General features: G+C 50.9%; 5 protein-coding genes and 1 long non-coding RNA gene across 11 annotated transcripts in view; 3 read left to right on the forward strand and 3 right to left on the reverse strand.

Moving 5' to 3' along the window:
* LCN15 (lipocalin 15) overlaps window positions 1–5,490 on the forward strand; it is a 10,658-nt gene extending 5,168 nt beyond the window's left edge. The window contains exons 4-7 of one of the 2 annotated variants that reach the window (XM_032773489.1): window positions 1,155–1,265; window positions 2,517–2,618; window positions 2,833–2,854; window positions 5,281–5,490. In XM_032773489.1, the coding sequence (XP_032629380.1) occupies window positions 1,155–1,265; window positions 2,517–2,618; window positions 2,833–2,854; window positions 5,281–5,287 (242 nt within the window). In that variant the 3' untranslated portion in view covers window positions 5,288–5,490. The remainder of the gene's footprint in view (window positions 1–1,154; window positions 1,266–2,516; window positions 2,619–2,832; window positions 2,855–5,280) is intronic. The other variant, XM_032773490.1, reaches the window with a different exon arrangement.
* Window positions 5,491–38,621: 33,131 nt separating this feature from the next.
* On the forward strand, window positions 38,622–66,631 carry BSPRY (B-box and SPRY domain containing). The gene is made up of 6 exons (XM_032773470.2): window positions 38,622–38,712; window positions 40,408–40,506; window positions 42,044–42,274; window positions 48,280–48,305; window positions 52,405–52,529; window positions 65,154–66,631. The coding sequence occupies exons 1-6, from the start codon at window positions 38,689–38,691 to the stop codon at window positions 65,678–65,680; spliced, it is 1,032 nt and encodes a 343-aa protein (XP_032629361.1). The 5' UTR covers window positions 38,622–38,688; the 3' UTR covers window positions 65,681–66,631.
* Window positions 66,632–70,527: 3,896 nt separating this feature from the next.
* HDHD3 (haloacid dehalogenase like hydrolase domain containing 3) lies at window positions 70,528–73,628 on the reverse strand. The gene has a single exon (XM_032773473.2). The coding sequence runs from the start codon at window positions 71,519–71,521 to the stop codon at window positions 70,799–70,801; it is 723 nt and encodes a 240-aa protein (XP_032629364.1). The 5' UTR covers window positions 71,522–73,628; the 3' UTR covers window positions 70,528–70,798.
* A 4,911-nt stretch (window positions 73,629–78,539) lies between these two features.
* On the reverse strand, window positions 78,540–106,248 carry ALAD (aminolevulinate dehydratase). The gene is made up of 12 exons (XM_032773472.2): window positions 106,160–106,248; window positions 96,828–96,965; window positions 94,709–94,759; window positions 92,900–92,996; window positions 91,511–91,646; window positions 90,708–90,791; window positions 90,241–90,329; window positions 89,824–89,879; window positions 86,137–86,224; window positions 85,016–85,102; window positions 82,516–82,645; window positions 78,540–80,136 (listed from the first exon to the last, which is right to left on the reverse strand). Exons 2-12 carry the CDS (start codon window positions 96,938–96,940, stop codon window positions 80,069–80,071), a joined length of 999 nt encoding a protein of 332 aa, XP_032629363.1. The 5' UTR covers window positions 96,941–96,965; window positions 106,160–106,248; the 3' UTR covers window positions 78,540–80,068.
* A 12,120-nt stretch (window positions 106,249–118,368) lies between these two features.
* On the reverse strand, window positions 118,369–129,364 carry POLE3 (DNA polymerase epsilon 3, accessory subunit). 5 transcript variants are annotated; one of them, XM_032773481.2, is made up of 5 exons: window positions 129,274–129,364; window positions 128,445–128,526; window positions 121,773–121,858; window positions 120,512–120,630; window positions 118,369–119,999 (listed from the first exon to the last, which is right to left on the reverse strand). In XM_032773481.2, the coding sequence occupies exons 2-5, from the start codon at window positions 128,508–128,510 to the stop codon at window positions 119,839–119,841; spliced, it is 432 nt and encodes a 143-aa protein (XP_032629372.1). In that variant the 5' UTR covers window positions 128,511–128,526; window positions 129,274–129,364; the 3' UTR covers window positions 118,369–119,838. The 5 variants fall into 5 exon arrangements, with proteins under 5 accessions (XP_032629372.1, XP_032629367.1, XP_032629371.1 ...); XM_032773476.2 differs by having other exon boundaries at window positions 128,812–129,361; XM_032773480.2 differs by having other exon boundaries at window positions 129,224–129,349.
* An 81-nt stretch (window positions 129,365–129,445) lies between these two features.
* Window positions 129,446–133,717, forward strand: LOC142045907 (uncharacterized). Its single transcript, XR_012654821.1, has 3 exons — window positions 129,446–129,503; window positions 132,188–132,416; window positions 133,450–133,717. It is a non-coding gene; the product is annotated as an uncharacterized LOC142045907 (long non-coding RNA).
* Window positions 133,718–140,845: the final 7,128 nt, after the last annotated feature.

The following is a 140,845-nucleotide window of genomic DNA, read 5'->3' on the forward strand; positions in this document are numbered from 1 at the left end:
CAAATGGTGCCCAGAGCCAGTGCCATGGTTTGGGCATGACACGCGGCTGCACTGCCTTAGGGGAAGCTATGGGGGAGCCATACTGTAGGGCGGAACAATCCTGCCCAAGCTCCCCAGCATCCAGGGGAGCGCCCCTTGAAGAGGCCACAATGAGGACACTATGGCTGTCCTGAGAGAGAGGTGAGGAACAGGACTCCCTCCCACCTCCTTGCTCTGCCTCCCCCCAGAGATGCCGGTGCTAGGGGTGGGGAGGTCAGTCCCAGCAATCCCTTTGCTTCCAGCTGGTGATTATTGCCTCAGTGTTGTTTATTTGACCTGGACCCATCACCTGACAAGAGGTGAAGTTCTCAGGATGATTCATGTTGTCATTACTGAGTGTGTAAAGGGTGTATGTGCAACTACGTGCTGAGCTTGCAAGCCCAGTTACCACAACTGTGTGTGCAAATTAGAGCCGTGCCCAGGCAAATGACCAGAACCAGCCATTTGCAGAAGGTTCCCCGATCTGTGCCTTCAGTCCTAGCACCTGCACAGGCAAACTGCACACCTGGTCACATGCTTCTGTTCAAAGCCAGTCTAGTCGTTTGCAGGAGCAGGGCCAGAGGATCTTTTTGGATCAGGTTGGCCTGAGCCAATGGGAGAAGCAGCCATAAGACACAGCTGTGATCTCCTTGGTTTCAGCGCATGCCATCCAGCACAGGTGAGGTGGGAGAAACTGGCACTGGCAGGGCTGGCCGGTGGAACGTGCCCCCTCTGGGCTCCCATGGGGTTCGAGGTTTATTAGGAGTATGTGGGGATACTCCCACGTAGCAATTGCCCAAGCTCTGATCCAAAATACTGCAGCAAAGAGCCATGTGCAAAGCACCAGGACTCACACTAAGAATATTTAGCCCTTATGTGGGTGTCTTCTGCAGTAGATCTGAGAGTGCTTTACAGAGGAGGTGGGTATCATTATCCCTCTTTTACACATGGGGGAACTGAGGCACAAATGGACTTGCCCAAGCTCACCCAGCAGCAGACCCAGGTCTTCTGAGCCCCAGTCCAGTGCTCTCTCCCCTAGGCCACACTGCCCCTCTTGCAGCTGTTGAGTGGTAGTTGGGGAAGAAAGGGAGGATCTGACACTGCAGTATCTGGCTATCACCTGTTTCTGTCCACAGAGATGGGCAAGCAGGACATGCGTGTGGTGGCGACGGACTACACCAACTACGCCATTGTGTACACCTTCAAGGACGATGACGGGAAGAGCAGCACCACCCTGCAGCTCTACAGTAGGTGATGGGAGAAGGGGACGTGGCCCACACACTGCAGGAGGAAACAACACTGAGATGAGGCAGGATTGGTGAAGCTCCCAGCAGCTGAGCTGTCCCCCCAACACCTGGCCGAGGCAGGATTCCTGGCCTCTCTGTCCAGCATCACAATTCAAGCATCTGCACTTAGTTGCCTGTCTGAGTAAAGCCCTGGCCCCTGCAGAAGCTTCCGTGTATTTTATCGTGTGAGCTCAGCTGGGAGACCTGGGTGTGCCCATCACTGGGGCCATTAGCCTGTTCCGCGGAGCTTGGGCAATGGCTGGACCAGACAGCGAACCCTGTCCCAAGGCCCACTCATGGGGCAAGCAAAAACCACTAGTTTAGAGCTGAGGTGGCTGTTGAGCAGAGAGCAGCAAACTGACCAAACCCTTGGGACAGGGGTAGCTTTAGTTCTGGTCACAAGTGACCCATGAGCAGCTTACGAGTTTTTCAGCTGTATTTGCTGCTTGAAATTGGCTGATGAACCATTTCCATGGAGAGGCCTTGGTCTGCCTTTTGCATGAGCAGTGTGTTGTGTTCAGTATTCAGAAAGGTACCCAGCACCTCTGGTGACTTCAGCTCCTCAAGTGATGGGGCTAGCTAGATGGGGGAGTATGGAGATAGAGAATTGAGCCCTGTTGACTAGCTTCGACTGGATTCCAGCCACACCGATTGATTTCTATTATGGGCTGAAGGGAACTTGGAAATGTTCCCGTGACTATTTTCTAATAGTTGCTGTTTTGTAAACATTGGTGCCAGCAAACTCTTTCCCTAGACTATTCCTGAGAGCCAATCCTGAGGGCACAGCGGCATTGCCACATCCCAAGGGCATGCTGACACAACCCAAGCAAAGGGAAGTGTTTTTACCAACAGCCATGTTTCAGTGGTGCCTGCTCCCGCTAACTGCTGGGTGAATACTGGAAACCACGGAGATCCTGTAATAGGTCTGTTTGTTGGCAGCATGGCCCATCATGCAGGGTTTCATTGTTCAATACATCAAAGCTTAGGACTATTCAAGGGTCCAGAACACATTCCTCTCTTCAACCATCTAGCCGATCCTATATTCACACAACTGCCTCTCCGTCCATCTCATTCTCTCACTCTCCTGGCATATGGTCTGTCATCATTTGATCAGTCCTCGGTTTGTCCATCCAGCTGCAAAGGAACCATGTCACGTGCTTTCACAAGGGTTGAGCTGGAGAGATTTGCTTTAATTCTGATCTCTGGATGCAGGTAGAATTCAGGAGGTGAACCCTGAGGCCATGAAGATATTCAAGGAGCTCTACCCACCCATGGGCCTCACCGATAACATGCTGGTCATCCTCCCAAAGTCAGGTAAATGCCACCGGGCACCGGATTCATTTATACCTGCACTGTCAGGCTTGGACTCTATTCAACTGCACTGCTCACAAAACAGTGACCCTGCCGGGACTCAGGTTCTTCTGCCTATGGAGTTTTGGTAGTTCCAATAATTTTCTTAGCTGACAAGAGGCTCAGGAAGCTGCAAGGTGATTCTGCAACACTCACACCTCTCTCTTTCTTTTGACAGATGAATGTGTCAAGGCCCTCAGGTGAGTTGATTGCTTACTCTGCCAGGGTTCCTGCAGTGGGTTCCGGCTGGTCTCTGCACTGAACAAGGCCTGCTTCACATGCAGAACTCAATGCGTGTTGCTGAGAAGCACACAGGCTGGTCCTCTGCCCATCAGTGAGACATCACTTTACATCAGCCCTCTCTGTGCCAGAGGCACCCAGGAGAGCTGGGTGGAAAAGGGGCGGAAAATTTCACATTTTTGGCTAAACATTCTGACAGGCCACTGCGGTGTCTCATGGGAGTTGTAGTTTGAGTGTCTCATGACCCCGTTGTAGTCTACCCCCTGGGCTCCCCAGTTGGTCTGCATCTCTCTGATGCACCGCAGTCTTTCCTCTCAGTCAAGAGAGGCTGTGCGTCATGGGAGATGAAGTCCAGCAAGGGCGATGGATGAGAGAGGCCCAGAGAGTCACATGACCCTCCTCATACACTGGGGAAGGGCCAGCAACCAAGGGGGCCCAAGCTGGAAGGGAAGAGGCAGGGCCAGAGCATCTCTTCTTCTGGCCATGCTGGCGGGCGGCTGCACTCTCCCATGCTGCCTGGCGGGGACGCTGCCCAGCACAGCACAGGGGGACAGAGCCCCTCCTGCCAGGTAACATGGGATGGGGAAAGGACGGAATGGGGAGAGCATGGGGACCCCAGGATGGGGGTGGGGTGGGGAGGAGACACGTAGGGGTGTCACATGGTGAGGCCATGTGCCCCCCCTTTGGCTGGTACCCCCTTTGTATCCCTTCCCACTAGTTGCCACCAGCTGGATACCCAGCTCAAAGTGGAGAATAGGTACATGAGGCACCTGGACTACAACTCCCATGAGGCACAGTGTCAGCATTTCTGAATGGAAAGTTATTATTTTTATGCAAAAAGTGGAAATTTCCACACAAAAGCAGGTTTTGGGGGGGGGGGGGATTTTGTTTAATCAAAAGCTGAATTTTACATCCGAAACAGTTCTGATGAATAATTTTGGAAGCCCCTAGTGCCCAAACTTCCTAGCTACCCTCCTCCCAGGCCCATAGATAGGGCCTACCAAATTCATGGCCATGAAAAATGCATCACAGACCATGAAATCTGGTCCCTGCCCCCCATGAAATCAAGTCTGTTGTGTGCTTTTACCCTGTTGTATACAGATTACATGCGGGGGAGACCAGTGTTTCTCAAATTGGGGGTCCTGACCCAAAAGGGAGTTTCGGGGGGTGGGGGGGCACAAGGTTATTTTAGGAGGAGTCGCAGTATTGCCACCCTGATTTCTGCGCTGCCTTCAGAGCTGGGTGGCCAGGGAGTGGTGGCTGCTGACTGAGGGCCCAGTCCCCAGCAGGCAGCACCACAGAAGTAAGGGTGGCAATAGCACACCAGGCCATGCTGACTTCTGCGCTGCTGCTGGCCAAGGCTCTGCCTTCAGCTCCAGCTGCCCAGCTCTGAAGGCAGCGTATAAGTAAGGGTGGCAATAGCACACCAGGCCATGCTGACTTCTGCGCTGCTGCTGGCCAAGGCTCTGCCTTCAGCTCCAGCTGCCCAGCTCTGAAGGCAGCACTGCCGCCAGCAGCAGCGCAGAAGTAAGGGTAGCAGAACCGCAACCTTCGCTGCTATATTCTTGCAACCACTCACGACTCCTTTTTGGGTCAGGACTCCCTGCAATTACAACACTGTGAAATTTCAGATTTAAATAGCTGAAATCATGAAATTTATGATTTTTAAAATCCTATGGCCATGAAATTGACCAAAATGGACCATGAATTTGGTAGGGCCCTACCCATAGCCCAACCTGGGAAACTCTCCCAGCATCCCTGGGCTTGGATCAAGTGAAGGACAGGGTTGTCTCTGGTCTGGTTATTCCAAGCCCTGTTCTGGATACAGAATGGGATGCAAGAAGCAAAAGGCAACCACAGTTCTGTAGACTTCACTGGAGTAACCATCAGCACGGGACTTTCACCAGCATGGGATCTGGCCAGAGCCTCAGCGCTGGTCGTTCAGTGCTTGGCACAGGTTGGAGGAGAAAGGAGGCTCTAACTCTCTGGACACGGGATGAGGATATGCCCAGAACGAGATCTACAGATAAACAGCACTAGGCATTAGAATGATGATGGGCATGGGGTGGGGAGGAGGTTCTTTACACCCTTCCAATCACAGAAATCCAGGACTGGATCCCATTGCAGCCTTGCTGGGTGGGTTTGGGGCCTGGGGTGGGGGCTATGCTTCACAAGCAGAGGGGTGTAATTGGGATCCATTGACCCCAGGGCCAAAATGCCTGTGCTGGTCATTGGTGACTGCGGATTGGCACCACTGCACCTGTGATGTGAGTGTCTCAGCTAACCAGCACCTGGGGATTTCTCAGCTGGGCTAATGAACCCTGGTGCCAGCTGTGCGCCTGCCTGTCCATCCCATAACCAGTCTTCATCTGTTACTCTCTTACAGCAGTTAAGAAGGACCCATCAGCTGCAGCTCCTCCAGCTCCAACTGATGGCAGAAGCGTCAGTGTTCCAGAAATCCAGGCTGTTGCTTCGTCCCTCACCCTTCTCTCCTCCTCTGCGGTGATTTGCTCTGTCTTGCTGCACTTGCGGTCTGGGCTCTGCTGGACTTGCTGCTTCACGAGGGGTTTTCTCTTCTCCCTGCTAAATAAAGATTCAGAAGCTGCCCCCAGAGCTTGGAGTGTTTGTCTGGGGACCTCGTGGGAATCCCTGGAGTCTGCACTGGGTTCTAGACCCCAAGGATAATTCTCCATACTGGGGCACTGGAGTGACCTTTAAAGGGGCCTCTTCCCCCTCCACAAGGCAGCCTTTGGACACATTCCCTGGGCCAGTTGGTAAGTCTGAGTCACAGACACATTAGAACCCATGGAGTGAATAATGGGGAGCAGGCTCCCCCCTCCAGTCCAATTTACTGCAGTGAATCCCAACCCAGGCTTCTGATCTGCCAGAAAAAGCAGTGCCAGGTGGGGCTGGCGCGGGATGCACCTGAGACTTGGGGTGGAGTGGTCAAGGCCCAGATGCAGGAGGGGAGGGAGGGGGCTGGATGGGGGCAGGTGGGGGCTGGAGCTGGCCCACATGTTGCTGACCTCACCCTGCCAGGCTGTGGCCTGCGGAGGAGGAGGAGCTCTGCACAAGGCAGGACTCTGGCTGGTCAGCAGGCACCTTCCCCAGCCTGCCAGCAGCAGGAGAGGCAGCTGAGCCCAACACCTGCCCCATGAGCGCAATGCCCTGCTCTCCAGTCCAGAGCCACCCCTGGCTCCCCAGAGTAAGTGCGCTCTGTTAATGCTCGAGCAACCATGCTGGCCAAAAGCTCCCGGCCCAGCAGGACCTGGTTCATTGCGCAGACCCATTGCAGGACCAGCAGCAAAGCCCCTGCATCCCCCTTACCCACCTTCCCCAGCATCCAGAATGTCAGGCACCCCCCGTCCCTGCATCCCATCACCCTGATCCCTGAGAGTTCTTGGCCCCTTCCTCGCAGTCCCATCTGCAGCCGCTGCCCCTTGCTGGAAAGCTCTTTTGCAGTAATCTGGGTCAAACAGTTCCCAGTGTGCAGTGCTATCTTGGAGAGGTTTCTGTTGTACACAGTTCCTGGAGTAATCCTGGTGCTTGTGCACATTTCCTCCATAACACATTTACACTGTTTGGCCTTTTTACTGTTGTACCTGAAAGGCTGCTTGTGGATGTTTTCAACCTCACAACATATTTCAGTACCACATACATGGTCAAACTTCATAACTTCACACAGCTGCTGGTTGGGTAGTTCCAGGGCTAGTGTTTGGGACGGTGGTGGGGAGGCACTGCTGATTGGGCCTGTACAGACTCGCCAGGATGATTTCAGCTCCTCATGTCCCTGGCCCATTTTGCAGCCATTCTCCACGCTGGGCAGTTTGGACTCCTCAGCTCTCCTACAAGGCTGGCTCAGCCCACTGCCCCTGTGGATCTTCTCAGCTCCCCTATAGCAATGGCTGTGCCCCAGGAACTCGCCTGTTTGGGGCACTTAGTGGTGCTTGTGCTGTGAAGCCCCTAAGCCCGGGAACTCTTGGCCCAGGAATCTACCAGCTCTGCCAGCAAAGCAAGTCGAGCTTCCAAATGTCAGGAGAAGAATAGTTGAGGAGGGGCAGCTGGGGGAATCATTAAACTCTCATGTCTGCTGAGGAGTGAATGAGCAGGTGTCTTGCTGCTCCTGTTCTCTGCATCTCACAGCTCTTCAAAGCTCTTCCCCAAGAGACATAATGATGTGAAGAGTGAGCAGAGGGAGCAATGGGCTGCCAGGCCCTTAGCATGAGGGGGGAGGTTACTGCTGTCCTCTGAGAAAAGTGAGGCGGGTGTTTGAAGAGCATCGGGGGTGTCCTCACCCTGGAACCATCCAGTAGGTGGGGAAAGGTGGTGGATTCCAAGGCAACGCCTGCTGGCCAGAAGCACTCGCCTGAGTCTCTGGCAGAGGAGAGTTAGTGATGCCTAGAGAAAGGGCAACTCCATTCAAAAGAGAGAAACCACCACGACCCCCCAGGTAACCGGATGGCAGAGAGTGGTGCTGAAATACACCAGAACACTCCCAGCAGGAAGGAAGACTGGATTTAAACAGCCTGTACAAATGTCAGTTATGAGAGATGGGCCTCAGCAGAAGCTGGACTCCATAGCTCCAGCTGTGGGAGGTCAATGCTGCCCAAAGGGTCCTGTCCTTGGGTGCCTCAACAAACAGCTCAGTAGCCCCCCAAACCCTCAGGCAGAATTTTGCCCTCTGCAAAGGGCTGGAGCAAGGGATGTGCATCAAAGAAGGCCCTAAGTCCTGTTTGGAAGAGTTAAGTGGGAGCCAAGTGCTGCCAGGCCTTGCAGTGCATGGGCCTCATGCTACCTGCACAGGGGTGAATTTCATGCAGGCGAGTGGACTTGGCGATGTGTTGGCAGGAGGCAGAGGACATTGTCTCCCAGAGCTATTAGGGTGCTGTGGAGGCTGGCACCCAAGATTTGGGCTTCTCCATGGAGCAGCATCTGGCAAAGTCAGTGACTTCCAGAAAGGCTGAATTCATATGGGAGGCAGAAATGAGTCTGAGTTCGCTCCTTTGGGCTGGCATGCAGAACATACAGTGTAGGATAAGGTTCCTGGAATGGGTTTTGTCTGAACCTCTTTAATTTGGGGATCTCCAGTCCTCACCAGGCCCTGCCAAAATCCCGGAACAGCCAAGGAAAGGGAAGAACAAGGCGAGGCCCATTTTCCTTTCACTGTCACCTGGAAAAGAATCCTTGGAATTTTCCAACTTAAACACCGTGCAAATGTCCAGTGGGGCTTAAACCAAGCTATCCTCCCTCCAGGGGCGGCTCCAGGCCCCAGCACGCCAAGCGCTTGCTTGGGGTGGCGAGCCGCAGGGGGCGCTCTGCCAGTCGCCGGGAGGGCAGAAGGCAGGGTGCCTTCGGCAGCTTGCCTACGGAGGGTCCGCTGGTCCCGCGGCTCTGGTGGACCTCCCGTAGGCAAGCCTGTGGAGGGTCCGCTGGTCCCGCGGCTCCGGTGGACCTCCTGCAGGCGTGCCTGTGGAGGGTCCACTCGTCCCGTGGCTTCGGTGGAGTCGTGGGACCAGCGGACCCTCCGCAGGCACGCCTGCGGGAGGTCCACTGGAGCCATGGGACCGGCGACCGGCAGAGTGCCCCCCATGGCATGCTGCCGTGCTTGGGGCGGTGAAATGTCTAGAGCTGCCCGCCTCCCTCTGCCCCCTGCTTCCCCTTGGGATCTGAAGAGACCGTCCTCTGTGCATTGAGTATGAGAACATTCACTGCGGTGTGATTAGAAACACCGCCTCAGCTGATGTCAACAATCACTCTCTTATCTCCAATGTTGCACAACCAGTGAGTGGCAGATTGGTCGGTGGGTGAGCAGAGAGGGAGTGACTCTGACACCTGCTTTGGTTCTATAAAGCCAGGAGTTCTGAAGGAGTTGGTATCTTCCTTGGAGACCTTGCCACATTTCCCAGTCTTTGCTGAGACCTGAGAGGGGATGACTGCAAGATGAAGGTTGTGCTGCTGAGCCTGTGGCTGCCCCTGCTCTGCTTGAGTCATGCTGAAGCTCAGGACACATTGTTCAAGGAGCAAGAGAAGGTAACATACCTAGTTCTAGGGATGGGAAGGGAGCACTTACCAAGATCTGATTGTTCTGGCTAAGCATAGAGCAAGCATCATTGCACCCCATCCAGGTGCTGGGGAGAGGATGGAGATGTATGCACCCTTGATTCATCTGCAGCCCCAGCTGAAGCCATCCAAGCAGCACACTATACAACAGCTTCCTTTAATGCTCTCTGCTTATTCCTGCCTTTGGTCCCAGTGTCAGATCCTTGTGCTCAATAGGAGGATCATCAAATCACTGAATATCAGGAGGGCATCTAGTCCAACCCCCTGCTCAAAGCAGGACCAATCCCCAGACAGATTTCTGACCTAGGTCCCTAAATGGCCCCCTCAAGGATTGAACTCACCACCTGAGTTTAGCAGGCCAATGCTCAAACCATTGAGTTATCCCTCCTCCCCCCACATTCCTCTCTTCTGCAGACTGAACAATTGCAGTTTCCTCAGCTTCTCCTCATAAGTCATGTGCTCCAGCTCCCTAATCATTTTTGTTGCTGGACTCTTTCCAATTTTTCCACATCCTTCTTGTAGTGTGGGGCCCAAAACTGGACACAGTACTCCGGATGAGGCCTCACCAATGTCAAATAGAGGGGAATGATCACGTCCCTCAATCTGCTGGCAATGCTCCTACTTATACAGCCCAAAATGCCATTAGCCTTCTTGGGCTGTATAAGTAGGGGCATGGGGTTGGGGTGAGTGAAGCATAGAGGCTCCATTTAATCATGGTGGCTCGGCTACAGAAAGAGTGTTTGCAACTGTGGAGCCAGCAGGGGGCATATTCACATTGTGTTCTGTCTGCTCCTTTGAAAAGGTGGCTTTAGCTCCTGATTGCTCTGTGTTTGAAACGCAATAAATATTTGGTAATGTTCAGGGAGAGGTTAGCAGATCTTAAAAGTAATGTGGGGAGAACTCCCCTCGTGGCCTTAGAGTGTTTGTTTCTTGACACACGGCTGGGTTGAGTGTACAGCAAACTCAGCCAGGCTCTGCCACTCTCGGAGGGGTTTCTGGAGCTGTTCTGAAAGTGACACGATTTTGATCCATGTCCTTCGCATGAGGAATAGGAGAGGGTGCTGCTGCTGCTCTATGAAATATGGACGTAGACTTGCCATTTCAAATGTGACCAGGGATTTTGGGTGCACAGTTTAAAGCACCTTCAAAGGGCCTGGTTTTCAGAGGGCAGGCGCTCTTTAAGTTGAGCATCCAACCCCTCCCATCACTCGTGAAACTGCAGGCCCAGAGTCACAAAGAGCCACTGTGTGTAGCTTGTAGGGAAGTGGCACATCATTGCCAGCACCTCGGACTGTGAATGGATTCAACAGAAGCTAAAGATGATGGCCATCACCATCAAGCAGGACGGGGAGCTGAGGATCTCCATGGCCATCCCTACGTAAGTGCTGAGCATGTGCCCCCTCCGCTATTGTTCACTTGCTTGAAACCCTGAATCAATGCAGTGGGACTATAGGTCCCACTGGAGCTCTGCACCCAGAAGCCACAATGATGGGCAATTTTATGAAAGCCTTGTTAGTTAGAGTTCTAGATAGATACAAACCTTTCTGCAGAACAGGGACCATCAGCAACTGGGAGCTGGATTGGCTAGCACTGTGCCAGGGAGTGTGACTGTTAGACCTTTCCGCCCAGGCTGCGGCCTGGCGTGGACAAGCTTCCGAGGGAGCAGTCTCCTAGAATCCCAGAGAGGACACAGGGCAGTTGGAATGGTCTCTTCCATTCACTTGCCAATGGAAGACTGATCCCTACAGGCAGCACATGTCCTTTGCCCACTCAGGTCCCCTCTTTTAGGAGGATGCTTGTGACAAAGCAGACTCTTGAAGGAGAAACATTTTCAACACTCCTCCACAACCAGCAGCTACCTCATAGAGTCAGACTATGCTTGCCCTGTCCGGCTTGTCTGGAGCCGTCTTGTCTGAGGCTTGCATGTCTGGGGCCATCTTGTCCGGGGCTGTCTGGCCATCTTGTCCTAGGCCATCTTGGCCCGTCTGGTCTGGAGCTGTCTTGTCCGTCTTGTCCAAGGCTGTCTAGGCCGGCATGTCAGGGGCCGGGGGTGGCTTTTCCAGGGCCAAATTGGCCACGGGGGTTGTGGCTGGCTTGTCCAAGATTGGGGCCAGCTGGGCTGTGGCTAGATGGCAGTGACTGGGGCTGGCTTGGTCAGGGCTGTCTTCAGCGGGGCCCAGTTTGGGCTGGGAATGAGGCCGGGGCAGGGCCGGCTCGGCTGATCCCAGGGCCTGCTCGGCCATCTTGGGCCGGGGCTTGCTTGGGCCGGTTTGTTTGGGGCTGCCTTAGGCCCGTTTGGCTGGGCCCAGCTTTGTCGGCTTGGCTAGAGCTGCCATGGCCACGGCGAGACTGGACTTCTTGACTGGTGCTGCCTTGGCCAATTTGTTCAGCTTGGCCAGGTCAAACTTGGCTGGGGCCGTGGCTGGCTTGGCCAGCTTGTATGGGGCCAGCTTGTATGGAGCCAGCTTGACCTGCTTGTTCATGGCCTGCTTGGGCCTCCTTATCTGGGGTGGCTTCCCCAGGCCTGGCAGGGACACAGGAGTATAGGGAGGAGGTGGGGGCCGCGCCATGGGGTAGCCCAGGTGTCTGTGGTGCACGGCCGCATAGCAACTAGAAACCCCCAAGGCCTGCCACTGAGCCTCCCCCAAGCCTCTGGAGGGAGGAGGTGGGGCGGGCTGGAGTGGCACCACAGTTGCTGAGGGCTCCTCTCCGCCCCCCACTGGCAGGAGCCCTCAGCTGGTGATCGACTGGTGGAGAGGAGCACAGGGGTGGGGAAGAGGCAGCCCTGGGCCCGCCAGAGAGCAGCCAGGGGGAGGGGCTGGGCCAGAGAGGAACCTGGCTAGTTCCCATCCGTGCCGTAAACTCTGTTGGGCACTACATATCTGACTTCACTGGATGAAGTGGATTGGTTGAGGTGAAGACACCACAGCCCAGATTTCTTCACTAGCCCTCTGAAGGGGCCCCTATGCATTGAACAAGAGCAGCGAGGAAAGAGAGTGCTGTGAAGACCCATCTGAATAGCCCTAAGGATAGAAGAAGTCTGGTACCACTGTTTGCTACCTCTGAGATAGAGGGGAGCAGAGCCACAGACAATTTTGTTTAGGACTGCTAGGGCCTGAGGCTGTGTTAACCACACTTCATGGACAATGGTATTGGAGGCAACTGGCATAGCCAAAAGAATCAGCTGATTTTCATCTCCAGGAAGGGTCAACGGCACATTCGTTGCTGTCTGCATCCAAATGACCATATCCCTCCCCCAGGACTTTGAGGGTTTTCTGGTGAAAGCAAAGGAATTCTCCCTTCAGTCAGACTCAGAGCCAGACTGTTAAAACAAGCAACACTGTCCAAGTCTCCTGCCAAAGGCCATCGGCGTCCAGAAACTGTCACCAAATACTCCAGCTTAACCAGGTGTTAGAAATAGGGTGACCAGACGTCCCGATAAAATCAGGACTGTCCCAATATTCAGCTGTTTATCCCGATGGAAGTATTGTTGGGACACCATTCGTCCCGATATTTGGCTTTGGCGGCGCTCTGGCATTTTTTTTTCTTTTTTTTTTTTGCTTCGTCAGCGCCCTGCTCCCCCATGTGTCCCGATATTTTGTTTTTGTCATCTGGTCACCCTAGTTAGAAACTAGATGCAGGAATCCCCGGGTGAAGTTCTCTGGCTTGTTTTATACAGACGGTCAGAATGGTCCTTTTTGGCCTTAAAATATATGAATCACTGCAAATCTCACCAACCGCCCTAACTAGCCTCAAATCTCTCAAACACCACCAGCTTCCCCAACAGCCATTAATGACACAATGTTCCTCCACCTGCAGGTAAGCAGTGGAGTTCTCAGCTGGCCTAACCCTGGGAGCCCCAAACTGTGCACCTGTAATTAAAGAACAGGCCTGTTGACTTTCCAGTGTGAGCATTCGGCTGGCTCATTAGCAGCCCTCCTGCTCAGCAAGAAATCTCTTTGAACAGAGACCATAGTACTTATTTTATCATGTGTAAAGAGTAATTACTACCGTGAAAATGAGTCCTGTGGCACCTGATAGACTAACAGACGTATTGGAGCATGAGCTCTAGTGGGTAAATACCCACCTCGTTTGTTCACCCATGAAAGCTCATGCTCCAATACGTCTGCTCATCTATCAGGTGCCACAGGACTCTGTCGTTTCTTAAAGATCCCGACTAACCCGGCTCCCCTCTGAGACTTGATACAATGAAAATGTGGTTTGGGGGGCTAGGAAATGCAAAGTCCCTAAGCACAGAACTACAGGTTCATACATTTCTCAATGATGGGAAAGTCTCTTCCTCTGAGACACAGCCCCTTGGCTCAGAGCTAATTACCTCCAGGAGAGTAATCGGCTGCCAGCTTCTTTCTTAAACACTGGGGAGGGACAATGAAAATGTCTGTAGTAAATAAGCTAGTATAATTTTTCTCCTCATGCTTAAATAACAACACAGTCAAATAAGCCAAGAAATACTAGAGCATTCAAACAAGGGGCCTGAGCTCAGTCTTTAGCTCCCCCTGCAGAGCTGAGGAATTGCTGCAAATCAAGAAATTAGAAGAAGTTGAGTATCAGGCCAGGTCTACACTGCGACTTTAAATCGGTTTAATGGCCGATATACCGATTTAACGCTGTAGCCGTTCACACGACGTCATCATTAATAGCGAGTTAAACGGCTCCTTAAATCGATTTCGGAACTCCTCCCAGACGAGAATGCATTTCCTGCTTTACGTGTCCAGCTCTGATCACACTGGTGCGATGCAGTTCAAATGCAAAAGTAGTCCTGCATTGAACCTTACGGGAATACTAGAATCTGATCGCTGTATGGTGAGACAAATCTTTTATCAGCTCCGTTAAAGACAGGAAATGCCAAAGCGTTTGAAAAATAACTCCAGGATACACAGCGGTGCGTGACAACGTAACGGGAAGCCAGAGACTCAAACGGATGCTCATGAGGGAGGGAGGGGTAATGAGGACTACAGCTACAGTCTCACACAGTCTTCTGAAAACTATTGCATCTTGGCTGAGCGCCCAATTCTGTAGCTTAATACACGGTGTCTGCGTGGTTCACGGAAAGCTCGTCAGTCTCTTCCCCCCCAGCACGTGAAGAGAAGTAAATAAATAATTCCTTGAGTACTGTAAATGTCACCCCTGTGTACTGAATGCTGCTGGCAGAGAGTACGCGAGGTGTTGACAACGGTCAGGATACTGTTGTGATCTCAGGGTCCATGATTGCTGTGCTATGGCGTTTGCTCAATGCACTCCGCGGAAAAAGCGCCAAAGGGTTGTCTGCTGCCTTCACAAGGAGGGTGAGGCTGTACCAGCACACCCGGGCAATGTTTTCTCCCATCAGGCACTGTGCTCTCAACCCGGAGTGGGAATTAGGGATAGCTGAGGAACAGCTACCCTCAGTGCACCGCTCCTGAAATCGATGGTAGCTTTGGCCATGGACACAACAGTCGATTTCGTATTCCCACTGTGGACCGCTAAACCAATTTATTAGATCTGTTTGTAATATCAGTTTAAGCTAATTCGAATAATCGTGCAGTGTAGACTACCCTCAGAGGATACCATGTTAGTCTGGATCTGTAAAAGCAGCAAAGACCTGTGGCACTTAAGACTAACAGACATTGTGAGCATGAGCTCGTGGGTGAATACCCACTTGTCAGTGCATGTAGTGAAATTTCCAGGGGCAGGTATATATATGCAAGCAAGAAAAAGGCTAGAGATAACAAGGTTAGTTCATCAGGAGGATGAGGCCCTGTTCTAGCAGTTGAGGTATGAAAACCAAAGAGGGAGAAACTGTTTTGTAGTTGCAAGCCATTCACAGTCTTTGTTTATCTTGAGCTGATGTGTCACCGTTCATTCACCTGCACATCCACCAATGTAATATACGCCATCTATGGCAGCAATGCCCTCCTTATGTACATCGGCCAAACTGGACAGTCTCTACGGAAAGATAAATGGACACAAATCAGTATTAGAATGCAATTTACAAAACTGTAGAGAACACTCAGCTCCTGGTCACACATAGCAGATTTAAGTGGCCATTTCGCAGCAAAAAAACTTCAGGACCGACTTCAAAGAGAAACTCTGAGCTTCAGTTATCTGCAAATTTGACCATCAGCTCAGGATTGAACAAAGACTGTGAATGGCTTGCCAACTAAGAACAGTTTTCCTTCTTGGTTTCACACTCAACTGCTAGAACAGGGCCTCATCCTCCCTGATTGAACTAACCTCGTTATCTCTAGCCTGCTTCTTGCTTGCATATATATACCTGCCCCTGGAAATTTCCACTACATGTATCTGACGAAGTGGGTATTCACCCACGAAAGCTCATGCTCCAAAACGTCTGTTAGTCTATAAGGTGCCACAGGACTCTTTGCTGCTTTAGAAGAAGTTGGTAACAGATTTTCCCCAAAATTCATGTGGAATTTATGACCAATTAATTTCACGTGAATTCAGCCATCCCCACCCCGCTCGTCAAATGCAATCAAATAACATTTCTCTTCACGGAATTTCTCAAGCTTGCTCACAAGAATCTCTACACATGAAAGTGCAGCCCCTACCCTGCTTCCTCTGGGTGGGCCGGGTGGAGTTAGGGTGAGGGTTCCAGTTGGCAGGGCTCCCTGCACTTGAGTGAGGGTTCCTATGGGTAAACCACCTAGAGTTAGGGTTAAGGTTCCTGTGGGTAGGACTCCCCGCTGTAGGGTCTGGGCTCCTGTGGGTCGGGCACTTGTAGTTCAGCTTAGGGTTCCTGTCCTAGGGTTTGGGTTTGTATGGCGAGAGTTCCCAGCCCTGGGGTCAGGGTTCCTATGGTTAGGTCACTTGGAGTTAGGCTTAGGGCTCCTAGGGTAGGGCTCCCCCCTCATAGTTAGGGGTCCTATGGATAGTGCTTTCCGCTCTAGGGTTAAGGCTGCTACGTGTACGGCACGTGGCGTTAGGATTCAAGTTCTCATGGGTAGAAATCCCCACCCCAGTTTTAGAGTTCCTCTGGGTACGGCTCCCTGCCCTAGGGTTGGGTTCCTATGGATATGCCACTTAGAGTTTGGATTAGAGTTCCTCTGTGCAGGCACTTGGAGTTAGGGTTACAGTTCCTATGGGTTAGGTTCCTAGGGGCTAGGATTCCTAGGGGTAGGTCACTGGAGTGAGGGGGAGGGTTCTTATGGCTATGCCACTTTTAGCTAGGTTTAGGGTTCCTTTTGTAGGGCTTCCCCACTCATAGGATTAGGGTTCCTATGGGTAGGGCTCCCTGCCCTAGGGTTAGGGTTCCCCACCTTAGGGTTAGGGTTCCTTTGGCTAGGGCTCCCCAATCTCAGGTTAGGTTTCATCGAATCATAGAATATCAGGGTTGGAAGGGACCTCAGGGGGTCATCTAGTCCAACCCCCTGCTCAAAGCAGGACCAACCCAGGGGTGAAAGTAAAATATAGCTCTTACTGGTATGGTCCCACTCTGCCCGCACTCCCCCAGAAGAGGTGGGGCCTCAGATGGAAGGGGTGGGGCCAGGGGTGGAAGTAAGTTACATTTCTTACCCATACAGTCCAAACACAAGCAACTCACCTCTCCTACATACTTCAGGGATCCCTCCCATTGCATGACTTAGATATAGAAAATAAAGCTACTATTACTACTCCCAGTGCTGTCTGTAATAAAACTTTACTGTTGGAATAAGCCTGAAAAACTGAAAACTCACTGTCACATTTTTCTCCTTGTCCTCCCTCCTCCTCCTCCAGCCAGGTGGCCCGAGGCGGCTAGGCTCCACGTTCCCCCGACCATTCTGTTGCAGGCACAGAAGAATCCCCAAGGCGAGCAACAGTGGTCCGTGCCCGGAGTGCTTAGCGCCAATAAACACACCGAGGTGGAGAAGCAAAACACAAGTTTATTTGGGATCCCAAAGCGGTGCTGGTTGCATTACCAAACAGTCGTTGAAAGCAAAGACAGCGGCACAAGGTTTAAAGGGGCGCCACTCGCGCATATTGGACATGGGATCCTTCGGCACCTCACGATATCTAGGCCAGAGGGGCTGGGGAGGGGGCAAGCCGAGTTGGAGGCTTAGAGGCTCGCTGAGTGAGCAAGAAAACTGCGCTGCAAAGTGGGTTGTGCTGTGCGAGGCGCGCGCGGGCGCCCCCCTCTCCTCTTGGTCCTTGTTGCCATAAGTGCTGGTACGAGTAGGTTCTATTTTTAAGTAAACACGCCTGTCTGGCATTATTAAGAGCACATAAGCGACGAGAGTTTAACTCCACGTCTAGATGACAGATGGAATGTTGTATTGGTGGGCCACACTTTATTGGGAAAAGGTGCTGATCAGAGTGAAGGAAGTAGGACCCTGCCCCTTCAGTTAAAAGAAGCCAAGACAGCGAGAAAAAGGATAGAGGAGCAAGAATGTAGTTTAAAGCTGAGAGGAGAGAAAGTAATTAGCAGGACATGGCAAGCCGAGGCTATAGACTAAGACAGTGTACTGGATCATCCACTCAAAGACACAGCCTGCTTCTCACAGTCCAAAGACTAGCTGGCACCAGCGAACGGAGCGGCTATGACATGTCGCCCAAGCCAACCCTGTGCAAGATTCATGCCAAAACAAACTGTCAACGCACTATGATGGTGTTAGGTTTCTTTTCTCACATGGTAAGAGAAGTGCTCACCCGAAGAGAACTGGAGCCCCTGCACCACCTCAACCACCTTGGCACCAGAACCAGGAACAGATGATGATGTAAATCAAGGTCCACCAATGAAAGCATTGCCTTTTAGGGTCAATGCGTGACGCCTAAGGCCCAACGCGGCTGAACACCAAGCACCTCAGCCTAGAGGTGAGAGTGCCGAGGAAGCACAGCGGACGGCGTATGGATCTCCCGACAAAGAGTCCGCTCTACTGCAAAGACGCTCAAGCGGGACAGAAGCAGTGAGTGTCTCGCGCGGAGCAGAGGGAAGAACAGCAGTCGCAGGTGCCGATGGCTCTGAAGGAAGATCGAATTATCACTTGAGCGTAAGATGATCGCAGGTCACCCGGATTGTGCCCTGTCTAGGGCTACGGCTCAGGAGTGGTGATTCCGGAACAACAAGGGGAAGAAGACAAGGTAAAAGGTGCTAGTCGAATCCGGATGCCTTAGTGTGCCTTTGAGAATTGTTCTGCGAGAGAGGGGGAGGTATATGCAATAGAGGCCAGATCACACAAGGAGGTAAGCGATGTTGGCTAGTAACGACAGCGGGCAGGGGTTCTCCGCTGAGCCGGCACTGTCAAGGTGATAGCTGAGAAGCCGGGAGCGCGGGCAGGGCGACGTTGTTTGTCAGGTCGCGACAAACGCAAGAACACGACCACCACTCACTCCCACCGAACCTTCCGCCACCAAGTCCACCGGAGAGCCAGACAGACCCAACCGCAGACACATCTACCCAGCCCAACCCCTGCACCCTCGCCGCCCTCGAACCGAACACACCAACGACATCTCACTACCCCCCACCTCGCCGCGAAAGCGCACAGCTTGTGCCGGCCACCACGCGTGCCTCGACAATGCTGATGCCCTTCGACTCGCCTCTCTCTCTGCGGACCCTTGGTGCCCACACCGGGCCTCGCCCGCCCTCGCTCGTCATAAGGAAGGGAGATAGGAGGCCTCAGAGACGCAGCGAATGCTGGAGAGAGCGGGGGGGAGCGGCCGTGCAGGCGCTAACTATGCCTAGTGAATGGGAGAGCTGGAGGCAGCGGCATGGTAGCGGGGGCGCGTTGCAGGGCACAGGATGGCGGTATCAGCATAGAGAGGACGGCGAGAATAGGGGTGCACAGGGACATAAGGATAAAGGAGGCCTGAGGGAGCAAGCTGGTAAAGAACGTGAAGTAAGCGAGGGGGGGCATAGGTAAGGATCTGGCAGAGGGAATATCACACAAAGGGGAGCTGGAGCGCAGCGGGAGAGAGAGCGAGAGGTCGGAGAGAGAGGGATCTACGTTGAGTGAGCTAGCACGAGCGAGGGCGGGGAGAGTGCCAGGGATCATGCGCTCGATAGAGAGGTGGAGATGCGAGCAGCTGGGCAGCGGGGGGAGGGGCGCTTGCAGCGGCTCAAGGAAGGGGGTCTATGGAGCAGAGCTTGAGCAGGGCGCGGGGGCAGCTAGCAGGAGGACGTGGCCGCACAAGGCACACGACTGCGGGTACAGGAGCAGACGCGCGAGCGCAGGGAGGAGAGAGCCAGTCTGCGAAGGTCACAGTGAGAGACTCGGATAGGACAGAGCGATCGGATGAAGCGGTGGGATGGACAGCTCTCCGCGTGGTGGTGCAAGGGAAGTGTGGGCTCTCCCAGGGCGGGGTTGTGCCCTTATTGGAAAGTAAACTGCTGTACTTATGTCCCAACCAGGAAGGGCTTGGAGCAAGAAGCTGGGAGAATTGAGGAGGGGGGTATGAAGAGGGGCACACGGAAAAGGGGACTGAGAGAGCAGCTGACGGACTAGAGAGGGAGGTTGCAAGAGATGGACACAACAGAGGAAGCAGGCCAGCACGATATACTAGCGCGTGTCCTGCAGAACAGATGGCATTTTTAGACGAAGGGCGAGGCACTGAGGAAGGCCGCCAAGACTGAAGGGGAGACCACTGCGAAGAGAGGAGGAGAAGATACAAGATCCCTCCCCCGAGGTTTGTTGTCAGCCGAAGGGGCTGGGATTAGCCTGGGAGCGAGAGGGGCATTTGGCAGGGCACAGGCACAGGCTGAGTGAGTAAAACAACTCATGTACCGCAGCCGGGGGGGGGCTCCGCCGCGAGTGGAGTCAGGCGTCAGTCTCTCCTCATAGTGAGTGATGCTGAGTTATGGGGGTTGCTGGTGGTCCGCTGGGAGTGCAGAGAGGCAGGGTATGACTGGAATGAACGTAGGCCAGACTATCCTAAATAGCCTGTTTTAGATGCTCCCTAAGCTTTGGTGCCTTCCGTTCCCACAGAAACTAAGCCCAAGCGTCTAAGCTTTAATCGTATCTTGTCTCACAAGAGTATGAGAAAAATCGACAAAAGTTTGTTGGATATCTCAAAGAGGGGTTGTTGGTTGCACTAAGCATAAACCACTAAGTAACTTAAAAAAAAAGGTGGGAAGGCATAAGAAGTATGGAGTCTTCACTTTTAGGCCGCTCGGCGAGCAAAAGTCCTTCATTGTTTGAATCTGAGCGACCTAACATGGCTGGCTGAGGAAAGGCCAGGAAGTAACAGCCGTTCAGTTTGCAACAGTCTAAATGGTCTAAAGCAGAAATAATGAGGCCTTGCCTTTAGCAGAAGGACAAGAAAAACTGGCAGAAGGAAAAACTTACTAAAGAGCTGCTCTTCCCTGTTTTTTTTTCCGGGCCAAATGTTACTTAATGCACCATGTGCTTACGTAAGTGCTACAGAGCGAGAGAAGGAGGGGGAAGAAGAGAAGATTGTGGAGAAGAATGCTGCAGCCTGGACAAAGAGGGAGGGGAAACGGGGCTGCTAGTCAGCGAGAAAAGTTCTACATGAGTAAAAAAACAGACTGCTTGTTTTAGGAGGCTGGATTCTGAGGCTACTAAGTCTCNAGCCCAATGCGGCCTCATCGTGGGGTCTGATCCCCAAGGGTGAAGACAGGATTGGGTCTGGTTTGTCATGGGGTACAGAAGCTTAAAAGCCATCACAGTGTCCGATCCAAACCCATGCCTAGCCTGGGAGATCTCAGACAAAACAAAGGGGATGCGAGACCTTGGCCCTGCGCAAGACACTGATAACATGTGCATCTTAGCCAGACCTGGGAGGAAAGTTTGTTCCCAAGTTGAAGAGGGGCTGGGCTGCCTTAAAAGGCAGTGGGACTGGATCGGTAAAGCTGAAAGGTATTAAGATGGGGATGGCAGAGGTTGTTGGTGTCTGGGCCCAAGGTGTGGGGAGCGGCACCACTGCCCAAGCCCAAGAGCTGGCCAAGGCCAAGATGGGGGCTCTTAGCAAGAGAGCCCGCAATCGCAGCCCAAATGCGCTGGGAAAGACCTCGACATCCAGTTTAAAACCCCAGGAGTATGGGTGGCAAAAGGGCAACAGCCGCATAAACCTTCCCACATTGCGGCCTGCGAGTGCCATCAAGCACATCAAGCAAAGAGAGGGACAAAATGGGAGGGCGCCCTGGTGGTAACTCACCACAGGAATTGGAGAGATGCTGGAGGCATCCATGGGAACGTGCCGTGGGTTCGAACTTCCCCAGGTCACTGGCTGGAGTGACCTGGCTCAGTTCAGTTCTCGAAGGGGGGAGAGATTACGAAACTGGGACTGTCTAATGTTTGCTCTGAATACTGTGTTGGTGCCTCAGTGCCCCTAGGCAGTTCTTAAGTATCTGGCAGAGCAAAGGGCCAGTGCACCTAATGCCTGGCACTCTGTATCCTTACAACTGATGGCCTGGGCCCCTCCTCTGCAAAGGTGCCAATGCAGGTGTTGCGAGACAAAGGGATCAGGTGATCCTCCTGGCCCGGCGAAAGGAGGAGCAGGGAGAGGAGGGGCTGGAGGTGGCTGTTAGTCTGGAGTCTTGCCTGGTGACTATAAGTGAAGGGCAGACCTAGGGGTCTGCTCACTGCCCCCAGAATGGACCCGGTACCGAGGGGTCTGGTTCGCTGTATCTACAAGCTCTGTTATTAGACTTCTGTTCCTTATCATCGAATAAACCTCTGTTTGCTGGCTGAGAGTCACGTCTGACTGCAAAGTGGGGTGCGGACCCTGTGGCTTCCCAGGACCCCGCTGGTGGGCTCACTGTGGAAGCCCACGAGGGGCAGAGGGCTTGCTGAATGCGTCCAAGGAGAGACCAGGGGAGTGAAGAAGGCATCGTGTGAGCTTCTGCCTGAAAAGGTCTGTTCCAGGGAGAGAGCTCCCAAAGTCCTGACTGGCTTTGTGCGGAGCAGTCCAGAGCACGTTGCCCGGGGATCGTGACACGGGCTACCCCAGTATGCCTCGAAAACACCTGGACCTCGTCCACCCACTGCCAAGTCCAAGCAACACAAAGATCCTTGTTCATTGGTCTGGGGTTTTACCCCTCTCCACATTGCTTCTGAGGAGCAAATTCAAGCTGCTGGAGGACACCATGCCAACACTTCATCTTCCAGGGAGGAGAGGCAACGATAAGTAGTCTTTGATACTTTTCGTTGGTGAACCTCCCCTATCCAGACGTGGGAGTTTCCACTTGTCCTGGACTCAGAGCCCCGTCTGGCATTGATGGAGCTCCTCTTTCGGAAGGCGGAACAATTTCCCTTCGTTAGCAGAGCGCCTCTCCCTAATGAATGTCCCACCCCTGCAGAGTCTTTCTGTGTTCCCAGAGGCTCATGCTACGCCTGCTCACACATTACCCTGCCCCAGTACGGAGCACAGACACTGCCAGTTGAGATTAATTCAGGCAGCCGCTCACCAGCATTCGACAGCATCCGAACACCAAAATGCTTCCTTCGCATTCTAATAACTGGTTTTATCAATATTTAACCCGCAGCGCGCCCAGCAGATTCCAAGCCTCCGGATCTTCCAGTGTCCAGTCGAGATATGGAGGACCTTCGGCCTGATCTGGTGTGCCTGGTCTGGCCAGCGTCACATGGTGAAGGCCAATGGAAGAGGACGGTGCTGAATCGAAGGGTGGTGGTGTCGCCAGACAGTGTAGAGGGTGGATAGTTGTGTTGGTTGGTGGCCAGTGGAAGGTCGAGGTCCCAATGCAAGGGGAAGTGGTGTCTGATTGGTGGCCGTGGAAGGGACGGGTCCCAAATGCTAAGGTGAGTGTGTCTGGGGCTGTGGCCAGTGGAAGTTCTAAGGTGCCCAAATGCGAGGGGAAGTGGTGTCTGGGCGGTGGCCAGTGGAAGGAGAGTGCCGAATGCGAGGGGTAGTGGTGCTCTGGTTGGTGGCCAGGTGGGAAGACGATATGTGCCGAATGCAATGAGGAAGGGTGTCTGGGAGGTGGCCCGGTGGAAGGCGAGGTGCCGAATACGAGGGGTAGTGGTGTCTGGCTGTGGCCGAGTAGAAAGCGAGGTGGCCGAATGTGAGGGGAGTTGGTGTCTGGGCGGTGGCAGTGGAGGAGAGGTGCCGAATGCGAGGTGGGTAGTGGTGTCTGGTTGGTGGCAGTGGAAGACGAGGAGTGCCCGAATGCAAGAGGAAGTGGTGTTGGGAGGGTGGCCCATGGAAGGCGAGGTGGCCGAATACGAGGGGTAGTGGTGTCTGGCTGGTGGCCCAGTAGAACGCGAGGTGCTGAATGTGAGGGGTCAGTGGCGTTCTGGTTGGTGGCCAGTGGAAGGCGAGGTGGAATGCGAGGGGAAGTGGTGTCTGGTTTGTGGGGCCCGTGGAAGGCGGAGTATGCCAAATGCGAGGTGTCAGTGGCGTCTGGTTGGGGCAGTGGAGGCGAGGTGCTGCAATTGCGAGGACAGTGGTGTCTGGTCGGTGGCCCGTGGAAGGCGAGATGCCGAGATAGCGAGGGGTGTGGTGTCTGCGTGGTTGGCCCGTTGGAAGGCGAGTGCCCCGAATGTGAGGGGAGTGTGTCTGGTTGGGGCCAGTGGAAAGGCGATGTGGCCCGAATGCAAGGGGAAGTGGTGTCGGGAGGTGGCCCGTTGGAAGGCGATCAGGTGCCGAATGCGAGGCGTAATTTGGTGTCTGGCTGGTGGCACGTGGAAGGCGACCCAGGGCGAAGTGAGGGGTAGTGGCCGTCTGGTTGGTGGCCAATGGAAGGCGAGGTGGGCGATATGCGGGGGACAAGTGGTGTCCTGTGGGTGCCGTGGAAGGCGAGATGCCGAATGCGAGGGCGTATGGTGTTGTGTTGGTGGGCCGTGGAAGGCGAGGATGCGACTATGCGAGGGGATGTGCGATGTCTGGTTGGTGGCCGCAGTGAAGGGCGAATCTAAGCGTCCGAATGCGAGGGGTAGTGGTGTCTGGTTGGTGGCCAGTGGAAGGCGAGGTGCTGAATGCGAGGGGAAGTGGTATCTGGGCAATGGCAAGTGGCCAGCGAGATGTTCACGGGACACTGTCTATTGCCGTGTGCCCCCCCACTTTGCTTCATTTAACAGCCTGAGCCTGGCTCTGGGAGTCTGGGATGCCTGGGCTCCTTCTCCCCCATTGTGTGACCGTGGGTGACGTCCTAGCGGGTTCCCCTGCCTGGCGGGGCAGGGAGGAGGTTTGCAAAGGGCTTTGAGATCCCCTGGCACCAAAGCATCATTATCTCCCCGGGTGTGGCGTGGACGCCGCCACTGTCAGCACCGAACAAATCTTCCCCGGGGCAAAGATGTCCCCAGGTCTCATCTCGGCCTTGGCAAGGGTCTTTTAAGCACCAGGTGGTTGGAAAGAACAAACCCTTCAAAGTGCCCCCCCTCACTCCTCTCCTCTCTTGCTTCTGTTTTCCTCCTTCTCCATTCCCCTACTCCCGGGCCCCTTTCCACACCTCCATCAGCCCCCACCCAGCCATGTGCCAGGGCCGCTACCCTGCTGAGGAGCAGGGGTCAGGTTGGCGAGATCAACTTCCTCTCTGCCGCTGAGTCCCAGTGTGCCCCGGGCAAGGCTCTTCACCTCCCAGGGCCTCAGTCCCCCTCGTGTAATCCCTTGTGGGTTTATGTTCCGCGGGATAGCGCCGGTGGCCGCCCGGGCCAGGCCCAGCGGATCAACATGCGGCGCGGACCGGCACGATGCGAAAGAGGAGGCCGCGTGCTGCAAGCCTGCTCAGGGCCCGTAAGGCCCAAGGCCCAGGGGCGGCTCTTTTGCTCCACCTGCCGGCCAGGGGCCTGTGCGGAGAGGCTAACAGAGGCATCGGGCGGTGGGCAGGTGCGCCACCTGAGCGGGTTGAGGCTGGTTCGGGGTTGAGGGGTGATCTCTGGGGGGCTGCGAGGGAGTCCGTCCCTGCCAGTTGCTGTCTAGCTGGTGTGTGCGGCCGCAATGCTGTGGTGCCGTGGGGGCGTATGCCCCACCGGGAGGGGACGGGGCGCACATGGGGTGCTCTCGGATCCAGTGGTTCATTTTTGCCCTTTTTGCCTCTCTCTCTAGATGATGTTTCTCCGTATTTCAAAACGGAGCCGGTCCGGAGCCAGTCCACCTGGAAGGGAAGCTTGTGTCCTGACCTGCATGGTCGAGGGCAGCTGGCACTGGTATTCAAGTGGCTTCACAACAACAAAGGACTGACCAATTGTTCTCTCTGGAATACAGGTGAGCGAGCGCCCCTGCCTCCGTTTGCCCTGTCCCAGCGGCGTTATCAGTTGCAACAGTTCTAAATTTGGTCTAAAGAGAAATAATGAGGCCTGTGCACCTTAGCAGAAGGACATAGGTCGATTAGAGTTCAAACATGGAAGGACTTTTGCTCGCCAGAGGCCTAAACAGGAAGACTCCATATTCTTATTGCCTTCCACTTTTTTAAGTTACTTAGGGTTATGCTTAGTGACACCAACAATTTCACTCAGCAGGGGCTGCAGGGGCTCCCCTCTAGCTTGTAGCAGGGAGCAGGGGGACTGTTGTTGGGGGGGAGGGGAGACCAAAGCCGGGGCAGTTCTTTTCTGCCCCCTGGATGAGGCGATCTTCAATAATATAAATTGAATATTAATGAACTGCCCTGACTTTGGTCACCCCCCGCAAACCGGAAGTGAAATTAACAAGGATGCCAGAAATAGCCCTGAATCTTGTGGTTCAGACCGAGGAGTGAACAGCAGGCTACCCGAGCAGGCTTCTCTCTCAGCCAGTCCCCCTGGCCCCTGGCTGGAGGAAGAGAGGGAGAGGAACAACAAACAAATGTGAGTTTTCCCTTTCCAAGCTTTTATTAGCTTTGAGTTTGAACTTTTTGTTATGCTGCCAAAAGAGGTGACAGTGAGCCAGTACTGAATGCTCCACTTATTTGCCGGTACACTACTGCACCTTTTTTTACCAGTACTCCATACCGGGCTGGACTGACTTACTGTCACCTCTGGACCAACCCCAGTATGTGTTCCTATGGGTAGGCCACTTGGCGTTCCGGTTGGGATTCCTATGGGTACATAGCTAGAGACTGAACTAAATGAAGGGGTTTGTACTTGTAACATTCTGAAAGGCTCCCTGTGCCCTTGGCTTAGAACAGTGGAACATTTTCTGGAAATCTACATAGATAAATACAGAGTCATCATGAAGAGTGACATTATAGTCCTGCAAAGGAAGAATGATACTAACTGTCCCGGACCCACAAAACAGAAATACTTATTGAACACAGCTGCCTTTTCCACATCATTAGCACATTTACTGTCTCCATCTAGTAATGGGCCTAGCCCGTTGCTAAGATTGTTTTTGTTCCGAATATAGAATCTCAGGGTTGGAAGGGACCTCAGGAGGTCATGTGCTCCAACCCCCTGCTCAAAGCAGGACCAACACCAACTAAATCATCCCAGCCAAGGCTTTGTCAGGCCTGACCTTAAAAGCCTCTAAGGATGAGATTCCACCACTTTCCTAGGTAACCCATTCCAGTGCTTCACCACCCTCCTGGTGAAAAAGTTTTTTCCCAATATCCAACCTAAACCTCCCCCACTGCAACTTGAGACCATTATCTTTTGTTCTGTCATCTGGTACCACTGAGAACAGTCTAGATCCATCCTCTTTGGAACCCCCTTTCAGGTAGTTGAAAGCAGCTATCAAATCCCCCCTCATTCTTCTCTTCTGCAGACTAAACAATCCCAGTTCCCTGCGCAGCCTCTCCTCATAAGTCAGCATGCTCCAGCCCCTAATCATTTTTTGTTGACCTCCACGGACCTCTCTCAATTTCTCCACAATCCCTTCTTAGTTGTGGAGCCAAAACTGGGACCATTGTCTTTAGCTTCTGCACTACCACCCCATCCACCTGTCAATCGCTGACTGCTAAGCGAGACGAAGAAGCAGTGCTCACTGAAAAAAACTGCTCCAGATTTCTGTTCCAAGCAGCAATAATGACTTGATTTCCTCCCTCTCGCAGTCCTCATCCATTCTTCAGAGATAGTCAGAGTGTTCTCAAAATGCAGCACCGGGAGGGCTTTCCTTGCAAGCCACGCTTCCTGCAAGTACGATCGGGGGACAGGGAGAGCATCTGCCCCTCCCAAGTGCTCTCCAGCAGGGATTGGGCCCGTCCCTGTCTGAGCTTGCCTACTCAGATTTGAACCTTAGCATTCAAACTGAAAGCTTAGCATAACTCTCTAAGCTTAATTACCATGTAGATCTGAAAGCCCTGCCACCAACCAGGAATTCCCAGTGCCGGTACACTCTGGTCCCCCCAAAAACTTCCCTGGGACCGCCAAGAACCAATCCCTTGGATTCCTTAAACAAGGAGAATAACCATTTCCTTTCCTGCTCTTTATTCTCCAGATTTCCCCCCGTGGTTATTTTATCTAGGATGATTTTCCCTGCTTCAATCCCTTGCAAACACAAACGAGAGGACAATTTACTCTTCCCCCCTCTTTGCCCCCTCCCAGTCTTCCCTGAGAGAGAGCAGTAATCCTTGGCACAGAGATTCCTATCCCTCATAAACTAGAAAAGAAGAGTCAACCAAGTTTAAAAGAAAGTTTAATATAAAAAGAAAGAAGAACAAAAAAATAAATCTACTTGTATTAAAGTGACAATACACAGGGCTATTGCTTAGAAGAAAAATATGAATAAACAGCCATATTTCAAAAAGAGATACAATTTAAAACATTCCGGCAACTAACACATAAAATATCACAAAAACAATACGAGCTTATTGTTTTTTCTACCTTCTCTACTCACCTTGATGAAATCAGAAGCTTGAAAGTAGACAAGATCCCTCTCATAGCTGAGAGCCAGACAAAGACACAGACCCAAACATTCCCTCCCCTGAGCTTTGAAAAATCCGGTTTCCTGATTGGTCCTCTGGTCAGGTGTTTGGTTCCCTTTGTTAACCCTTTACAGGTGAAAGAAACATTAACCCTTAGCTCTCTATTTATGACAGCCCCACTCTGGAGACACAAATGCTGGAGGAGCAGGCAGCCAGTGAGATCCCCACCTTCCCAGAGGCAGTGGGGTCAGACTTCAGTCTTGGGGTGACAGGCAGCAGGCTCCAGGAGCCCCTGGGCTCACCACCCTAACCTCCCATCACCCCTGACCCCTACTGCTTCCCTGCCCACCTCTCCATCCAGGGCTTAATTTGTCCCTGGAATTGCCAGGGATGAGTAAATCTGCTGTGAAAAGTGATATTTGTTAATATCATTTTTCATGTCAGACTCAGTAGCTAGCTGGGAGGCTATGAAAAGAGATTAATATACAAGTATCACTTTTCACAGCAGACTTACATCCAAAAAAAAGAGCAGCAACCCAAAAAGCACAAGAAATAACAAAAAAGTCAAGAATGCGCAAAGCACCTTATTTGTATTTCTATTCTGTTTAGCTCCAGTACATTATTTTGATTATTCAGTCTGTAAAAAAGGCCTCCATAAATAAATGACAATGATTGGGACATGGAGATGTGCACATTTCTGTGTTTTTCCTAAAGTTAAGTATTTTAGGAAAAATTGTCAGCACAGCCATCAAAAAAAATTTGTTGTGAGAACCACTAGCACCTCTCAGCAAGTATTTGCAATGACTGTGACGCCCCCAGGCAGCCTTTTCGGAACAGGAGGATTTATTAGTCAACTAGAATACAGCACTGGAAGTCCTTAGCATAAAAGAAGAGAAGGTTAAAGCATAGTCCACTCTGGTCAAGCCACAACGCACAAGCCAAGCTGTAGTGAACTCCATTCGCAGGCTCTGGCTGTCTCCCTCTGACTTCTTTCCATCAGCCCAAGTGAAAGCCCCAAGCTTCTTCCAGAACCCACATTTATACTCTGCTGGCCACATCTGTCCTTTGTTCTCCAGGCAGAGTGATGCTGAGTTCACCATCCTGCTGGCCAGTTTCCCCACTGTTGAGTGTCGCTTCATGAGTCACTGGAGTTTGCGCTGGTTGAATTGTGCTGAATGAGTCGGTTTCAGCCAGTTCTTTAACAACTCTATTTATGCCTCCCAGCCAGCGAAGCAACACCCGCCCCCCCTTATGTCTCTGCCCTGAGAGCAAACTTAATCCTTTCTTCCCCCCACTGGGCAGCAGTGCAGCGTAACAAGCCTTGAGGATAGAGGGACGCAGTATAGATCTCAACGTCACATGATCTACTTATAAGGAATCTAGGAAATACAGCCTAGACACACCTGCTAGAAGGTGGCTGCACAACTGGCTGGAAATGCGTCCTCAGAGTGAGCAGTAAGGTTAAGATGTTGTCACGGTAATGTCTAGTAAAACCACGGACCAGTCATGGGCAATAGACAGAAATTCAAAGAAGCCCATGACCTGTCTGTGGCTTTTACTAAAAATAAAGGAGGCGGCTGACTGGGAGGACTAACAACTCCAGCCCCTGTGGCAATGGCTCAGAGCTCCAGGGCCAGCAGATGACTGCTCCAGAGCCCCTGCCGCAGCTCAGACCTCTGGGGCCAGCATCTTGGTGCTCTGGGGTCCTTGCAGCGGCTGACAGCTTTTGTCTTGCCACTAGGACACAGGCAGAGCACGAAGCACAAGAGGTGCAACATCTCTGCAGTTAGATACACCCAGAGAAGATCCCACAATCCCTCCAGACCACGTGGGAGACCCCAGCACGTTCATCTGGGCACATTTTAAGCCTCTTGTACCTCTGCTAGTCCTCCCTGGTGGAGCAGCTCTGAGGTGCACCAGGGATGCACTGTGCCCTTTGTCTTCGTGCCGCACCGTGGATACAGGACTGGAAGTTGCTGTGAGTTGCTGGGACACAGAAGTGGCTGGTTGCTTTAACAGTGGCCACAGCTTTCCAAGGAGTAACAAGTACAGCAAAAGACAGTTCAGGTTCTGCACAGAAGGACCCTCTTGCAGCTTAGGCCATTCAAGTTTCTTATAATGTGGCTGCCACAGATGGGGGATGATGGCTGGAGTCTTCAAGCGAAGAGACGGGGTGCCAGGAACTGGTAGACCTGATACGAAACCCACCCAAACCCTTAACATTATTTAAGAACTGTAGCCGGGCAGAAGGCAAAGATAAGTGGCCTTATTCAAATGCTGCAAGATTAGCATCATCCTGCTTCCCCAGTTCAAAATCCCTTAAAATATCAGCTTTGCTAGAAACAAACTCTGTCCCAGTGTGTCTGAGCTCAGTCATTGACAGATGGGCAGGGGACGTGGGACCGTGCCACTCTCCCTCACCAACAGCAGAATGATTGTGGGGAAAGAGGGCCTCCATCAGTAGTGCCCACGGACTAATGTCTCAGTGATACTAGCTTTGCTGACCTGACATTTCAAGGAGTCCAAGGTCAGCCTGGAATACAGAGAAAAATCGATGTGATCAGGCTGCAGCTTATGCAAGCAGATAGGAGTCCTGGCTGGTGTCCCACGTGTCCGGAGCTGGGTCAGTGGGCCACTCCACCCCAATCTCAGGGAGGCTGCTAGACAAATCTCTCACCCCGAGCAGTGACCCATCACCAGGAACATTTGTCCCAAACGTCCCTCAGAAACTGTTACATGCACATCACTCCTGTCTTATGCCAGACGAAATATCAGATCCACTCCAGTGTCTGTGGTGATGCTGCATTCTGGAAACTGGAGCATTCTTACAGTGATCCGGGGCTCTTTTTAGATCAACTGAGTACACACGTTTTTGGAGATAAAATTGCAGTGTTCTGCCCACCGTGTCATTGTTTGGGATGATTTGGGGGGTTTAATTAGTTGTGAGCACAGATTAATTTACTCCTTGGGGAATTCCGCACCAATGCATATGCTCAGAATTTATGTCCCACGCTTATTTCTTTGTTTTCCCACAGAAAAATTACTTTCTGATGGGGAAGCAAATTCAAGCCACAAGACCGGTCATGTGACTCTCCCCAGCAGTATGTTTTGGGTGCCCAGGGCAGCCAGCAGAGAGATAAATCACTATGGGGCATGGGGTGGGACTGGGGAAGACACGGCTAATGGCTCCTATCTACACTGGGCTCAGCTGCTAGTCCAAGCTGAGCAAGACAGGACTTCCTCTTCCCCTGCATGGCATCCAGGGCTAGGTCAGACCCACCCCTAGATTTCTCCCCTGGCTATAGGAAACTCTGCAAACTCCCCCCCCCCCCCCATGCTTCCTGCATCCATGGCTCCTCAGCTGCAGGGAGGAGAAATCACTGTGCAGGGGGCTGCTCCCTCATCTGTCCAACCCCATGCAGCCAGACCCCCTCACACCCAGACCCTCCCAATGAGCCTCATTCCTCCTCACACCCAGACCCCCCTCCCAAGCTCCACTTCCCCTTCATGGAGTTAACCCGCTCTCTGCTTTTCTTCTCTCCCCCCACCTTAGCCTCTCATACTCTTCTAAAGGAATTTTCCATTCCCCACTCACACACCTTTGACCCTCCCCTGCTGAGCTCTATCCCCCTACACACTCAGACCCCCCTGCTGAACCCCAACCACCTGCACCTGGACCCCCTGCAAAGTCCCATTACCATTGCACAGAGAACACCCCCCCAACAAGCCCTTGTGCAGCCAGATCCCTCTGCACCCAGATCCCCCACTAAGCCACCCGCACCCAGATTGCCCCACACAGAACCCTCTCTACCCGCACCTGGATTCCCCCCACACTAAGCCCATCCATTTGGATCTTGCCTTGCTGAGCCTGCCTGCCCACACCTGGCATGGAGGGGCAGGGCCCTGGGGTGTTTCTGGGGCAGGCCTGGTCCTTGCGCTGTGTCAGGGTTGGGCGCAGCATCACTGCTGCAGCTGCACTATGATCTCCCACCTCTGTGCAGCCAGTGGCCTGTGCTCCCCAATGCCAGGCTGGAGCCTCCACATTTATTTGACAAATAAAATTTGCAGAATTTTAAAATATTGTGCGCAGAATTTTTAAATGTTTGGTGCAGAATGTCCTCAGGTATATTAATTCTATTAACACCCACATATTCCATCCTACTGAGCTATGCACGTGGAATAAATAAGAATAAAAGACAAGGGATAGAGTCTGTACCTGCTTTATACATCTTTGGGTCAGGGACAGCTGGAGCTTTACAGAATCAAACCCTGACATTTTCAGACACTTTAGTCCTTTGTCCCCTGCACCTTTCAGATCAGTACCTGCTGGTAATGATGGGAGCGTCTGGAGGTGAGAGCACGACAGTGCCAGCACAGTTCACAAGGCCTAAAGGAGCCAACTTCATCCTCAGCTGTGAATCTCTTCCTCTTGGCCACCTCCATGAGCTATGGTCAAGGTGGAACCCAGCCAGCTTTCCTTGCAATCATATGGCACTATGGGAACTTGGCTGCTTCTGGATCTTATTCTCCTGCTGGAGCATCTCACCTGGGATCAGTTCATTTGGGATGGCCTGGAAACGGTATCCTTTCCCATGCAGCGCATGGGCAGCTATGGGAACAGGAGGACAGCTCCACAAAGGGACAGAAATGCCTCAGTCCACCAGGAAGGCACCACTCAGATCCTCAAAGGCCCAGCTCAGCTAACCCTGTCGGTGTGTAACAGCCCTACTCTGCCTGAGCTGGAGCAAGGACTTTAACCCACATCTTCCTGCTGAGCTCTGGCCAACACAGTTTTGGGCACACTCAGCTGGGGCTCTCTCAGTCTCACCTGTTTTCCTTTGTATTAATTAGCTATTCAGTGGGCCAGAGAAGCTCAGGAGGATGGCTCTGTAGCCCAGTGCTTTGGGCACTCAGCCGGGAGATGAGACCCAGGTTCAAATCAGGCAGAGCAGGGATTTGAAAGGGTCTCCCACAGCCCAGCATGGTGCCGTCACCACTGGACTCATCCTATTGTGAGCACACGCCGGCCTCTCATGAGGAAGGGCTGCCCTGGCTGAGGCACCTGACTCCAGGAGAGGCTGAGACTCCCCCCTGGCCAGTCCCTTGGGGAGGTGGGGTTAGGCCACATTCCTTTCTTCAGCATCACCCACGGGCTATTTCAGAAGACTCCTGGCTCAGCTTGCTGGTTTCTGAGAATCTCTTTCCTAGGCATCTCAGTCTATGAGTTGTAGGGAGAGCCTGGGCATCGCAGGGTGCCTAAAAGTTAAGCATTGCAATGTCCCTGGCTGGTATCCTCAACTAGCAATTCGCCCTGCAACAGCTCCCCGCTGCATTCCATCCTGCCCCAGGGCTCAGTGGCACAAGGAAACACTCTCATCTCTTTTCCTACACAGTAACTCTGCCATCAATCTCCCAGGAGGGATTTTGCACCTAGGTCAATTTCTCTTCCTTCGAGCCAACAGTATCTGCCAAGGTCTCCTCCATCTGCGGAACGAAGCTTCTTGACTTTGAGTGAATGGAGGCTCTTGGACCAAACTCTGCTCTCATTTAAGCCAGTTAAATCCAGAGAAGATACACAGAAGTCAAGGGAGTTGCTCCAGATTTACGCTAGTGTCAAATAGCAGAATGAGGCCCTCTTCTGTATTCAACATGCCTGTGGGATATAAATCACGTTCATACCAAGGTTTGCTGATCTCCCTGCAGATCTCTGCGGTAGTGGGTGCCTGAGTAGAGCCAGCATCTTCCCCTAGTGACATGGCTTTCAGAACTCCCCAGAAATTCCAGGATCATTTGTTAAACAAGGGGAGGAGTGGGATTCAGGCAGGATCATCACTGAAACAGGCTTATGGGCATCACTCAGTGCTGAGGTTTTCTGGCACTCAGAACTGCCCAGACCAGGGAAAAGCAAAGATTGGATATACAAGTAAATCAGCCATCTAGTTACAGAAACATGAAACAGCCAAGATGACCAGTGTCAGGCAAACCTCCAAAGATTCAGATATCAGTTTGATTCAACCAAGTGACCACACATAGAAGCCGCTGTGAACAACATTGGGTCAGCAAACCAGCCTAGAAATCTCAGTGGGGCAGGCGCTCTCCCAGCACTTCCAGTACGTTCTGGTTCCCAGCTGGCCAGAGCAGACATTGCTGGGACATTCCTGCTCTGCCCAGTTGTGCTGGAGACTAGATGGCAGTGCAAAAGCACATTGGATGCCAGGCCTGTCCACAGAGAGGGGTGTGGAAATGAGCGGTAATGGGGAGTAGCTAGTGAAACATTCAGTCCTCACAGAGATTCATCTGGGGAGTTCTAGAGGTGAGGCAAGGGTCCCAAGAGAAGAGAAGGACTGAGGTGCATCCAAGTCTGGCCCCCTGCAATCACAGCTCTCTGGTCCCAACCAACTTCTGTCCAGCCTTGCTCACTGCTTTAGACACTGGCACCCCCTTCCCACTGCCATGGACAGTCCTTGCTGTACATGCACTCAGAGGAAAATGTGTTCCCTGCCCCAACACCCCCGCCCCCCCAGAGGCAAAGGTGACTCCCCAGGGAGCACTGTGATCCCAGCACTGGGCGAACCGCACCTCCCCCCACCCCCACCGGGACAGGAAGCCTCCACTCCAGCAGCACTGACAAGGCTTGTACGTTTGATACCCAATAACCAGCTTTCCATGCAAATGTGCCTTTTATCTGCTCGCCCCATAGACACGCACAGACTCACCTTCACACCCACACACGGGGCCTGACTTGCCACTGCCTTGCACCTTGTGCACTCATTCACAGCAGTTCAATGTGCTTTCACACACACGACTCCTCCCAACACATAGGCAAATGCCAGTCTGCTATGTCTCCCTCTGCCACCCCCCAATCACCAGCACATTTACCGGGGGGTGGGAGGGGAGAGCTTTCAGAGACAGGCCAGAGGAGAGAGGAAGCTGCTCCGAGACCCCAGTCCTGGGGGAGTGCTGTTGCCCAGGGATAGTTTCTGGCAAAGGGTGTGTGTAAAGATTAATGGAGGGGGAAATCTCTGAAATTCAGAGATAGCTGCCAGTAAAACTGCAGCAGCAAGGAAGAGAGTGTGTGTGCACACGCACAGGGCATGGGATGTATGAGTGCAGGGCATTATGCTTGTGTTAATGTGTGTGTGCATGCTAGATAGACATCTTCAAATCACCAGGGCATGATGAAATGCATCCTAGAATACCCAAGGAGCTGACTGAGGAGATATCTGAGCCATTAGCAATTATCTTTTAAATGTCATGGAAGGTGGGAGACATTCCAGAAGGCTGGAAAGGGGAAAATCTAGTGCCCATCTCTAAAAAGGGAAATAAGGACAACCCGGACAATTACAGACCAGTCAGCTTAACTTCTGTACCCAGAAAGATAATGGAGCAAATCATTAAGCAAACACCTAGAAGATAATAAGGTGATAAATTACAGTCAGCATGGATTTGTCAAGAATAAATCATGTCATACCAATCTGATAGCTTTCTTTGACAGGGTAACAAGCCTTGTGGATGGGAGGAAGCGGTAGGTGTGTTATATCTTGACTTTAGTAAAGCTTTTGATACTGTCTCACATGACCTTCTCATAAGAAAACTAGGGAAATACTACCTAGATGGAGCTACTATAAGGTGGGTGAAGAACTGGTTGGAAAATAGTCCCCGGGAGTAGTTATCAGTGGTTCACAGTCAAGTTGCAAGGGCACAATGAGTGGGGTCCCACAGGGATTGGTTCTGGGTCCAGTTCTGTTCCATATCTTCATCAATGATTTAGATAATGGCATAGAGAGAACACTGATAAATTTTGCCGACAATATCAAGCTGGGAGGGGTTGCAAGGGGTTTTCATGACCTATGAGGGAAGATTGAAAAAACTAGGTTTGTTTAGTCTGGAGAAGAGAAGACCGAGTGGGGACATGATAACAGTTTTCAAGTACATAAAAGGTTGTTACGAGGAGGAGAGAGGATAGGACAAGAAGCAATGGGCTTAAATTGCAGCAAGGGCGGTTTAGGTTGGACATTAGGAAAAACTTCCTAACTGTCAGGGTGGTTAAGCACTGGAATAAATTGCCTAGGGAGGTCGTGGAATCTCCATCACTGGGGATTTTTAAGCGCTGGTTGGACAAACACCTGTCAGCTCTATGATTCTATGCACAGGACAGTGCATGTGTTTGCATATGCAGGACCGTGTATGTGTGCAGGAGTCAGTGTGCCCAAAATGCAGAGGACTGTGTGTGTGTTTGCATGTGCATGATGGTGTGTGTGCACATGTACAGCAGTGTCTGTGTGCGTGTGTGTGTGCAGGGCACTGTTGTGTGTCTGCATGTGCAGCAGTCAGTGTGTGTGTGTGTGCACGCAGGGCACTGTGTGCACATGTGCAGCAGTCAGTGTCTCTGTGTGTGCCTGCAGCAGGTGGTGTGTGTCTGCACATGCATGCGCAGGGCTTATGTATGTGTAGGGCTTTTGTGCTACAGTTGGGGCGTGTGTATGCACGCATGCGCGTGCGCATGCAGGGCTCTGGGGTGTGTGCGCAGCAGTCAGGGTGTATGTGCAGGGCAGTGTGTGTGTGTAGAGCTCTCTCTGTGTGCAGCAGTCAGGGTGTGCATGTCTGCATCTGTGCAGCAGTCAGGGTGTGTGCGCGCAGGGCTCTGTGTGCAGCAGTTGGGGTGCGCAAGCACATGTACAGCAGTCTGTGTATGCGTGCTCAGCAGTCAGTGTTTCTGTGCCTATGTGCATGGCTGTGTGTGTGTGTGTGTGTGTGTGTGTGTGTACGTACAGCAGTCAGTGTCTGTGTGTGGCTCCGTGTGTGTGCAGTAGTCAGTGTCTCTATGCCTGGGAGCAGGGCTGTGTGTGTACAGCAGTCAGTATGTTTGCCTGCAACAGTTTGTGTCTGTATGTGTGCAGGGCACTGTGTGTGCAGCAGTCAGGGCATGTGTCTGTGCCAGACTGAGTGTGTGCGCACATGTGCAGCACTTGGGGGGGTGCAGGGCTCAGTACGTGCTCCAGTCAGTGTCTGTGTGTGCAGCAGTGTGCAAGTGCAGGTCTGTGAGTGTGTAGCAGTTGGAATCTCTGTGAAGGGCTGTGTGCTTTGCAGTAGTTGGTGTGCATGCGTATGTGTGTGCAGTGCTCTATATGTGCAGTAGGGCTGTGTGAGAAAGAGAGAGAGCAGGGCCTGCTGTGGGTGTAGTGCGTTGTGAGGAAGAGGGACGAGATAAGCCAGGGCTGTTGAGAGAGTGAGCAAGTGATGCGGCAGCGCTTTGTTGTGTGTGTGAGAGAGGAGCAGCCCTGTGAGCAGGGCTGTGTGTGAGAGTTGTTGTGTAGCACAAGCAGGGCTGTGTGTGTGTATGAGAGAGAGAGAGAGAGAGAGATGGCAAGCAGGGCTGTGTGTGTGTATGTGGGGAGAGAGAGGCCACGAGCAGGGCTGTGTGTGTGTGAGAGAGAGCGAGCTGTAGAGCAGGGTTGTGTGTGTGTTTGTGAGAGAGGAGAGAGAGAGAGAGAGCGCCCCGAGCAGGGCTGTTGTGTGTGTTGAGAGAGAGAGAGACCGGCGAGCAGGGCTGTGTGTGTGTGTGAGTGTGTGTATGAGAGAGGGAGAGAGAGCGCTCCGCGAGCAGGGCTGTGTGTGTGTGTGGTGTGAGAGAGAGAGACCCGGCGGCGGCTGTGTTGTGTGGTGTGTGTTGTTGAAGAGAGAGAGAGAGCGTGCCGCGCGAGCAGGGCTGTGTGTGTTGTGAGAGCCGCGAGCAGGGCTGTTTGTGTGTGTGTTGGGAGAGTAGAGAGAGGACCCGGCGAGCAGGGCTGTGTGTGTGTTGTGTGTGGTGAGAGAGAGAGCGGCTGTGTGGTGTGAGAGAGCCCGCGAGCAGGGGTGTGTGTGTGTGTGTGTGAGAGAGAGACAGAGCGAGCGAGCCGCGAGCAGGGCTCTGTGTGTGTGTGTGTGTAGCAGAGAGAGCGCCGGCGGACACAGGGTGTGCGAGTGTGTGTGAGGAGAGAGAGCCGGCGAGCAGGGCTCTGTGTGTGTGTGTGGAGAGAAGAGAGCGAGCCACGAGCAGGGCTGTGTGTGTGTGAGAGCGAGAGCGGTGAGCAGGGTCTGTGTGTGTGTGTAGAGAGAGAGAGAGCGAGCCCCGAGAGGGCTGTGTGTGTGTGAGAGCGAGAGCCGGCGAGCAGGGCTCTGTGTGTGTGTGAAACTGTGTGTGAGAGAGAGAGAGAGAGCCGAGCCCACGGCAGGGCTGTGTGTGTGTGTGTGTGTTGTGTGTGTGGCTGTGTGTGTGTGAGAGCGAGCCACGAGCAGCTGTGTGTGTCTGAGGCGAGAGCCGGCGAGCAGGGCTGTGTGTGTGTGTGGTTGTGTAGAGCGAGCCCACGAGCCGGCGTGTGTGTGTGAGAGCGAGGGCCGGCGAGCGGGCTGTGGTTTGCAGCACTCGGGTGTGGCGCGCAGGCGCGGGTTCTCTCCACTTGCCGCACCTTTCCCCTCCAGCCCCGCCCGCCGCTCGTTCGCCCGCACCTGAGACAGGTGCGGCTCGGAGCGGCTCGGTCCGGCTCCCGTCTGCCGGCGTAGCGCGGCGCCAATGGCTCAGGAGGGGGCTGGCTATCCGCCGGGCGCGGCAGCCGAGATCCGAGCCAGGCGGGTGGCAGCCGGTCGGCATTGCCGGGCAGGCAAGAGCCGGAGCCCCGGCCCGGCCGGGCCCGCTGCGGGGCATGCGCTGGGCGAGCTGCCCGGAGCACGGGCTGAGCTGGGCTGGCTTCCTGCGCCGCTCACCGCCGCGCTCTTCGCCCAGTCGGCTGGCGCTCTGCGCGGCCTACCGCTGTGACGCCTGGAGCCGAAGGCTGCGGACTGCGGGTTAGCGGGGCTTGGGGCCGGGTCGGCCGCTGGCACTGGATCCCCTCCGGCGCTCCCCCGCAGGCTGTCCCGCCGCGCGGGGCTTCCCCGCACCTGGGAAGGACTCGGGCCGGCCGGTTGACGGGGAGGGTCCGGCGGTGGAGCCGGCGCTGCCCGTGAGCGCAGGGGGCTGCCGTGGGGCCGCTTCCCAGCCCTGGGGGGTGACGTCCCTTGGGGCTCCGGCCGCGTATGACCGTAGCGCTGAGCGCCCAGGTGAGGGCAGGGCCGGGGTGTGCCAGGCGCTGCGCAGACACGTGCTGGGAGACAGGCCGCCGGGCCCCCCTTTGGCTCTGGGCTAGGCTAGGGGCTCGGCGCAGCCTGGGTCACTGCGAGCGCCCGGCCGAGGGGGAGCACCCCGGGGCAGGGAAAGCTCTGTGCGGGGATCGCGCCCACCCAAGTGCTGCCTGAGCCGAGCCAGCCTGGCGCACGGGCCGGGGGCTGACGGCGCACACACGGGGGTTACCTTCCCCGCATTGGGGTGTAACCGTGAAGCCTGGCACCGGCCACTCCTCCTCTAAACAATTATCCTGGAAAGTGGCCGGCTCCCCAATCTCCTCTTTAAAAAAGTTTCAGCCATCCAATCAGAGAGCAGGAACAATACCGTGTGACTTAGGTGACCAATTACACATCTTCAGGAGTGAGCAATGGGAATAGGAGAGCTTGGGAGCTTCCCCGGCCGATCTGGTCATATCAGCCAGTGGCAGGATGCTCCCGAGGAGCAAGCAGGTGCGCAGGGATCTGGGCCTGAGCACTCTCTGCAGTACCCTGGGAATTTCAGGCTAGATCAAAATAACACAAATGAAGTGTAAACGCCTCCTTGGTCCTGTCTGTGGGCTTTTGTTTTTACATGTAAACCCAAGTGACAGGTTTGGTTCACAGCAATCTCATAGGAATTGTCCTATTGCCAAGGGAACTGACAGATTTCAAAGGCAAAACTATGGCTCAGAGTCTGTTCTGGCTAAACTGTGCTTGTGGCAGGAGGGGGCAAAGGTGGTTTTATGCTCTATGGCTTTGGGAGGGAGAGGGATAGCTCAGTGGTTTGAGCATTGGCTTACTAAACCCAGGGTTGTGAGTTCAATCCTTCAGGGGGCCATTTAGGGATCTGGGGCAACAATCTGCCTGGGGATTGGTCCTGCTTTGAGCAGGGGGTTGGACTAGATCCCTTCTGACCCTGGCATTCTATGATTGGGCTGCCCATTCATAGTACAAATTAGAGCAGCCCCAGGACTACTTCAATATATGTTTGGCTGCAACAGCCCTCCAAAGTCATCCCAGCTGAGAATAGCAGGAGCTATTTTGATCTGGCCATGCCTGCACCCTCCCCTTGTGCACACGCTATGCCAATGGCTAGGGAGGTGGCTAAAGCCACTCTGGCAACTCTGCTGTGTGGAGAAAGTCATTATGCCAGGGATCATCCCAGAGGCCATTTCCACTGAGGTTCTGTCTCCTCACAATGCCAGAGTGATGTAAAGGAACCAGAACATGACAGAGAATCTGGTCTAGGTGATCTGCATGTAACCATTTCTCCCTTCCTTCCACCTCTTCCTCTCGCACAGATCCTGTCGCTGGCAATCGGAAGTCCAGGACAGGTCTTACCAAGGTGGATTGTCATATGATTAAACTCTGCTAATTTTTAGGGGTATTTTAGCTCATTTGTGACTTTTTCAGGCAAGGATTAGGTTTTGTTACAAATCTGGGATTCATTTCTTTGTGTAAAGCTGGGGTTGCTTGCAACTGATTGCAATGGGGCTGAGAGCCGGAAGCTCCCGGGGACCTCGTGCAACCCATGCTATAGTGAAGGACACTATATGAGTACAGCACTTCTAAAAGCTGAGCGCTCATGGTGCCCGATGGCAGAGGATGCTCCGAGAGAGGCTGTGAATCCAGAGCTCTGATTCTGTATTTCAGAATAAAATTGTGGATCAGTGTGAGAAGCTCCAGCTGCAGAGTGCTGCGATCACCAAATACATGGCTGAGGTGCTGCCAGGGAAGAACCAAAGTGCTCTGGTAATTCTCTTTTCTTTCCATGGCACGGTAATGTGGACCTGAGCTTGCTAGTGCAGCCTGCATCTCACAGGCGAACAAAACCCCACTCAGCAATATTAGTGTTGACTGCCCGGGGTTGCTGAGATGGCTTTACTCTTTGGTTACTGGTTTTATTTAGGCCCTTCTCCCTACCTGACCATCCCCCATAATGGACAGACAGTTTTGCTTGGTCTCCTGCGGTATAAACCCCGACTCTACTCTGTGAGGCAGCCAGCTGAGTATATGCACTGTACACATTGCACTGCTTCCAACACCCTCTCTGCTGCCCCATCCTTCTGTAGATGACCTTGGCCTGGGTTCTGGGGGTGTGCTTGGGAGTCGAACCCTGAAGTCTGCTCTTGTATTTGCTCATCTCTCAGTTCAGCTGGTGTTGCTTCCCGTGCCTCCCTCGGGCAGTGCTTTCCTTTAAAGCGACTGTGTCAGGATAACAATACGAGGCCTATTTCTCCCTTTTGCCGAGGCCATGTTACACCTCTCTGGCAGCATCTGTTTCATCCTACACTGATTTTAAAGCCCATTTACACTGCGAGAGCAGGGAAAAGTGGCCGTAGTATAACTGAGAATCCGGCCAGCTATTGCGGTGTAAATATTCTGTGGGTATGTCTATGCTTGTAATGCTACAGTGTAGACATTATTACCCATCAGCCTGGGTTATCCACCTCCCCAAGAATTCTTCCATCGACTTAGCACTGTCTACACAGGGACTTAGGTTGGCTTAACTACGCCACTTGGGGGTGTGGATTTTCCAGTTCTCCGAGCGATGTAGTTATGCCGACCTAATTTTCTAATGTAGACCAGGCCTGTGTTAGCAATAATGACTTTGAACACTTCAGTGACCCTAACTTCTCCCGGTTCCCTGCTGGTGCCTGTGTTTCAATAAAAGGCTAGTCAGTTTCAGTTTTGTTTCTAGTCAGTTCACTTCCAGCGTCTCCTGCTCTCCTGCAATGGCTGGGCTGCAAAGACTGCACAGACATGCTTCAGTTGGAGCAGACCCACAGCTGAGTGAATAGGAGTGTAGGGGGCGGTGGGAGGGTGAGGGGAATGGCAGCTGTCAGGCCTAATCCTGCAAACCCTTCCTAATGTGAGTTGAGTCCAGGGGGACTGCTGCAGGGAGCCGGAGCTGCTATCCTGCACCAGGGGTTGTAGGCTGGCCCTTTGGTTCGTCAGCATGAGATCGTTTCCCTGGTGTAAAACTTGATTTTTGTATGAAGCTGAAATTTTGGGCCTTGCTGGGTGTCAAGTTGGCACTTAGTAGCCATGGCGATACCAGCTAGTGCCTTAGAAACACCATAGCTGGTAGGTAGAGCGGCCTCGTTCCGATCTCACGCTGGTTTACACCACTTTAATCCCAGTGATTTCAGGTGGATTAACTCGGCATTAGAGTGCACTGAAAACGAGTTCTGGTGGTAACTTTCTGGCATGCCAGTGGTACTGCATGTAGTGCTTGCTGAGCTGAGGAAGGGGCGCCTGACACTTCTTCCTGTCCTTGCTGTGGCAGAGTGCGGCCAGCTGGGCCCGGGAAGTGGTGATCCAGAGACTGATCTTTGTGAGAAATGTGTGTGAGAACGAGGAGCAGCGACTGCTAGAGAAGGTGCACACGGAGGAGGAGAGGACTCACCAGAGCATCCTGACCCAGCGAGCTCACTGGACCGAGTCCCTGCAGAAACTGGCTGCCCTCCGCACCTACCTAGTGGACATGATCACCAACCTGGATGACCATGGCCTGGTGGTAAGTACCACAGTCCTGTGCTGAGGAACCGGTCTAGCCTGCAGCCAGGCTTCTCTCACTGTAGCTGATGACTCTTGAGCACAGCAGTTCGGCAGCTTGTTGTGCTGACAACAAGGAGGCCAGAGTTCAAGAGAGACTTGGGTTTGCATTCCTGGGAAGCAGCTGTGGCTGCTCAGGGAGTCACCTGGCTGGAATCACCAGAGAAATGTGGCTTCCCCGTAAGAGGTAGGAACAGGTGAGAGAGCTACTGAAATGCTCCCACTGGTCTTCCCCTTACTGCGGGTGATGGAAGAATATCAGAATTGTCGTCCAAGCTCGGGGATGCACCATCCTTTGGATGGTGGGCTAGAGCAGCACTCACTGCTGCATTGCTTCCCCCTCGCCTATTCTCCCTTGCAAGCAGGTGGGCCACAGGGGCCCAAGCAGTGCCTCAGCAGCTGAGGATTGGGCTTGGGAGTCAGAGAGGGAGAAGGCTGGTACATGGTTTTTCGTGGGTTTTTCTAGTTCTTTGTTGATTTTAAACAGCTCCAGGCAGGTCTGCACTTAAAACTCTGTGCTGGTGCAACTGCACCGCTGTAGCGCTTTAATGAAGACGCTCTAAATCGACGGGATGGGGGGGCGGCCAAAATTTTTTTTGCTTGGGGCAGCAAAAATCCTAGAGCCGGCCCTGGGGGCAGTGTGAGGCTTGTAACTGTTTCCATACTGGGTCAGAGGTTGGTCTCTGGCAGGAGCTGACACGATGTGAGTGTGACCAGGTTTTTTATAGAGACAGTCCCAATATTTGAGGCTTTTCCTGTATAGAAGCTTATTACCCTCCCAACCCCCATCCCGATTTTTCACACGTGCTGTCTGGTCACCCTACTGGATGTGTCAGAGGAAGGGTCTTGCAGTGCTCTACTCATGAGTGCTGCGTGTTTATCTTTTCCTTCCTGGCTCTGTGGTGCTCAACTATGGCCTGAAGCAGGAGAGATGAACACACTGACCATATGAATAACTACAAGTATGATTGATCCTAGAATTGTCCGGCCCTGGGATAGGATTCTCTAACCCCCACAATGGAAAATGCCACCAATTGACCACACACCATGCAAAGAAATCTTCCTGAATTTACTTTGGCCAATTAATGCAGGCTCCATAATGAGAAAGCTGATACAAATGTGAGGTTTGGCTGATAACAGAATGATGTCTGGTTTGGAAACAACAACTCTCCGGAGCTGTCATCACCCCCAGGTCTCAGGCCTTTCCCCGAGGAGATAGAGGCCTGGGACAGACTGGGGGGACAAAGTACAATTGCAGTAAGCATCTGAAACGCCATGAGTCAGACAGCTGATGGGGGGTTGTAATGACTGTGCTAAAGAGCTGCGCTTCCTGTGGGTTTAAATGCACTGAGGCGTCACTGCTATGTAGTTGCCAGTATGCTAAAAAGTAGTTCTCTTGGTTAAAAAAAATCGATAGATTGTGGTTGTGCAGAAGGCACTGCGTGTTCTGGAGCTCCCGGCCTGTGGAAATGGCTGGGCCAGTCCATCTGCCCCACAGAAATAGATTTCTGTGAATGATGTCAGACTCTCCTCTTATCACTATTGCTTGGGCTGCCTCTGAGCGGGCACAGGATGTCCTTTCTGTGTGGAAGTGGGGGAGGGAACGCCACTGACAAGTGCAAATGGTGGGGTCCCATACTGAGGTGCTGAGGGAACGATGCAGCAGGAACGGGCTCCTGGGTGCAGCGAGAGACCCCAGAGCACCGAGGAGTTTGGCTCCAGAGTTGCCCTCACCCCTGACCGAGGTCTCCCACGTGTTTCCCTCACACTAAACAAGCCAGCTCTGCTTTTGAGAGCAGCGGTGCCAGCCCATGGCTCCTGCACAGAGCACCGCAGTGTCTAGCCACCAGCAGCTCCCTATGCCCTGCCCACACTGTGCTGGGCCTGCGCTTGGTCTGAGCATGCAGAGCCCTGATGGCCTGTGGGAAATGGAGCCCAAGAGGCACTGGAGGATGTGTCCCACACCAGCCTGAGCCAGGAAGAGGGAAATGGGCAGTGGAGCAGCTCCCTGCTCCTACGGGGGATGGGGCTGCTCTCCCACAGGGCCCAGGAAGGACAGTTGTGCTTCCCACAACCCAGGCCAGCAGGAGAGAGGGGAAACCTCTGAAGCGCTGCAACAAAGCCTTCTGGGATGGATGTGGGGCTGGGGAGCTGGAGGACTCCTGCTGCAGATACCTGACTGCAAGGGGTCTGCACTAAGGGGTCTCGAACGCCATTGTGGGAGGCACATTAGATAACAGGCCATAGAGCAGCTGGTAGAAGAAGCACCAGGGCGGGTCTCAGGAGACGGAGCCATCAGGGATGTGGGGGGAGGATCCTTGGATACCTGTGACAGGCGGATTTTCCTGCTGCATGAACTTATTCAATTCACCTGCTTTGGGCATTGCCAGCAGCACAGGCTCAATCCCCAGGAGGCAGTTTTAGCCATTTTCAGGGACGGTGAGGGGTTCGTTGTTTGCTGTGACACTGTGCCCGGGGTGGGCTCAGTGAGGGGGACAGAGGACTTGGGAAGATCCAAACCCACTGAGACCTTTGCGTAAGTGCCCAGGGAGAGAGTTTATTGTGTGAGAACAATGACAATCAGCGGCACCCCAGGGTACAAAATATACAGGAATGACAGGGTAAGTCACGCTGGTTGGGCATTGACACTCTGTGGGAAAGCATAGGGCCAAATATAGTACAACTCTAAATGAATCAAACTGTGCCATAGAATCACTACGCATACAAATTTCATGCTTGAATAATAAGAGTACATAGTTGCAGGAATATAGTACCGACACCTGACCAGGATGGTGATGGTGATTGTGAAATGCTCCACAAGATTAGAGAGGCTCCAAAAATAGAAAACATCATAATACGGGAGATTTCAGCTATCCCCATATTGACTGGGGACGTGTCACCTCAGGATGGGATGCAGAGAGAAAGTTTCCAGACACCATAAATGGCTGATTCTTGGAGCAGCTAGTCCTGGAATCCACAAGGGAAGAGGCAATTCTTGATTTAGTCCTGAGTGGGGCGCAGGATCTGGTCCCAGAGGTGAATAGTGCTGACCCATTCAGTAATAACAACCATAATGTAATTAAATTTAACATCCATGCAGGGGAAAATACCCAAAAAACCCAACACAGTAGCATTTAATTTCAAAGAAGGGGAACTACACAAAAATTAGGCTAGTCAAATGGAAATTAAAAGGAACAGTCACAAGAGTGAAATGCCTAGTAAGCTGCACAGAACTACTTAAAAATACCATAACAGAGGCTCAAATTAAATACGTACCCCAAATAAAAACAAAACAATAAGACCAAAAAAATGCTACTATGGTTAAACAGCAGAGTAAAAGGGGGTTAGAGGCCAAAAGGCAACATTTAAAAATTGGAAGTCAAATCCTTGGGAGAAAACTAGACAGAAGCATGAACTCTGGCAAGTCAAGTGTTGAAGTATAATTAGGCAGGCGAAAAAAGAATTTGAAGAGCAACTAGCAAAAGACACACTAACTAACAGCCTGTGAAAGGCTGTGGCTACACTATGCAGTTTTTAGTGACACAGTTGTTCTGCTACAGCCATACTGCTAAAAGCCGTGCAGTGTAGCTGCTGTTTGTTGGCAGGAGAGAGCTCTCCTGCAGACAAAAAACTTCCACTGCCCACGAGTGTCAGCAGCTTCGTTGACACGAAAGCGCTTCTGCCGACAAAGCACTGTTCAGACTGGTGCTTTTTGTCGGTAAAACTTTTGTCGTTTGGGGGGGGGGGTTAACACACCTGAACAACAAAAGTTTTGCTGACGAAGTGCCAGTGTAGACAAACCCAAATAGTCAGTGAGGCCTTTGGATGATTGAGGTGCTAAAGGAGCTCTCAAGGAACACAAGGCCATTGTGGAGAAGCTAAATAAATTATTTTAATTGGTCTTCATTGCAGAGGATTTGAGGGAGATTCCCAAACCTGAGCCATTCTTTTTAGGTGACAAATCTGAGGAATTGTCCCAGATTCAGGTGTCATTAGAGGAGGTTTTGGAACAGACTGATAAATTAAACAGTAATAAGGCATCAGGACCTGATGGTGCTCATCCAAGAGTTCTGCAAGAACTCAAATATGAATTACAGAACTACTAATTGTAGTATGTGACCTACTGCTAAAATCAGCCTTCATGCCAAATGGAGGATAGGGAATGCAATGCCAATTTAAAAAAAAAAATAGGCTCCAGAAGAGACCCTGTAAGCCTAGCTTCAGTACTAGGCAAATTGGTTGAAACTAATAGAAAACTGAATTCTCAGACCTATCGATGAACATGATATTTTAGAAAAGAATCAACACAACTTTTGTAAAGGGAAATCATGCCTCACTAATCTATTAGAATTCTCTGAGGTTGTCAACAAGCATGTGGATATGGGTGATCCAGTGGACATAGTGTACTTGGACTTTCAGAAAGTTTTGACAAGGTCCATCACCAAAGACTCTAAAGCAAAGTAACCAGTCATGGGATAAGAGGGAAGGTTCTCTGATGGATCATTAATTGATTGAAAGACAGGGAACAAAGGATAGGAATAAATGGTCAGTTTTCACAATGGAAAGTGGTAAATAGTGGTGTCCCCCCAGGAGCTGTACTGGCACCAGTGCTGTTCAATATATTTTTAAATGATCTGGAAAAAGGGAACGGTGGGGTGTCAAAGTTTGCAGATGATACAAAGTTATTCAAGATAGTTCAGTCCAGAGCTGACTGTGAAGAGTTGCACAGGGATCTCTTAGAACAGGATGATTGGGCAAGAAAACATTGATAAATGCAAATTAATGCACATCGGAAAACATAATCCCAACTATACATACAAAATGATGGAGTCTAAATTAGCTATTACCACTCAAGAAAGATCTTGGAGTCATCATGGATAGGCCTTTGAAAACATCTGCTCAGTGTGCAGTGGCAGTCAAAAAAGCTAACAATATTAAGAACCATTAGGAAAGGGATAGATAATAAGACAGAAAATATAATAATGCCTGTATATAAGTCCATGGTACACAGAAACCTTCAATGTTGCGTGCAGTTCTGGTTGCCCCATCTTAAAAAAAGATAGATTTGGAAAAGGTACAGAGAAGGGCAGCAAAAATGAAAAGGAGACATCTGAGACTATTGATTGCCACAATCTCAGGTTTCATTAAAAATACATTAGTTTCTAGCTTTAATGGTTGCAGAGAGAAGCTTTAAAATGGGACCAGAATGCTCCTTAAAAGCTCAGAGACCAGAAGGCAATAAAAGGATCACACTTTTGATTATTTTTAGGAATCCTGTCATTTCTGAGCTAATCTCCTGATTTGGAGGCTGAACTCATGATTTCTGAGTGTTTGGGGTTGGTGAGGCTGAAACAGAAATGACTCCATGGCCTCAAGAAAATACGAGGAGAAAATAAAAAAACGGGGGCTGTTCAGCTTAGATAAGAGATGACTAAGGAGGGATCTGATGGAGCCTATAAAATCGTGACTGATGTGGAGAAAGTGACTAGAGAAGTGTTATTTACTCTTCACATAACACAAGAACCAGGGGTCACCCAATGAAATTAACAGGCAGCAGGTTTAAAACAAACACAAGGAAACATTTCTTCACACAACACACAGTCAACCTATGGAACTCATTGCCAGGGGATGTTGTGAAGGCCAAAACTATAACTGGGTTTAAAAAAAAAATTAACTAAATTCTTGGAGAATAGGTCCATCAACGGCTATTAACAAAGATAGTCAGGGATGCAACCCTATGCTCTGGATATCCATAGCCTCTGACTGCCAGAAGCTGGGACTGGACAACAGGGGCTGGGTCACTCAGCGACTGCCTGCTTTGTTCATTCCCTCTGAAGCACCTAACACTGGCCACTGTTAGAAGACAGGACACTGGGCTAGACGGACCATTGGTCAGACCCAGAATGACCGTTCTTATGTTCTTATGAGAATTTCAGCTTTTTTGATTGTCTCTCTCCTTGTCCCCAGCACGCGGAGCAGGAGATCTTCGAGAGGTGAGTAATCAAATGTTCACGGCCCCTCCTGACTCACCTTCCCCATTCTGTGAGCACAGCATCTCACACCACAGCTCGTGTGCAGCATAGAGCAGCATACCATTCCCAGGCAGCAGGTAACACTGACCTTTTCCTGACTGGTGCTGCTTTTGGTCAAGGCATAGTGCCAAGGGGGTGAGAAGTTGCATGCATATAAAATGCCCCTTCCCCAAAATGTCCCACTGTGGCTTTGCTTCACGTGCTGCACTATGGCTCAGCCATGGGGACCTAAATACTTACGTTTGGCACCTAGAAATCCTGGTGGCCAGGACACACCTGATGGATCTAAATGTAGTAAAGCTGATTTACACAGATGCCCGGGACATGGTCGCACATGTGTGCTGCACACATAGGCACACTCTTTTTCACTTTCAGCAGATGATTATTTGGGGATTTATCTAGCTCCCATTAGAGCCTGTGGAAAAGCTCCCCTTGTCTCCCATAGGAAAGTGCTGGGGACTGCCTGTCCACAGAGCCTGCAGTGTTCCTTACCTGCAGACGGGCCCAGTACAGCGTTGCACAGAGGGGTAACAATTTAAAGCTGTCTCCAGCCTTCCTACTTGAGGGCTCTACTTTCACGCAGCCTCCTTATTAAACAGACAAGTGAGGTGCAGAGTGAGAGCCTGGCAGCGCTGCCACTGGTACCAAGCACCCATTGCTCTGTCTGTGCATTTCACTGCTCCTGAGAAGGGGAACCTGATGTGAATTGCATTGTGGCCTAAGCGATGATTTTACAACTCGGATTGAAGTTGGGCTGTCCTTCCCTGGGTGGGCATTGGCCCTTGGAGTGCCCCCTAGGGGTAGTTCTAATTATAGTACTTCTTAGCATTATCTGGAATCCTGGTTATTTACTCCTGAGGGCATTCTATGTAAAAAAAAATAAAAATTCTGCACACAATATTTTAAAATTCTGCAAATTTTATTTGTCAAATAAATGTGGAGGCTCCAGCCTGGTATTGGGGACAAAGGCCACTGGCTGCACAGAGGTAGGAGATCATAGTGCAGCTGCACCCCGGAACACAGACTCAGCAGTGAGGCTGCACCCAACCCTGACACGGTGCAAGGACCGGACCTGCCCCAGAAACACACCAGTGCTCTTCTCCTCCATGCTAGGTGCACCAGATGTGGGCAGGCAGGCTCAGCATGGCAGAGTTCAAGTGTGCAAGGCTTCATGTGGGGGGATCCAGGTGTGGATTGAGAGGGTTCTGTGTGGGGCAGTCTGGGTGTGAGCAGCTCGGTGGGGGGGATCTGGATACACAGGAGCTTGTTGGGGGTTCTGGGTTCAACAGTAATGGGACTCTGCAGGGGGTCCAGGTGAAGGATAGACACGGGCAGTGGGGGGTCTGGAGTCAAATTGTTCAGTGTGGGGTCCAGATGCTGGGAGAATGTGGCTCAGTGGAGTGGAGATCCAGATGCCGGTGGCTTGTTGGGGTGGTCCAGGTGCAGGGGCAGTGGGGCTCATCAGGGGTTCTGAGTGTGGAGGGATGAAGCTTGGCAGGAGAGTCAGGTATGAGGGGGTCTGGATGTATGGGGGTTAGGTGGATGGGGGATCAGCTCCCTGTAGAAGGATTCCTCTCCCTGAAGCTAAGGAATGATGAGTGGAGGAAGCAGGGCAGGGGAGGAGTTTGCAGAGCTTCCTACAGCTGGGGGAGAAATCTGGGGATGGGTTTGACCCGGCCCCAGATGCTGTGTAAGGGCAGGGGAGGAGTTTGCAGAGCTTCCTACAGCTGGGGGAGAAATCTGGGGATGGGTTTGACCCAGCCCCAGGATGCTGTGGCAGGGCAGGGGAGGAGTTTGCAGAGCTTCCTACAGCTGGGGGAGAAATCTGGGGATGGGTTTGACCCGGCCCCAGATGCTGTGTAAGGGCAGGGGAGGAGTTTGCAGAGCTTCCTACAGCTGGGGGAGAAATCTGGGGATGGGTTTGACCCAGCCCCAGATACTGTGTAAGGGAAGAGGAGGTCCCATCCTCTCCATCCCAGCCAGGACTAGCAGCTGAGCCTGATGCAGGGTAGGAGCCACCAGCCGTGTCTTCCCCAGTCCTACCCCCTGCCCCACAGTGATTTACCTTTCTGCTGGCTGCCCTGGGTACCAGAAACATACTGCTGGGGAGAGTCACGTGACTGCTCTTGTGGCTTCCCTTTGCTTCCTAGTCAGAAAGTCCGTTTTCTGTGGAGAAGCAAAGAAATCTGTGGGGGACATAAATTCTGTGCATGTGCAGTGGCGCAGAATTCGCCCAGGAGTAACTGTTGCACATTTCTGCCTTGTGCCTAGCTTTAAAGGCTGAGCAATAAAACATGGCAGGTGGTTAGCAGCAAATGTCAGGGCCTCAGCCTTTCCTTACGAGCCCAATAAACACCGTGTGTGCCACTTACTGTATGGATTTATCTCCTTTCCGTGCCGTGTCAGATCCTTCAGGAGTCTCAGCCAGGGCCAGTGCAACCACTAGGCAAACTAGGCAGTTGCCTAGGGTGCCAAGATTTGGGGGTGCCACAAAGCGGTGCCCCCCCAATTTTTTTTAATATAGCATTTCAGCCTGCTGCCCCCGTGCTTCCCCTGAGTGTCCCACAGCCCCAGAAGCCTCCCTGCCTCTCTCCTGCAGCTCCACGCTGCCTCCGCTCTGCTCTGTTCCTGGCATCAACTGCTGCCGCAGGGTCCTAGTGCCCCTCAACCATTAGTGGCAGGGCAGGCTGCCCTTCCCCCTCAGACTCTTTTCTTTTCTGGCGGGACCCTCCACCAGCACAGTCCCACCCATCTCCCCTTGGCTGCAGTCACCGCTCCTGCCCCACACTGGGCAAGGGTCACCCCCAGTGAGGCTACAGTGAGGGGCAGCAGCAGCGGAGGAGGCACACATGTGATGGCAGCCCCCCCCAACACCACCACCAAGGAGGCGAGGGGCTTCATGGACCTGAGAAGGGCCCTAGGAGCACGTGCAGTGACAGTGGTGCAGTGTGAGTGTGCTACTGGGGTGGGGGTGGAAGTGGGGGCCCCTCCCCCAGAACTCACTGCTGCTGGCAGAGAGAGAGCTGAAGGAATCCTCCTCTCTGACCCCATCCCTGGGGCAGCCTGACTGCACCCCAAACTCATCCCCTGCCCTGCCCCACCCAAGAGCCTGCACCCCTCGCCAGTGCCCAAGAAGCAGTCGAAAAAGTGGGACTTCCTGGCACCAAGCAAAAAGGGTCAAGGGACATCAGACAAAGGACCTAGTTCAGGCCAGCTGTCCACCCCAGAGCCGCATGGGGGTTTCTCTCAGATGGGATCCACTCGTCTCCCCAGGGATCCACCGCTGACTCCTGGGAGTGGCACGGGATCCAAACTCACTGTTGTGCGAATATGCTTGTGTAGGTTGTTGAAATTTGTAATATTGATATTGTCAGTTCGTATGATGGAGTATCCACCATTCTAATTTTATAAATTTTATTAACAATAATTGGATATTCTAAAGGTAGAATAAAATGTAGTAGATTTGTATATGAAAGCATGAAGAAAGGAAATATACATGACTAAAAAGGGTGTATTCTGAAAGTTTATGATAAGCAATGGTCCGGGGAGAGGGGAGGGAGAAGGGGGGCGCAAGGTGGAAGTTTCACCTAGACGCCTAATATCCTTGCACCAGCCCTGGTCTCAGCGTGTTACTCTGCTGGCTGTCCCTACCCCACAGCAATGAGGCTTTGTCTATAAAAGGCCTTACAGGAAAATCTGATTGACCCATCTTAGCACATTCATTGTACACCCTCATTCTGTGGAGCTGTCTCAGACCAATTTGCTCTGTCGACTGGAGCTGTGGGAAGCTAAATGACTCGCCGGTATTAGGGTTTCATTTTAAAATGTCAATGTCTGTTTGTAACTGCCTGGAGTCAAACCCACCTGAAACCAGGACTGGGGATTCTAGCTGAAGAGACACCTCATCCCTGGTATAACTTAGCTGCATTCAGTCATACCCCAGGGATGAACCTGGCTCAGTATCGTTGAAGTAGTTCCTTGTGGCTCTAGGTTGTGTATCTTCTAGCACTTGACACTAAATCAATCCATTTCCTAATAAACCCTCTCTTTCACTTCCTAGGACAGAGGCAGCGGAGGGAATCCTGAAGCCACAGGAGTCCGAGAAGTTAAACTTTAATCAGAAATGTGTTCAGAGTCCATTACTGCACCAGCTGTGGGCCTCTGCTGTTCTCAGCTGTGCCACAGGTCAGTGTCTCGCTCACAGCCACACATTCCTCTGGGGACTCCTGGCAGGTTGATTCATTCTGCACCTAAGCAAATATCCTGGCTCTGACGTTCCTGCTCCCCAGGTTTGTGTGTGTGGAAACAAGTGGGTGTTGAGAGTCAATCTGTAACTTTAAAGTGTGCTTCAGATGCACTGCATGCACAAGTGCACTTTATGCCAGAGAGATGTTTGTTAGTGGGAATTGCTCCCCCACTGGTCATGATTCTCTCAGCAGCAGTGATCGCTGAAGAGAACAAAGCTGATCCTTGTTTGCTTCAGCAGGGAGATGCCAAAGAGAAATGATCTAAAGTGCAAAAGTGAAGCCAGCTCCTTGGAGTAGCACTGGCCCAGAGCGGAGGCCCCAGGCCTACCTTTAAAAGACCTCATGTTAATAGCAGTGTTGCCAAATCTCACCACTTCATTGCAAAGCTTGTGGATAGCAGATATTTTACTTAAAACCCAGCTCCTGGAGACTATTGATTATGTGACAATCTCAGCTTTCCTTGAAAAATAAATGAGTTTCTAGTCCTAATGGTTGCAGAGAGAAGCTTAAAAATGGGACCAACATGCTCCTTAAAAACTCAGAAACCAGAAGGCAATGCAAAGAGCCTGCATTGGATTATGTTTAGGAATCATGTTGGTTTTTTAAAGCTAATCTCTGAATTTGGAGGCTGAGCTCACAATTTCTGAGCGTCGGGGGTTGGTGAGGCTGTAGCGGAAATGAGTGCATGGCCTCAAGAACGTATCTCCCTGAGCCTGAGCACAGTTTGTGGAGGGATTTCAGTGCATCTCTGCAGTATTTGCAGGCCAGACATTGCAGCCTTCGGGTAGTGGGTGAGAAGCAGACAGGGAAACTAACTAAAAGCCTTGCTGGGTGCGCTGATGTGTAGAAAGGCAACAAACCTCAGAAATGACCATCCTGTACCTTCCTGACATGTTACAGTCTCTCTGGGCCGAGTAGCTTAGGTGCTGTTTGGAACACAGGACAGGGGCTTGCTTTTAAATGTATTGACCAACATGTTCAAATGCAGGTGCCTGGAATTAGAGTCTAGGGTGACAGCCTGGTCCCACTGAAGTGGGTGGGTGATTTGCTGGGGCCAAGATTTCAGCGGTGAAGCCTAAATCTGGATTTAGGAGTCTAACTTCATGTATGCAGGTTTGAAGACGTAGGCCCTGATTTTTAAAAGAAACAAAATATGCTCCTGTGATAGGTTAAGCGGACCCCGCACTAGGCCAGACAGGGTTAAGCCCCAGGTAGTGACAGCGGAAGTCCCGCCTCCCTGGTAAGACTGGGCATGCTCCAAGTGCTCTAGTAGTATAAAGGGAGGGAGACCAGCTCATTCTGGGCTGGAGGCTGCAGGGGAAGGACCTGTCTGGGAAGTGCCTCTGGAGGGCCAGCCACAGCTCTGAGTGTGCTGGGAATTGAAGCTGTCCATGGCCCGCGTGTACCCCAGCAACTGGAGGAAACCCTGGAGCCGAACGGCCCAGCTGAACACAGAGGACCCGATGTCTCATGGGAAATCCCAACACAGACTCTGATAGGAAGTGACCCAGGGAGGGTGATGGAGTGGTACCTCCTGCCTGGGGAAGCTCAGCGTGTTTAGGTAGGACCCCCCCCCCCCCCCCCTGGCAAGCCACTATGCCACTTTTAGGGCCTTGGGTTGGGGCCTAGTGGAGTCGAGTGGGCCCAAGCCCCCCTACTGGGGCTGCCACACCCCAAGGCTAGAGACTCTGGCCACTAGGCCATGCTACCCTACGCCAAAGGGTTGCTTTATGGACTTTGGCTGTCAGGCCCCACTGCCCTATACCAAAGGGTGGCGCTATAGACCCTGGCTGCTAGGCCACAGTACCTGGCAGCAAAGGGTGGCACTATAGACCCTGTCTGCTAGGCCATGCTGCTCTGCACTGAAGGGTGGCTTTACGGACTGTGACCAATAGCTCACGCTGCCCTGACCCTAGAGGCGTGGACTGTCACAGCTCCAAATGCATAAATACTTAATAAACTTCCCAGATTCAAAGCCATCAGCTTCGTGTCTGTCTTCTCCCCAGGGCCACGGCTCTTGAAAGTGAGCACGGCTACCCTAACCTGCCATATGAGGCACTTGGGTACCATAGTGATGGGCATGAGCTAAATACATGGAGATGTCAGCAATACAATGCTGTGCAAAAAAAAGCAAATGCAGTTTTAGGTTGCATTAACAGAGGTATAGCATGCAAGTCATGGGAGGTGATAGTACCACTCTACTTGGTGTTGGGATAGGCCTCAGCTGGAGGACTCTGTCCAGTTTAGATCACCAATGTATGGAAAGGGTGTAGAGAAACTGGAGAAGATCCAGATGTGAGCCCACAAAGATGACCAAAGGGATGGAACACAAGCCATACGAGCAAAGGCTGAAGGAGCTGGGTATGTTTAGTTTGGAGAAGAGGCAATTAAGCGAGGACATGATGGCGGTCTTCGAATACTTGAAAGACTGCCATAAAAAAGCTGGAGAAAGCTACTAGAGTCTCCCCTGAGATAGTGCTTGGGGTGTGCTATAGACCACTGGGATCTGATTTGGATATGGATAAAGAGAATGTTTTTAATGAAGTAAATACTAATGGGAATTGTGTGATCATGGGAGACTTTAACTTCCCAGATATAAACTGGGGGACAAGTGCTAATAATAATAAAAGGGCTCAGATTTTTCTGGATGCAGTAGCTGATGGATTCCTTCACCAAGCAGTTGAAGAACTAACGAGAGGGGATGCCATTTTAGATTTGGTTTTGGTGAGTAATGAAGACTTCATAGAAGAAATGGTTGTAGGGGACAACCTTGGTTCAAGCGATCATGAGCTAATTCAGTTTAAACTAAATGGAAGGATAAACAAAAATAGATCTGTGAGTAGGGTTTTTTATTTCAAAAGGGCTAATTTTAAAGAATTAAGGAAATTAGTTAGGGAAGTGGATTGGACTGAAGAACTTGGGTGTAACTGGAGTAAGTAATATAGGATGAATATTTAATAGTGAAAAGTGCAAGTCATGCATTTAGGGTTAATAACAAGAACTATTGTTATAAGCTGTGGAGGCATCAGTTGGAGTAACGAGAGGAGAAGGACCTCGAGTATTGATTGATTAAGGATGACTGAGCTACAGTCAGACATGTATCTGACGAAGTGGGATTCACCCACGAAAGTCATGCTCCAAAACGTCTGTTAGTCTATAAGTGCCACAGGATTCTTTGCGGCTTTTACAGAGCCAGACTAACACGGCTACCTCTGATACTTGAGCTATCAATGTAATGTGGCCGTGAAAAAGCTAATGTGGTCTTGGGATGCATCAGGCAAGGTATTTCCAGTAGAGATAAGGAGGTGGTAGTACATTATACAAGGCACTGGTGAGACTCATCTGGAATACTGTGTGCAGTTCTGGTCTCCATGTTTAAGAAGGATGAATTCAAACTGGAACAGGTACACAGACAGGCTACTGGGATGATCCGAAATGGAAAACCTGTCATTTGAAGGAGACCAAAGAGCTCGGCTTGCCTAGTCTAATCAAAAGAAGGCTGAGGGGAGATATGATTGCTCTTCTATAAATTTATCAGAGAATCAATACCAGGAGGGAGAGAATTATTTAAGCTTAGTACAATGTGGACACAAGAACAAATGGAATAAACTGACCTCAGTAGTTTAGACTTGAATTAGACGAGGTTTCTAATCATCAGAGGAGTGAAGTTCTGGAACAGCCTTCAGGGGGTAGCGGGGGCAAAAGACATATCTTATCAAGCTTAGTCTGAAGCCAGTTTATGGAGGGGGATGGTATAATGGATAGCCTAATTTTGGCAAAATATGGTCTTTGATAACTCGGTGTAAATATGCCCAGTGGCTTGTGAGGTGTTAGATGGGATGGGATTGAGACTTACAGAGAATTCTTTCCTGGGTGCTGGGTGGTGAGTCTTGCCACATGCTCAGGTTTAGCTCAGAGGTCGCAACCTTTCAGAAGTGCTGCGCGAAGTCTTCATTTATTCACTCCAATTTAAGTTTGCGTGCAGTAATGCTTTTAACATTTTAGAAGGTCTCTTTCTATAAGTCTTATAATATATAACTAAATTATTGTTGGTATGTAAAGTAAATAAGAATTTTTAAAATGTTTAAGAAGCTTCATTTAAAATTAAATAAATGCAGAGCGCCCCGGACGATGACAGACAGGCAGGTTGTGGCAGGGCATGAGTGGGGACGCGAGTTTTATTTTTCTTATATTTTATTATGCCTGGGGTTTATGACTTTAGCATGCTGTCTTTTTTATACTATGTGATTTCGTTCTCTTTATTTTTAGCTTTTTTTCTGGTGGTTAGTGCTATATCATTTGGATCTTTTATTAGTTTTTATTGTCGCTATTCTCGAATTTCGCTTTTTTCATTGATTTTCTTTTTTATGATCTTGCCATGAAAATGAGTCGCATGCCACGTTCGGCGCACGTGTCAAGGTTGCCTACACCGTTTAGTGATTCACCACCATATTTGGGGGTGGGAAGGAATTTTCCTTCAGGCAGATTGGCAGAAAGCCACTTGGGGGGGTTCACCTTTTTCTGCAGCATGGGCACGGGTCACTTGCTGAAGAGTCTCTGCAACTTGAGTCTTTTTAAACCATGATTTGAGGACTTCAATGTCTCATGTAAACCTGGAGTATAGTAATATAGGATGAAATTATTTATAGGAAAAGTGCAAGTCATGCATTTAGGGTTAATAAACAAAACTATTGTTCATAACTGTGGAGGCATCAGTTGGAGTACGGAGGGGAGAGGACCTCGAGTATTGATTGATTACAGGATGACTGAGCTACAGCAGACATGTATCTGACAAGTGGGGATTTACCACGAAAGTCATGCTCCAAAAGTCTGTTAGTCATATAGTGCCAACAGGATTCTTTGCGGCTTTTTACAGACCAGACTAACACGGCTACCTCTGATACTTGAGCTTATCAATGTAATGTGGCCGTGACAAAGCTAATGTGGTCTGGGATGCATCAGCAAGTATTTCCGAGTAAGATAAGAGGTGGTTAGTACATTATACAAGGCAACTGGTGAGACTCATCTGGAATACTTGCTGTGCATGTTTCTGGCTCCATGTTTAAGAAGGATGAATTCAAACTGGCAACAGGTACATCAGACAGGCTACTGGGATGATCCGAAATGGAAAACCTGTCATTTGCAAGGAACCAATAGAGCTCGGCTTGCTAGTCTAAATCAAAAGAAGGTGAGGGAGATATGATTGCTCTATCGTATAAATTTATCAGACGAATACAATACCAGCAGGGAGAGAATTATTAAGCTTAGTACAATGTGGACACAAGAACAAATGGATATAAACTGACCTCAGTAAATTTTGACTTGAATTAGACGAGGTTTCTAATATCAGAGAGTGAAGTTCTGGAACAGCCCTTCCAGCAGGTGGTACCCGCCGGGGGCGGGCAAAAGACATATCTTATCAAGCTTAGTCTTGAAGCATTTAATGGAGGGGGATGGTATAATGGAGAGCCTAATTTTGGCAAAATATGCGTCTCTTGATATACTCGGTGGATAATGATCTCCAGTGGCTTGTGAGGTGTTGACATAGGGATGGGATCTGAGATACAGAGAATTCTTTCTGGGGCTGAGGTGGTGAGTCCTGCCACATGCTCGGGTTTAGCTCAAGGTCTGCAACCTTCCGAAGTGCTGCGCGAAGTCTTCATTTTTCACTCATACATTGCCCTAACTAACATTTTAGTTCTTCATAGTCTTAAAATAATTGGGTAGTACAGTATAGTTTTTAATGTTTTAAGGTCATTTAAATAGAAATGCGCCACGTGCAAAGCTTGCAGTATGGCGCATTATTTTTATATTTAAATTATACTGTTAATGATTAGCATGCTGTTTTTATGTAACTATGTAATTCGCCTTATTTTTAGTTTTCTGGTGTTAAGTGATTCATTTGATTTAATTAAATATGCGAGCTCTCCGACATTGCTTTCAGATCTTTATCGCATCGTGTGCCATGAAAATGAGCTCGCATGCCACCTTCGGCGCACAGTGTCAAGGTTTGCCTACACCGTGGTTAGCTATCACCACCATATTTGGGGGTTGGGAAGGAATTTTCAACTTACAGGCAGAATATGGCAGAAAGCACTGGGGGGGTTTTCACACATTTTTCTGCAGCATGGGCACGGTCACTTCTGAAGAGTCTCTGCAACTTGAGTCTTTTTAAACCATGATTTGAGGACTTCAAGTCTCGAAGACACAGGTTTGTTACAGGAGTGGGTGGGTGAGATTCTGTGGCCTGCATTGTGCAGGAGGTCAGACTAGATGATCATAATGGTCCCTTCTGACCTTAATGTCTATGATTCTATGACAGAGGACAGGACAAGAGACAATGGGTTCAAACTACAGCACAGCAGATTTAGACTAAATCTCAGGAAAAACGTCCTAGCTGTAAGAACAGTAGGACAATGCCACAGACGCCTCGGGGGGTTGTGGAAGCTCCTTCACTGGAGGTTTTCAAAAGGGGGCCGGATAACCCCCTGCCTTGACTTGAATGGCTTAGTCACAACAAATTCTGCATCTGGGCAGGGGGTTAGACCAGATCAGTGGTTCTCAACCAGGGGTCCAGGGCCACGAGCAGGTTTCAGGGGGTCTGCCAAGCTGGGCCCGTGTTACACTCGCTGAGTTCTAGGGTAGAAAGCTAAAGTCCCACCACATAGGGCTGAAGCCCAGGGCCCTGAGTCCTGCCACCCGGGGCTGAAGCTGAAGCCTCAGCAACTTAGCTTTGCCAGGCCCCCTGTGGTGTGGGGCCCAGGGCAGCTGCCCTGCTTGCTGCCCCTTAATGCTGGCCTGGCTCTTATATGCAGAAAAACAGGTGGTGTGACACAGCTGGCACATGGAGTTTTTATAGCATATTGGGGGGTGGAGGGGCTCAGAAAGAAAAAGGTTGAGAACCCCTGGACGAGCTGACCCTTGCGGTCCCTTCTAGCCCTGTGGTTCTATGATTCTATGTAGCATAGATAGACTAAAGAGGCCTCACAAAGCATAGCTCATAGATTCAGAGATTTTAAGGTTATGGGGACCATTAAATCATCTGGTTTGATCTCCTGAAGAACACGGGCCACAGGATTCATCATGACGAAGGCTGCTCAGCATGTGGAAGTTTACCAGCACAATCATAAACCAGTATAATTACAGCAGTAGTTATACTGGTATAACCCCCGGTATAATTCTGGAATAAGATCGTCCACACAGGGAGTTATGTTATACCAGTATAAATAAATCCCCCTCTGCAGACAAGCCCTAAAGCAGAGGCCCCAGCGTGTGAGGTTGTGCTTGGATCCAGGTGTGCCTGCTGGGAGGGACAGTCTCTGGGGGCTGCCCCTCTATAATAAAGGTGAGGGAGCCTGCATTCTGCTCTACTTTGTGTAAATGCAGTGCCAAAGTACGAAAGAGGATGTTATAAAGCGGAGGGTGATAAATTGTTCTCCTTATCCATTGAGGACAGGACAAGAAGCAATGGGCTTAAATTGCAGCACAGGAGGTTTAGGTTGGACATTAAGAAAAGCTTCCTGTCAGAGTGGTTAAGCACTGGGACAAATGGTCTAGGGAGGCTGTAAAATATCTGTCATTGGAGGTGTTTAAGAACATGTTAGACAAATACCTGTCAGGAATGGACTAGTTATTATGCAGTCCTGCCTTAGTGCAGGGGACTGGACTAGATGACTTCTTGAGGTCCCTTGCAGTCCTATGATTCTAGTTCATCTGCTGCTAATTCACCCACCATTCCTAAGGGGGCTTGGAGACTACTCCTAGATTCATCAATTCCAAGGCTAGAAGAGACCATCCAGTCTGACTTCCTCCATCACACAGGCCGTAGACCTTCCCCACAATAATCCCGAGAGCAGATTGCTTAGAAGATAATCCAGTCTTGATTTAAAAATGGTCAATGATGGAGAACCCATCACAACCTTGGTAAATTGTTCCAAGGTGTAATTACCCACTAGTAAAAATATACAGCTTAATTTTCCAATTTGTCTACCTTCAACTTCCAGCCATTTCTCCTGTTAGACCTTTGTCTGCTAGACTGAAGAGCTGTTCCTCACATAGGACTAATCCCCCCCCCCCCGTCACCCCTTAATAGACTGAGCTCCTTGAGCCTATCACTTTAAGGCAGGTTTTCTAACCCTTTCTGTTCCTGCCCCCTCTGAAACCATGGGAGCAGGCTCAGGTCATTAGACTGCCATGCTCCGAATACCAGATGCTGGCGTGTTTCTGGGTCTTAAAAAAGTGATCCTGCCAGGTGCAGGACATCAGTGCAACTGAGGGTGCTCAGGACCTGGCAGGATTAGACCCAAGATGAGGTGAGCATGTTATTCCCCTCCAGCCCAGCTCCAGCCCCAGCCCCAGCCCCAGCCCCAGCTCAGCCCAGCTGTCTGTCTGGGAGAAGGTGACTCACCTGCTCTCAGCCTTGTCTTTATGATGATGTGTTGAGACACAAAGCGAGTGCAGTGGGGGAAGGGCAAGGAGAGGCCCCAGCAGATAGAGCCTCCTGCCTGGCAAGGAGCAGGACCAGGTGACTGAGCAGCGGAGGCTGCAGCCCCAGCGCTGTACTACAGGATTTGAAAAGCACAACGGCAGGGACTTGGGCAGCCGCACAAACATCATCACCCCGGCACCCTCCAGATCTGCTGAGCCAGGTATCCCAGCCCAGCCCAGTCCTGCATGTCTGTGTGGGAGGAGGAGACTCACTGTATCCCAGTGCAGATCTGCTAAGCCAGGTATCCCAGTGCAGCCCAGCCTAGCCCTGCATGTCTGTGTGGGAGGAGGTGTCGCTTGTATCCCAGTCAGGCCCAGCCTAGCCCGCAGTCTGTGTGGGAGGAGGAGACTCCTGTACCCAGTCGCAAGCGCCAGCCTAGCCCTGCATGTCGCCTGTCGCATGACGACACTCGCCATGTGTCCAGTGCAGGACGATGTCACACGATGACAGGCTCAACGACGGAGGGAGCTTATCTCCTTCGCCTAGACTCCAGAGAGCCAGGCCATGCAATGTCTGTGTGGGCAGGGCTAAGAGACTGACAAAAACTACTTACATCAAGAGAAGTAAATAGACCCCAAATAGAAGCACTCAGCCCACCTAAAACGCCATGATGCATCATAGAGAGAGGATCACGCTGCTCGAGTATCCCGTGCACGCCGCAGTCTTACGCACTGCATCGATGCTACATGTGCGAGCGAGGAGCACGCTGGTCGTCGTGTCACCGCAGCTAGTGCGGACTGACGGCAGCACTCGCTACGCTCTCAGCTGAATTCGTCGCTGTAGGAGGACTGGAGAACGACGCAACGGCACGTTCCATACCCTCAGCTGAACAGCAAGCTACCAGAGGACTCAGGGCTGCTTAATGGCGAGGGCGAGGACCACACGAAGTGCGACTTAGCAGGCGCAGTTTAGCCGCGTACGGCAGGCCGCCACAATGGCATGCGCACGCGATAATCCGCCAAGGCAGGACAGGATCATCGGTAAGGGTTCGGAGCCTCCCAAAAGTGAAAGGCCGGGGCCCCTGCCCTGAGCCCCTCCCCTTCCCTCATGGCTGCCCCCCATTGCCCCAGAGACTCACCCCCAGCCAAGCCAAAAGTAGAGCCTGTCCCCCCACATCCCAACTGTGTGGGGTGGGGCTGATAACAGCCCCTGCCCAATGTCCCTGCCCCGAGTCTCCCGCCCAGCATGGGGTGGGGGGAGACCAGGCTCATCACAGCTGCCTGCACGGCTCTCCCTGACCCGCTTGGGCAGTCCTAGGGTTGCCAGGTGTTTTTTACCAGAAACGCGGTCAAAAAGGATCCTGGTGGCTCTTGTCAGCACTGCTGACTGGGCTGTTAAAAGTGTGATGGCAGGGCTGGCAGGCCCCTCCTACCAGCTCCGCGTAGCTCCCTGGAAGTGGTCGACTATCCTCAGCTCCTAGGTGGGCGGACGGCCATGGGTTTGCATGCTGTCCACACCCCAAGCACAGCTCTGCAGCTCCCATTGCCGCCGGAACCAGGCAATGGAACTGTGGGCGGCTGCGGGCAAAGGCAATGAGTGCACATCACAGAGCTGCCTGGCCGCGCTCTGCTAGAAGTGGGAGGAACATGTTGCCACTTCCGGGAGCCCCCCGGGTTAAATGCTGCCTGGCCCACACCCCAACGCTTGCCCCAGCCTTGATCCCTCTCCTGCACCAAATCCCTCATGAAGCCCACATCCCCTCTGACACCTCACCTCTTGCCCCAGGCCTGAGGCCCCCTCCTGCACCCAAACCCTCTTCTGTCCCACCCCAGAGCCTGCACCCGCAGCGGAGGCCTCACCCTCTCCTGCACCCAATTCTGAGGCAGCCTGGTTGAAAATGAACGAGTGAGTGAGGGTGGGGGAAGTCAGCGACGGGATGGGGATAGAGTGAGTGGGGCAGGGACGCGAAGGTGTGGGCAGGGCAGGGGGCAGGCAAGGGTGCTTGGTTTTTGGCATATTAGAAATTTGGCACCCTAGCGGGGCTCAGAGCTGCAGCCCAGCCTAGGAGCCACACAGGCAGCTGTGAAAGCGCAGAGATGAATCCACTGCCGCGTGTGGGGACACCCAGAGCAGCCCTGACCTGTGTCTCTGCCCCATGCTAGCCTAGGGCAAGTGGAGGCTCTGTGTGGCTCCCACAACTGTCAGGGCTCCATCTGGCCTGGCTGGGGAGTGGGGCTCAGCGCAGAGGAGGGAAGGGGCAGCGTCTGCTTCGGCCAGCCATCCACTTTCAAGAAGTGTGTGTGTGTGTGTGAGGGGCGGGGCTATGGCCTGAGTTCCCTGTAAGCTGCATGGCTAACAGCAGCCTATAGCACTGTGCAGAGCCCAGGGAACCTGCCCGGACAGGACCTGCGGGAGGGGGCGGTGCCTATTGGCGGCCCGCCTGGGAGCTCTGCAGGGAGAGAGGCTGGGGGGGAGTCTCTGTCCCCACTGTAGTCCCAGGGCAGCCGCACCCAACCCCTCATCTACCCCACCCCAGAGCCCACACCTCAACCCTCTGCCCCAGCCTGAGCCCCTCATTCCTGGCCCACCCCAGAGCCTACACACCCAGTGGAGCCTCACCCCGCTGCGCCAAGAACTCTCTGCCAAGCCCTGAGCCCCCTCCCACACGCGAACCCCGTGGCCCTACCCCACCACATGCATTTTTGTATGCGAATATGAAGATGTGTTGACACATCACCTCCATATTGGAGCACATAAAATCCATTCTAACACATGTGGGAAAATTAGAGGAAACTGGCTCTGGCCCCATCCCCTCCCCCCCCCCCCGATTCCGGCACCACTGTTCATCAGCCGTGGTGAGAGGTAGAGAGAGCCCAGCCAGAAGGGACCCAGGATCCTCTGTCTCAGTCGAGGATTGCAGCAATGGGGGAGTCTACACCAACGGGATGGCTGGGCTATGAATGGGCTCCTGCACACTGGGAGTGGGGCCAAGCTCCCTCCTGTGCCCCTTGCCTCCTCATGCATCAGAGCTGAGTACTTGTCTGGTTTGCTAATCTTCCCGCCACTGGGCCCAAATCAACCATTCATCCCCCAGTGCATTCTGGACTGCCCTGAGCCAGGGCAGGGAACTGTTTGGGAGAGATGAGATGTCTCCTGCATGTACATCTGGATCTGCACCAAGTCGAACCCAGCGCTTCCAGAGCTGGGTGGGGAAAGTGCATCCTCAGGGCCACATGCAGCCCCTGCCTTCATCTTGGGGAGCCCAGTGGCCAGGAGCCTAGTCACAAGTGGGCCTGGGGGGAACCTCAAGTGTTGGACATGTTCTGCGCCAAATTACACTTCTGGTTTGGAAGGGGAAGAAGCCTGCAGAGAGGCTGCCCGGCACCAGCCCCAGCCGAGTCAGGAAGCCCACTTGAACAGCTGGATCTTCTGCATCAGGTTGGAGGAGGGTCAGATGGAAGCCAGGCGGTAGCTGTGGATGGGTGGTGGCCTGTGAATGCACCTGCCTCCTCCCTGCCAGCCCTGTGGCCGTGCTGCCCTGGTCCCCACTGGGTACTACCCTGGGACCAAGGCAGAGGTCTCATGCCTTGCCCTGTCCCTGCTCCATCCGCAATGTGCTGGGAGCCTGAGGCTTCCTGCTCACCAGCCACCCTCAGCACAGAGCCATTCCAACCTCTGGGCCAGCTTCTCCCTGCCCTGCTGTGTCCTGGCAGCAGGGTGGGTGAGCACTGCAGAGGAGAGATGGCTCAGGATGGATGGGATGGAGGGAGCCAATCGGGACCTACTGCAGGCTACAGCTGGGAGAACCCCAGGAGCCAGTGCCCAGTGGGACTAGCTGGGGTACATCTAACTTGTGCAGGCAGAGTCCAGTCTGAGCTCAGCCCCTTCCCCAGCATGCAGGGAGCCCCCTCCCCCGGGAGCTGGCCTGCCGGCCCTGGAAGGTGGTACTGCTGGGCGCCAGAGGAAGCTGCGTGGCCACTACAGGGCTACTGCCTAGGAAGGCCTATAAAAAAGGGAATGTGGACATGAGCCCAGCTCCCTCCCTGGCCCAGTGCTGCTGGGGGAGACAGGCTGATCCTGGCTGAGGTCCCACTGCTCAGCCTATACTGATTGTTTGTTTGGCTTCCCTCACAGGTTTGGAAGAAGTTCATGTAGATGAGAAAACCATCAGCCCCCTGCTGACCCTGTCCGAAGACAAGAAAACCTTGGCGTTCAGCCCCAAGAAGACAAAGCCCTATCCAGACTGCCCAGAGCGCTTCGATCACTGGCCCAACGCCTTGGGCACTAAGGCCTTCCACAAAGGGACCCACGCCTGGAGGATCCGCGTGGACAAAAGCTGCGCATACAAATTGGGCATTTCTTATGGCTCCTTGCAGCGCAAAGGGCCTGGCAACGCAGCCCGGCTGGGCTACAACCCCTTCTCCTGGGTGTTCTCGCGCTATGACAAGGAGTTCCGCTTCTCGCACAACAGCTGTCATCAGGCGGTGGAGCTAGTCAAGTGCCCTGCGCAGGTAGGCGTGCTGGTTGACTTGGATGGGGGGGAAGTGCTGTTCTACGATCCTACTTCCTGTGTCATCCTCCACTCGCACCGTGAAACCTTTACTGCACCCATCTACCCCGTGTTTGCCGTGGCTGACCAGAGCATCTCCCTCGTTCAGTAAACGAGGCCTGGCACAGGGGCAGCAGCTCACCCACCAGCTCTGTGCGGAAAAGGGGGAGCTTTCTGCAGACACACACAATTTGGCACGCCACCTACAGGATCTTCAGTCACTGCAAGCACTCCAGGATGGGGCTGGCAGCCCGAATGCACTGACACCTATGTCCAGGGTCCCAGGGGGGCCACACTGAGACTGCTCAGTCAGGGCAAACTGCAATGAATGGGGCAGACTATCCCCCAAGCTTGGAGGTTATTTCTAATAATTAGATCATCAATCCAGCAACAAAACAGCTTCTATAATATCTTCCTGGTTACTCAGAAGCCACAAACACATCCAGCCCTGGGCTCTTGCCCAGACAGCCCAGTCAAAGATAATGAGGATTACGGGCATGGGGGTAACTTAGGGGGCAGCTGCAGAATTCACGGAGGTCCCAGAAAGTCATGGAAGCCGTGACTTCTGTGACCTCCATGAAAGACTTGCAGCCTTAGTTATAATACAGTGTCCAATATCAGGGTGAGCCAGACTGGAGCTGGAGACCTCAGGCCTGTGATCAAACTTCCCCTGATGAAGCTTAAGCGGATCTGAGATAAAAGGATCAGGGTTCAAGAATGCTTGTTATAGATCCTTAGTATCAGAGGGGTAGCCGTGTTAGTCTGGATCTGTAAAAGCAGCAGAGAATCCTGTGGCACCTTATAGACTAACAGACGTTTTGGAGCGTGAGCTTTCGGTGGGATACACTTCGTCGGCATGCATGTTATAGATCCGGCAGTCCCTTGACAAGCAGGTATACTTGAGTGAACAATAAATGGCTTTGAAGTAAGAACCTCTTATTTTCCTAAGACCCACTGTGACTTAACTCATTGATTAACATAAGGCAAATGCCCATCTTCCCGCATTTACAGGCAGTTTTACTATTATAACCACAAACAGCAAATAAAAGACAATGATATTACTGCAGTTACGGTTCATTCTCAATGGGAATTAACAGAAGACGTGACAGGAACCAGGAAAACCTTTTGGTACATTGTCAACCTTCTAACAATTATATGTGTGCGCGCACCCCTGCTTAGTGATGCTCTAAAGTTTAGTTACCTCCTAGTGCTTAAACACTTCTGGCTCGGGTCACTATACCTGAAATGGCTCAGCTTTAGGCCCAGTGCCTGCTCTTGAGGCTTGTTTCGTCAACAAAGCAGTAGCCCCCTAGGATTTTTCTAGGCATCTTAGTTGGCGCCTTACAGAATGGCTCACTAGCCATTTCTTGTTGCGTAGTCGACCGCTGGCTTGTAGCCAGAAGCCGGAAGCTTCAGAATGAAACTGCCCATAATGCATTCTGGGCCAAACTTGCCAAACACTGCACTTAGGGGGAAAAATCCATTCCTTCCTCCACCCTGCAAGATAATCATCTTGTGCTTTAAACCATTGAGAAACTGATGACCCCGACTTAGCCCTGCCAAAACGCAACCGTTTATTTGGTCACAGAAATTGTGCAAGTTCTTTAAAACTCTCCAGGATTTTTGCCATCGTGGTTCCTGCTGCTCTGAACTGCACTCAAATTTTGCTTTGGCCTAATCCTTTGACAGACGCTCCATTGACGTGCTTGTCAGTTGGTGGCTCTGTGTGTATCCTCTTCAGCGTTGCCTGCACCATGATCTGGCAGGTAGCTGATACAGCAGCCTTGAGAGGTAAAGTTGCCCAGACCCACCGACAACTTGGTTCGTGGCTGTCGTAAAGCCTCTTTCCCAAATTCTGGACCTTAGCGTCAAAATTGTGGTGCCTAGCATGAACCTCCAAGCTTGAATTTACCAGCTGGATCGTTATTCTCGCTGCCACCAGACAGGAATTGACAGCGCTGCCTTGCTTCTGGTCCCAAACTTTCCCTGGAGGGAACCCAAGACCCAGAAGCTCTGATCTTACCGGCAAGGGAAATAACCCATTCCCTTCCCCCTCTCTCTCCCACCCACTTGCCCTCTGGGGCTAACCTGAGAGTACTTTGATGCAAGCCTCTTGTACATCACAATACCAAGAGCATGTTCTCCTCATATTCCACCAAGAAGAGACAACCCAAATACAAGAAAACAGAAGAGATTCATCGTCTCCCCGCCCCCCCACCAATTCCCTGGTGCTGCAGAGTTTCACAGCTCCGTAGATCTAACACAAAGAGAATTTTCCCTCCCTTCGTTCCTTAGGCCTACCCAGATGAGAAAAAAACTCAAAACAAGTCTTAAAAAGACCAATTTATATTAAAAGAAAGAAAAAGACATAAGAATGTAATCTCGATCAAGGAAAATACAGGGCTACTTGCTTATAAGAAAAATAGAATATACAGTTGATTTTAAAAGAATCCAATTTGAAACATTCCAGCAGGCTACCACACAATATGTAAATACAACCAAAACACATAAAGCCTATATTGTTTTCTACCTGTATTACATTTGAAACAGAAGATTAGAAGATTAGGAAGAACCTTCTCATAGCTGACAGAGACAGACAAAAAAGGACATCCAGCCCCAAATCCCTCCCTGACTTTCGAAAAATCAGTTTCCTGATTGGTCCTCTGGTCAGGTGTTTGGTTCCCTTTGTTAACCCTTTACAGGTAAAAGAAACATTAACCCTTAGCTATCTATTTATGACAGTGGCAAAGGCACTCGGCCAGGTTTATTGTTAATGAAGCATGGTCCTAGTGGCTGGTAGACTCTTTGAGGACACACACACACATGCCTATTGTAATGGACTCAGCTCAGTGAGTGGTGGGACCCTCTACTCCCCCGAGGCCAGCTAAAACAGTGCTCCTGCACCCTCTCTTTTATACACTGACACAAACACGTTACATATTGCCCCCCTGATGTGGTTAGCCACCACCGTTTACCTTGTACGTGCTGGTTCAAACAAAACATTTTCTTCTGTCAGCTTAAGCCTGCCCTTCAGGCCTTGTTTCACTTGGGGTCAGTGTGTTCCTGTTTCATCTCCCAGCATTGTGTTTACATCTGGAATGTGTGTACAGCAATGCCCTATGCCTAGCACTTCTTGGGCGTGCCTGTGTGTTTTGCCAAGGTCGTGTATCAGACAGGGAACCTGCGAACAGGCATCTGCAGTGTAACAGGGCCTGCCTTTTGCTCATAGCCTGACGCTTGCTAACTTTGCTTTATAGCAGCAGGGCTTGACTTTTGCTCACTTTAGTTCAGTTCTTAGGCTTTGTATCAGGCTCCATGCATTGGGCTCTCTCTTTCTACTACATACAGCAGTTAGCCCTACCGAAAGCCGAAGCCTCATATACAGTGCGACTGCTGCAGCCAATGTGGCCTTGGGGCTCCAGGAACAGCTGTCTACTTGAAAAGCTAGTTATGCCAGACAGAAAAGAGGTGCCCTACACTGAAGCCTCAATTTCTGCCACTAGCCTGGAAGGAGGAACTCAACACTGGCATATGCAATCTGCTCAGCCTTGATGGGGACGTGCAGTGATTACAGCCCTAGCCGGAAATGTGGGCAAGTCATGTGATTCTGACTGTGCGACACACTGGGATGAGTCCAGTAATAGCTGTGCCTCAGTTTCCCCTCTGTACGTGGGGTTGCCCTGCCAGACCTCACAGGGGAGTGGCAAGGCTAAATTCATGGCTGCACAAGAGGTGCGCAGAGTCTACCAAGCTGAGCACCATAGAAAAGCCTATTGATAATTCTATGTACAATCTGGTTCATTTGTTGGGGTGGGTTCAGGTTAGAAACAGGGACCCTGGCCTGCGCTGGTTTCTCCCCTTTTTAAACATAAGTATCTTGATTTTTAACCCCCTGAATGTTGCAAGCTCCGGGCTTGTCTAGACAACCACTTAGTTTGCAGCAAGCTGGGCTGTGCGTTTAGTTTGCCACACACTGAAGTGCGCTTTGATCTGCACCTGTGTCAAAGTGGGTCAGCAACAGGGTCACCATGGCCAGTTAGTGCGTAGCAGGGTAGTGCGAGGTAAACTGCTGCACACTAGCTGTCTGCATTGCCACACAGCTGCAAGTCCAGGCACTGGGAGCAGTGCAGCAATCACTGTGCAAGCATTGGCAAAAGCATCCGCTGAGGTTTGGGCAGCGAAAGGGACATTGGCTAGTTTCTCTTGCCAGCCAAGCTCCCATCAGCCTCTGGGAAGCAGCAAGTGCCCTAGTGCTGGGCTGCTCTGGTTTCCAATGCTCCTCTCTATGCTGCCAACTAGTGGGTTCTGCTAAAATCCTAACTTGGAACAGAGCTGTCAGCATCCCCAGGCCCAGTCTTTGCAGAATAGCAAGGGGGGGAATCCCATGGGATCCTCTGCCAGCATCAGGGCACAGGCACTAACTACCCCTAGTGATGTGCCAGCTTCTACAAGAACAGACCCTGGCAGAGGTCCCATGCAGAGAGAGCCTGCAGGGGTGGGCAATGGCTGCCTGATAGGCTAGAACAAGAGTAACCCAAGAAGGGGCTGGTGCTGTCTGGGAAAAGGCTATTGTCAGGGCAAGGAGATCCACTGAAGTCAGCACACCACCCATGTTCCTCGCTGGCAGAACCACGCAGGGCGCTAGGCCAGGCCAGTTGTACCAGTGCGGGGGAACAACCCTGGCCCAGAGATGGGATTTCTGCTTCTGGCTTTGTCTGTTCATTCAAGTGGGCAAGAAATGCCATCTTTCCTTGCACTAGGAGGGGTTAATGCTTAGGCTCAGAGCTGCAATGGACAGGACACTGGGGGACACTCTGGAGATGCAAGTTCTGGTCTCTACTGTGACGTGCTGGGTGACCTTAGCCCTCATCCCTCGGTTCCCCCCTGTAGAATGATGATAATGGCACTAATCCCCCCCATTAGGGGCTTTGAGAGCTATGGATGAAAGAGGAAGAGAAATGCTGAGTATCTGTAGCAGTTTATTGTACTGGATGACAAATGTGCTGTTGTGGATGGTGCTAGCAAGTACTTCTCACTGAGTTCAGAGGGGTTTGCTTTTGCCCTCTGTATAGCAGGACGTGCAGATACTCTTTAGAACCTGATTCACCTGGTGGAGAACCAATCCACCCCCACCCCCCCCGCAGCACAACTGATCCCTCTTTCTAGGGATGAGGTGTAAGGAATCTGTTTTGTTCCTGGTGATCTCTGAGGAGATGCGAGGGATTCCCCGTTAACCCTTCTCGATAACAGAAAGCAAGTGGGTAAGTGAAGGCAGGATGTGCTGCTTTGGTACCTCTAGCTCCCAATTGTTTGCAGGCTCAGCCCTCCTGAGCAGGAAGCTGTGCATGCCCACACCTCTGGCTGCCCTATAATCCCTCACATAATTGTCCCCCACGTGAGCCGCCTGGTGTGGGGCTACCCCAGAAATGTGCAGCGCCTTCTGAAAGATCCGCTGGTCTGGTTTGGCAAAGCCAGCCTCCTCTGAGGTCAAGACAAATTCAAAATGGTGCCTGAGGTTGCAGTGAGACAGAATCTTCTCGAGCCTCTTGTCGAAGTTGGAGATTACGGCCATATGGATGCCCAGCTCATGGCACTGCCTCAGAGTCTCCCTGGCGCCTGGTAACAACTCCCAGTTCTGTGCACTGCAGAACTCCTGATAGAGACTTTCTGCAATGGCGGCGAGGAGCCTGTCTTCATGGACACCAGCGAGTATGAAGGTCTGTTTGACAACATCCGTCCACCACTGCTTAGAGCTTAGCCCCTGGTTCAGGCCATAGTTGGGGAAGTGCTTGCTTTGGGCTTTGTATGCCTGATGGAAAGATTTATTGAGTGCCTCAGGCTGTACATGAACTTCGTGAACTCGGGCTGCAGCAGAGTAATTCTCTCCTACTGGGTGCCGGAGCCGGAGCAGTGTGTCCTTCACGTCCCACGTCAAGAGCCGGAGCCGAAGCATTGCTTCACTGAGGCTGAGGAGCGAGGAGAACCTAGAACACCAAATAAAAGGATAAGGATCAGACAAGCCGTAGACCCAACCCTCCAATGCCAATAGAACAATTCACGTGGGGCAGCGAGTGATTCAAGCGATTCATACTGGCACTGGAGCTTTTCAGCCTGGGGTAGCCTCACAGCACCCGTGGCTCATGGACTCAGATTCCTCCCAGGCCTGCAGTGAATGAAAATGGTTTCTATCTGATGGCTGTTCTGTAGCTTCTTTGAAGTGAATTGCTGGGTCTCAGGCGGTTCCTGCCAGATGTGTATTCATGTCACAAACCTACCATTAGCACTGACTGGCCCTCTGCTCAGAGGCTCAGCCGTAGGTGCATGGGGACTGAACTCCCCTCTCAGCCACAGAAGTGGTCCTCGCAGGTTTCAGTAGAGGCACGATGGCAGAGCAGAGCAGAGCAGAGCAGCTTGCCCTCATAGTCGCTGTGCTGTGGATACAGCGAGGCCCTCACTGCCACTGCAGGGAAGTCAGTACCGGCACCAGTACTTCAGTCACTCAAACCCTGTATGAACCCAGAGTCACCCCTCATGTCTAAAATGATTTAATTCATGACATTATCATATTAGATACAGTTTTTCAGTGAAGACCCTGTAGATCCTAGAATGCAGGACTTTGCACCTCTTTGTTTGCAGGAGAAACTCAAACTGCCGATCTTGTACCATTTGTATTTGACTTTAATTTGTATTTCTTAACATGAAATGACAAAGCTGACCAGTATCCACAGACACTAGGTAGGGAAATTAATGCAGGAGAAATAACCGGGTAACAAGAGAACCTATTTAAGACTACCAGACTCCCATAACGAATTAGAACTCTCCTGCTCTTAAATAGGTTACAATTCAGTTTTACACCTGGGGGAATTCTGCGCTAAAAAAATTAAAAATTCTTCACAAAAAAAAAATTCTGCATACAATATTTTAAAATTCTGCATATAATCTGCAATATAATCCTGCCAGTTTCAATTATTTTGGTAATTTATTGAACCATAATACAATAGATGGAGAATGGGAGAGGCCAGCATTGGAGAAAATCCCCAGCCCCCCTCTGTCTAATAGTAATATAGCTAGTTAATAGTCAACAAATATATGCAGCCCTATGCTCAGTGTTACGTCATAGGCAACTGAAGAGCAAGTGAGGGCTGGGGAGTCAAAGTCACAATTTATATTGGCTACTGAGTATTTACTGAGCCTCTCCAGAAAGGTCAGTAGCAAACAGTTCATGGAGCACATGGTGATAAGAAAATTTTTCAGTCCAAAAATTTAGACCAGTTCTAATCCCTGAAGCACCATAAACATTTGTAAGCCATACTGTCCTTTAAAGCACTCTGACAATGTAAAGGAGCCTTACAACTTTTGCACCTGTTTTATATTCTTGGGAAAATTCACTGAGCAGGCAGGCTGCTACATTCTGCTCTGCCTGAGGGGACAGAGCCTGCCCCATGCCTACCTTCGCAGAAACACCTTGAAGCCCTGGCCTTCCACGTTGGGTGGGCTGCAATAGTCTCTCTCTCACACGCACATCCAGCCCCTCCACGGCGGCTCCAGTCACCCAAACCAAGGTGCCGGTGCTGCTGGGGAGGGGCGGGTGACCAGTCTTGCAGCTTTCCTTTGCTTCCCCATCAGAAGTCATTTTTCCGTGGGGAAACAAAGAAATATGTGGGGGACGTGAATTGTGCATGTGCACAGTAGCACAGAATTCCCCCAGAAGCAAAGTTTGTAATTTTGCAGTATAACAGAATGATAGCATAAAACAATCAGTTTCTCTATAACGACATGAACTTTTGTGCAATTAGCCTGTTTGTGAGGTGGCAGGATTATTCAGCACCAAAATAATACTCTGGAAGAAACAGCCAGACCAGTTTAGCAGGAAACCGAAATCAGAGTTAGTGGATAGGAATTCTCTCAACATCAGACAAAATGCACACCCACACAGCAGCTGTCCTGGAGAGTCTTGCAGTTTCTGCACTGAAGCCTGACTACAATTTAAGGGCAGAGTAACACACAGTTGGGATAAGGATCCATTTCCTTCTGCTGTATTAAATGATCAGTCTCAGGCCTGCACTGGGGGGGGAGGGGGGGTGTCGGGGTCGACCTAAGATACGATGACTTCAGCTACGCAAATAGCGTAGCTAAAATTGGCGTATCTTAAGTCAACTTACCTGGCTGTGAGGACGGCGGCAAGTCAACCGCTGCCGCTCCCCCGTCGACTCCGCTTCTGCTTCTTGCGAGCTGGAGTTCCAGAGTCGACAGGGAGCGTGATCGGGGATCGATTTTATCATGTCTACCCTAGATGCAATAAATCAATCCCTGACAGATCAATCACTACCTGCCAATCCGGAGGGTAGTGAAGACCTGCCCTCAGAGGAGGAGGCTGCACTGACAACTCTGATGAAGTCCTCTTGGCATGAGGCAGGTATATGCAAAGACAGCAGAAGTGGGAGTTCAGTTCTGGTCTCTCTGCTGAGGCTAGTGCCTAAGGACTGTGTCCAGAGGGGCTGGAACAATTTGTACAGTGGGTGAACTGAGAGTCATTGAACCAAACTGGAAACCCTGTGTGTGATGGAAACCACTTCAAGCCAGGGGGTGCTGCAGCAGTCCCCACACCTCTAGTTCCAGCACCTATGGCAATGTCATAAAAACAGCCATACAGGGTCAGACCAAGGTCCATCTAGCCCACTATCCTGTCTTCCGACAGTGGCCAATTCCAGGTGCTTCAGAGGGAATGAACAGAACAGGGAATCATCAAGTGATCCATCCCCTGTTGCTCATTCCCAGCTTCTGGCAAACAGAGGCTGGGGACACCATCCCTGCCCATCCTGGCTAATAGCCATTGATGGACCTATCCTCCATGAATTTATCTTGCTCTTTTTTTTTAACCTTGTTATAGTCGTAGCCTTCACAACATCCCCTGGCAAGGAGTTCCACAGGTTGTCCATTGTATGAAGAAATACTGCCTTTTGTTTGTTTTAAACCTGCTGCCTATTAATATCATTTGGTGATTCCTAGTTCTTGTGTTACGAGAAGGAGTAAATAACACTTCCTTATTTACTTTCTGCACCCCAGTCATGATTTTATAGACCTCTATCATACCCCCCCAATCGCCTCTTTTCCAAGCTGAAAAGTCTGTCTTATTAATCTCTCCTCATATGGAAGCTGTTCCATGCCCTTAATATTTTTTGTTGCCCTTTTCTGAACCCTTTCCAATTCCAATATATCTTTTTTGAGATGGGGTGACCACATCTGCACGCAGCATTCAAGATGTGGGTGTATCATGGATTTATATAGAGGCAATATGATATTTTCTGTCTTATTATTTGTTCCTTTCTTAACGATCTCCAACATTCTGTTTGCTTTTTTGCCTTCTGCTGCACATTCAGTGGCTGTTTTCAGAGAACTAACCACAATGACTCCACACTCTCTTTCTTGAGTGGTAACAGCTAATTTAGACCCCATCATTTTATATGTAGAGTTGGGATTATGTTTTCCAATGTGCATCACTTTGCATTTATCAACACTGACTTTCATCTGCCATTTTGTTGACCAGTCACCCAGTTCTGTGAGATCCTTGGGTTCTTTATGAATACTTAAGCCCCTTTGTTTTCAGTTTAAACTGATTTTTACCAGAAAATTCCTGGGTTCTATAAAAATATTATTCTTTTTTTTTCTGATTTTCACTCTACTTTTGTAACATTAAAATATATAAAAATACCTTGTTTTATTAGGAAAATACAATATATTGCATGAGATATATGTATTATGATCATACATTAGTCTGTATATGCAAAGCTGCCTGTTGAAGGAAGGTTATGTATTAGTCTAGAGATACACACAATAACCCAACAGGCAGGCATGCAAACTCTGAAGTGCATGTGCATCTGAACATACTGATGAATCTCACACCAACCATATACAGATTTCAAAGTTGTTAGCAGATAATGATTTAAAGATTCGACACACTAAAATAGGAAGAAACAAAAATCTGCATCAAAATAAGTTTCAGAACCCAAGGCAGTATTTGAAAGGTAAAAAACCAGGAGAAAAGGATGAAGTTGAGTGTATGCGCTGCAAATGGTGTGGCCCAATTATTAAATGTAACTATTTATGGGCTAATAGTTCTAAGTCTACAGCACTAACTGTTCATTCAAATGAAAAGTTTTATTTGGGGATTAGGGATGCATTGTCTTCTTAAACTCAGAGGTGGCCTGTTTTGGTTTCTGTTTTAGTTCTGCAGCAAACCACACTGATGAAGGGAATTCAAAGCATTAAATACCCGCCCCCCCATTTCCGTCCACAAAAACAAACCCTGATATTTATGCAGAACAATTATATTTTTGCACGGTTTTTGCTGTTGTGGTTATAAACACCGATAATTTCCCAGGGAAATAACAATACAATCTGCAGGGGCAGGACCCCACGAATATGGAGCTAGAAGGCGCGAGCCAGCTGGGGGGGAGGCTTTGGGGGAGCTGCCCGAGTCTCCCAGCCCGTCACAGAGGGCAGCAAAGAGCCATCGGGGGGCAAAGGGTTTGGCTCGCCCCGCTCCTGAGTGGGTTTAGATCTGACCAGGCGCCAATGCCCGTTACCAGTGTAGCCCCCGGCCCGTTTCCACTGACCGGCGCGTTGGGGTTTAAAGCAAAGGGACGAGAATCCCCCCTTTGTAAAACTCCGCTGGGTTCCCGGGCCCAGGCAGCGCGCCGGGGGGCGGCGGGAAAGGCCGCGCCGGGGGCTCCGGACTGCCGTGAACTCGGTCCCGGTCCCGGTCCCGGACCTGGCGGCGCGGCGCCCTGCGGGGAGCGGGCTGGGCCCGGGCAGGCTGCCCGGATCGCTCCGGAAGAGTCTCCGGCCAAAGCCGGGCCGGCGGGCGGCCTTGGCCCGTCGCTTGACTACCGCGGGTGCCGAGCTGCTGCTCCCCCGGAAGACGGCACCAGCTTCCTGCCAGGTGCCGCCCCCCGGCTCCATCTGGCCCATGAAATACAGCGCTCCCGCCCGCCGTACAGCCCTCTGCCCCCCACCGGGGTACAGCCCCCGACCCCCCCGCATGCCGGTACCTCCCTCCCCCCTGCGAGTAACAGCCCCCACCCCCCCATGCCGTTTACCTCCCTCCTCCCTGCGAGTACCGCCCCCGACCCCCCATCGGCACGGACCCCTCCCCACCCTGCGGAGGTAACAGCCCCCCCCCCCCACGGCCATGCGGTACTCCCTCCCCACTCGCCTGCGAGTACAGCCCCCCGACCGCCCCCCATGCGACCGTTACTGGTTTTCACTCCCCCCCCTGCGGAGTACCCCCGACCCCCATGCCGTTACCTCCTCCCCCCGCGGAGTACGCCCCCGACCCCGCCCGGCATGCCGTACTCCCTCCCTCCCCGCCCTGCGGAGTACACCTCCCGCCCACCCGGCCATGCGGTACCATCCCTCCCCCACTGCGGAGCAGCCCCCCGACCCCCCCGCATGCGGTACTCCTCCTCCCCATTGCGTGAGTAAGCCCCGACCCCACCGGCCATGGGGTACAGCCCCCCTGACCCCCCACCGGCCATGGGGTACAGCCCCCCACACCTGCTGTAGGGCACAGCCCACCCCCAGATCCCCCAACCATCTATGGGCTACAGCCCCCCCATCTCCCACCAGCTGTGGGGTACAACCCCATGCATTGATACTCACCCAGCCGATGGGTCTAACTCTGTATTAAGGCAAAACACTCAGCAAGCAGTGGGTGATCTGTGGAGGGAGACGCTCATCCGGACCATCTCATCACTCAACTCCAGCACCAGGCAATGCAGCTTTAACCCCCCTTTGTTACACAAAGGTACCTGGCATTTGTTATCTGCTCTGGCAGCCATGGATTAGTCTCCCGTCGCCAGGTTAGCTCTCCTCCGGCCACCACAGCTGTAGCAGTTCAAACCAGTCTCTTCCAGCTCTTTAGTGACTTTTATTTTTCTCACAGCCATGGTTATTCCACAGTGTTGTATATACCACCGCCCCCCGTTCTTCTGTTAAACGTGCGCGGAACAGACCCCTAAAATTCACAGCAGGATTCTATGAGGCCTAAATATGACTTCATCCCATAGACCATGGGGTAGAGCTCTGGCCCCCTCACAAGCTGTGGGGCATTGGGCAGATTGGCCTGCAGCAGTGAAAGCAGCAGACGACCATAATCCCTTAGAAAGCGTAATCCTGAGTGACCAATCGGTAGGGCTCCCTCCCCCATAGCAACTGAGCGTCTCACCCACACCAGTGATTTCACCCTTACAAAACTGGGGTGCTCAGCTCTGAAACAGGAATGGCAAATTCCTTCCCAGGACTTAAGGTGACCAGGTGTCCCATTTTTAAAGGGACAGTCCCATTTTGGGGGACTTTTTTCCGTATATAGGCACCTATTACCTGCCACGCCATCCCGTTTTTTCACAGTTGCTATCTGGTCACCCTACCAGGGCTCTACTTTTTATCCTTGAACAAGTTCCCTTCCCCTCCAGAGGGCACCGCTGCTCTGCCCTCCCACTGATCTTGCCCCTTTCCCTTCCTCCTGTCATTAGGGTGGCCTTGTCTTCTAGTTGCTCATCTGTGCAAACCATCAAAGGGAAGGGAGGCTTGTAAGGTAAAGGACACTCAATCTGCCAGCAACATCCTATGTTTCTTTGTAGTCTGTAACTCAGCTGAGGAGGGGCCTGTCCTTGTCTTGGAAAGGATACAATCTGTCAAGCTAACAGGGTGAGGGGCTGACAGACCTGCTTCCTGAGTCAGAGGAACAGGGAATGCGATTGGTGTGACTGTACCTCCAGGGAAGATCACAGATCTGCGCATACTAGCACAGTTTCTTCCACAGAGGAGTCAGACTCTTCCCCAACCCCGAAATTATGGCAATGCAGATTGAAACGAAATCCCTCTGTTACTCAGAGGAGAGTGTAGCCACTTCAAGGAGCAGTGGAGTTCCCTCCACCCTCTTCCTTACCAACAACATCAAGTTGCCCACGTTGTAGACTTGTGGTTTTTGTTTTTATTTTCAGCTGAACTCACCCCAGGCATTGAAGAATATCAGAGGCTGCTGCTAAAACTACCAAAGCAGAGTAGCTCTAGCAATTAATCTAAAACATCTAGACTTCATAATAGTATGATCAACATAAGAACCACGGTACAAATTAAAGTTCTCCGCTATGTTATTAACACCACGTTAGACTGAAGTAATTTTAAAGGCTGCATTGGATAGCAGAGCCAGTCAGGCGACCTCACTGCCTGGTTCTGCCTGCTGCAATGCTGAGTTTGAAACACGGCAGAGGAACAAGCAGTGGGTTAAAACAATTATTTTCACTGGAATTTTTAAAATAGGGAAACTTTTCTAGTGCTCTTGGGTTTTAGAGAAAGATTATTTTGACAATACTTCTGTATAAGCTGACAGCATCCTATTAGGGAATCAAAGGTAGAGCTGAACTGCGAGCTGACAGCCAATGTGAGTGCTAGGAGCTGGTCGTCTGGGTGCTCAGGACTAAAAGAAATCCTAGTAATGCTGGGCAGAAAGTGCAATGGCCCATTAGCAATCAGGACATTATACTTCTAAAGCCCTTATACTGCCTAGCCCCACATGCCCTGTCGCCCTCGAGACAGCAGGGCCACAGCTCAGAACCAAGTCAATATTCTCTATTCTATGCAATGACAGCAGGTTTAAGGCACAAGCGAGTGTGGAGGGGAACCATCCCCCCTCCCCCCGGGGGCTCTGAAGCATCTTGGGGTATTTTTCCATATTAAAAGGTTTGAAACAGCATGTTCACCAGAGGAAAGTGTTAAGAGTGTCAGCCCAGTGTCTGGCTGACTAGCAAGGGAAGCCCTGCCTGCCTCTGCTACTTCCATGCTTGTGAACCAGACAGCGTTTCTGTGCAGAAAGCCCAACTAGGGGAGAGCAATGCTCTGCTTGGGACTGTAGCAAAGGAATTGTCACTAGTGTACTGCAGGGAGAGCATCTGCAGTGAATGCTTGAGACACCCCCCAATGAACTAGCACTCCTGTGAGCAATGTGCTGGTGAACTGTCCCACATCAGCCTTCCCCTGTGTTCCCAACACCCCGGCTAGACTGAGGAGGACATCGGGGTGGAGGAATGGTCGGGAAAGGGCGCTTCCTTTACAAAGAAGCTCATAAAAATCGCCCATCTGATGTCACACAGCGACACATTAAAAGAAACCATCACATTAAGAAGGGGCCTCTTCAAGGGGGGTCGCTGGGGAGATCAGTTCTGCTCCTAAGGCATTTTGCTGCCAGAGGAGGGTCTCAGCATTAAGCCCAGTTCTAAAATAACACTTAAAAAATTCCTCTCCTTTGGCTTCTTTGGGCTCAAGTCAGCTCTAGTGTAGGCAAGTGCAGCACCCCTGCAGCCAGTGGTGCTGGACCTGCTTACACAGGGGCTGGATTCAGCCTCATATCTCTAAGGCCCCATAAAAATCCTCATTTTGCATATCAGTCCTTTCCGGTCCTTGCAGGCTTCCTTCTGTGTGTTGCCTTCACTCAGGCACTTCACGCCTGGTCCTCCTTCAGCCACTTCAGGAGCTGGGGCACGTAGTAGGTGATGATAATATCAGCTCCTGGAATGCAGCAGCAAGGAACGCGTGAGGAGCTGCTAGACACATTGTCAAGCCAGCATTCCCATGCTCCACAAAGTCCCACTCCATGCCAAGGAGCTGCCATCCTTCCCTCCCACCAGCCAGCCCCCAGTGACTCTAACATACAGCCTGCAGGCTGGGTCAGACCACAATACTGTTTGTGTGGCCCACATGACCTTGAGCTTCTCCAGAATCTCAGCTCTCTGTATTCCTGCACCCCATGGCTACTGAGAGAACCATCTAACCACGCCCTGGGAGTGAACAAAGCAGGGATATCTGCCTGAGCCTGCAGACAGCCTGGAACAATGATTCTGAGGTACAACTCCAATGGCCCCACATCACCGGGGGGAGCTTACAGTTCTGAGTGTATACCTCAACCCATGGACCAACATTCCAGTCAAGAACTCGCCCCTCTCCTCTGAGGGATTTGGATACCTGCTCCAACATATTCCTTAGCAACAAGCACCAGCTAGTGGGGAATTCCAGCTCCAAGAGGGGAGCCGAGTCTCGTGTCAGATCACAGGAAGGCAGCTGGGAGGACGGGGGATTCCAGAGTCACAGCGGGACTGGACCTGGGTTCAGGAGCTGGACCCTGGGCTCTAAAACAGGAATCAGCCCAGGCAAAGGGCTGCTGAGCTTGGGCTGTGTTTTCCCAAGAAAATACTGTGACGTTGCACTCTACACGATTTTCTGAAAATATGCGGATGAGTATGAATATAATGTAACTGGAATATGCTTCATGCAAAAGGCCTCTTGTAAGGTATCATTACAAAGCTTATCTACTGAGTGTGATCATCCTATTTGTATAAATGTATCACTCTTGTATCTGAAGCTAGAAATATGAAATATAACTCTGAGGGCCTATTGTAGTTATGGAAAGTGTGGGCCATTAATTGTGGTTTGGAATCTTGATGGCTCCCATTAACCAGGACCAGCTCTGTTTTACTTGTAAGTCCTCCTGTATGTGTGTGTGCTGGCAAGTGGGTAATGAAGTCTTACAGTGCCATGTGATCATGTCATCTGAACTAGAATCCATCTTTAACCTGGTGCTTTTCCATTGAGAAGAAGGGGGTGGGAACCCAGAGAGGGACAAAGGATTCCCGCCTTATGCAAAAGATATATAAGTGGGTGGAACAGAACAATGGGCGGCCATCATGAGGAATCCCGTAGCTACCACCTAAGCTGAAACAAGGGCTGTACCAGGGGAAAAAAGTGTGCCCAGACTAGGAAGGCATCCAGTCTGTGACAGAAACTTGCTGAAACAACTCTGAGGGTGAGATCTTACTGTATTCAGTTTTGTTACTGTATTAGACTCAGACTTTCGTGTTTTATTTTACTTAGTAATTCACTTTGTTCTGTCTGTTATTACTTGGAACCACTTTCTGTATTTAATAAAATCACTTTTTACTTATTAATTAACCCAGAGTATGTATTAATACCTGGGGGGGGAGGGCAAACAGCTGCGCATCTCTCTCTATCAGTGTTATAGAGGGTGAATAATGTATGAGTTTACCCTGTATAAGCTTTATACAGAGTAAAATGGATTTATTTGGGGTTTGGACCCCATTGGGAGTTGGGCATCTGAGTGTTAAAAGACAGGAACACTTCTGTGGGCTGCTTTCAGTTAAGTCTGCAGCTTTGGGGCACGTGGTTCAGACCCTGGGTCTGTGTTGGAGCAGACAGGTGTGTCTGGCTCAGGAAGACAGGATGCTGGAGTCCCAGGCTGGCAGGGAAAGCAGGGGCAGAAGTAGTCTTGGCACATCAACTGGCAGTTCCCAAGGGTGTTTCTGTGATCCAACCCATCACAGATACATTCAGAAATAAGACCCAGCGAACAGATTCCTATACAGCCCCTTTCATCCAGTGGGCTCCCTGCAGCGTGGGGAAGGTGGAGACCCCTTTGCTAGACGAGGAGGCAGGAGATGCAGCAACTCGCCAGGTCACCCAGGAAGTGGCTGAGCTGGAGTAGAACCCAGGAGTCTGGGCTCCCAGGCCCCCTGTGTAACCACACTTCATGTTTCCTAAGGAGCCGGACAGAACTTCACTTGGATTGCTACCAAGCTGGCTGGAAAAGCACAGGCCGTGTGGGACAGCGCTTGGTGCTTTAGAAATCAGCTTTTCTTAAAGGATTGAGGTGTTTGGAGTTCCACTGGGCCTGGCTCTGCATTCCAGGGTCAGCCTCCAGCACAGTCATGATGGTGACTGGTCCCACAGTCTCAGGGGACTCCCAAGGTTCAGGATGCCCACCACTGGGCCCACCATCAGAGTGGGCCCAGAGGGGAAGAGAATCCAGGGCCCCAGTTCCTCCAGCAGCTTGGGGCTTTGGTAGTCATAATGCTGACCCTGCCCAACCTCACTCACCTGCTCGCCTGAACCCGGAGATCACCTCCATGACGGCAGCCTTTAGGTTAAAGGCCCCTGCCTGTGCTCCGTGCCACAGCATGGCAAACTCCCCCGACACATGGTAAACAGCCAGCGGGTGGGTGGGATGCTGAAAAGAGCAGCAGGAAGGTCAGTGAGACAACCCTGACCCCCAAGCTGCATGGCCCAGCTCTGCTGAGTCCTGCAATGCTGGCAGCAAAGCAGGGGCTCTAGGCAGGTTGTTCTATAGCCACCGACTCTCAAGGCCAGGCTTGCAAAACTCGTAAAGCAGCGAGGGCCACATTACTCCAAAGAAAACAACTGAGGGCTGAAACCTCCCAGCCCCGAGAAACACCCTGCCCCAGGGCCACCCAGCCCTGCGGAAACAAACCCTCCTTCCCCAGCGCCGCCCCACCAAAACAGCTGTGGGCCAAAAAGGAAGGTTGGGGGTGGGGAGTGAATACTTTATTTTAAAATCAACCAGGGGTCCCGCTGAAGAGGTTGGTGGGAGCCCTCAGGATCAAATTAAGGGCTCGGGGCTCCAGCAGCTGGGAGAACCTGGCAGGGCTGGCTCTAGGTTTTCGCTGCCCAAGCAAAAAAAAAATTGGGCTGCCCCCCATCCCAGCCCGGGCTACCCCCTGTACCTCCCTGCTGCCCCAGTCCTGGGCTCTCCCCCCACCCACCCCTGCCACCCAGCGCTTGACTTCCCTCTTTCCTCCCATCAGTGCCCTCCCCACCCCGCTGCTGCCCCAGCCTGGGCTCCCCCCCACCAGTGCCCCCCACACACACCTCCTGCCGCCCCAGCCCTGGGTCACTGGTAACGCGCCCAGGGCAGGTCATTCAGCAGGAATTGGGATGTGCACAAAATACAGACAGGAGTGGTTCCCATATGGTTACAGAGCTGCAGTAAAGTGGAACAATTTTCAGTTGTGTGATTGGAGGATATCTGATGCAGATTATAAGACTGTCCTCCATAATGAGGAAAAGTTGAGGTGCCTTTATTATCTTTTGTTCCACTCTTTGTTTCTAGGGGAATTTGCCAGTGCAATATCCCTGTCTTCCTTTAAACAAACACAAGGCAATGGCTGTTGAAAACAGCAATTCCAGTCCTAATAAGCATTTCTTGCTCAACTATTCCTACTTTTTCTACGCCAGTTACAGTGGATCAGTATATTTGATTTGGAGAAATGAAGTAACAGCTGCCCAAACTGAACTTGAGCACTCCTGAATTTTGAGGTGTTCAAATCTGGAAGGCAGGTGCTGGGGGGCTGTGGGCTCGCGGGGGGGGCATGGCAGCAACGTGTCTAGAGCTGCACGGAGCCAGACACGCTGGTCTGAGTGGCACGGTAAGGGGTGGGGTTGGAGAAGGGGTAGCAGGTGCGGGGGGCAGTCAGGGGACAGGCAGCAGTTGGATAGGCATGGGGTCCAGGGGTTTATCAGGGACAGGTAGGGTTGGGGTCCTGGGGGGATGTTGGGGGGTCTCAGGAGGGGCAGTTGAGACAAGGGAAGGAGGCTTAGATAGGGCTGGATTCCCAAGGGGCAGTTAGGGGCAGGGTCTCGGGAGGGGCAATCAGGGGACAAGGAGCACGCGGCATTTAGATAGGATGGGGTCCTGGGGGCAGTTAGGGGCAGGGTCCCGGAGAGGAGTATCGGGACAAGGACCAGCGTGCTTAGATAGGGGTGGGGTCTGGGGGGCAGTTGGGGCAGGGGTCCGGGGGAGGGGGCAATCAGCGGCCGCAGCCAGGATTCAAAGGGCTCTGGGGTGCCCGCAGCGTGGGGAGCCCTGAGCCCTTTAAATCCCAGCCGTGGCTGGGAATCTTTGCCGGCAGCCCGGAGCCCTTTGATTCCCGGCTGCAGCTGGGATTCAAAGGGCTCTGGGCTGCCCGCAGAGCGCCGTGTGCGAGGGATTTAGAATCCCCCCACGGGCCGCACAGTGAGGCTCCGCAGGCCACATGTTGTGCAGGCCTGCTCAGGGCCTTGGGAGTTACAGAGGGAGCAGTGTCTGCAGTGTGCCCTTAGCAACCCCACCCACAAGATCAGAACCTTTGGGGGGATGGCAGGTGCCAGCACTTCATGGGCCGGTTGTTGGTGTTTGAATGGCTGGATTAGAAACATGCAGCTCCAGTAACTGGGAGTTGTCAGGCCAGAGCTTCCAAGCAGCAAGGCCTCTCCATCCCAGATGGGCATGCTAACCAAACACCGGGGTCTAAGCAGCCTGCCATTATCCCACCCAGAGCAACTCACTGGACTGGTGGGAGCTACAGCAGCATGCCCAGGGGTAGCACGGTGCCAAGGAGCCTCCCCCTAGGGTCAATCACCTGGTGCTCCAGGGACTAGGCCTGCTGCAGCTTGTACTCCAGGCTCAGGGCCTTTTCTGCCCTCTGCTAGGCCCAGGGGACTGTCCCTTGGCTTCAATCTCCTGGGCGAGCCCAATGCCCACGTTATAGCCACCCACTCTGTGCCCCATCTCCAGACACAGTCGCTGCAGTACAGGGCTCACTTTGGCCTTGACATCTCTCACGAGGTCGAGGTATGGCATCCCCGGCTTCACCATCAGCATGTCTGCTCCCTCCTGCACATCCCTGTCCTGCAAGGAGAGAACAGGTCGTGACGTGGGCGTGTAAGAACAGCACAGGGACTGGGGGGACCAGCGAGTCAGCCTGATGGCTGCAGCCCAGGTCCTGGCCCCAGTGGGAGCAGAGAGTCTGGTCTTCCCAGCACCCTTGGTGCTCCACACGGCCCTAGCAAGGAAGAGAACACAGCTACGGGCTGGCCAGCAGGAGCCATCCTGCAGCCAGCCCCATTCCCACACAGGAAGGGAGGCGGGGGGAGGGGGCAGCAGACGATCCCCGAGGCTGTGTGATGTGAAAGGGGTGACAGTGGGTCTGCATTTCAAGGAGGAAGACCGTGAGGGGAATGGTGCACTTGCCCGGGCCAGCCGCCAGAGGCTGAGGCTCCTTCACGTCAGACCAAACATGACACCCCGTCCCCTGCCCCGCAGAGCTGGTGTTGGCTCAGCCACACCCTCCTCTGTGTGGCTGACAAACGTGAGCCACCGCAAGCTGGGTCAGAGGGGCTGAAAGACTGAGCTGGGCCCATGGCCTCCGAATCCTCAGGCCCACATGCCAAGTGAAGCCAGGAGAGGACCAGGTGTTTGGCACTGCTGAGCTGGACAACCCCAGGGGTTAGCAATCCCGCAGCTCGTTGCAGGAGATCCTCAGCTGTTCCAGGCCAGTGCCAATCCTGGCTGCTCCCACCTCACAGTACTTCCTTACACTGGGGGCGACCCTCCAGATGAGGTGGGGGTCTAATCAGTGGGACAAGCTTGCCCTACGGCTGCCTAGGTTGTCCCAGGGTAGGTACAATGGGCCTGGGGTCCCGAGGATCTGCCACACCGCCATGCCCGTTCCAGTCATTGAAAGAGGTCAGGTCTCGGAGAGGAGGACAGACCCACCTCCTCACTCAGCCCCTGGATCAGCCTGGAGGAGAGGGCGGCCCTTGGCACCCAGCCATGCGGGATCCACTCTGCTGCAGGACATTACTGTGACACCAACACCTACTGCTAAGGGCAGCTGGGTTGTGAGACCCTGGGTGGTGCCCCCTGTGGGCAGACTCACTCACCACAGCTCGCAGGGCCAGGCCCCGGGCGCCCGGGGGAAGCTGGTAACAGCGCCGGTCTCCGAACGCAGGTTTGGACAGCGCAGCGTCTCTGGGAACACGAAGGATACACCAGGCAGTAAAACAGCAGTCTGGCTTCAGAGAATTCCCGGGAACCAGCACCCCACCTCCCACGAGAGCCCAGGCACCAGGCGACCTGCCCGTAGTGACCCCTTGCTGGGGCGGAGCAAAGCAGGGGGAAGGCGGTGCCTTAGTAGCATCCCATCCTCCCAACCCAGGATGCAGCGGCTCGCTTAGCCGCCACAAGCCCACCACTGAGAACTCTGTCCCCAGTGAGGCCTGGCGGCCTGTGACAAAGTGGGAATTTTTGCAATATGTTTATGTAGCCTGTGTGCTCGCATCAGTCTCCCTCGTATTTTGCAAGGCTGCCCAGTTGAGGAGGGTGGGGAGCAGTTTTCTCTCAGGGCAGGCTAAGAGACATAGGTTTGAATATCGCCTGGCTGGCTGATGCTCTGTCTACACTACAGCTTATGTCAGCAAAACTTACATCACTGAGGGCTCGTCTACACTACCCGCAGGATTGGCGGGCAGTAATTGATCCAGCGGTGGTTGATTTATCACATCTAGTCTAGACACGATAAATCGACCCCCAAGCGCTCTCCTGTCGACTCTGGTACTCCACCGGAGTGAGAGGCGCAGGCAGCGTTGACGGGGGAGCGGTAGCAGTCGACTCACTGCAGTGAAGACACTGTGGTAAGTAGATCTAAGTACGTCGACTTCAGCTACGTTATTCACATAGCTGAAGTTGCGTAACTTATATCGATCCCCCCCAGTGTAGACCAGGCCTCAGGGATGTGAATAAACCACCCCACTGAGCAACGTAAGTTACACCGACAGACCCGCGAGTGTGGACAGAACTTCTCTTACCGACAAGCTCCGGCTGCTCGTTCAGGGGTGTGAAAAATGCATCCCCCGAGTGACATAAGTTTTGCTGGCATAAGCGCTCGTGTGCACAGTGCTGTCGGTGGGAAAGCCTCTCCTGACGACACAGTAAAGCCGCCACTCGTTGACCTGGTTTTATTATGTCGATAGGAGAGCTCTCTCCCAGTCGCATAAGGAGGCTACTGGAGTGATCTTACAGTGGCATGGGTCATTAAAAAGGACTGGCCTGAGGACAATGGCAAATCCAATCAACAGACTGACACCTAGCAGGAAGGTAGATTTTCCCTCTCTCAGGTGGAGAACAAAGGACTGGGAGGTGGGGGATAAGAGTTGGCTGCTGGAAGGAGTCAGGGCTCACACATGGGAACTGACCAAGGAAGTTGGATGGAGACAGACGGAGCTTGGGCAGTGGGGTTCACTACAGCTTGGCTGGGCTCTGGACTAGCCAGAATGGTCTGTGCTTTAACCTTCAGTTCTCCCTGCCAGCCTAAGAACTTCCCATGCTGTGTTCCAGCTGACTAATAAACCCGACTGACTTGACAGCGCTGTCTGAGGTCTGATCTACACTACAGATCTATATCGGTATAACTGAACAATCCATCCTCTGAGCGACATAATACCACCAACGTAATCCCCTGTGTAGCCAGTGCTATGCCGGTGGGAGGATTCTCCTGGTGATGTAGCTATCGCCTCTAGGGGAAGTCGATTAACTAAGCCAATGGGAAATCTCTCTCCCTTCAGTTTAGAGCATCTTCATGAAAGCACTACAGCAGTTCAGCTGTGCCAATGCAGCATTTTCAATGTAGACGTGCCCTGAGTGTCCCTGCAAACACTCGCAGAGGTGCGTTAATCCCTGCAGAGCGTACAAGTCTCTGCCACGAGTCCATCTCAGCTGAACTCGCTGGGCAGAGCTCCCACTGTGAAGCAGGGAAGCGGACAGCCCAGAGGTCCAGCCTAAGGAGGTGGTGAGGCCATGTGGCTTGCCCTGGAGGAAGAGTGAGACCCCAGCAGGTCTGGCACACTGCAGGGGTTCCTCCTAGAGACTGTTCCAAAGCTGGAGCATGGCACTGATCCTGTGAATCTGTGAACAGTCCCACCCCAGCAAGCACACAGGCAGCAATGACACAGTCCCTCACCCCCAGCTCCCCTAGGCAGTGGTCCCCAAACTTTTTACCTCACACTCCCCAGGGCTGGGAGCAGGGCCACAGCTCCAGGAGGGGTAGCCGCAGACAAGGGTAAGGGAGCCTTGGCCAGGAGCTGGGCCTGGGGCCAGAAGTGGAGCTGGATGGCACTCTCTCCCTGCCCCCCAGTGGGCCCAGGTCTCAGCCATGCACTGCCCCAAATGTTCCTCTGGGCCCCTCTAGGGGGGCATGCCCCACAGTTTGGGGACCTCTGCTCTACGGTCTGGAATGAGTTAGTTCAGACCGCACTGTGACGTTGCACTCCATATGTTTTATGGAAATACGATAATGAGTGTAAATATAATGTCACTGGAATACGGGGTCTCTTGTGAGGTATCATTACAAAGCGTATAAGCTACGTGTGTGTGGTCACCCTATTTGTATGAACGTATCATTCTTGTATCTGAAACTAGGAATCTGTAGCATAACTCTGAGGTCCTATTGTAATTATGCAAATCTTGCAGGACATGTGAACATGTCACATGATACTGGAATCCATCTTAAACCTGGTGCTTTTCCATTTAGAATGAGGGGTGGGAAACCAGAGAGACACAAAGGCTTCCTGCCTTGGAACCACTTAAATCCTACTTTTTATACTTAATAAAATCACTTTTGTTTATTGATAAACCCAGAGTAAGTGATTAACACCTGGGGGAGCAAACAGCTGTGCATCTCTCTATCAGTGTTATAGAGGGTGGACAATTTATGAGTTTACTCTGTATAAGCTTTATACAGAGTAAAATGGATTTATTTGGGGGGTTTGGATAGCACTGGGGACTGGGTGCTAGAGACAGGGATACTTGGTGAGCTGTTTTCAGTTAAGTCTGCAGCTTTAGGGGTGTGGCCCAGACCTGGGTCTGTGCTGCAACAGGCTAGCGTGTCTGGCTCAACAAGGCAGGGTTCTGGAGTCTCAAGCTGGCAGGGAAAATGGGCTCAGAGGTAGTCTCAGCACATCAGGTGACAGTCCCAAGGGGGTCTCTGTGACCAAATCCATCACACCCATCTCTCCCCACTTTTCTAAGCCAGAGCTCAGCCCACGCAACGGACCTGCCAGCCCAGTGAGTTGGGACCACCCCCAACACTCCCTCTCTGGGATGAGGGGGACTCTGTGCAGTTTCACAGCAGTTCCAGTCGACTCCACCCTCCACCTCCTGCCCCAGGTGGCCCTGCTTGAGAAGCAGCTCGCAGGGCTGAGGGCACTAACAAGAAACAGAGCTGAAGCCAGGTGGGAGCAGAAGTCATCTCCAAGCCTGGCAGGAGGAAGGGTGAATCTCTGCAGAGCTATACTTTGAGGGACAGATGAAAATCCCTGTGTGGGAGCAAATACTAGCCTGCCCTCCCCATCCCTTTCCTGGGGAAGGAGATAAATTCCCCATTTTACAGATGGGGAAACTGAGGCACAAAGCTCAGTGCAAGTTAGTGAGAGTCCCAAACCCAGAACTCAGGGCTCCAGAGTCCTACGTTCAAATTGCTCGGCTCTGCAGGCCAAACACAAACCCTTTGGGGTCTGACACGGAGCCTGGCCATCACATGGCTCACACTCACCCCTGCCCTGGGAGCCACTCACCTGAAAGGACCATAGAAACAGGAAGCAAACTTGGCGCTGTAGCTCATCACAGAGACCTGCAGGGGTGAGAGAGACATGGCAGGGAGATCAGAGTTGCCTCCCATCCCAGTGTGGAGGTGGGGGAGAAATTCTCTGCTACGATCCTCTTGTACTATGTTTTCCAACCCCCCCCGCAGGCAGAAGCCTTGGCATTACTCCTCCTCCCCATCCACACCTGCTGGGGCCTGGAAGCCCTTCCCTGTGGCTCCATGGAAGCTACCATCGGACCCCTTGGCCTACCACTGTGGGAAGCAGGGAGCTCCCTTCTCCGCAGGCCCTGTTCCACACCATCTCCCCTTCACCACACACACAGCTCCAGCTGTGACACCGCTCCATACTGAGACCGGACTGACCACAGGGCGTGCTGCCCCTGCCCACCTTGTTACCCATGTTATTGGAGATCAGAGCCTCTTTCATGGCTGCGACGCGCCCGTCCATCATGTCCGAGGGGGCCACGATGTGGCATCCTGCAGAGAAAGAGCACGGGTGCTGAAGAACTGCAAGGAGCAGTACCTGCCCCCGGAGCTGCTCCTGGCCTGGGGGGTCTCAGAATTGATGGCCCAACAACCAGGAGTGCCAGGACCTGGCTGGGGAGTAAAGCCACTGAGCCTCTGCTCAGCTTGGCTGGGGATCGCACGTCAGAACCTGCTGGAGGAGAGCAACTGGTTCAGACACCCCCATGTCCCACAAGCTGCAGGCAGAGCCAGGGGAGATGGGATGGGCCCACCACCCTTCAAGGAGAGGCCAGTGGCTGCTGCCCCCCTCAGCATTGCTCAGATATATTCCTGGTAGAAATGAAGCCAGGCAGCCAGCAAGAACCTGCTGCTGCTATGAACCCCTCTCACCTGCCTTGGCATAGGCTAGCGACACTTCTGCCAGTCGCTGGCAGCTGGCCTCGTTCTGAATGGTGCCATCCTTCCGCAGGATCCCTGCAAGGTGAGCCCAGGGTTAGACGGGAAGCAGAGAGTCACAGAGCACCAGCCAGAACTGCCCAGCGCCCCTCCCCACAGGAGCCCAGCCCAGCAGCAGGGGGCTCTGGAGCGGGGAGGCAGCCTGACACCACACCCAGCTCTGCAGGATTGCAGGGGGTGACTGCGAGGAGGGAGCAGGTTCCTGGAGATGGCTGAAATCTGGAGGGGGGTTCAGCACAGCCTGGGAGTGAGACCAAGGCCCTGCTGGCTGGAGGTGGTGCATCCATCCCAACCGCTGAGGGAGCAGGGTTAGGACAAAGGAGGGTGGGCTCCAGTGGTCGTGCTGGGGAGGGAAGGCCCTGGCAGGCAGCGCCCTGTGCACTAACTCACAGTTGGCTGTGGGGTCACGTATGAGGCAAATAGAGCGGCCGGCCGTGCATCGCTCAGGCACTGCAGCCTTTAATCTAATTCTGCCTTCCCCCCTAAGGTCCCTGAGCCTCATGCCAGGCTGGCCTCCATGCTCACTGCCCTGGCACAGCCGGCACGTTGCACCACGGAGTTACGTGCAGACAGAGGGCAGGGTGCATCTCCAAACATCCCCAGCAAAGAGCGCACTAGCTGAGCACACGCCAACGAGGCACTTCCTCCCCTCCCAGCCGGCAGCCTGGCTCATCTCATGGCCACCAATTAATGCAGAGAAGGGCGTGGGGAGGGGGGGTGCCTGCCCTGGTGCTCACCACAGTGCCCGTGAGAGGTATAGGGGCACAGGCAGACGTCACAGGCGATCAGCAGCTCTGGGAAGGAGGAACGGATCTTCTTTATGGCCTGGATGGCTGGGGTGTTCTCAGCATCGGCAGCCGAGCCCCTTTCATCCTGCAGCGGGAAGAGATGGTCCCCTGTAAATCCACAGGGCCAAAGGGCACCCTGTGCCCCAAAGAACCTCACTTCTCTGCAAGGTCCCCTCACCCAGCACAGACACATAGACCCCACAGGGGCATAAAGGCTGAGGGTGCAGGAAGGAGGGGCCCCTATCCTGTTGAAACTGGAGCCTGGAAAGGGCTCAGGAAGTTTTTGGAACAGCAAGGGATCAGATGTGGATTTACATTTCATGCCAACGACAGCAGCTTCCCCAGCCCCTTGTGGGGGTCAGCAGTGACTGACGGAGAGCATGCTCCCCATTGAGCCATCCACCCTGCTCCCCACAGCACAGCACAGTACTGCCCGCTAGTGCCACCCAGGAGTCAACACTGACTCTGGGTAAGCGCCCCCTCCTGAGTCACCTGCACCTCTCCCTGCAGCGCAGCACCTCTAGCGCCAGGCTGGGCACTGGGGTCAGCACTGACGAAGGGCAGCGGGCTCCACAGCCACCCAGATCACTTGGGGTGGTCTGGGGAGGTGTCCCATCCAAGTGCTGTCCTCTCTCTACCCTGCTTAGCTGACAAGATCTCACCAGCCAGGGCCTAAGATCTCAGAGAATAAGTGAAAATGCAGCAGAAGGACAAAGCTGGTGACTATGAACTCCCAGCTCATCTGTTCCCCCCACCCCCGTTCTACCTGGGACACTGCATTGAACACCCCATAACCCTTCACCCCACCCCCCATTCTACCTGGGGCACTGCATTAAACACCCCATAACCCTTCACCCCACCCCCATTCTACCTGGGACACTGCATTAAACACCCCATAACCCTTCACCCCACCCCCGTTCTACCTGGGACACTGCATTAAACACCCCATAACCCTTCACCCCACCCCCCGTTCTACCTGGGGCACTGCATTGAACACCCCATAACCCTTCACCCCACCCTCCGTTCTATCTGGGGCACTGCATTGAACACCCCATAACCCTTCACCCCACCCCCCGTTCTACCTGGGACCCTGCATTAAACACCCCATAACCCTTCACCTCACCCGCGTTCTACCTGGGACCCTGCATTAAACACCCCATAACCCTTCACCCCACCCCCGTTCTACGTGGGACACTGCATTAAACACCCCATAACCCTTCACCCCACCCCCCCGTTCTACCTGGGACACTGCATTAAACACTCCATAAACCTTCACCCCACCCCCGTTCTACCTGGGACACTGCATTAAACACCCCATAACCCTTCACTCCCACCAACCTTGGGGACTTTACTGGGGACGCCAAAGATCAACACGCACTTCAGCCCCTCGTCCACCAGGGGGCGGAGCATCCCCTCCAGCTTGTTGACTCCATACCTAGAAGAACACAGGTGTGGGGGTGGTGCTGGAGGCCACCCCAGTGCCCCTCCCCGACACCAATCAGCCAGGGCTCTGAGCTGGGTCAGTGCATGCAGCCCCTCGGCAGGCCAGGCACCACTCTGCAGGCTGGCTACCCACAGGCAGCCTGGGTGCCAGACCAGTGTCCCCAAGCAGGGCGTTCCCGGAGTAGCGCAGCTGTCAAGCAACAAGGATCCCCGAGAAGGAGCCCCCACATGGCCCAAGGCTAGTGCAACTAGCCGGGCGTGGCCCTGCCCATCATTAACCCTCTTCAATGCCAAGGCCAAGTCCCCCACCTCCCGGGAAGGCCTGTGTAGCCAACCCTCAGGCACTGCCAGGGACTGGGCCTCTCCCCACGCCACCCAGCAGGGAACTCCTGGCCTCTGCTGCCAGGCCTGCCTTGCCCCCAGCACAGGGAGAGCTGCGTGTCTCCCCTCCCTGCCCACAGAGCCCCAAGCAGGCTCCTGGGAAGCACTGACTCTCCCATTCTCCTCTCCCATCCTAGGGGGGTTTTATCCCTTTCACTGGCATGGGCATTTCTGCCCAGCCAGTGCCATTGCATGGAGGTGCCTGGATTTTGGGGGGGAGGGTCCCAGGTGAATGCTTCGTGCCCCACCCTCCCCCCTGCACCGGCCAAGGGATAGGGCCAGCACTCGGTGACTTTTTCCCTGTCCTTGCTTCCTGAATGGGGGCAGGGCAGGTTTCAGTCCCCCTTAGTGAAGAGCTTTGCAGTTGAGCATTCAGCCAGAGCAGATGCCTGCTGGAGATCCTGGGAGCAGCCACGGGAGGAGCAACCTGGCGCCTTATCTGGGTCCCCAAGGGGCAGTGGGCAGGGCTGGCTGGCGTTGTCTCTGCTGCCTGGGGACGAGCCCAGGGCCCTGATAGGCTGATCCCAGCCCAGTCACCTCAGCAGGGCGAGGGCGCTGCCCTTGGACTCTCCATTATCTCCCCTGTTCATTACAAGGCCCTGCCCAGCCTCACATTTGTGGCTCAGCTCTGCTCGGCTTCGGCTCTGGAGGGAGGACCAGCGGTGCCAAGAAATGCAAGGAGGGCATCTGGGAGCCACCACCCCATGGAGGGGGGATCGCAGAGGGTCGCCCTCCGCCCTGACAGTGAGCGGGACCAATTCCCCAAGCCCAGCAGCATCGCCCTTGTTCAGACCTAGGTCCCCCAGACTTAAACGGGGCAGGGACTTTAGTCTAAAAACCCACCCCAGCTCCCGCCTCCCCACTGCCCACTTCTCAGGCATGACATCTCCCTCCACAAGGGCCAGACAAGCCAGGCCAGTGCCCTGCTGATGACGACTGCCTGTCGCCTGGTGAGATCCACAGCCCGGCCAGGGCCAACGAAAGGGGACGCCTGCTGCTGCTGGAATTAACTGGTGCATTATGGGAATTCCTGGTAGCTATCCCATAGTACCCCAGTGCATGCTCACAGTTGGAGGCATATTCTCAGTTCACCCTCCCCTATGTCCCCATGAGCATCCCCAACACGGAGGCAGTGGGGGCTCCGCTGTCCTTGGCTAGAACAAGATGGAGGACACAGAATAGCCAATAAGAGCTCCCCACCCTGATCCCAGCAGCCTGGAGCTGGGAAGTCCCAGGCCCCGTCCCTTGCGACAAGGCACATGGCAGGGAGCCCTGTCCAGATTGCAGAGCACCGCTAGCACAACGATCTCCGCAGACTCCTACCTGGCCTGTCCGGGGAGGCTGGCAATCGGCTCCACCGCATCGGGGCTGTCACTGGGGAGTCAAACAGGACAAACAGCCAGTGAGAGTTTGGCTCCCCACAAAGTGAGGCTGCGAGCAAGGAGAGCCCCGTGACCGGACACGTCAGCTGTGTGTAAAGGCGGGCAGCTGAGCGAGTGAGCCAGAGATTGGGCTCATTCCCTGCACCAGCTGCTCAGTCCCTAGAAACACAGCGTCCGAGCCCCATGAGCAGCAGGAACAGGCATCCCACCCCCTTGCCACTCAAGTCCCAGAGCAGGAGCTCTGGAATGAGCCGAAGCGTCTGGGGGTCAGCAGCTTAGACCTCGATGCTGCAGTGCAGAGCCACCGAGAGCTCACCAGAGAGCAGAACAAGGCCATGCAGCAGCAGGGCCAAGGCAGATTACAAAGGGAGCTCTCCGGCTCGCTAGGGGTTAAGGTCTCAACTTCCTGAACCTGATCCACAGGGTCCCATGCCGCTCTTGGGGGGATGAGCCGAGGAGAAGAGAGGGGGAAGCCCCGCCCCATCTCTCCTTTAGATGGCTGCACACACTGCATTTCCCTTGTGGCTGGGAGGGGCAGCAAGCTTCATCCGAAGTGCCACCCTCAGTCTCACCGCAGCGGGCACATACCAGCGGTTGGCCAGTGCTGGCTACAGAGGATCATCTGCATGGGCTATTCCCACCACAGGCAGAAAATGTCATGCCGAGGAGAGCCCAGCCCTGACAGCAACCAGGCCAGGCTTCCCCTGAGCCCCAGAAGCTGTGGCAGGTGCCATGCAGGGAGGGGCTCAGAATGAAGCAACTTCACAGCCTGGTGAACCATTCAAGAGACCAGATGTCATGGAGTCCCCGGCGATGCTCTGGAACTGCTCCCTATGAAGCCAGTCAGGACTCTGGGGAGCCTCCTCTCTCTGAGCAGACTGTCTGCAGGGCAAGAAGCTCACACAGCTTCGACCTTCCTGGGTCTGACCTCAGAGCATTCAGCTATGCTGCCACAGAGAAGGAATGTCTGGCCATGGCGTGGGCTCCTAAAGGCTGCAGCCGGATCTATTTGGGCAGCGCTTCACTGTGTACATGGACCACGAACCCTGCCATGGCTGCACCAGATGAGGACTCGCTGCAGGAAGCCAGAGGGCCCTGCACCCTGACTCTCAGCCAGCCGGTAAAACAGAAGATTTATTAGTTGACAGGAACTTAGCGTAGGACAGAACTTGTTAGCACAGAAATCAGAGACTTTCAGCAAAGTCCATCTTGTGGGGAGGGGAGCCCAGAGCCAGGGCTCTGGTTCTCCCCCTGCGCAGCATCTGTACAGGCACCTGGAGCAACCTCCGCAAAAGTCATACACCCTTATTCCCACCACTTAGACACTGGCACAATACACAGGGAAACTGAGGCACACACACAGCATTCATGCAGAACAGTAAGACTCACATACAACATAACAAGGGAAAATCCCCACTTTGTCACACCAGATTCCACAGGGCTCACAGCCTCATTCAAACACAGACCGCTCAGGAGGGGATGTACAGCTCTAAGCCTGCCAGCATCCCATAGGCCACATCAGAAACCGCCCTAGCTGGGCAGTGCACGCAGACTGGCTCCACTACCCTAGAATGGACACCTCAGCACAGCAGCCCTGGCATTTCTGGGAGGATTAGCAAACTGCCCCAGGGAGGCACCAGGCTGGTCACAGACACAAGCTGGTTCAGATCCAGGGAAAGGTTGCAGTGAGCAGCTTCCCCTCGATGTACACAGGTTACTACAGGGTGACATGCCCATGGCCACTTCCCTCCGATGGGAATTCAGAGCAGCGAGGCAGGAAGCTGCCCTGTCCTTCCCCACCCAGCTAGGACAGCACTGCACACTCCGCCAAAGGCAGGACGCTGCTGTAGAGGGATCAGCTCTGCTCAGGATGGCAGCTCCCACGTCCCGAGGCAGGTGGCCTGCAGACTCAGGGGCTGCACACCAGCCAGGAGCCGCTGCCCCTTTGCGTGATCTCCTCTGAAGTAAGGAAGCTGCTCCACGGAGCTCTGTCTGCACATTCCTCGAGAGATTTCCTCTCGCTTCCCCAGCTGGGAGCACAGGCTCCAGCCCTCACTTACGTGACAAAGATGGGGTAGATGAGGTTAGAGGCATCGAAGGCCGTGGCTGAGGTCTGCCAGGAGCGCAGCACAGGGTGGAAGTAGCCACTGTGGAGCACAGACTGTGCCTGCATCCTGGAATCTTAGCAACGGGAGAGCCTGAAAAAACACATGGCGAAACAGCAGTTTAGAGGCTGCATCCCAGGGAGAGTCACTGAAGCTACTGCCTCAAGCCCTGCTCCAGGCAGCCTCTGACAGGCTGTGCCCCATGGGAACACACGAGCGTGGCTAAGCAAGGGGCTTCCACTGCTTCCCTCGGGAGACAATTCCACAGTTCAGTTGATAGCAACTGATACTCAAGCCAAGCTTTCCTGTGATTTGCCATGTGGACAGGGCACTGGGCTGGGAGCCAGGGGACCTGGGTTGTAGAGAGACTCTATGCCTCAGTTTCCCATCTGTAAAACATGGATGATACTCACCCGCCTCTGCAAAGCGCTCAAAGATCTATGGGTGAAAAGGCAAATTATTCAATTCATCCACATCTGTCACCACCAACCACCCCTGGCTGGCTGCCACAGGTTACAGCCTGCTGATGCAGAAAGCAGCCCTGGCAGATCAACTCGCCCACAGAGGGTGGGAGGATAGTAGGGGAGCCTGAAACCAGCAGCTCCGTTGCACTCCAGTTCCGCCTCATAAGGGAGGGGATATGGGAGGCACCAGCTCAGCACAGGCAGCTTCGGAGAATGACGGTGCAACGGGGGCTTTAAGAATTCGGCCCTTGGCCGGAAAAGGCTGGAGGAGCCAGAGACACAAGAGGGGGGAGAGACCCTGGAAAGGCCAGACTGAGCAGCTGCTCAAAGGTCTTCACTCAGAAAAAGAACCGGGCCTGGAGCAGGTGGCCCCAAACGGGGATGTGGGGAGGCTTGCAAGGGAGAAAGAGGAGCAGGAACTGTCTGGGTGCTATCGTCATGTCTGTATTTAGGCCTTGTCAAGGACAGTTTGTAACCAGGCACTGCTGCATGGGAAATGCCGGCCCATCACTTGCAGAGGAGGTCACCTGCAACTCGCAGCCCAGGTGAACAGAGCTGGCCAGGTGGGTGCATTTGGCCAGGCCGAGCTATGACAATGAAGTCACACATGTGAAGCAGGCGCATGGTGTCCAGGGGGAGGGGGGAGGAGATGGGCAGGAGATGAGCAGATACCAGATTCCCACACGCTTTGCAGCGAGCAATCCAGCTCCAACGTGTGCATCTCTGCAGAGGGAAGATACAGTCCTGTTACCGGGACTGCCTGGGAACGTGGGCGGAGTGGTGCAAGGCAGGGCACCCAGCACAGGAGGAGCAGAGAGGCACTGCCACAGGCAGCATGATACAGAGCAGAGCAATGCTGGGGGAAGAGCTGGGAAAGCAGCCCTGAGCAGAGCACATGCAGTGAGGCAGAGACCAGACCCACCGCCTGGGGTCTGAGGCCACACAGCGTAAAGACACCGGGACATGAAATGGCCTCCAGGGGGTAGCGTCCTGGACGACAGCCACCAGACAGGAGGGTTAACACTGGGAGCTACACGGGGCTTTCTGGGGGTATCAGAACCTTCCCTGAATTCTGAGCAGCAGCATGATCCCCCCTCCCTCCCCAGGCCAGCACTGGCAGACAGCTTCCATCACCACCCTCTAAACCTCCCCAAACCTCAGACAAGAGAACAAGGGCTTTGGGGAGGGTTAGGGTCATGTCTGCCCTCTGACTTCACCACCCTGCCTCTCTCCACGGGCCCTTCTCGGAGACTGGCTCTAGCTCGGTCACAAGACACGGGCCAGACGCAGGCACCACAGAGGGACCCTCTGCCCTGCATTACACAGGAAGTCAGACTAGACGAGGGGTCAGCAACCTTTCAGAAGTGCTGTGCCGAGTCTTCATTTATTCACTCTGAGTTAAGGTTTCGCGTGCCGGTAATACATTTTAAAGTTTTTAGAAGGTCTCTTTCTATAAGTCTATAACACATAACTAAACTATTGTTGTATATAAAGTAAATAAAGTTTTTAAAATGTTTAAGAAGCTTCATTTAAAATTAAATTAAAATAGAGCCCCCCGGACCGGTGGCCAGGATGTGGGCGGTGTGAGTGCCACTGAAAATCAGCTCATGTGCCGCCTTCGGCACCCATGCCACAGGTTGCCTACCCCTGGACTAGACTATCTAAAGCTCCTTCTGGTCTTAAAATGTCAGGCTCTAAATGGGCCAAAGGGACAAGCCTAAATCCAAGCATCACACAGTCAGATCCAAGCTCCGGCACTCAGGTTTGTCTGATTTTTGGCTGAAAATGCGTCACAAGCACAGCCAAGGCACATGACCAGATCTCCCTCTAGCAGCAGCCCACATCAAGGCTCTAGCTTGGTCACAAGACACGGGCCGGATGCAGGCACCATTGGGGGACCCAAATAGCCTGCCACTCCCTCCTTCAGCTCACGTGGCAGGGGCCTGTATGCCTGGTGCGGAAGGGCCGGGGGCCCGTCCTGCTCTGTGTCCTGAACAGGACTCACTCCATGACACCTCTGCAAAGCTCCCTGGAGAGCATGGGGTTGATCTGAGATGCTGCTGGGAGGTGTCTGACTCAGTTTAACTTCAAAAACAGCCACTTCAGCTCCACTTCCGAGTGAGACCTTCATACCCCAGAGGCAGATTCCAGCCCATGCTGCGATTGCTCCAGCTCCTGCCTGCCTGCAGCCCCCAGGGGAAATTCTAGCTCCAGCGCATGCAGAGGTGAAGCTAACCTGACTGTTGCACCGTAGCAGCCAAACGAGAGACCAGCAGGGAAGGGAAGCAACCCGGCTCCCCTTTCACTTCATCACACGTTGGCAAGAACAGCCTGGTTCTGCCCCATGGCAGCAGGAAGTGGGGTCAGACTCAAACCCCCATGGCTCTATCCCCTGTACCTCAGGAAAGGCTCCTATGGAGCCGGCCTGGGAAGTGAACAGGGCAGATATTCCAGCCTCGGGGAAAGCTGCCTCTTCACCAAGCCTGACTTCCGCAGGCAGGGATGTGGTAATAACTGGGCCTACACATCTACCCTAACTGGAAGTTCAGCTGTGAGAAGCCTCCGGGGGCCAGAAGCTGGGAGCGGACGACAGGGCATGAATCACTCAGTGACTGCCTGTTCTGTTCATTCCCCCGGAGCACCTGGCACTGGCCACTGTCAGCAGACAGGACGGGGGCGAGACGGACCCTTGGTCTGACCCAGGCTGGCCGTTCTTATATAAGTTCATAAAGTGTCACAATAGCCTATAACAAAAAATGCTGATGGGAAAAGGTACAAAAGTGAGACAAAGTCTGAATTAGTCCAAACACAAAGACTGACTGATGTAACTCAAGGACTGTGCTGAGATTATGCCTGGTAAACCAGTGACATGTGGGACTGGAAGTCAATGGACCAAAATTGGGTTGAAAATTAGGTCTAATTTGTGACCACATAAGAAGGGGAGAGACTATTCCACCCATTGCTCCCATTGGGGGTCATTAAAAAGTTCCTTTTTGAGGGAAAATGAAGAAAAAGAAAACTCAACAACTGCTAAGTGAAAGCAGGGGAAGGAGTGAGTTTTACCATCATGGCTGCCAGCCGCACTGTCTCCTGGGACCCTCCAGAACACGGCTCGGCCTTTGTCGTCCTAATCCTGAGAAAAGTCCTGAGCAGATCAGGCCAGAAAAGAGGGGCCCAGGTGATACTGTCAACTCCCCAGCTCTGGCTAAATGTCAACCACCACCCGAGATGTGAGACTGTCCCCCCCATCCGTCCTTTCCTTTCTCCATCTTATTTCATCTCTTTTCTATTCCTCCCCTATTTCCTTTTGTCTTAAAGTCTGGCTCAGCAAACCAAGATTGCCCATTTGTGCCCAGGAAAGCAATTCCCTAAGCAGCCTGATGCTGTAGCAATGTGCCAGTTCTGACAATGGCTAGCGAGACCAGGGGCTGTGCCTGTGTTTTCCAGCAGGGAGGTTGCAAACAAATGAAAGTCAACACCAGAGACAGAAACTGCATCTTTAAAACTCTGCCGTTCTTTTTTCTTCCCTCTTCCCTCTCGTGCAGCTCAGGGTGTGGCAGTGAGTGGCTGATTTAGCAGGTCATGCTCGTCCTTTGTCAGCAGCATGGGACTAGGCGGTGGTATGCAGCAGGGGTCCGGTCAGAGGAGATCTAAATCTAGCACCGTGTCCCTTCGGAGTAGGTAAAGATCCCCATGGTATTTACTTGTATGGGCAACATTAGGGACATTGGCCAGGACCCTTGTCGAAATTTCAGCCCAGATCATCATATTCTGTCCCAGTTTCAAATGGAAACAGAAGGGGCAGAAAGCTACTAGGGGAGAGGCTGTTCTAGATATAACTTGGCAAATAGGGAGGAATTGGATGAGAATTTGAAAGTGGAGGGAAGCTTGGGTGAAAGTGATCATGAAATGAGAGTGTTCATGATTCCAAGGCTTCTAAGGAATAAGAGGGAAAATAGCACAATAAAGCTAATGGATGTCCAGAAGGCGACGTTAGCAAACTCAGGGAGCTGGTAGGTAAGATCCCATGGGAAGCAACTCTAAGGGGAAAACAGTATAAGGGAGTTGGAAGGTTTTCAAAAAGACATTTTTAAGGGCACTACAGCAAACTATCCCACTGCGTAAGAAAAACAGGAATCATGGCAAGAGACCACTCTGGCTTAACCAGGAGATCTTCAATGATCTGAAGCTCCAAAAGAGAGTCCTACAAAAAGTAGAAAATAGGCCAAAGTACAAAGGATGAATATAAACAAACAACACACGTATGTAGGGATAAACTGGAGAAATGGTTTGAAGTCAATAGGATGAAATTCAATAAGGACAAATGCAAAGTTCTCCACTTAGGCAGGAACAATCAGTTCACATACAAAATGGGCAATGACTGCCTAGGAAGGAGCACTGTGGAAAGGGATCTGGGGGTCATAGTGGACCACAAGCTAAATATGAGTCAGCGGTGTGATGCTGTTGCAAAAAAAGCAAACGTCATTCTGGAATGTATTAGCAGGAGTGTTGCAAACAAGACACAGGTAGTAATTCTTCTGTGCTAATTAGGCCTCAACTGGAGTATTGTGTCCAGTTCTGGGCACCACATTTCAGGAAAGATGTGGACAAATTGGAGAAAGTCCAGAGAAGAGCAACAAAAATGATTAAAGGTCTAGAAAACATGACCTATGTGAGAAGATTGAAAAAAAGGTTTGTTTAGTCTGGAGAAGAGACAACTGAGAGGGGACATCATAACAGTTTTCAAGTACATAAAATGTTGTTATGGAGAACTATTTTTCTCCCTCCTCCTTGTAACCTCTGAGGATGAGACAAGAAGCAATGGGCTTAAATTGCAGCAAGGGCGGTTTAGGTTGGATATTAGGAAAAACTTCCTGTCCGTGGCTAAGAACTGGAACAAATTGCCTAGGCATCTCCACCATTGTCTAACCAGCTCTCAAAAATCTCCAATCACCTGTCAGGGATGGTCCAGATCAGGGGTGGGCAAACTTTTTCGCCTGAGGGTCACATCTGAGAATAGAATTGTATGGCGGGCCATGAATGCTCACAAAATTGGGATTGGAGCACATAGGAGCTGCAGCTGGGCCGTGCGTCTGCTTCCGGGAGCCGCATGGTGCGGTCTCCGACACAGCGTCCCAGCTGGAGCTCCAGAGCAGGGCAAGCCCCAGACACAGCACCCCAGCTGGAGCTCACAGGCCAGCTTAAAACACCCCATGGCCCACAGTTTGCCTACCCCTGGTCTAGATAATACTTAGTCCTGCCATGAGTGCAGGGGATGGGACTAGATGACCTCTCAAGGTCCCTTCCAGTTCTATGATTCTCCCTTCGTTCGCTTTCCTAAGCCAGTATGGAGTGTGGCTGTCATTCCACCCCAGAGATAGCTGGGGATTAGATTCCCACATGCTTTGGGGTGAGCAATCCAGCTTCATCACGTGCATCTCTGTAGAGAGAAGATACAGTAGATCACTTTGGGAAGGAGGCCCTATAGAAGTGTTATAAATGTCATCCATTTATTTGGGACTACAGGGCTGGGGGTGGGGAATAATGGAGTCATTTGGTACATACGCTAACAGGGGTAATAGTTAGGATAGCCTTGAGAAGTTGGGTGCCAGCACCCCAAGGTGCTTGTGGAAGGATACTGTGTGGGAAGATCATGGACTCTCTCACAAACCCCAAGGACAAGAGGGCTGCTGATCCACAATACCATCCATGTGAGGCAAAGGGACTATGGCCAGGACCTGAACATTTTGCCAGGAGCCTGAGGGCTAGGCTACACTAGAAGCTACAGCTGGGCTGATGTAGCTGCGCCGCTGTGGCACGTCTGGTGATGACGCTCTATGCCAATGTGAAAGAAGCTCTCCCGCTGACACCGCGGTGTCTATACCGAGGCTTAGGAGGGTGCAACTTACGTTTCTCGGGGGGGAGCTTATTCACACTCCTGAGCGACATAAGTGGTAGTGTGTACAAGCCCTAAACCCTCGAGCCAGGGAGATACAAATTCCACAGGAATGGGGGCTCCACCAGCAAAACCCAAGAGCAGCCTGTCTTGGAGAAGGGCCCAGACCCTGCCAAAACAGCATGGAAAGGTGAAGGATGCTGTCTGGGAACTCTGTACAGGGCTCTGCTTTTCATACCAGCCTCTACCACCCTCATCTAGATGCCAATAGGATGAAGGAGCTTTCTGACTGTCTCCCTACTCCTGAGCCTTCTGACTGCTGCAAGAGTGGACTGCCTGCCCCACTCTGCCTGTCAGCCGCTTATTGGGTCCTTCCCAGGATTAAGATCAGTGCCTGTCTCTGTCTTGTCAAAAGTTTTCCTCCAAAGCATTGTGAAATTGACATGATGATTGTAGATGTCACTGCTGCCCAAGAGGATCTGAAGAGCAGCCTGAAACTGACCAGTCTTGTCACTTTCATTAACCTGCTACTGCTTTGGAAAAGCCCTAGCATAGGCAGGGCAGTGGTGCACTCAGACAAACACCGCCACACTGGTCACATTTTGGTGCTTCTTTTTGTAACCATATGGCTAGAAGCTAGATTAGACCTAGGTTGTTAAAAATTTTGCAGAAATTGATCGTTGAGACCCTCACACCCCCTAGGGAAAACTTCCCACTCTCACATAGATGCAAGCACTGCTCACTGGGCCGTCCAATTATCTGGGTAGATACCCAGGAGAGCTCTAGGGGGATCTGATGGTCTCCGTCCATGCCGCTGGCTTTAGTCAAGGGCATGAGCATATACATCAAAAGCAGAAGTCTGTTCTTCTTTTGAAATGTTTACTGTCTATGGTGTTCCTAAGGCACCTGGACTGTGGTACCAACGCACTGCAGTAGGCGTGTAGGTAGAGCATAAGCCTGTCTGTCAGATCATCTGAACCCATTAGGAATAGTGAATCAGCCTGTTCTTTAAAGTCATCCAAAGGTCATGCCCCTAGGACTGTTACTGGATAGTTATGAGGAGTCATTAACTGAGGAGGGACTGGCCAGTCCACAACATCATGCTATTCTGTTACACCTATGACAGAGGGACCAGCAAGATACCACTTTGCTCTGGGTAATCTATGCAAAGAGGTTTCGTGATAGTGCAAACACGGATAACCATCCCCCACAGATAACCACCCTCCACCCCCACACTTGTGGTGGTAGAAGTCAGATGGAGGGAACTGGCTGGGCAATCATCAGAGAACAGATGTCTTTATCTGCCACAGAGATACCAACTGCCCAAGACATCAGGTTAGTCAAGAAGCAACAAATTTCTATGGGCCATGAGGCAGCTGCTGGTGCCCTGCAAGAACGGGGTTAAATGCTGGAATGTTGTAATCTCCTTACCCACTGATGTAAAAGTGATTTAATGTTTGTGCCCACTGAGCACCCAGCACATCATAGGGCATCAAATCTCCCCACCCATCCCTACAGAGTGAACAGGAGGTCATCTAGTCCAACTTCCTGCTCAACCAAGCAGAACCAGCAGCTCATTCCCAGCCATTCTAGGCCCACAGGATAAGACAAAGGGGGTGGGGGGTGGGAAGTGGATAGGACAGAAGTCAGGAGACCATGGCTTGTTTCAGCCGAACTGGCTCACAGAGATCCGCTTATAGTTCAAAATGCTACAGAAATCTAAAGCCAGGCCAGGAGGGAGGGCTTCCCAGCACCCCCCTGTACAACAACAGGATTAACAGTGCCCAAGGATGTTAATTACTTACAAGAAAAATCTGCTGCTTTTCTAAACTCAAAAATACACTGGGTTTGTCCAATATGCTCCTGACCCTCTGCCTGACTTGGCTGGTAGCCCTGCTTGCTCAGCAGACGCTTCAGTAAATTCTGCTATTTCGACCCAAACTCTGACAAACATTAACTACTGCAGCTTGCATGAGATGACCCATTCTAGCTGTTCCTTATTTCATATCACTGCCAGTGCCTTCAGCTCTGGGAACGGACAACGCTGAGACAGTGATTGTACAGGACATCGCAGTCCTGGTCTAAGTGCCCCGCACACAGGCTAGGGATGCGTGTGAGATGTCACAGGCCCACACACAGCACAGGCTGTGGTTCTCACACTGAGCAGCGTGTGTGCCTGCTGCAGTGCCCCTTTGGAAACTGCAGTTTGCGTGTTTTACATGGGGAAACGCCGACAGTTAAATCACCGGGACCAGCTTGTGGCAGCAGATGACGGGGCGGCGGGAGGGGGGAAGGGGGAGACTCTGGCCTTGGTTTCATCCTCCTCGTGATACAGGTCCAAGAAACCAGCTGCTGAGGTGCTGAGTAGCTCGAAGGGGAACATCCAGAAAGAACAAGCTTCTGCCTCACCCAGCGACTTTCTCCTCTGCTCAGGCTGTGGCCCAGCGCGTTGCTCGGCACATCCTGGGGCAGAGCCCCAGAGAGCAGCACCCGGCAGGGTGCAGGACACCCCCTACCCCCAGGAAAAGAGTGGGCTCGGAGGGGAGGTTACAGCAGCTCCGGGCCTGCACTGCCCCCTCCTCTCCTGCTGGGAGAAGGCCCCAGCCGGCTCGTGCAGGGGGACGGGGCCGGGCCAAAGGGCTCCGGGCTGCCGGAGGAACCGCTGGGCTCTGCCGGGCCCGGCGGGACAGGAGCATTAGCTGGGTTAGGAAGGAGCCACCCCCAGCAAGTCCCCTGCTCGTCACCCCCGGGGCTGCAGGCTGGGACCGGCCCAGTCGGAGGGGCGAGCTCCAAGCAGAGCCCCGGGAGCCAGACTAGTCCAGGGCAGGCTCGGCGCGCTGCTCCCCCCGCCTCGTGCAAAGCCCCGCACCGCCGCGCCCAGCCCAGCCGGAGCAGCGGACCTGCAGGATCGGGCCACCCCGGCTCACCTGGACCTCGCCGCCGCCGCGCGCTGACCCGGCTCCGCTCCGCCGCAGGGCCCAGCCCCCGGGAACCGGCTGCGCCCGCGTCCCGGCCCTGCCCGCCTAGCCGGGCGCGGCGCGCCCTGCGCAGCCGGAGGGATTGTAGCGCGTGCGCCCGGCTTTCCTGCCCGGGGCCCCCAGTCCGCACCTCCACCCCGCTCCTGCGGGACCACGCACCCCACAGCCGGACCTCTCACCCCGCTCCTGCCGGGACCCCGGCACCCCACAGCCCCGACTCCACCCCAGCTCCTGCCCGTGGAGCCCCGCACCCCCACAGCCCGGTAACTCCACCCAGCTCCGCCCGGGACCCGCACCGCCCGAACCTCCACCCCAGCTCCTGCCCGGGGGACCCGCACCCCACAGCCCGACCTGCACCCCAGCTTCCTGCCCGGGACCCCCACCCCACAGCCCGACCTCCACCAGCTCCTGCCGGGACCCCCCCCCGCCCACCCCACAGCTTTTCCCAGCTCCTGCCCCGGGACCCTGGATCCAACAGCCCGACCTCCACCCCAGCTCCTGCCCGGGACCCTGCACCCCACAGCCCCCCCCCCGACCATTTCTCCACCCCCAAAACATGGTTAAAGAGCAGGCCAGGATCTGGGTTTGCAGACAGCCCCGGATTTTCCTGCCTCTCCCCCTTTCCCCTCAGCCCAGCGGGAGGCTCCCTTGCTTTGCCTGGGTGCTGAGCTATCCCCTGCAGTGCAAACCAGCCCGGTTATTAGGAGCAGAGTGACTCGAGCTAGGGGACCCCTCCCAAGGGATCCCACAGCTCAAGCAGCCCTGGATAGATGGCTCGACCTGGGGCGGAGCAGCTCAGCCCAGGCCCTGGCTATAGGGGGCCACCAGACCAGTGAAGGTGACTGAACTAAAGGGATGATGTTAGAGTCTCTAACCCTGCAGGGATGTTCTCTCTCACTTTAGCTCAGAAGTTCTCAAACCATGGTGGCCCCCGAGCTCCATTCAGGGGTCCACAGATCGTTCCCTCTAAGGTGCACGCCTTGGCAGCCGCACACAAAAGAATGAAGGGCACAGGCCTGGCTCCACTAATAGGTGCCTGGACCCTGGAGAAGATACACATGTAAGGTGAGGTGGTGGCCATGGGTGGAATAAGGGGTAGGTGGGAGGGGGCACTGGGGGGATTGGGGATGTGCAGGGTTGCAGCAGCCAGAGAAAGAGGCAACTTTCCCCAGCTCCAGGGCTGCAGCTGCCAGGGAGAGACACCACCCACCCTCCTTCCCAGCCCCAGCTCAGGGGCTGCCGTGACAGGGGGAGAGAGGGCACATCCCTTGCATTAGAAAGGTAAGACTACAGTACTGATATTAAAATATGAGTTGTGTGCTTTCATTTGTAGAACAAAAAAGTTAATTAATTTTTTTAATATAGTGCATTTATCCAAAACGCTTTACAATAGTTAGGTATCGGTACAAACAATATTTGGAAAGATCATTAAGTGGTCTGCCAAGACTCAGCAATTTTCAAGTGGTCCACAAAAAAACAAGTTTGAGAAGCACTGCTTTAGCTAAAACCCAACTCCAGCTGCTCTTCCCCAGGCTATGGAGAGATGCAGAGCCAGGCAGTGCTGCAGCTGGGTGGGGCACAGAGGGGAAGACCTGGAGCAGCAGGAGGAAAGGACAATTAAATAAATGTTATTTTTTTAATTTTAATTATAGTTGCAATCTGATTTTTCAAATAAACAATTTATTGTAATTCTTGGTAATGGATACATTTCTGTCATTGATCAAAATTATACAAAGAAAAGAGAATGATTTAAGTCTTTTTAAAAAGCTTTGAGTGAGAGAAAACTGATTTTTTTCTTAACAAATACATATTGAAGGATGGTAAATGTCACTCCAGCAAGCAGGGAGTTCTAGAGAGCGCTGCTGGGGAGAGGGTTTTTTCAGCAGGTTGCAAGGTGCTTTGTGGTGTGAAGAGATTCTTATAGGTAAAGATCTTGGCAGGTCACTTAAGTCATTTTTGAAAAATTACTGGAAAACTTGACCAATAACAAGAATGCACTGAGTTATTTGGATGTTCGTTGTTCCTATTCCATCTCCATTGTACTGAAGGGGACTATGGGACAAGCTGGGAAAGGAGTGGGGGAGAGAGTCAGCTCAAGACAATAATAGGCCCCTACCAAATTCACAGTCCATTTTGATCAATTTCATGGCCAGAGGGTTTTTTAATTCGTCAACTTCACCTTTTCAGATGTTTACATATGTAATTTCATGGTGGTGTAACCCTGGGGGTCCCAACCCAAAAGGTACCCTGAGCTGGTCTGATCTTCCCCCTCGCCAGAGCAGCCGCGCAGGGGAAGGACAAGCCCTGTCCGTCCCAAGCCCGGTGGGTGACTCGCAGCCAAGTGCCCCCAACTGTGGCACTTCCATCAGCAGGGGGAGATTGACCCCACCTCCACAAGCCTTCTTCAGCTGCAGGAACCTCTGGGGCTGCTGCCCAGCTCCAGAGCTTCAGGAGGAGGCAGTCGGAGGTAGGTCTGACCTCTCCCTGAAAGAGGCTGTGCAGGGGAAGGACAAGTCTTGTTCCTCCCCAGCCCAGCTGGGGCCTCACAGCTAGGAGCCCCTGGCTGGAGAGCTCCCAGGAGCAAGGGTGAGATCAGATTTCTCGGGGAAGCGTTCATTTCACAGTCCCTGACATGTTTTTCAAAGCCACAAAATTGGTAGGCCCCTACTAATAGATGGTGGCTGGCAGTTCCCCTATTTCAAGGGTGCATGCGTGGAGTCTCCATCTGAGCAGCCTGCAAGAGACACCAATTTTGTGTGTATTAAATGTTGGCTTTTCACCCTGAAAGTGTCACCCACACATTGGCACTAGAGTAGAGGGGAAGAAAGTGAAAAGACCAACTGAAAAACATGATCTGATTTTTGTTAACAATCTCATGATTTTGGTTCTCTTAAGGTTGGCAGTTCTGCAGATGCTACCCAGCTTCCCCACAGCATATGTGAGCACAGTGAGCTCACGTGCAAACTGAATGGGCTGGGGGTTGAGTCTGCTGCCTTATGTACCAAAGAAGCCATGGGAGATCCTGAATCACCAAAAATAGAGGGGGGCAGGGGAGCGTTCAAAGACTTGCCACTGAGAGGGGAGATGGTTTCCTCAGAGTCACACAACCAAGGGCATCCACCCTGACGCTTTTACATTAATTTGTTTCTGTCTTTTTCTCTTGCTTTTGTGTTTTTACTGCTATTGTCACTTACTGGAAATTCACCAGTCACTATCCCACCACTGTGTCAGGGCTGAGGGCTAGCTGCACCTCTGCCTCTTCTGCAGGCTCTGAGTGCACCCCTCCGGGTCTTAGGCCTCAAGGCTTCACCCCTCTGGGACAGAATCTTGTGATTTTCCCCCTGCAGACTGGGTCTCAGGTACCGCCTCTATGCACCAACTATGATCGCTCAGCAGGCCTGACCAGATGTCCCAATTTTATAGGGACAGTCCTGATTTTTGGGTCTTTTTCTTATATAGGCTCCTATTACTCCCCACCCATGTCCCAATTTTTCACATTTGCTGTCTGGTCATCAGTCCTAAACGCTGTCTCCTCTGTTTAGGGAGTGTGACCCTTTATTGGACAGGCCGGGTCTTGTGTCTGCCTTAAGCCTGTTTATGGAGCCCATGAGGGGGACAGAGTTAGACTATCCCAGTGAATAATCCTGGGTGGTTGCTATGGAGATTGTACCTGGGCTACTGTCTATTTTCATGCATACATTTCCCAACCAACCAGCTATTGAATTAACCCAGTATGGATAAAGTAAACACCTTTACAATATTCAGACAAACAAATACAGCACATAGTATTCATAGATTACAGAAAGCAGGGACGACTCTAGGCACCGGCACTCCAAGCATGTGCTTGGGGGCGGCACTTTTCAAGGGGTGGCATTTTGGCCCTTTGGGGGCAGCACTTTTCAAAGGGCTGCACTCTGGCCTACTGCTTTTTTTTTTTTTTTGGCTTGAGTGGCAAAAACCTGGAGCCAGCCCTGACAGGAAGCTTCAAATCCATTCACAGGCTACTGTGGTTTTTTCAACCTGCGAGGATCACAATTAGATCCGACTCCTATCCCTTCCCTCGGTGTCCACTTCAGAGGCTGAAAGCACCCTATGCATTGGCTGCAGTAGTAAGCACACAGCAAGTTTTGTCACCATGTTGCAGGACAGGCACCTACTGTGCAAGCCTGCTGGGCACTGAGCAGCCTAGACACGGGATATGGCTCAGGCCTAGCTAGAGAATTGTGGATGATGCACTTAGCAGCTGCAAATGAAACTTCATTACCTACGCAGTGAAAAGGATTGTAGATTTAGTTCTGTGCTACTTCTGAAGCATAAGGAAACCGTGGATGAGACCATTCTGTCTTAGCATGCAGTGTTCTCCACCTTCAGTGATTGCAGGATACGCTCTAGGAAGGACGAGGGTCTCTTCTATGTTGCTAGAGTAGTCTTCCTGGGTAACCTCACCTTCAAGGTTTAGGGCAGATCTACTCATGCCAGAATAAGTCCCTCTCACATTTACACCTTCAGCCCTCCGTTTGTGTCATAGTGAATAGGTAAGGTAAGGGTTAATTTCTTTTCCTGTAAAGGGGAACAAAGCGACCAACACCTGACCAGAGACCGAATCAGAGAACTGGATTGGTTAAAGTCAGGGGCGGGAATTTGTATACTCGGGTCTTTTTTGTTTTCTCGGCTTGGGTAAACAAGCTTTTCTTTTCTACTCCATCTTATCTCAAATATTTATTAAAAGTTCTGGGAGTACAAGGAAACAAAGTAATTGGCTATGAGGAGTTTGTTGTATGTACAGATGTGGATTGCTGTGTCTTTGTTTTCTCGGCTTGTGAGAAATAAGCTTGCTTCTAACTACCCTCTGCTTTCAACCCTTCTCCTAAACATCTGTGAGTACAAAAGGAAGCAAGATAATTCGGCTTGAGGAGCTTGTGTTGTATTTCATGTAGTTGATTTGCTGGTCTAATTAAATTGGCTATTTTTTTAAATCAGACTGGGTATTCAGATTTCTTAAGTAGGAGCCGTATAAATGTTTATGCAAGTTAGTAGTCTCTTTTTCTATATAAAGCTTTCTTTCAAGACTTGTGGAAGATTCTTTTCTAGTAAGCAAAGCCAAGCTGTGGTATTTTGCATCTCAATTGTCCTGAGGAGATAGAACGCTTATCTTGGGAAGCAGAAAAAACAGGTTTCTTGATACGCGCAAGCTAGACAGAGGAAGCCTGGGAAGGAGGAGGAAGGGTTCTCTCTCTGCTTCTTGAGACTCCAAGAGAAACAGGTTATCTGGAGGTCCCCCAGGGAGGCTGGGGCACCAGAGAGAGGAAAGGGGGTCAGGGCCCTATCAATTCCTGACCTGGTGGCAGCCTATTCAGATCTAAGCTGGAGAATTAAGCTTAGAGACTTCATGCTAGTACTCATATTTGAACTCTAAGATCAAATCGAGGAATTATACTATGACAGTTTGATTAAACCCAAATTTACTCTACATGCTCAGATGCACTAACGGGTAGAGAACCACGAGCCCATTTAATGAGTGGAAGTCAAGAGCTGGAGAGATTTCATGGGGATTGTCGGCAACGGCTAAAAACCCCACTCACAATCTGGGCCCCACTGTGCGATAGTTACTGTAGAAATGCAGGCTGGAGAGATGCTGCCTTCCACACATACAGGTATTCAGAGTCTTTTTCTCCCAATTCTGCTTCAGCAGGAATGGGAAACCTGTGCAGGCGAGGAGCCGATATACCTCTCCATCGTAGGACTCCAGCGCAGAACGTGTTTGGATCAAAGAGCAAGTTGAAGTCCATCAGACTTAGGGTTGCCAGGCATCCGGTTTTCAACAGAATGCTTGGGTCGTTCTGGTCAGCACAAACATCCAGTTGGCACAGCGTCAGCGGAAGCAGGCTCTGTGCCTGACTTCGGGAAGTGGCTGGCATGTCCTACACGCTCCAATTGGCGGAGGCTTTTTATAAGAGCCTCGCTCTGGGAAGGGAAGTGAGACTTCAAAGAAGTTAGCTCTCTCAGTCTCTCTTTAACTGGGTTGTAACTGATTATCCCATCTGAAATGCTGCAAGGATGACCATAGTCAGCTACTAAGCTGCAGCTAGGTGACCAGATGTCCCAATATTTAACCCTTTCGTCTGTGTCTCCGATCAATGTAAGATTGGACACCATTTTCCTGATATCCAGGTAAATTTAAAACTTGGTACAGATAACCTCAGCATTATGGACACCTCTGGAGTGGAGATTGTCCATAACTTGAAATGTCCATAATCCAAACAAGATGTTATGAGACTTCAGCTACTGTCAGGCCCGGACTCAGGTTTTAGATCTGAGGTGAGCACTGGGCGTCAAGCTTCAGCCCCATGGATCTGCTCCCAGTTTCAGCCTCATTGGATGTGCAGGCTTGGGGCTTCAGAAGCCCTGTTCTGGCTTCGCCTGGCAGGGTGGGGGGGCCACTGCGCTTTACCATGAGGGAGCTGTCAGAGGCTTCCTACTCCAGATTTGAACTTAGCGTTCATAACTGAGAAAGCTAGCATGAACTCTCTAAGCGTAATTCAGCTAGATCTGATATTCGCTGCCACCAGCAAGTGATTTCAGGGCTTGCTCCTCTCTGGTAGTGTCCCAAAACTCTTCTGGGGGACCCAAGAACTCGAAGCCCTGAGTTCTTACCACAAAGGAAAATAACCATTCCCCCCCACCTCTCTCCCACCCAGAATTTTACTCTGGGCTAACCTGAGAGTTACTGACTGCAACCTCTTTACATCACAATACCAAGAAGGCATGTCTCCTTCTTCCAACAAGAGACAAACCCAAAGACAAGTGTTCCCTAAGCTTCTTACCCACGCTGGGACCACTAGGAGAGTTAAATACAGGAGAGCATCTTGTCCCCTCCCGCCTGTCTTTCCTATTCTCCTCCACCAAATTTCCTGGTGGTCAACTAGAAAAAAAAATGAACAGGTCTTAAAAAGCAAAATTTTTAATAAAAAAAGAAGAATAGGATAGAACTACAGTTCTCTGTAACTAGATGGTAAGATACAGGTTTTCAACTGTATAGAAAATGAATAAACAATAGAAAGGGATCAACGCCTATTCAAAAACAACTACATTTAAAGTACTTATAGCCAAATACACATAAAGACTCCACCAGCCAGATACCACAGATGCAATACAGCAAAACAATTTAAAAATTATACTTTACAACTGGGAAACAGAAGATTAGAAGGACTGGAAAAAGATCCTCTCATAGCTGAGAGAGCACCGAACAGACAAAGACCCAAGACCAAGAAAAACCCACAAATTCCCTCCCTTAAGCTTTGAAAAATCCGGTTTCCTGATTGGTCCTCGTCAGGTGTTTGGGTCCCTTTGTTAACCCTTTACAGGTGAAAGAAACATTAACCCTTAGCTATCTGTTTATGACAGGAGCACTGGTTTCTACCCTTCCCATAGCTAAAGTCCCGAGCCCTGACGCCTGCTCTCCCCCTCACTGAAACTGGGACCAGTGCTGTGAGGAACCCCAAGCCACGCTTCAGTCCCACAGCTCCATTCCCAGCTTCTGCCAGGGGGAGGAGGACACCAGGGGAGGGGCGCTCACAGCTCCACTCCTGGTTCAGTGAGGTGTGTGGGGGGAATGGTAAATCAACCCCCTCCCCCCCCCACGTGTCCTGATATTTTACTGTTGCGATCCGGTCACCCTACCTGTGACTGTACTGGGCCAGCCCCAAATGCAGCCATTAACTCAGAGTCCCTTCAGGGTGAGGAAACAGTAAGTGTGAGGTAACAGACTCTGCCAGAGTGCTCAGGTCTGGGAAGGGAAGGATGCGAGTTTCAAATACTACAGACAAGGTAGGTCAGTCAGAACATTATGGGTTGTAAAGCAAGAGACTCCCACTTGATTGTTAGCTTTCTGATTCATCTCGCTTTGGTGATGAAAGCAACTTTTGCCACTGCCTTAGCCAGCCAGCCAGCCACACATCACACCAGCTCCCAGCACACACTGCCAGCTAACCTGCCTTGCAAGGGTTCCCTGTTGCCATTTCTCAATCCACTCCCTAGGATCAGGGGATGCATGCTAGTTTGATCATGTTCCTGTCCCAGATCTCTGCATGGTAACACCCTCTGCAGTTGCCAAGCCAGATCAGGGTTCCTCCACAACTTCAACTTCTAAAGATTCGGGAACTTCCCAGGGTGGGCATCAGAGAAGTGTTACATAGTGACTCCTGAGACAGACACCCATTCCGCAAAGGGAGACTGAGCCAACACCATCCTTCTTAGAACTCCACCAGGTCAATGGAGTTTTACACAAGGGATGAATTTGGCCCATTCATTTTAACTAGTTCATTCTTTGCCTCCTCGCGACCCTTTTAATCATAGAAATGTCCAGCTGGAAGAGTCTGTGAAGTCATCTAGTCCAGGCCCCTGTGCAAAGGTAGGGCCAAGGAAACCTGACAGAGGTGTGTCCAAACTGTTCTTAGAAACCTCCAAGGATGGCGATTCCACAGCCTCCCTTAGAGACCTATTCCAGAGCCTAACTGCCCTGAGAAAGTTTTTCCTAATATCTAACCTAATCTCCCTTGCTGCAGATTAAGTCCACTGCTTCCTAGCCTACCTTCAAATGGCCTTCTCTTGGCCCTGGCTCAATTGTGAATGGCCTTCACTCTTGTTCCTCCTCTAGGCTGCTGTGGGCAATTTGCTGGAACATGGTCCCCTGCTGGTTAAACAGAAGAACATGTGTTCTCCCATCCCACCTGTTCCCTCTGGTTCCAGCAGCCTTGCCTGCATGAGGTGAGCTGGCAATCGCAGCAGCACAGTAGCTAATCCCCCGTCACATTGGGTATGGATAGAACCGAACCTCCATGTTGGCAGCATGAGCAGAAAAACCTAGGACTGAATGGTCAGCGACTCCTTCCCATTGCTTTGTGGTCAGTCTTAGGGCACATGAGCAAGGCAGTGCATGGGAAGCTTGCACTGCTGTCTCTTGTGCCATAAAGAACAAGAAATAGAGGAAAAGACCAACAGAAAACACATATCAGCAGAACTGATTCTTAAAACACATTTTTAAGTTTTGCATGAGGAGTCAGCAGCTGTGATTGCCATGTACAAATTCCCCAGAAGTTTCTGAGAAACTTTGTTACGGAGAGGCACGAGCATTTCCAGTAGACAAGAGCTTTCAAAGGGAGAGTCACTGATACTTGGTTACTGGTTTCTGTGTTCCCTGTAAGACCCTATCAACACTGACCAAATTATCCCCAACCACCTTCATGTTGCTGACTCTCCATGGATGGAAGAATGATCAGCAGCACTTCTCTCAGTTGCAAGTGCTCAGAAGTCACATTGTGGCTACACATCTGATTTTCCAGTCACACTACTTCCCTGTTCTGATGCTGGGATGCTCCCTTCAGTGACCCTTCATCCATGCGGGGTCCCGTATGCAGGGCCAGATTAATGCAAGGGCTTTAGGGGCTGCAGCCCTTTTGTTCTGTGATGCTTCCCATGTTTAAATGAACTGAGGCCAGGTCTACACGACGCGCGAAAATCGATTTTAGATACGCAATTTCAGCTACGAGAATAGCGTAGCTGAAATCGATTATCTAAGATCGATCTACTCACCCGTCTTCACCGCGCGGGATCGATGTGCGCGGCTTGCCATGGTTCGATTCCAGGAACTCCGTTGGTTCTTGGTGGATTGGTGGAGTTCCGGAATCGATGTAAGCGCGCTCAGGGATCGATATATCGCGTCTAGATGAGACGCGATATATCGATCCCCGAGCAATCGATTGTAACGCGCCGATACGGCGCGTCGTATAGACGTGGCCTGAGTTAACTGCATGAGAAGTAACAAAATAACAGAGCCCAATGCATCACCAGAAACAAATGTGGCATGGATGCCCATTCTCTGGCTGGAGAGTGCCTCTTTATCTGGAGGGGCAGAGGCCAGCTGTAGTCAAGGCTAGTTGTTAGTGATGTGCTTGGAACTTAAATTACATGGGTGCAAATTAACAGCAACCCAAAGCAACTGATCAATATCATCCTGGAGCTCCCACCAATCTGAGGAGAGAAGTTTGGTTAAACAGCTGAATACCTCCCCGCACCAGGCGGCTGAGGAAGGAGCTTGGGCATGGAGGAGCAGAAGGAAGGCTGTTTAGGCACCGCATAAACCAAACAAGAATTCTTTCTACTTTGATATAGAAAATCAAGCAGTGAAATGAAGACCAGCTAGGAAGGCTGGTGATCTGTACGCAGTAGATCTACATTTTAATCAGGATTGGTGGAAAGGCAGAAACTCTCCAATGCACACATGGGAAAATCCAGCTCCTGGTTGCAATACCGTGGGACAGTCCTTGGAGCAGTGAACTGCCTGATTTCAGCGGGATGAGCACCATCTGCTGACAAGTCCAGGAACACCATGAATAAGCAGAGGGATAGTCCTTTCCCTACTGGTCTTACTAAAGAAACAGCCTAACAGCTATCTAGGCTCCCATGCCGAAGGAAGTGAATTTAAGCACACCAAAGCTGAAGCGGAGCTGATGGTGGCCTGCCTCCCCAACTGAGGGAGTTTGCAGCCTCTTTGTTCCCCATTAAGGGGTTCTGTTGGACTCTTGGCTGCTTCAGGATTCCCAGACAGCAGCAGCAGTAGCTCTTCTGCAGCTGGGAAGTAGGTTGCAACCTCTCTCTCAGCCCTTGCTGCCATGATCCACCCCTTGGTAGCCCCCAGAGTGGATTCCTGCTAGGTACTCTCTATCAGGTTCCCTATGATGAAGTGTCAGAAATAGCATCTGCACTTGGACTGAAAAGGTTCTGCATAGATCTTGACTCTTGATGGAGCAAGTAACAGTCCTGGATGAGCCTTCAAGAAGGTCCCATCTCCTGCAAAAACAAGTTTCACCCTAGTGGTAGCTTAGTGCCAAAGGAACAGAGTTGGTGAGAGCACTCAAGGTCCCAGAGCATGACACAATCTCTTTAGGTATCCTACAACCCGAACATTAAATGTTTTGAAAATAAGCATCAAGACCTTGAATGCGATGCAGTATTCTATGGGAAGCCAGCATAGCAAGCAAAGGACAAGGATGATGTACTCCTAATACACTGTGTTGCTGAGACACCGACTCCTCTTGTACCAGCCAGAGTTCATACGTTCTAGCCCACAAAACTGTATTGCTGTAATCAAGCTGGGAGGCAGCAGCTTGTCTGCTACTGAGGCTAGGTCAGCACCTAGAACGTTGGCCAGAAGACTTAACCCAACCAGAGAGAGAATTAATCTGTTGCGGATGTGGATACAAGGACTCTCAGCAACAGAAGAGTGTTGTAGTACTTCTGGCCAGCAGGCTGACTGGTTAAGTTGTGAGCAGGTGTCTTGGACTGGTGTAAACCACATTGTAGTTACTAGCTTTTTGAAACGCACCGCCTCAGCCTTAGTAGGGGATTCAGTGAGCAAAACAGTCTGGTGACAGAGATGCAGCCAGGTGAATGAAGACTGTAGGGCCACCCTCTATCCAACATCCCTTCACTTCCTTGCTTTAGCTCCATGGTTTGACTGAATCCAAACTGTGAAGGGTCTAGGACAGTGTTTCTCAACGACCTGTCTGTGGAGCAGTGCCCTGACAGTTTAGGAAGGCAACAATCTGGTCTCTGGTCTCAAAAAGGTTGAGAAACATGGACTAGATTTTCTGCACAAGCTCAGTGAGATGAAAGGCCTCTCAAATGAGCGTCTTATCCACTGTAGTATCGGATATGCTGATGAGGGTCTCACTCAGTCTTGTTGAAGCTATTCCACTTTAACAAACAATTGGGCCAAAACCAGAGTCACTTTACAGTCTGGAGCATTCACCTGAGAAGCAGGTGATCCTTGTTCAAATCCCTTTGCACCAGGCAGAGAGAGGAATTGAACTGGGGTCTCCTACATCCTGCGGGAGTTCCCTGGCTGCAGGTTTTATGGAGTCTTCTTCCTCCTGATTTATTCCTTTTAACACGCCAAGTCCCTTTATGGATCCAAGCCCCCATGACTGGCTCACAGCAAAAGATGACATGCTCAGTTAAAACCACTCCTCTTATCATCTACTCCTTTAGCAATTTTATGTGAGGCTGGCACCTGTCTTTGGCTACATGGGCAGTTTATGGTTGTGTAACTGAAAATAGCTTATATTATTATTGTCTGGAGGAAGTAAGCACTGGACCCATTTCCACAGAGAACTTGGCTTTTATTTAAATAAAATATTGTTCCTTCCCAAGAGAAGATGGAGCTCAAGTATGCATTACAAGAGAAAAACAGAGCTGTGAGGATGATCTCCTTGTATAACTGAACACCTTTACAGAAACAATCACACCTTCAGTTGTTTTTAATGTGTAGTCCTGCAACAGCTGAACAGATCTTTGCTGATTGTCAGATAGTGACTTCCTCCACCTGGGATCTGCATGTAGGAGTTATCACAGCCCTAGCAATGTGAGGGCAGCATAGCTCCTGCAACGTTTGAAGTGTGTGTGTTGCTCCAGCAGAAGTGTAAAAAAGTTGTGCTGCTTCATACAAGCACTCACTCATGTTTTAACTGGCAGATCAACAGAGGTGGTGAATTTTTAACAATTTTAAACTTATTTCAAATTTTTCCAACTTTCCGTTGTCAGATTTTAGTTTAGGTCAAATAGTTGAGTTAAGTTCTTCTTTAAAGACCACACAGAACTAGGTTACTGAAGGATGAGCTCCTCCCAGGAACTACCTTCTCCACATGTAAATGGGGAAGATGTTCAGGAGCAAGACCTCAAGTACAGAAAGGAAATAAGAAAAACAGTTAGATTGGGATGATGCTTCCTTTAAACTTCCATAGGCCCGATCCACATTACCTTGGGAAATAGTTTGCCAGCAACTCAATCCAAACCTTCCCCCAGCATCACTGTTGGGACACAATTAAGCTTTCCTAGCAGTTACTTTTCTTGCAGGTATTTTTATAAAAACCCTGCCAGGCTCTCAGTATTTTTTAAAAACAAAAATAAGCACTTATGGTATTAAGTTATGTTACAGAAGCACAGTACAGTCCTTTGAATGTGACTGATCCTGAGCAGAAGAGTGAGTCCTGTGGAGAGCTGATCCTTGTACAGTAGTATTGCCTACTGGGACTGTCAGTCACTTTGGAAAGAGAAGGCACGATCAGAATGAAAGGATCCAGCTAAGACAACCTCAATCCCCACCTTATACAAAACCTTCATGTGCGCAGCATTCTAAACCATTATGGCACCTCTTTAACATATTACATGGAACCTAGGGCCTATTAAATTCAAACTCAGACCTAGTTAGCAAAAACAAACTTATTCAACACTTTTCTGTAGATTCTCCTGCACAGCTCTCTCTGTTGGAATCTCTGAAATTCCGTTTTGCATCACAGAGCAAATCCAGTATTAAAGACCAGTCATGTATATCAATCAATAGCTTTTCAGAATCTGGGGAAGACGTGGCCTTTCCACTACAGAAGCTGTGTCAGTCTGATCAGGGTGCCCACCTACATCTGAGAATTAAAGCCAGGAGTGATGGGCCCCAGAGGAACATGAAGCTTTGCTGGAAACTGGAAAACAAGAGGACACAAGAAGGTTGATTTACATTATTTATATCCCTAGGAAGAGAGCCCAGGCCCATGTGCATGTCTGTCTCTCCAGGAAGCTCAGTTATCCACCTCTTCATCATCATTTTGTTCCTCCTCCTCCATCCGTTCATCATCATCATCATTCTCCTCCTCCCTGCTCTTGTCTTGTTCTTCAGAGTCTGCCTTCTTGTCTTTGTCTTTCCTTGCTTCTTTCTTGCCTTTTTGCTCACGCCTGTAAACTAACAGAACAAGAGAACTACAATTGGATACACGTGTGTCATTGTAGGGACAAGCTAGAGGTGGCTCTCATTCCTGTGACCCAGGCTCTCCCCTTGCTCTCCAGGCTTCCAACAAATGGAGCACCGACCCTCCTGAGAGCAGGTACCCAACCTGTTATCTGAGTTGTGGTGAGAGACCCCACAGGAAGTCATGTTAATTGCTGTTCAGCAGAAAGGTGGCGAGAAGGATACAGGAGCTCATGTGTATTACGGAAAACATAAGACTTCCTCTACACAGAAGTGATGGGGGAGATGGATTAGATGAGTCACCTTTGTGAAAATTACATCATATCAGTTCTATCAAACTACGTTCATATGACTCCATAAAAACTGCAATGTCTGGCTTTAAAAATAAATAAATAAATACATAAATGATAATTAAGGGAACATGAGAGTTGGATGTCCAAACTTCTGGGTAAATAGGACTCAACGTCATTAGGACTAATTTAATGTACAGTTAGACAACATGTTACCTTCCAATGATTCCTTTAAAGGGGCTATGAATCTCTGGAACTCCATTTCCTCCATGGCTGAGAGGACATCTCCAGCATTCAGTGTTTTCCTCTTCCCTTTCACTGCAAAGTTATTTGCACTAAAGAGAGGGAGAAGAATTGATATCAAAGAGCAAACCATCCCCAACTGCTGGCTGTTTAAAGGGACAACACAATCACAGTCCTCAGAAATGTTTAATCACTATCATAAGCAATACCTAGGATGACTGACCAAGAATCTAACTATGACAGAATAAAGAAAAAAATCACCTTTGTTTACATTGTGCATTTATGTGTATATAGTCAGTTGCATTGTTTCCCTGTATAGTCAGGGAGTTTTCCATTTATGTGGGTTTTTCACACATGTAACAAGAGAGAAAATACATATTTAAATCTGGTTCTAAAACTATTAAAAGTGGCAGGGTGATTCAAGGACACAGTAACAAAATATGTAGTTACTACAAGTGTAGTTGAATTCATTTTTTAAAAGTTGACTAGTATTCAATTTGATGGTATACCTTTTATTACATTTTAAAGATGTTTGAATTTCAGCTGCTATAGATTTAAACAGAGAATTTAGGTGCAGGAGAAAGCTAAACCCTTTAAACCTGAATGAGTAATTTAACATACATAATGAAACATGCCTAGTTAGTTCCTACACTGCTTAGGTTAACACTCAGAAGGGAAGTCGTAAGGCTATAATGAGTTCACATACCCCAAGAACAAGGAGCCCTTATGTAAATTAATGTTTGCTATAAAAAGGCTCTATAATTTTGTGATCATTGTTTTCTGAAAAAATGATAAAGTGCAGTGATAAAGGTAAATCAAGTGTGACAGTTCAGGACACAAGGTGATCACTGAAGGCGACAGGAAGTAATCCACCACCACCTCTGTAGGCTCCTAGGATGTATATACTGGGCAAGTACCTGAGGGCATTATGAAGCAGCAAATACTGGCCACTGACACAGAAGCAAAGCATTTGCCCTGTTGATTTATCACTAGCCCCTCTCTGAAAGTTAGCATGGCAGCATGCTAATTAAGAAACTAATTATGAACATAAGATTATATTACACAAAGGTCACATTACAAACTAAAACCAGATGAAACTTTAAATGCCTCATGTACATGAATGATAAACATGCCTTTCATTACAGCTACTGCAAAAATTCTCTCCAAGAGAGCCAACAAAAAGGCTAGCTACAGACCAGATGCTCCATTGGATCAGGTCACCAGTGATGCTTACCATGATGTTGCATACAACACAAACACACTTGCAGCTCGAGATATTGCACTCCGAGCTTCTTTGGAAATGTTTACTCCATCAGGAAGCTGGGAAAAAAGAAATGTCATTTTATCAGATGAAATTCAAGCCATGTGGATCTGGAGGCTATCCAGTCCTGTCTGAAAGGACTGAAAGCCACCAGTTCAGTCAAGCCATTCAGAGTGTTTGCAGTCAACAATAAATGTGAGAAAATGAATTTTCTATAGTATTTTAATGAATCCTAATGTGTGCCCCAGTTTCCCTCTGCACTTTGCCCTGTTACCCAGTAGAGCGGAAAGTATTAAGTCTGGGGCAGTGCAGAAGATAAGATGTAGGGGGTCACCTTCTTGTTTAGGCTACAGTGAACAGGATCACAAGGAATTGTCTGGACCCTGCTGAAGATGACTCTGTATCAATGCAGAATACCAAAGAGACAATGGAAAAGCCCCAAATGACCACAACAATGACACCAAGGAAACAGCAACAAAGAGAAAGGGGTTTCCCCTGGATCTCAGCAGGGAAGCTGAACAGAGATCCCAGCTATAGAACAAAGGACTGACACATGACCAGCTGAGGATAAGGGTGGACTTCTGGTTCTGGAAGAGGCTGGTTGCTCTCTTCTAGATGTCACTAAAGAGTCAGAGGGAGACAAAGCCTGAAATGGAGTTCACTGCACCTTGGCGAGTGAATTGCTCTGGTTTGACCAGAATGGACTATGCTTTAACCTTTTACTCTGTTTTGAAAATGCTGCCTGGGTGTTAATGCAAATAGTGGAGAGGTGCATTAGGCCCTGAAGAGTGTACAAGTCTCTAACCAGGAGTCTATGTCAGCTGGACTTGCTGGGCAGAGCTCACAGCGTGAAGCAGGAGTACTGGAGCAGACACACAGTCTAGGACAGGGGTTCTCAAACTGGGGGTCACGAGGTTATTACATGGGGAGTCGCGAGCTGTCAGCCTCCACCCCATACCCCACTTTGCCTCCAGCATTTATAATAGTGTTAAATATATAAACAAGTGTTTTCAATTTATAAGGGGGGTTGCACTCAGAGGCTTGCTATGTGAAAGGGGTCACCAGTACAAAAGTTTGAGAACCATTAGTCTAGGAGGTGGTGAGGCTGCATGGCTTACCCTGAAGGACGAGCGAGACCCCTTGGAGTCTGACACATTAAAGGGGTTTCTTCAAGAACCTGTTTAAAAGCTGGAGGACAGCACAGATCCATGACATAAGGGCTAGAAGAATGCTGCTGCATAGATAATTGTCCTAACCCATTGCTCTGACTATGTCACCCATCTCTTTGTATCCCTCCACCGGCTCCCCCTTCTCTAGTGTTTCAATCATAAGATACTTATCTTCACTTTCAAGGCCCTTAACAATCCCGACCCTACCTATCATTTCTTATTCGCTACTGAGATGTTGACTCTCACCTCGGATTGGCCCGCGATACCAGCCTCCATCATGCACTTGTTAAATGTTCAAATGAGCCCCTTTGGTGCTTTCTCCCTGCTGCCCCTCATGCCTGGGAGGAGCTCCCCACTAAATATCTGCAAAGCCACCTCATTATCCTCCTTTAAACCCTTTCTCAAAACTCTCCTTTGCCAGGATGCCTACAAAAACCCTAACAATGAGTGAACCTGTCATGATGCCCAATATTATCCTATTGTTTCCTTGTACTCCTCCATCTGCCTATATCCACCTCTTGTCTTAGGTTGTGAGCTCTTTGGGACAAAACCTTCTTTTTGTTCTGTGTTTGTACAGCAACTAGCACAATGGGATCCTGGCCCATGACTTGGACTCCTAGGCACCATAACAATACAAATAATAATATTCCAGATACATAGACTCATAGGTCAGAAGGGACCAATATGATCATCTAGTCTGACCTCCTGCACAAGGCAGGCCACAAAACCCTACCCATACACATTTATAACAACCCCGAACCCATGACTGAGTTATTGAAATCCTCAAAATTATGATCTGAAGACCTCAAGCTGCAGAGAATCCACCAGCAAGCGACCCATGCCCCACGCTGCAGAGGAAGGCGAAAAACCTCCAGGGCCTCTGCCAATCATAATCACACATTCCCTTTGTGTACTTCATTAAAGACATTTAAAAGAGGTCTCTATCCATAGCCAAATCAGATCCCGGCGCGTAGCACACCAGCACTATCTTCAGGGGAGCTCTAGTAGCTTTTTACCCAGTGTGATTTTCTACCCCAGACCAGACTCCGGTCTTATCCATTCCTCACTTCTTTTTCATTACAGTCACCTCATCATGATGTACAAGGCTACTCCACCACTTTTGCCTTCTTCCGTCTTTTCTAAACAGCACATAGCCTTCAATACCTGTACCCAAGTCGATTGAGTACTATTCCACCAGCTTCTGTCTATCCCTATAATATCCGGTTTCACTTCCTGCACCAGATACTCCAGTTCCTCCATCTTGTTACCTCAGGCTCCTCGCAATTAGTGTACAGACACAGTTTTTGAATTTTTGGTGTTTGGCGTCAGTGACATCTTCCCCCGTCGTGCACAGACCTTCTACCACCCAGCATCACCGTTAGTCTAGTTTCAACTCCGCTTTTCCTCCTTGGGTCATTTCTTCGCATCACATTGGCGGCTCATAGTCATCCTGCTATCAACCAATACCCCAAGGTCCTTCTCCTCCTCCGTCGTTTCCAACTGATGCGTCCCCAACGTATATCTAAAATTCTTATTATTAATCCCTAAGTGCATGACCTTGCACTTTTCACTATTATATTTCATCCTATTACTATTACTCCAGTTTACAAGGTGGTCCAGATCTTCCTGAATAGTATCCCGGTCCTTCTCCGTGTTAGCAATACCCCAGCTTCGTGTCATCCGCAAACTTTATTTACACATTCCCGCTCTTTGTGCCAAGGTCAGTAAAAAAAGGTTAAATAAGATCGGTCCCAAAACCGATCCTTGAGGGACTCCACTAGTAACCTCCTTCCAGCCTGACAATTCACCTTCAGTACGACCCGCTGGAGTCTCCCCTTTAACCAGTTCCTTATCCACCTTACAACTTTCATATTCATCCCCATCTTTTCCAATTTAACTAACAGTTCCCCATGCGGAACCGTGTCAAACGCCTTACTGAAATCGAGGTAAATTAGATCTACCGCATTTCCTTTGTCTAAGTAATCCGTCACCTTCTCAAAGAAGGAGATCAGGTTGGTTTGGCACGATCTACCTTTAGTAAATCCATGTTGCAATTCGTCCCAATTACCATTGACCTCAATGTCCTTAACTACTTTCTCCTTAAAATTTTTTCCAAGACCTTACACACTACAGACGTCAAGCTAACAGGGCCTATAATTACCCGGATCACTTTTATTCCCTTTCTTAAAAATAGGAACTACGTTAGCAATTCTCCAGTCGTACGGTACAACCCCCGAGTTTACCGATTGCTTAAAAATTCTCGCTAACGGGCTCGCAATTTCACGCGCCAGTTCCTTTAATATCCTCGGATGGAGATTGTCCGGGCCCTCCGATTTTGTCCCATTAAGCTGTTCAAGTTTGGCCTCTACCTCAGATGCGGTAATATCCACCTCCATATCCACATTCCCGTTTATCATCCCTCCATCATCTAAACTCCTCACTAGTCTTATTAAAGACCGAGGCAAAGTACTTATTTAGATATTGGGCCATGCCTAGGTTATCCTTAACCTCCGTTCCATCCTCAGTGTATAGCGGCCCCACTTCTTCTTTCTTTGTTTTCTTCTTATTTATGTGGCTGTAGAACCTTTTACTATTGGTTTTGATTCCCTTTGCAAGGTCCAGTTCTACGCGGCTTTTAGCCTTCCTCACTTTATCCCTACATGTTCTGACCTCACTAAGGTAGCTTCCCTTGCTAATCCGCCTTTCTTCCACTCCCTGTAAGCTTTCTGCTTTTTCCTAATCCCTCTCTGAGTTGCTTGCTCATCCAGCTTGGCTACAACTCCCGCCCATGGTTTTTTTCCCTTTCTTGGGATGCAGGCTTCCGACAGTTTCCGCAGCTGCGACTTAAAGTAATTCCAGGCCTCCTCCGCATTTAAATCCACAAGTTCCTCCGTCCAATCCACTTCCCTAACTAATTTCCTTAACTCTTTAAAATTAGCCCTCGAGAAGTCGAAAACCCTAATCCCAGATCTACGTTTGTTTATCCTTCCATCTAATTTGAATTGAATCAGCTCATGATCACTCGAACCAAGGTTGTCCCCTACCACCATTTCTTCTACGAGGTCCTCACTGCTCACCAAAACCAAATCTAAAATGGCATCCCCTCTCGTAGGTACTTCAACTACTTGATGAAGAAATCCATCCGCTATCACATCCAGAAAAATCTGACCCCTATTATTCTTGCAAGCACTCGTCCTCCAGTCTATATCCGGGAAGTTGAAGTCTCCCATAATCACACATTTCCCTTGTGTTTACTTCATTAAAGACATTAAAGAGGTCTCTATCCATATCCAATCAGATCCCGGCGGTCTGTAGCACACCCCCAAGCACTATCTCAGGGGAAGCTCTAGTAGCTTTTTTACCCAGTGTGATTTTTACCCAGACAGACTCCGTCTTATCCATTCCATCACTTCTTATTTCATTACAGTTCACCTCATCATTGATGTACAAGGCTACTCCACCACACTTTGCCTTTCTTCCTGTCTTTTCTAAACAGCACATAGCCTTCAATACCTGTACTCCAGTCATGAGTACTATTCCACCAGGTTTCTGTTATCCCTATAATATCCGGTTTCACTTCCTGCACCAGTAGCTCCAGTTCCTCCATCTTGTTACCTAGGCTCCTCGCATTAGTGTACAGACATTTTAATTTTTGGCGTTTGGCGTCAGTGACATTCTTTCCCCCCGTCGTGCACAGACCTTCTACCACCAGCATCACCGTTAGTCTAGTTTCAACTCCGCTTTTCCTCCTTGGGTCAATTCTTGGTCCACAAGGGTATCCCCTCTCACTTTGTTTACTTCCCTCTCCAGGTTAAATTCCGGTGTGGAGATCTCCTGAACATCTCCCAACCATCTCCCCCAACTTCCTAGTTTAAAGCTCTCTTAATGAGGTCGGCGAGCCTCCATCCCAGAAGTCTATTTCCCTCCTTACTTAGATGAAGTCCATCCCGAGCGAACAGTTGTCTGTCGGTAAACGCTTCCCAATGACCGTACATCCCAAAGCCCTCCTTATAGCACCACTGCCTGAGCCATCTGTTAATCATCATAATCTTGTCGCTCCTTTGTCGCCCCGCTCTAGGAACCGGCAGAATCCCACTGAAGATCAACCGGCAGAATCCCACTGAAGATACATCTAACATTTAAGTAAAACAAGAAGCTGGATAACTGAATGGGCTAAGCCGGGTCAAGAACATAGCCAGAAGACAGAGGGAAAGTATCTTTTGTAGTAGCAGCAGTCTTGGCCTCTGCCTCAATCTTAGTCCATTTAATTGTTTCCAAATCCCTAACATAGAAGGATATTCTCATAACGTGCAGCATCCACCTATTGATCCTTCTTGGTCTTTTGGCTAAGATCATGCGTAGCATCAATTTAATAACTGAGACATATTGTATCTCATTTGCTGGCAAGGAACTGGACTTATCTAGTAGCTATTTTCCTTCTTTACTCTGCTCTTATTTGGGAGCTGGTTCAAGCATATACAATATTGTCAGGGCTCTGTAAATTATAAGAAATTTACAACTGTGTATCTTAGGGTTTTCTATAATTTCCCATTACCATAGTGTGTGGCTGTGCAGAATCCAAATGTTTTCCAGCACTCTGAATTATTTCAGGTTCATGGTAAATGTGGCAATGGATGAAATATTAGATACTGGGGAAAGGGGGGAAAAAAGAAGGGAGGGAGGAAAGCAGCATGGGTGATAAGTAGGAAAAAAATCCTTTTATCCAGTACAGTTTCTGTCAGAAAAGAGTCTCTCTTCCATATCAATAGGCAATCAACTTTATCTGAGCTGGCAAAAGAACAAGTTTGCTTGGCATTAAATAGAACACAGACCTTTAATTTAAATACAAAAATATTTTATGGCAGATTATTTAAAGAAGTAGAACCACTGCATCCAGCAAATGACATCTCTCTCACACCAACTAAAGCTGAAAACAAAATGCAAGATTTTGCACTTAAGATAGTTGGAAACAACCAAGAATTTACTACTTTGAGCCTCTTATAAAACTACAACTTAAAAAACAAAACATTTCCACCTGAAAATGCTTTACCTACTACTCTAAAAAATAATATATACAAGAAAGATTATAGAAAAGTATTTCTCTATTTTTCCCTATCTACCTTGAGCATTTGACAGCACTGGGCATAAAGAATTTCATTTTACCATGAGTAGTCAGATTTCCCTGTTTGAGTAGGTCTCTCTCAAACCAACAAGGAGCAGAAAAAATGTTAAAAAAAAAAAAAAAAGGTGGCCATAACCCCACAAGAATTGTCAGGGCTTTTTTTTAGTAAATGATTAGATTTCAAGTTGACAACTTTCCTGTTAAACTGTTCTATCATCTGCAACACAAAAGGAGATTTAAAAATTACATAGCATAGGGCCCAGTTTCTGTAGAACAGGCACATTTTACGCCTTTAAGGTATTCAGTCTTCACGTCAATCTTCTTGCACACTTCTATATCTCTGATAATACTCACTGCTTCTTTAATTATCCGAGTGATGACAGCATTGGGCAAGTTCAAGTCCTCTGGTCTTTCCGCCATCTTTGAACACCTAGAACTGAAATGAGAACTAGTCATCAGATATTTTTTCTGCTGAGCAGCTCTGCTTATAAACAACACGTCTCACAATTACAGTAGTTACAAGTAGCTCTGCTATGTAAAGTGTACTCAGCAGCCCTGCCCGTGTTTAGTCGGGCATCTGCCTATCAATGAGATAATGTCTGTACCACTCTTTATCCCTGTTATCTCTGCAGAACCAAGAGAACATTGACTCCCTGGATTTCTTTTTCTTAACTTCCTGTGAATTGTCAACAGAGATATTAAATCAATGTCAATCACTTACACCTGAGTAAAACCCACCACAACAGTCAGCAAGCGCAGGAGCTGCAGGATCTGTATGACTGGGGAAGAGGAAAAGGCAGGAAAGAGCCCGGCTTGGTTCTCAGACCCGAGCGAGTCTGCAGGGCTGGCAATTAGCCAAGCCGCCTGCTGACTTGTCAGCTGAGCAGATTCGGAACCTCAGCGCGCCAGCGACCGCCCGTCTCTCAGCAGAGCTGCGCTTTAGGGCGGGCGTTACAGGGAAATATGTGGCCAGTTTCCCTCCAGCCCTAGGGGAGCTGCCCCCTCCCGCCGCCGCTGGGCACTGGAGGCAGCGCGAGCCTTACCCGCCACCAGCCTATTAACGGATACCCGGGGGGGCAGTGGGAGTCACAGCCCGGGGCCGCGGGCAGGGGAGGCTGTACGGCGGGGCTCACTCTGGGGGCGGGGGTCTGACCGTGCCCGCTCCCTCGCGCCCCGCACTCACGGGGCAGCGCAGCTGCCGGCCGCGTGCGGACAAAAGGCCCCGCGAACTGAACCGCGCGCCCGACCCTTGACCTCTCCCCTCTGACCCCTCCCAGCATGCAGTGCGCGGGCGACAAACTTCCCCACTCCCGGGATGCGCCGCGGCAGCTTCCGTCTCCGCCCCTTCCCTGAGCGTCTGCTGTTGCCTGGTAACGTGCCCTAGCGGGCGAGAGAGGCTGCGGCCGCGGGCAGGTGAGGGGCAGCGTCGGCCGGAGCGCAGCGCACGCTGGGCGGGGGCAGAGTTGCTGGGTTTCCTCAGCGCCGTCATGTTTTGTGGTTCCGCAGTTTCCCAGCTCTGTGTCCGTGGTGCTGCCCCTCCCCCCGCTTGCCCAGGAGTTGGGGGCGGAGGGGGGGGGAGGCTGGTGCTGAGCTTAATGCCTGAGTCTGGCCCCCGCTTGTGTTATTCAGCGAGATGATCCAGTGCCCTCACACCCCACCCCACCCCACCCGCTCTTTGCATTTCTGGAATCGCCCCTCACATGCAGTGTAAGAGCTGGGTGATGTAAGGTGATGTACTGGAAGCTTTTATTCGCTGAGCAGAACTGAGGACCCTCCCATTATCCTGCCTGTGCAAAAATACACATTCTGGCGATGTGCTGGTCACAGAGTGCTCACACAAACACATCCCAGTATCAAGTGTACCCAAACATCCCGGTTCAAGGATGGTACAAAAACGTTACCCAGGATAACAGGAACACACTTACCCTCCTAAAATGAGATCAGAATAACAGTACATAATATAGATGTACAAGATGATGGGTACATAATTAGCTACGTCGGGGCATACTAACTTGTTTGTATCGGGTATAAAAAGTATTTCAGAGGGGTATCTTTGTCTAGTCTTAGAGGAGGAACGGGAAAGTCCTGCGTGCACTGAGCTGGTTGCTACGGCATACATGCATTAGTTTGTCGTAGATCTGCAGGATACTAGTACCATGCTTTGTTGACAATAAACACTACGCGGATGCCTTTTGTCCCTTAACAGATCTTGTGGTCATTGGGTGGTTCGCTCAAGCTCTGGCCGTGCGCAGCTATCGTGACAGGGCTGAGCAGCCCACAAGAACACCACACACACAGCCAAACATCTATCGAAACATCTAACCACACCCTTTAGTTCCCAAAGTCTTAGTTTCTTGTATCTCAAGAGCAGTTCCTGGGGTGCGTGATTCTCTCCCCTGGTGTGATCACTAAACTGCCTCCGTCCTCCGTTTGTGAGCCTGATGGCTTTGGTTACATCTGTATATATAATAGACTTTCATTGTCTTGCCTTAATCAAGCTGCTCATACAGGTAAATGCATGTTCCTTTGTCTAGGGCAGGCTAGAGTTTATGCCACGCCTGCCCAAGCACATTTTAATTACATATTTCTGCAACAACATATAACTCTTTGTACACAAGCCGTTCATACATCATGCAATATGTTCATGACCAGCATGTTACCATGTACTTGTGATTACTTATACAATATCTATTTAGATACCACATGATTATGCACAAACAGTAGTTGGATTCGCTGTGGGTCAGTCACAGGAGACTCCCTTGGGACTGATCACCTGTATTATGCTGTATAGTTTACCTCTGAACCCATTTTCTCTCCACTTGGACTCCAAACCCTGTCTTATGAGCCAGTACAACTAGCCTGCGCAACACAGCACCCAGGTCTGGTCCACACCCCCAAAGCTTGCGACTTTTAACCAAAAACTGCTCAGCAGGCCCACTTCTTCAGCACCCAAGACACCCAGTTCCCAATGGGATGTTCAAAACCCCAAATAAATCTGTTTTCTCAGTATCAAGCTTATTTACAGGTAACTCATAAACTGTCCACCCTCTATAACACCGATAGAGAGATGCACAACTGTTTGCTCCCCAGATATTAATCATTTACTCTGGGTTTATCAATAAACAAAAGTGATTTTATTAAGTACAAAAAGTAGGATTTAAGTGGTTCCAAGTAATAACAGACAGAACAAAGTAAGTTTCCAAGCAGAATAAAACAAAACATACAAGTCTAAGCCTAATACATTAAGAAACCGATTACAGGTAAATCTCACCCTCAGAGATGTTCCAGTAAGCTTGTTTTACAGACTAGACTCCTTCCTAGTCTGGGCCCTATCCTTTCCCCGGCACAGTCCTTGTTAGTTCCAGCAGGCATCTTAGATGAAAAGCAGGGACTTTCTCATGACTGAGACCCTCCTTGTCCTGCTCCACCTCCCCTTATAGCTTTGGCACAAGGCAGGAATCCTTTGTCTCTCTGGGTCCCCACCCCTCCTTCTAAATGGAAAAGCGCAGGTTTAAGATGGATTCCAGTATCAGGTGACATGGTCACATATCACTGTAAGACCTCATTTTTCATTACCCACGGGCTGGCCTACGCATACACAGGCAGGCTTGCAGGTAAACAGAGCCATTGTCCTAGTCAATGGGAGCCATCAAGATTCTAAACCACCATTAATGGCCCTCACTTTGCATAATTACAATAGGACCTCAGCGTTATACTTCATATTTCTAGTTTCAGATACAAGAATGTACATTCATACAAATAGGATGGATATATTCAGTATTTTATAACCTTTGTAATGATACCTTACAAGACACTTTTTGCATAATGCATATTCCAGTTACATCATATGCATATGCATATACATCATATACATCATATACATCATATGCATATGCATAACCTTTGTAATGATACCTTACAAGACACTTTTTGCATAATGCATATTCCAGTTACATCATATGCATATGCATATGAAGACAACCCAGGATACAGGTGGGAAATTATGACCACTTCTTGTGCCGTTATTTTATGGCAATCTAGATGTTTCTTGTTCTTGTTAATATTTCTCACTGTGCTCAATTCTTCTGTTTTTGCAGAGTATTCAGACATATAGTATTGCCATTTTACTGCTATTCATTAATGTCTGCGTGGTTGCAAAGATGGTGACTGCAGATGACAGCCAGTGGGATGAAACCATCTGTGACATGGCTGTGTGCCAACACCCACAGTGCTGGGACACTATAAGGAGGATTGAACAGGGACATCCTCGGATCCGTTTAAGAAACTTTGACTCACTCTGCAGGGCTTCTTCTTCAGAAAGCAAAGGTAAAACCAGTGACCAAGGCCCTGTCTTTTCTAAGAGGAAAAAGATTTATTCTGAACTCAAGTTAGCCAACTTCAGGGACAATCCTAGTGCAGTCAAGGCAGTTTGTAGTTTTCACACAAGTTAGGTCAAGTTAAAGACTATTCATCATTTTTTTAAGCTAGAAAGGATCATCTACTGTGTCCTCTTGCATAACACTTGCCATAAAATTTCACTGTCACCCTTATGTTGAACCCCAAAACTTGTGTTTGACTAAAGCATATTTTCGAGAAAGGCATTTAAGTCTTGATTTGAAGACATCAAGATACAGAGATAGAGAATCCACGACTTCTCTTGGTAGTTTGTTCCAATCACCCTCAATGTTAAATGTATGTGGCTAATTTCTAATTTGAATTTGTCTGATTTAAATTTACAGCCATTGGTTCTTGTTATGCCCTTCTCTGCTAGATTAAATAATCCTTTAGTACAGAGGTCCCCAAACTGTGGGACATGCCCCCTAGTGGTGAGGTCGGTCAGGGGCTCCTAGACAAAAATGAGAATAACTCCAGGTCATTCTCTTCTTTAAGTTTCATCTAACAGAGATTCAATTCTGCCTGGAATATCATGCCAGCTGGAGGCCTCTGCCTCAGGCTGCTCTCCAGCTGGCAGCACCAAGTGGTTGCACCTACCCCAGCCTGCCCCTTGCTCCCATGGCTCATGAAGCCTGGACAGTAGTAAGGAGGAGTTCAACTATAGGTTGAACAAGTGCAGGATGGTGGTAGAATGTGCCTCTGGATGTTTAAAAGCTCGCTGGCGCTGTTTGCTGACTAGGCTGTTTGCAATTACATTAGAAGAGCACAGCAAGGTGTGCTGCGCATCACAGTTTGAAAACCAGTTTCATGACTGGCCAGGCTTCAGTGTGACAGTTGTGTGTGTTTCTCCTTGATGCAAACCCACTCCCTTTGTTGATTTTAATTCCCTGTAAGCCATGTCGTGAGTCGCCCCTCCCTCCATGAGAGCAACGGCAGACAATCATTTCACGCCTTCTTTCCTCAGACACCATACCACGGCAAGCACTGAGCCCACTCAGATCACGGCGGCATATATGAGCACTGTAAACACCACGTGCATTATCCTGCAGTATATGCAGCACCTGAAACTTCAAAAGCAGGTGAGGAGGTGATGGCAACATGGTGACGAGAGTGAGGAGGACATGGACACAGAGTTCTCTCAAAACACAGGCCCTAGCAATTTGGACATCATGGTGTTAATGGGGCAGGTTCATGCCGTGGAACACCGATTCTGGGCTCAGGAAATAAGCACAGACTGGTTGGACCGCATAGCATTGCAGGTCTGCAATGATTCCCAGTGGCTGCAAAACTTTCGCTTGCGTAAGGGCTGTTGCCAGAGGTGTGTTGTCAGATGCTACCAGTTTGGTGCTCTGCTGTTTCCTTGCTGGTATCACTCGGCTGCGTGCGTGTTCCCTCTGTGTGCTGCCCCAGCTCTGCGCAGATAGCTGACACAGCAGACCTGAAGAGAACCCCCAATGACCACAGAGTCCAGTAAGGTACGAAGGCACGTCGGCCAGGTTTATTGCCGTATTGGATACAGTAGTAGTTCTCCGCAGATTACTTAGTCTACCGATCATACTACGAATATGTCCCCACGGTCAATGGACTCGGCTAACTGTGTGGGGGGTATAGACGAACCCATATCCCTATCTTGGCACCGGAGCACCAAGGCCAGTGAGTACATAAACCAAAGGGGTACTTTTCAATGGTGCTGCAAGCACTGGTGGATCACAAGGGATGTTTCACCAACATCAAGTGTGGGATGGCCGGGAAAGGTACATGACGCTCGCATCTTCAGGAACTCTGGTCTGTTTGAAAGCTGCAGGAAGGGACTTTCTTCCAGACCAGAAAATAACTTGGGGATGTTGAAATGCCTATAGTTATCCTTGGGGACCCAGCCTACCCCTTAATGCCATGGCTCATGAAGCCATACACAGGCACCCTGGACAGTAGTCAGGAGCTGTTCAACTATAGGCTGAGCAAGTGCAGAATGGTGGTAGAATGTGCATTTGGACATTTAAAAGTGCGCTGGCGCAGTTTACTGACTCAGATAGACCTCAGCGAAACCAATATTCCCATTGTTATTACTGCTTGCTGTGCGCTCCACAATATCTGTGAGAGTAAGGGGGAGACGTTATGGTGGGGGGGGTTGAGGCAAATTGCCTGGCCACTGATTACACGCAGCCAGACACCAGGGCAGGTTAGAAGAGTACAGGAGGGCACACTGCACATCAGAGAAGCTTTGAAAACCAGTTTCATGACTGGCCAGGCTACAGTGTGAAAGTTCTGTTTGTTTCTCCTTGATGAACCCCCTCCCCCCTTGGTTCACTCTACTTCCCTGTAAGCTAACCACCCTCCCCTCCCCTTCGAAGCTCAGTGATACGTGGCTACTTGGATCACAGCAGCCCCCACAGTTGATTGTGCCCACTCCAAATTGATTCCTGACTGACCGGTAGCTGTCTGGCGTTGCAAGCTTCCAGAGGGCTATCGTCACTCGCTTGTGAACTCTGTGAGATGCTCTCATCTTGTATTCTGCGCTTCAGGGTGGGGAAAAAGCAAGTCACAAAGTTCATGAAAGTGCCCTTGTAGTAAAGGAGGCCTGAGAATATAACCTTAGGTATCAGAGGCCTGTATGAGGCCTAAGGCCTGAAACTAAGATGGTCAAGACTTTTGCTAACATAAAGCAAAGTGAAGCTGTGAGCCACGAGCAGCCTGATCACGAAGCTGGCAAGGAAAGGGCTGATGCTGCAAGAAGATATGTACCTAAAAGGTTACTAGAACACTAGAGATCAGAACATTCACATACTTGCACATTCCACACAGAAACAAGGAACAGACTAACCATCCCAATGACAGGGCAAAGGGTAAAATGATGGATAGAGTTGTTTTGTTCAAACCAACATGTACAAGGTGAAGGTGGCACTTACTACGTAAGCAGTTGTACCTCAATACTCAGCAGTGATGTGTAACTTGTTATGTACCTGTGTATAGAATGCATCCCTAGGTGGTGTTTTTGTCCGGCCGAGGGGCAGTGGAAAGTCCCGCCACTGACTGCAAGCTCAGTGATACGTGGCTACTTGGATCACAGCCAAGCCCCACAGTGATTTGTGCCCACTCCCAATTGATCACTTGACTGACCGGTAGCTGTCTTGGCGTTGCAAGCTTCCAGAGGGCTATCGTCACTCGCTTGTGAACTCTTTTGAGAATGCCTCATCTTGTATTCTGCGCTTCAGGGTGGGGAAAAAGCAAGTCAAAAAGTTCGAAAGTGCCCTTGTAGTAAGAGGAGGCTGAGAATTAACCTTGGTATCCAGAGGACCTGTATGAGCCTAAGGCCTGAGAACTAAGTATTGGTCCAAGACTTTTGTAACATTAAACACAAGTGACGCTGTGAGCCAGCAGCAGCCTGCACACGAACTGGCAAGGAAAGGGCTGATGCTGCAAAAGATATGTACTAAAAGGTTACTGACACATAGGAGAATCAGAACATTCACATACATTGCCACATCCACACAGAAACAAGGAACAGACTAACCTCCCAATGACACAGGGCAAAAGGGGTAAAATATGGATAGAGTTGTTTTGTTCAAACCAACATGGTTCAAGGTGAAGGTGGCACTTACTAGTAAGAAGGTTGTACCTCAATTACGTCAGCAGTGAGTGTAACTTGTTATGTACCGTGTGATATAGAAAAATGGCCATCCCTAGGTGGTTGTTTTTGTCCGGCCGAGGCAGTGGAAAGTCCCGCCACTGACTGCAGCCCCCCCCCCCCACTGTGTTCTTGGGCATGTGGGTGAGGAGGCTTCACTGAGATGTCCCTGGAGGATTTCCGCTCCATCCCCATACCTGTTAACAGACTTTTCCAGTAGCTGTACTGGCCACCAATGCATCCCAAGTCTTCAGGGCAAATTAATCATTAAACATGCTTGCTTTTAAACCATGTATTATATTTACAAAGGTACACTCACCAGAGATTCCTTCTCCGCCTTCAAAGTCTGAGAGCCCGCATTGGGTGGGTTGGGAGGGTACTAGATCCAGGGTGAAAACCAGTTCCTGGCTGTCGGGGAATTTGGTTTCTTCGCTTGCTTGCTGTGCGCTATCTTCAACCTCCTCCTACTCTTCTTCATCTTCCTTGTCCCCCAAATCCACATCCCTGTTGCATGAGAATCCATTGATGGAGTCCACGCACAGGGTGGGGTAGTTTTAGGGGCACCCCCTAGAATGGCATGCAGCTCTTCATAGAAATGGCATGTCTGGGGCTCTGACCTGTAGCAGCCATTTGCTACCCTGGTTCTTTGGTAGGCTTGCCTGAGCTCCTTAAGTTTCACGCGGCACTGCTGCGGGTCACTGTTATAGCCTCTGTCCTTCATGCCCTTGGAGATTTTTTCAAATATTCCAGCATTTCATCTTTTGGAACGGAGTTCGGATAGCACAGATTCGTCTCCCCATACAGTGATCAGATCCAGTACCTCCCGTTCAGTCCATGCTGGAGCTCTTTTGTGATTCTGGGACTCCATGGTCATCTGTGCTGATGAGCTCTGCATGGTCACCTGTGCTGATCAGCTTGCCACGCTGGCCAAACAGGAAATGAAATTCAAAAGTTCGTGGGGCTTTTCCTATCTACCTGGCCAGTGCATCTGAGTTGAGAGTGCTGTCCAGAGTGGTCACAATGGAGCACTCTGGGATAGCTCCCAGAGGCCAATACCGTCAAATTGTGTCCACACTACCCCAAACTCAACCCACCAGGGTCGATTTCAGTGCTAATCCCCTCATTGAGGAGGAATAAAGAAATTGATTTTAAGAGCCCTTTAAGTCGACAAAAATGGCTTTGTTGTGTGGATGGGTGCAGGGTTAAATCGATTTAATACTGCTAAATTCAACCTAAATTTGTAGTGTAGAGCAGGGCTGAGGATCACCTTAGCCTTTTTGCCACAGCGTTGCACTGGGTGGTTATGCTGAGTTTTTTGTCCACACTGACCCCTAAATCCTTTTCAGAGGCATTCTTTTTCAGAATCACTCCTATCCAGGACATCCCCAGTTCTGTAGGTACTGCCTGTATTCTTCTTATATGTATGACTTTGCATTTGTCTGTATTAAAGTATATTTTGTTTGAATGAGCCCATCTTACTAAGCGATCCAGATTGCTCTGTATGACTGCCCTGTTCTCCTCATATTTGTCATTTCACCAATATTTGTGTCATCTGCATATTTTACAGAGGGAGCTCAGTCTTTAACTCTACCTGCTAACTCATGTACAAACTGCAGACTGCCTTCTCGTCACTAGCATTTCACCTTACGTTAGCTAGTGAGTTAAGAATACACTTTTTTCTTAATGAAGGCACATTTCAAGAAACTGAGTTTATCAGCTCAGAAGGAAAACCCTCCAGCTCTCCTATCTTTCCTTGCATTGCCTGCCAGTTTTAAATATGTACATGTAATATATTCATACTTAGAATATGTTATGAATATGCTGAGGTTACTGATTCTGCTCATGGTTCACATGTATAACTCACTTACTGTCCTTGTACTGCCCCTGCCCCCACTTGGAATTGACCTCAACTAGCTACACTGAGGTAAAAACTACCTCCACTTTGTGTCTGCTAGGATTTTACATTAGGGCAGCTATCTTGATGCAAAAAGGCATATTGTTTTTGCAATGAAGACAAAGCTACTAAGGCCAAAATCGTGTTTAACAGCATGCTAGTTAAAATGTGTTAGTTCACATGTTTTCTAACAGATTGCATGTTCCCAATTAGACAAGACTGGGTAAGAGACATCTACCCAGGTGCTGCAGGAAGTGCTGTTGGAGCCAGTGTTGGCATTTTCCCCTCAGAGTCCATACTGAGCCAGTACCCCACTATGGTTTTTGGGATTTCTATAATAATGTCTTTCACAAGAGAGGTAAAACTGAGGTCTTGACCACTTGTGGTTATTAAAGATCCCCTCACTCTTTTTCTATAAGAAGGAGATATTGAACTTGGTGTCTCGGCCAAATTCCAATGAAGCAATGAAATTCAACATCCCTAAAAGTTCCCACTGCAATTAGCTTTGTATTATCTCCATATCCTCTCAAACTGTTGTGTAATATTGCTCTGCACTGTTAAATAGCTGCAGAGGTGGCTGCACTTAGGTGGTGGGTTAAGTTAATGTGACATGTTCCCTACCTTTCTGGTCTGGGAGTTAGTGGGGTTGTGTAGCTTAATTAACTATTGTTTTTGATGTATTTTGAGATCCAAGGGAAGGCAGAGTATTAATTATATTATAATTAGTTACTGATAAACTGGGCTAACAGGACACTGACAAGGCTGTAATAATATCTAAAATGGGCAGTATACAGTTAGAGCTAAATGGTCCCACTAACTGTAGAATTCTGTAACATCACATCCTCAGTGTTCACAGTGTCTTTGCTTTTAATTTTTAGATGAATTACCAACACTGAAGATTATAAACTTCCCCAGCAATTGCTCTCCCCGAGGAAGGATCAGATGTTCCAATTGTAACCGAACTATTTCCACCTTCACTGCACTTGAGACCTCTTTCTCTCCTTCTCTGTATGAGACTTCAGACTATGACTTCTCTGACCGAAATTCTGAAGTCAGGTGAATTGGTGCTGAGTTCCAATCTCTGGGTGACTTTTGAAGGTTGTCAGTATTCCCAGGATTAAATGTCTGTAGCAGAATGATGGCACCCTTGTTTTTCTGACAGAGGCTGAGAAGAATATTAGTGTTTTCGAGATTGCAGTTGCCATGGGGAATGGAGCATGTCACCTTCTTCGTTTTATACATTGCAGAGCAAAGTGTGCGCACTTTTGGCCCGATTCTGCAAATAATTACACATATGGTGAACTTTACTCATGTGAGTTGACCCACTGATTTCAATGTAAGCACATGCATTAGTTTGTATGATCAGGGCTTAAGAAATAAATGTATTTAAAAGACCAGGTTGGTCTTCTAGAATATAGGACATATTGTTATTAAATATTCATATTGTTCATATCAGTGCCAGGTCCCCCTTGTGCGAGGCACTGCACAAATCCACAGAAAGACAGTCCCTTCCACAAAGAGTTTACAATGTAGACCAAAAAAACCAAAACAAATTAAAAGGTGTGGAAAAGGGATACACATACAATCCAAGCCCTTGATCTGTACATGTTAAACTTTATGTACTGAGAGTAGTTCCCATTAACTTCAGTGGGACTAATTAACTGTGTAAAGTCAAGCATGTGGGTTACTACTCACAGGACCAATGCCCAAGACCCGGTTCTGTCACCAAAATTGGAATTTTTACCCTTACCTTGGCATTTCCTAATTTTTGAATGCTTCCCCTCTCAAGCTCAGGGCAAGGTTAACCTTTATCTTTCCATGGATTTCCTTTTTTCCTTTTAGAAAGGAAGAAAAAACAACACCCAGGAAGGAAGATAATTTCCAGTGTAATCTGCAAGCTTCTTGATCTGGAATGAGTTGGCTTGTCCCTCCTGAACACCGTCCTCCTTAACTGAGGCCTTCTAAACTGAGGCCAACTGTGACCAAGGCCTCCAAATCCAGCTGTTTCAGCATTAAAGTTTAGAGCACATTAGCCACCCAGAGTTTATATCAATCCAAAGCTTTAGTGCTTCTTAGAGCATCATGATAAACTGCGCTACCTGTTGAGAGGGATCGTAAAATCCTGAAAGTCTACTGGATGGGTGGCATTTCCTGTGTGATATACAAAAGAGAACCCAAGGCAGCTGCACCAACACAGAGAGTTAAGGAGGAGCTGTCCACTGTAATTGAATTTCCTGAACATCTTGAGCGCGTGCATTGTTGCCATTGCATTAATCCTAGTTGTGTTAACTGTGCTTAAAAAGCAGCAGAGAATCTTGTGGCAACTTATAGACTAACAGACGTTTTGGAGCATGAGCTTTCGTGGGTGAATACCCACTTCATCAGATGCATGTATTCACCCACGAAAGCTCATGCTCCAAAACGTCTGTTAAGTCTATAAGGTGCCACAGGATTCTCTGCTGCTTTTACAGATCCAGACTAACACGGCTACCCATCTGATACTTGTGCTTAAAAAGTGCATTGAAGAGGAAAAGTTTAGTATAATAGATAAATAGATTCCAAGACCAGAATGGACTATTGTGATCACTAGTCTGACCTCCTTTATAACACAGATCATAGAACTTCCCCAAAATAGTTCCTAGACCAGATCTTTCAGAAAAACCTCCAATTTTGATTTTAAAATTGTCAGTGATAGAGAATCTACCACTTGAGCCCTGCAAATCTGATTTGTATCTGCGGACGATGTTTGCAGATCACATGCAATACAATTTTTGTATCTGCACAGGGCTCTATCTACTACAACCTTAATAGCAGCTAGTGTCCTTTGCATGCTGTTAGTTT

The sequence above is a fragment of the Chelonoidis abingdonii genome, chromosome 24, assembly GCF_003597395.2.
Source record: "Chelonoidis abingdonii isolate Lonesome George chromosome 24, CheloAbing_2.0, whole genome shotgun sequence".
In the NCBI taxonomy this organism is placed as follows: domain Eukaryota; kingdom Metazoa; phylum Chordata; order Testudines; family Testudinidae; genus Chelonoidis; species Chelonoidis abingdonii.

Coding starts and splice junctions, on each gene's coding strand:
- BSPRY (XM_032773470.2), top strand. CDS start 38,689: ATGACCGTAGCGCTGAGCGCCCAG. Junction 42,275..48,279: donor TGGATGACCATGGCCTGGTG/GTAAGTACCACA, acceptor CCTTGTCCCCAG/CACGCGGAGCAGGAGATCTT. Junction 48,306..52,404: donor GAGCAGGAGATCTTCGAGAG/GTGAGTAATCAA, acceptor TTCACTTCCTAG/GACAGAGGCAGCGGAGGGAA.
- HDHD3 (XM_032773473.2), bottom strand. CDS start 71,521: ATGCTTCGGCTCCGGCTCTTGACGTGGGACGTGAAGGACACACTGCTC.
- ALAD (XM_032773472.2), bottom strand. CDS start 96,940: ATGCAGGCACAGTCTGTGCTCCACAGTGGCTACTTCCACCCTGTGCTG. Junction 90,330..90,707: donor GCTAGCCTATGCCAAGGCAG/GTGAGAGGGGTT, acceptor CTTTCTCTGCAG/GATGCCACATCGTGGCCCCC. Junction 89,880..90,240: donor CCAATAACATGGGTAACAAG/GTGGGCAGGGGC, acceptor TCACCCCTGCAG/GTCTCTGTGATGAGCTACAG.
- POLE3 (XM_032773477.2), bottom strand. CDS start 128,546: ATGACTAGTTCTCATTTCAGTTCTAGGTGTTCAAAGATGGCGGAAAGA. Junction 121,859..128,444: donor CTCGGATAATTAAAGAAGCA/GTGAGTATTATC, acceptor CTTTTTTCCCAG/CTTCCTGATGGAGTAAACAT. Junction 120,631..121,772: donor GTGTTGTATGCAACATCATG/GTAAGCATCACT, acceptor CCCTCTCTTTAG/TGCAAATAACTTTGCAGTGA.